The following is a 144,179-nucleotide window of genomic DNA, read 5'->3' as shown; positions in this document are numbered from 1 at the left end:
TAATGAGTACTAGATATGTGCCTGTGTATCTTGGCACACTTCCCATAGTGGCAGCAGCTGGCTCCTGATCCAGGCTCTACGAGGGCACCAAGATGGTGATTTAGTTATTTAAGACATAGATATAATTTCAGGTCAGATCCAGACTGACCTGGAGCGATGTTCGGGGACCACTGTACATGCTGTCTCTTCTGAAAGGTTTGCATGTCAGTAAATTGTGTAAAGAAATATTGTCTGACGACATAAATAAAGCAACCGAAATATTGTTTACAAAAACATACCATTTTGGTGGAGATTTTCTATTGGGTGGTATTTTTGTAAACAATACTTAGGACGCCATATTTATATCACACTTGTTATGACCACATCATTGCAGTACAATATCTGTAAAAGACCAGAATGGTCTGGGCAGACACAGCCATATGTGACAGACTCTTCAAGGATCTACTGGCCTTTTAGAGGCAGAGCTGTGTGGTGTAGTCTTCTATGTATCTTCGTGTGTAATATTTATATAGTGCAAAACTGCCTGAAAGGCAGTGAAGCACTACATACTATCAAAGGCAAGCATACAGTCAGTGAGTGATAAGAGAGACAGATGGTTATTGGAGTGTACTGCTTTATGAAATAGTGTTCTTTAAAGAGTTGAATTTTCAACTATTTTCAAAGTTGGAGCAGCGGTCGCGTGCTTTTTATGGATACAAATTTGTTGCTAAAGTTCCTAGGCATATTGATGGAAAACGCTTCCTGCCTTGTTTTTTCTTTTGTACACTTCTTAGTTTCTAGTCTTATGGTGGTCTGGCTCTGGGTCTTCTGAGATCCACCATTGATGGTGAGCATTTCTGCAAGATAATCATGGATGCTGGACATGATGGCTTTGTATATGAAACAACGGGTTTGAAGATGGTGTGAGTTAGCAAGGAGAGCCAATGGAGTTCTGTCAGAATGAGAGTGATGTGATATATTGCATTTGGTGTTTAGATGAGACATGTTGCATAGTGTAAGATGCCCTTAAGGGGTGCCAGAGTAGAATCTGGGAGGCCATAAAGCAAACTGTTATCCCCCACCCAGATGCAAGATTATGAGGGATTGAATTGCCATCCTGATGTTGCTTTCTGGGAAAAATAGTTTCACCTTCTTTAGAAGAGCGAGTTAGTGTCAAGACATCTTTTTTTTAGGTCTGTTTCTTGAGGATGAACTTGGTGTCTAAAGGAAATACACGTGACCCAGCATTCAGTGAAAGTTGGGTTTCAAAAATGTCAAGGTTTGTGTCATTGGCGTTGGTTTGCACTATATCTTGCGTGTTATTCTTCGTAAATAGCTGGAATTTGGACTTGGGTGAGTTAAGCGTTGGACAAGCAGATCTGAATGTGGTGCAGGCAGTGTTTAAGGAATTGTATGTCTGGAGAGAGGCAACTTTCACATAGAGTTTTGTATTGTCAGCATGCTAGTGAATCTTGATGCTGGTATCTGTAACTAGAGCCCCAGGTAGCTAATGCAGAAGTTGAATAAAACACAATGGAACTCTGGAGAACTCTACGGGTGATAAGGACAGTTTGAAACCATAGAGGTGCCCATGTGAGCAAACTGGTGAAGACTGCAAAGGTAGAAAGTAAAGTATATTACCAGTGAACCCTATTTGAAACTTAGGGGTGTGGATGAGGGTTAGAAGGTCAACTATGTTGAAAAAAGCTGAAAGGTCCAGCAATTTCAAGTGGTGGAGCAGATACATGATTAAACAACTACTCCCTGAACATTAAATTCCTTAACCACGAATGCTAAACAACAAGCAATACCAAACCACTACATTTTTTACGAGTACCTAAACCACGAAAACAATATTCATTTTGCTCATTACCCATTTACACCACTATCCCCCAGATTCATCATTGTCCCGTTTGCGAGTCCTTAATAGCGATTATTAAGGAATCGCTATTAAAGACTCGCAAAATGGGATTCATGTAGAAATCGCAATTTTATTTGCGATTTCTACAGCTTCCTTATTTGCGATTAGCAAATTGCTAATCCCAAATAAGGAATGACTCCCCATTCATTCCTATGGGCCTAAAGGCCCATAGGAATGAATGGATGGGGAGTCATTCCTTATTTACGATTAGCAATTTGCTAATCGCAAATAAGGATGCGATTTCAAGGGTGCTAGGGGTGTCCAAAGGACACCCTGTAGCACCCCTAAAATGTAAATGTAGACTGATGTTGCGCACACACATGTCCAAAAGGACATGTGTGTGTGTAACATACAACTTAGAAAAATGCACTAAAGTGCATTTTTCTAAGTTTTCGCTATTTACCACGAAGTCAGACTACGCAGTAAATAGCGGCCAAAAATAGCGATTTCCCAATTCAAAAATGGTTCATGAATTGCATTTAAGGAATCTCAAATAGAGGTTCCTTAAATGCAAGTCCTCGCAATTTAGCAATTTCGCAATTTGCAATTTTTGTATTTGGGATGATGAATCCCAAATGCAAAAATTGTGCTCGCAAAGGGCCAGATTCTGAGAATCTGGCCCTTTGCGAGCCGATTTTCGGTTGATGAATCTGCCTGTATGTTCTTTAAAATCGCATGTTTTTGACATTTAAAAAAAAAGAAATGTAATAATGCATGAATTTTTAAATAAACAAGTTTTGAGTGAATAATCCTTAAATCGTTAAACCTCATCTGCCCATCACATAAACCACCAGCACGCATTGGCTGAGGCCAGAGAATTCCCTGCGACGCTATGCCCCTGACGTGCTGCCAATCTGGAAGGATGAAAGCAGGCTGCAGCAACGCGCTCGTCAGAACCCACAAGCCTGGTGACTGCAGTGCCGAGTAAGTCATGGGGGGGGGGGGGGGAGCATGTCAGGTCAGGGGGAGCAGAGGGGAGAGACACACGAGCACCCTGTGCCCAGTCACCACACATCATCCTCACATTCCACCAGTGGCAGATGCGTTGCACGCATTGTAACCACATTAATAGGCGTTTTCCACCGGTCCTGTTCCCCTGCCGAGTAAGTCCTGCTAGGGGGCGAGGAGCATCTCAGGTCGGGGGGCAAGGGGGAAGACGCCCTGTACCCAGTCACTACACATCTCCGCATTCAAACCACCTAAGCAGGCATGTGCCACCGGCAGGATGAAGACAGACTGCAGCCCCGCAATCGTCAGAGGCCAGAGAGTGGTTTTCTGTATACATAGCACGCGGATGGTCAGTCAGGTTACAACGTTGTTCTCTCTAACTTTACAAAGGTCCACTGAAGACTTCAGAAAGTTGCAGAGTTGCAAAGTTCTATATTTTCTCACATTTTCATTAAAACAACTTTTAGGTCGCAAAAAGTATTCAAATTAAGTACTGTTTTCATGAAACAAATCCGAGAGAAATTGAGGGACAGAAAAGTACAATAGACAACACATAGTGAGCCTATGCTTCGAACATGTTTATTTACGTAAGTGTCCATTTTATTGGTTTGGGACTAGCAGAAAGGCTTGAAAGAAAAGTAAAGAATCCATAAATCTGAAAATAAAGTGAAAAAGCAATATGTGATAAATGCATTTATTAGAAAATCATGTTGGCATGAATTTGTCAGAGCCCATGTTTGCCAAGTGCTAAGTGAGTCGTGTCAGAGGGGGTGCGGAGGTGTTAAGTCGTTGCTAAGGATGTCGTTGTTAAGGATGTTGTGGTTAACTGAATGTTCGTTGTTCAGGATTCGTGGTTCAGGTCATTCGTTATTCAAACTTCGTTGTTAAGGATGCTTCCCGTGGGGCTCATCTTCATCTGCTGTCCAGAGGGCATCAATCATAAAGTTTAAGGCAGTAGTTTCTGTGCAGCAGATTGGTAGTCATGCAATAGATTGTTTGCATGGATATGATCTTGAGTTGAACATAGACTGCTTTTTCAATGACCTTGCCAGTGACGGATTTGTGAGCGATGGGGCTGTAGTTGTTGAGGTCTTCAAGTAGTAATGAGTGGGAGAATCTAGTCTGCCTTGAGGGCGTCTGGAAATATGCTTCGAGCGAGGAAGGTGTTGAGCATTGTGAGTAGTGTGAGAGAGCATCCACAGAGAGGGCTTTGATAAAGGTGAGGATAAGACATCATTTTCATAGGAAGTACCTTTGAGGGAGTTGAGTATGTAAGTGAGATCTGTGTGAACTTTGGAAAATGTGTGGTGCCCCTGAAAAAAGGATAAATACCCTATCAGGGAAAACAATTATTTTGTAAAGTGGAGAGGCACCGGGCTCAGTGCTGATTCTGAATAAGGTAGTGCACAAACTTTAGATATATTTAATACATGACCAACATTGTAACCATCAATTTAGAAAAATATATTTATTTTCATTATTTTGGTTTTATGTTTTGTTCATATAATAATACATATAAAAACAATGTATGCACCATTTACTTCAATACTTGAATGGTTGCACATGTTGCCATATATTTCATTGATAATTAATAGATAACTTTTAGAATTCACAGTACATCTCACATTAGGGTGGTATTCTGCACATCACTACCAGTGGTTTCTTTTGCACACATCACTACCAGTGGTTTCTTTTGTACAATTTGTCAACAAATCTTTGCTGCATATTGTGTTGGAATTATATTAAATGTGAAGAATAATGTGAGATTTACTGTGAATCAGAATCAGCACTGAGCCCGGTGCCTCTCCACTTTACAAAATAGTGAGATCTGTGTGAGACATGATTTTAGAGGACGACTATTGTGGGTGCTACAAGAAGTGATGGGTGTACGAGGAAAAGCAGCTTGGTATTGTCAATGTGCTTTCAGATCTTCTTTTTTATTGCAGAAGAGGTTCAAGGAAATGTACCTGATCGGTTGAGTGTGAGATCAGTGGGGCAGGCAGGGGTTTCTATGCACTGCTTTTGTGTCTTGAAAAGTGTTCTGCTTTTGTTGGTAGCTTAAATTATTGGGTTGGTATAGTACTTTGCTTTAGATGGTGCAATAAGCTATCTGAGTAGTGGACTTCACTATCCTGAGGTCATCAGGGGTTCTGTTTTCATGTATTACCTTTCCTGTCTGTGGTTGTCATATCTATTGTCTGAGAGAACTTTGGAGTACCAGGGTGATGTGGGTTTTGGCTTTCAATTGTGTGTTTTCATGTGCAAGTGGATGCTCTTGTGGTTTTCCAAAAAAGCAACCAAGTCATTTAGAGGGGTGCTGGCATTGGGCATGGAGTTGACAGAAAGAGAGATGAGTTAGTGCATTGGTTTATTGTAACAAAGGTCTTTGACAATGGTTGCTAGTATTAGTGGCATCAACCTCAAAATGAGAACATCTGTAGAAAGAGCTGACTCTACTCACAAACTGTCAATTTTACCACGTCCCATCTCCCTCAAATTGTCCTCCTTGTAGGGGGCTCTCCGTCAAACTGCCCTTTCACAACTCTATTATGAGCATCATTTAATATACTAATTTGGTACATTATATGGTAGAGAGATATCATTCAGTGGAGAAGTGTGGCTCAATGGTTAGAGCGGCAGACCCTGATGCAGAGGTCTGGTCCGGGACCAGGGTTTAATGCTCGCCTCGGTTCCTATTCTAACCATGGGTCCCACTCTGCAACTCTGGGCAATAGTTTGCTTAATCTCCACAACGGCCCCACCTTCGGGGTGCCCAGGAGTGGGCATTTCACAGGGAAAAGCCAGGAAGGGTTCCACAGCAGTATGCGTACAGCGCCAAGACACCTCAGGGTATAAGTGCGCTATACAAGTACGAATTCATTTCAATCAAAATTAGTTAAACAGAGCAGGTACAATTTATTAAGCAGTGCTATTTCAGCAGTAAATGCACCTCTCCAACGTCTCCCGTTCAGCACTAGGGAAAGCCAAGACAACTCTGTACCCGGGCTCCACTGGCCAAGTAAAATTGAACTGACTGTGATGGCTTGGTGCTGGACCCGCATCATCTTTATACTGCAAGGGTTTCACGCGACGCGACCTGCAAATGACAGATTGTCACTAGTGTTTTTTCCTATTGACAGCAATGATAAAGTTTCACTGAGGTAGTTTGCACTGATTTTATATTGCATCTAAAATCCATACCTCTGGTCATATCTGTCAATCTTTCTGTCTTTCCTCCCCGAAATGTGGTAGGCGACTGCACCTTACGCCCCTATTGACAAAGCACCTATGCCTGTGAGATTCACATATTTTGGAGAAGACAACTTAATAAACTAGGCTCATTTCCCCAAAACTGTTTTCTCGTTTTCCTCTCTCTTGGATCATATTTTCCATCTACAATCATCAGCACTTAGAAGGGACCTTATAGTGACATAAAACACTATATAAATTATCTGGGGTTCCACCATTGTCTTAAACTGGTGCAACGGGTGCTGTCCCTAGGTAGTTGGTCAATGATGGACCTCCAGGTGAGCACTTTTTGCAATGTGCTGCTGACAACCCATGAGGGTGGAAGTCCTGATCCCAAACCTAAGGCTTGGACTTCTAGTCTGTCTTATGGTTTAACTGTATGCCTTATCATCTCATTCAGAAGTCACTTGACTAATCACCTTCCTGTCTCCCTCATCTCCTCTTTAGTTTTCTTCTCCTGTGGACATGTATGGTCTAACAGCAAAGTGCGGCGTCCTCCGGTCATACAGTGGAGTTGCCGGTGAGATTATGCCTTTGAAGCTAGAATTTTCACACTGAGGATCAGATTTAAGAAGCCCTTGCATTGCCATTGCATCACCAAAGGAGGAACAAGCCAACGCAAGGAATTCAGTGAGATTTTTTAAGCCACTCAACGCCATTTTCCGTGGCTCAGCATGTCTAGGAAATCCAGAGTAACACATGGCAGTGCAAATCGCTGGCTTGTATTACTCTGCATTGTGAAGGCATTCCATGGGTGGAGTGCAGAGAGGACCACAAATGCACCACATATTAGTAAAGTAATCTCCATTTGATCCAGGCCAGCAAGCTGTCTTGCTGCGTTGCACCAATAATAGTGAATCTGGTCCTGAGCAGCCGTGGCCCGTCCAGGTAAGAGCGGTTGGGCCGGGTGGGGGTGGGATTTCGACAGACGCTGACAATGGAAACAGACAGTGAGGGGAAATTATTTATTTAATTTTCCCTCATCTGCATCTGTCGAAATTCCTCCCACCCGGCCCCACTGCTCTTACCTGCACAGGCCACAGCGGGTCCTGAGTTGCTAAGGGTTGTGCACCCGTCTCAATGTCTTCCTCTTCCCTTAAATTCACAATAGTTATGATGGATGGATTTCTTTGTTGACGGTTCTTCTACCTCATCCCTTCCTTGACTCACATAAAGCTTCAGTGCTTGCATCACACTTTTCATTTTCTCTCTTTTGCTTCATCTTGTGATATCCTATACATACCTCCACTGAATAAAGTCTAATTAAGCTAAGCCTTCTTTACCCACATGCCCAAAATTGACCCCTTATGGAGGAGCAACACTTTTTCAACCTTCTGTATGGTCCTAGCAATTCGATGTTGGTCTCAATTCCTCAAGAGCCTTCACTGACGCTGTGATTGTATTCTAGATACTGTGTCGTAACTGCAAAACGGGTTTCTTGATAGTTACTGGAGTGGCAAGTTCCGTATAGACAACCTTGTGAGCCTTGTTTGCTTTAAATAAACATATTTCAAAATAGAAATAACTACATATAAAAGGAGTAAATTAATAAAGGGAGCCTCCGGACTCACTTGCCACCCATATATTTCTAAGAATTCTCAGCACCCTGGTTTTACACCCACCTATTTCTTTATAAGCATACCTTAGCAACTCTCCTTATCTGTATCTATTTGTACAGCCTCTGGCCTTCCTTCTTCCTGTATCCATTTGATATTCTCCTGACCTCACTCCACTCCTTTAACCCTTTGAATATCCGCTAGCCTCACTCTACTCCTGCATCCACGTTAACAACTTTTAACACCTTTTGACCTCACTCAACTCCTGAATCCCCTTTGAGGTCCTTTTTTTTAACACTCTATGACCTTAATCCTCTCCTGTAATCTTTCGAATTACCTCTGACTTCGCTTTCCAACTGTATCTCTTTGAACACGTTGGGCCCTCGTCATACTCCAGTATCGCTTTGAAAAACGTCTGGCCCCACTTCACTTCAATGTCCTTTTGAACACACTCTAGCCTCGCTTCACTCCTGTAGCCCTTTGAACAACATGAGGCATCTCTTCCGATGAGTATGTATTTGATGTCCTTTGGCCTCACTTCACTCCTACAACACTATGGGCGATATGTATCAACATTTCATTGTGCGATTCCTAAATAGCGATTTTTAAGGAATCGCTATTTAGGAATCGCACAATGGAATGTATGTAGAAATCAGCTTCTTTTTAGCGATTTCTTAATATTCCTTAATTGCGATTAGCAAATTGCTAATCGCAATTAAGGAATAATTTCCCATTCATTTCTATGGGCCAGGAGGCCCATAGGAATGAAGGGGAAATGTGCGATTAGCAATTAGCTAATCGCAAATTGAGAATATTTTCAAGGGTGGAGGGGTATCCAAAGGACACCCTGCTGCACCCCTGAAAATGACATGTGTGCGCATATGGCGCACATACATGCCCTAAGGGCATGTATGAGCGTCACATGGCACCTTTTGTTTTTGAATAAAATGCTTTTTAAAAGGAATTCGCAACTTACCACCAACTTGAAGTTGGTGGTAATTTGCGATTCCTTAGGAACAATTAGCAATATTTTATTGCATCATACATTGCATTTAAGGAATCGCAAATTTTGCGAATCCTTAAATGCAATCGCAAAATAAGGAATAGCAAATTGTGCGATTCCTTATTTTGTACCACATTTGTTTAATACATACCATATTGAGAATTTGCATTCGCAAAGGCCGAAATTCTGCGAATTTCGGCCATATGCGAATGCGAATTTCAATGATACATATGCCCCTATATATGCCTTCTGGCCTTACTTCACTCCTATACCCCTTTAAGCATTCCATGAACTCATTTCCCTTCTTGACTCCTTGGAACACCTGCAGAACTCACCTTCCTCTGTATCACTTTGAGCTCCCTTTATCTCTCTGCCGTCTGTATTTATACACCTCTTGGGATTGTTCCAAGCCCATATCTCATGGCTTTTCTGCATTCATTCAGTAGAGATAACAAGAACACCATCTGCATCGTCTAGGTTGACTCCTGTCCAGGAAAGTAGTCTTTAATCATCCAGTCACTTCTAACTACAGGGAGTGCCCCTTCAGCCTCATTAACCAAGAGGAGTATATATAAGGGGCAGTCTCTCCCATCAGTCGTCAGCACTCCAAATCAAGGATGAAGCCTGCTCAGCTCACTGTGCTCCTGCTGCCCTTTTTCCTGGCCTTGGCCTCTGCCCTGTGCCCCAATCCAGCTGATATTATGGATGCTGAAGGGGTGAAGGTCTGCGCCCGCATGTTCGACATCAGCAGCCCTTACTATGACAAGTGCTGTGGAGGCCACTCCCTGGACGCCCGTCCTGGTGATGACATGCCCTACATGCCAGAGCTCTGGAACAAACGCGCTTCATCCCTGGTGGTAGCACCGCGCTGCGAGCTCACCGTCTGGGACAGGAAGGCCAAAGAGGGCAACATGCGACGCTTCAACAGCGGCATTCAATACCGTCTGCTTGATGTTAAGAATGGTCTCATCGGGACCTGGGACAACGCAATTTCATCCTACTACTGCAAGTGCAACTAGAGGCAGAACATGGGGGATGTACCGCGAGCAGAAACTGTTGAGGACCACAGTGAAAAAAGACAACACAAGCAGCTGCAACACCTGCAATCACCACAAAGAACATTAGGTACACAGAAATTCGAAATCTACAATAAAGATTACCTTTACCAGCAGCTGCACTGCAGGAAACAGTGACTGCACTGAATCAACCTCAAGGACTATTGAATAAGTACATACCAGAACCCAAGAAAACAGCGGGTGAACCAAAATGCAAGAACTACAGAGGGCCAAAAGGTCATTGAGAGGAATTGCAGAAAAATGGATTAACTACGTAACTAAGACATCCAGGAATATGAGCATTGAGAAATCTCATCTCATACAGTAATCACAATAACAGATGGTGCATCAAGAAAAACCTTCTAAGGACAAAAGACTAGCTTAAATACAGGAGAGGTGGTGTAGCAACAGGGATGAAACCAAGGTTAAGAGAGTTCCGATAAGCAAGAACTAAGAATCAAAGCTCCACGAGGAAGTCCTTACTGCCAAGCCTCCATACTACCTCTGGCACAATATTGTCCAGAGGATCCAGAGTCCATCTTCCATATAAGCCAATGCCAACACCATCCAGGCCGGAAGAGGGGTGTCCATGCTGCTGTGCCTTCATACCATCATGAGTCAGCCATCTTGCCCAGAGGATGCAGAGCCCCTCTTTGCATGCCTTTAGTAAATGTCTAGAGTCTTGGGAGAGAAAAGACAGGCATGGCAGAAATCTTATTTATGAAATCAGTAGCTACCCAAGTGTAAGCACTGTGTGTCATTCTCTGTGTCCTTTAGGTCTGGCTTGATGTCTATCTCTTTGTCTTGCATCTACATTCATCTGCCATGGATCTCTGTTTGTCCATTATGGCTCTCTACGAATATATTCTTGTTCTGTATCAGTCTTTCCAGGCTCTGTGTTGCCCGTCTAGCCTCAGGTGGCAGTCAGAAAGGAAGCAATTCACATCGGTCCCCCGTAATGTTCTGCAATAAATCACAAGTTGTCATGGCCTACTGCTCAGTGTCATGTCTGTGCACTTTGAGTGGAATGCATGGTGGAGGAAGATTATTTAGAAAGCACTTGAAAGGTTTGTGCCTGTGGACAGTGCTGTGGGGTGTGGAGGGCAATCCCTGGAAAAGAAGACCAGCAGTGGATCAAATCAGAGACAGGGACAAGGCAAGGGCACGTTTATAGATGGAAACAGGGGTGCAATGACTAAAAGGTAAGGCTAAGACTATGGCTGGAAGCGAAGGGAAGACAGAGTCAAAAAGTGGAATGGAAAAGGCGCTGGGGTCTTATGGAGAAGAGGTACCAGTTAGAACAGCTGAACCTTCCTTGGCAAAACGCCTCTTGAACATAATATGCACAGGTAGTGCAAGCTACTGCATGCAACAATATTTATTGCCTCTTCTGGCAGAACCACTCATCTGACCCCCACCTCTCTAGTCACTGACACCACAAGGAGACTATTCTTGACATTGACATTCTCAACATAGCGAGAGACAGTCTGAATTCTGTTCACCTTTTGAAATTATAGGGCAAGTATGAAGGCCTAGTTAGTACCATTAAATCTGGAAAAATCGTGGTGACACACAGAAATACATAAAATAATTTAGTGTTGTGATTATTATTATTATTATTACTATAATTACCATTGATTAGATATAGTATATATATATATATATATATATATATATGAAACAGTCCCTGCCACTCTCGCCTGGAGCCCAATCCTGGATACCGCAGCGCAGAAGAAGAGAGGAGACCCAAGTGCAGGTGAGCAGTGTAATTTATTTCGTCGGGAAGACGGCACACCTCTTATATAATGTGATGTTACAACGTGATGATTTACATTGTGGTACGTTACATCGCAGTTATTACAACGCAAGTCATTACAACAACATGCGCTGGAGGGCGCTGGACTTAGGAATAGTATGAGGTACTATTCCAACTCCAGCCTAAGTAACAGTAGGGAAGGTGTTGGAATAGTAAATCATACTATTCCTTAGTGTATAGCGCCATCCAGCGCAAGTCGTTGTAACCACTTGCATTGTAATGACCGCAATGTAAATGTATCGCAGTATAATGACCGCGTTGTAAAGGTCGTTATATATATATATATATATATATATATAGTAACTCATTTTTTATAAAGTGTGTGTTTCCCCACTTATCATCATTATTTATTATTATTATTATTAACAATAATATTATTGTTATTTCCACCACTTCTGCTGTTGCTACTTCTACTACTACTATTGCTACTACTTCTACTAATATTACAAATAGCAAAATTAATACCGTATAGTATAAAGTACTTTGTGCCACACACTATGAGGATATTGCAAGTCACTCAGGAGTTTTGCGACTATACAGAAGAACAAGGCTGAAATTCTTTTATACGGTCACAGAACTCCAACGTGATTTGTAATATCTTTTTAATGTACTGCAGAGGGTATTTTATTTCTTAAAAATAGGGTCACACAATCACCCGTCCCACACACCATTTAAATACAAGAGCCCGATTACGCTGAGGTTCGCAAAACCTCCGACATGCTGTCAGAGGCTTTCCGAGGCTCATTGCGGTTTCACGTTCAACAGGCCGCATTACAAAGCAGATGGGCAAAACTGAAACCAGCCGGTCATTCCGGCTGGATTCCGACAGGCTCAAGGGGCCCGATTCACAGAACTAACTTAAGACAAAATCCTAAACTTACTACCATTTTCGTATTCACAGAAGGCACTTACTCATTTTAGTATTCACAGAAGACACTTACTCATTTCGGTATTCACAGAAGTTAGGACTCCTAACTTTAGGACTCCTAAATGCATTCTGTGAATACCGTAAGTCTTAAAATTAGGATTTTTCTCAATTTAGAAGTAGTAAAGTTAGGACTCCTAACTTTAGGACTCCTAAACTGAGGAAAATCCTAATTTTAAGACTTTCGGTATTCACAGAAGGCATTTAGGAGTCCTAAAGTTAGGAGTCCTAACTTTACTACTACTAAATTGAGAAAAATCCTAATTTTAAGACTTTCGGTATTCACAGAAGGCATTTAGGAGTCCTAAAGTTAGGAGTCCTAACTTTACTACTATTAAATTGAGAAAAACACAAATTTTAAGACTTACAGTATTCACAGAATGCATTTAGGAGTCCTAAAGTTAGGAGTCCTAACTTCTGTGAATACCGAAATGAGTAAGTGTCTTCTGTGAATACCAAAATGAGTAAGTGCCTTCTGTGAATACGTAAATGGTAGTAAGTTTAGGATTTTGTCTTAAGTTAGTTCTGTGAATCGGGCCCAAGGACACCCGTGGCCAGTCAGAGTCTGGCACATAATTCTAATTGACGCCATTTTCGCCGTTGAGATTACAGTGTCGGTTTCCAACAGACTTCCGTATTGGGCTTTCTGACACGGAAAGCCTTTTGGAAAAGGACATTGGGGGACCCTAGCAGGGCCCCCTTCACCCTGTGGTCTCTCACTGGGGGCAGAGGGGGCAATTATGGTGCCCCCTTTTGAATCCCCACCATGTGGAAACACCATGAGTTGCCTGCCACACGGTGCAGGGATTTACACAAACTCCAATTTCTCTATGGGTGCTTGTGCTACGGACGGTTTAGGCTGCAGCGCATGCTCCCATAGGGAAATGGGAGTTTATGACCACACTATGGGGCCGATTATGATGGCGGACGGACCTGAGTCCGTCCGCCACCATAGAGTAGGAGGGACCGTCCGCAGGGGCAGCGGCGGTCCCTTGAAGCAGCACCCACCGCAATGTTAAAAATGTAAGTTGTGCATTTGCATGCACAAAGCGGCAGGCACCGCGCGGTGCCTGCTGCTTTGTTCACACAAATGCAGGGGGGTACCATAGGTACCCCCCATGTGCATCCCCCAACCCCCCTTCACCCAGGGGGCCCGCAACGGGCCCCCGAAGTGAAGGTCCGTATGCTTTTCCACGGCGGGAAAGCCGCCGTGGAAAAGCATACTTTCTACACCATCCTAATATGGCTGGCGGTGTCTGATAGACACCGCCACCCATGTTAAAGCTTTTCCGTCGCGGTCCGAAGGCAACCGCGGCAGAAAAGCTGCGGACAGATTTCTAGACCCACCACCATCCTAATATGGCGGTGGGTCTTCTGAGGCTCCGCAGAGGATTTTCTGCATCCTCCGGGCCGGCGGTGGCATCCGCCGGCCCGGAGGATGCGGAAAATCCTCCATCATAATCGGCCCCTATGTGTGGTCACATTGTAATTAAGTATGCGGAACTGCCGATCAATGGTTGTGTGGTTCCAAAACTGATACAGTCTACCCGACATAGTAATAATGCCCTTAGTATCTTCCTCTTTCATATTAAAGAGAAAGGATGCTTCAAACATGTAAACAAAAATGTAATCTGTGTTACCAAAATGAAACACAACAAAAAGCACCTAGAAATCGGTTTTAAAACGATATTGCAATTAGTTTAATATGTCAGTTTAAAACATGCTGTAGCTGGTAATGTGTAGATGCATGCAGAGCTAGACTATCTTTCCTGAGATGACCTATAGCTTGCAAAAATAAATCTGTTACTATAAATATCTGATTTCTGGTGATCACTGTTTATTTTAGAAAAACAGATTAGAATAAGGAAATGTCAGATGGTATTCTCATTGTTTAAACTGCAGCTGTAATTATGCTATAATAGATGGGAGCCTGTTATGCGTGGATAAAAGCCTGTCCCTTATATCCTTATTAGAGGCAACTTCTGATGTGTCCAGTGCCTGTAGAAATGACCTAGCAGTTCAACTGTAGTAGCTCATTTTAGACAAGTTCACAATTCTAGCTGCCGGGCCGAGTAGCCGGTATGAGAGGCAGGTCATGGAGCATAATTACAGCTGCAGATTGTTTTTTAAAATGAATTGCATTAAGCTGTTTCAAGTACCTTTTTTGCAACAAATATCTAACTGCTTTACTTTAACCTTTTTTCCTTTGAATTTCTGTTTTTTTCGACCTTGAAGTAACATCTTATTACCCTACTTAACTATAATGTCACTTTTACCTTTGATTTGGCATTAGACAGAAAAGCCCTGCGCCCAACCCCGCAGGGGGCAGCCAACTCCATCCATGTACAGCCAGCCAGTGAGAGCACTCATCACAACACAGAGTGGTATCATTTTAAATAAAGCAGGTCTGCTGACTTTCTCAAGGGGTCATCACATCAGTATATAAAAAATTGATTTGTCAAAAGGTTATCACATGAATATACAAGGCAAACCTGTTGGCTTTGTCAAGGGGTCACCACATCATTATAGAATGGAAAACCTATTGGCTTTGTTCAGGGGTGACCACATCAATATAGAAGGAAAGCGTATTGGCTTTAATCAAGGGGTGACCACATCTATATACACAGGCAAACCTATTGGCTTTGTCAAGGGGTGACCACATCAATACAGAAAACAAGCCAATTGGCTTTGTCAAAGGATGATCACATCAATATAAAATGAAAGCCTACTGCTTTGAATAAGGGTCATCACATCTGAAGACAAGCGTATTGGCTTTGTAAATGGGTGAGCACATAAATATATGAAACAAACCTATTGGCTTTGTCAACAATATAAACCGAATATACCTCTTTTTTCTGCATGCTTTTTCCCCGCAGGGAATTACTGTGTGGTTATTACAATGACTGTGTTGTAACAACGCATACCATCACCCCGAAAGTCATAACAACGACTTGCGTAGGGGGTGCTGGATGTTGGAATAGTAGTCTGTGCAACAGTAGGGAAGGTGTTTGATTTTAAATCCAACACTCTCTGCCCCTCCACAAGTCGTTGTTCCACCTTGCGGAGTAATGGTAGGCTTTGTTACAACGCGTTGTAACGATTGCGTTGCAAGTCCCTGCGGGGAAAAGTATTTGCGGTAGTTTACCATATAAGCCACACTGTTACAGACTTTCTTCTACATTCCTGGGGCCACATAATACAGCCATAGCACACGGGCAGGACGGGGTCCTTATTAAGGTTGTGGGGGCTACATTGCACATGTTCCCTGTCAAAGGTTTTTAGGTCTCGTCTGATTTCAGCCCTAGCTTCTGTGGCCTGCCTGAGCATAGGACCACTCCTCCCCCGTAGTGTGTCACACCCTCAGTGACTGACTACATATGGGCGATGCAGGCTGAAACCTGTGCTTTCCTAGTGTGCCAATCAGCAAGAGTTTGCATTTCCCAACTCGTCACAGCGTGGGGTGAAGCAGCAAGACTCACCGGCCCAGCCTACTCTGTGACTAACCTACAATTTACATAGCTCTTTTGACAGACTGCTATATGTAGCTCTACAGAAATGAATGGTCTGCAAAACATCTTCATGCAATGAATCATGCCAGACCCATGTGGCATGTGTCCACCTATACATCTCATAAATAGAGAGACGCCAATGATTGCAAGATTTCCTACTGTAGACAAAATGCTATTTTTCATGTTTTTTTATGTTCATTTCTTTTTGTTGTTAACTTCGGTATCAGTATATACTGGTTTGTAAAAATAAAAAAACAATGTTTTTCAGTAAAAGATTATGGGTCAATGTTTTCAGAATCTTACAGAGAACTTCGTTTTTATTACTGTTTGCTTTCTGCGGTGACGTTTTAGAAGGATGAGCTACTTACTACTCGCATAAGGTAATTTCAAAATCTCAAGTGGAAGACCAGACCATCAGTAGGAGGGAAAGTGAGAATGTTATATAGCTGGTGGAGGAAATTGAGAAAAGAGGCAACAAGAGGAAGAGCGGGAGAATGATGGAGATAAAACAGGTCAAGGTGACTAAGGGAGGAATAAGGTAAGATGTAGAAAAAAGGATACATGATACATATCGGGAAGGGAGACTCAGAAAAACAAGCTGGGAGTAGATAGAGTAAATGGACTGCTGAATAAGTTACAGCTGGCATGGGACAAATTGAAATCTCTGAGGAAAGAGGATGGGAGGGACGAGAAAGGACACAGAAATTGAAAACATGAGGGATGGATGGGAAAGGCAACAGATTGGGTAAACAAATCTAAGGGAAGAGAAACGAAAGATAGGAAGAGGGCAAAGAATATGGAGGGACAGAAAATGAAATAGAATTGCCTGTTTGTGGTAGGGGATAAGGAGGAATGGAGTAATGGAGGAAAAAAGAGAAGGAACTAAAAGGAAGGGCATAGAGGATGCAAAGAGGGGATTGTGTTTCCAAATATCGTCCACCGAAATATTGTCATACAGAAATATTATAACCAGTTTATCAACTGGGAAAATATGCTTTATGCAAGTATATATAGCTAAATATAAATGTACTACTCTTGACTAACATACCTTGAAACACCCACCCATGAAGTCTCATCGTGACAGTTGCACTAATTGCACTCACTTGCATGGTTCACTCAGGATTTGGTCATACACCCCCCTACTTTCAAAATTCACCAACTGTGACTGCACAATGAAACCCTGCGATCCTTAGCTGTGAAGCTGAAGCTCCAGCTCAGGAAATGCTTAGAAAGACAATCAATTATGGATTATGTTGTACACACCCCAGAAATCAAATGATGACTTTTAATAAATGATTCATTCTGCTGCACCCACCACACTTTTGTAACACGTCGGTGGTGCCACTTCCTTGATTGGGACACCACAATGCAGGAATATGCAAATTAGCCCCCAAACGGCATTACTCGGTGCCCCTGGCTGGGAGCAGTGAATAATAAGTTAGCCCTACCAGCCTATCAGAAGTCTTGACTCTGAGGACCCATCCCCGGAGTTGTGTCATAAAGAAAGTGGCGGGGAACACATGGCCTGCTTCCCCAAGCCTCTTAGTGGCCCCAGGGACCCCGTCACTTGAGGCCACTATTATGATATAGAGAAGGGGGTGGCCCCCATCCCCAAAAGTAAAAATATCCTGTGGACCCCATCCTCACATTTTCATAAAGGGGAGGAGGGCAGGCCCCTTCCGGAGCCATACCATGGCCCTGGGGACCGCATTCCCCGGTGCCAGATCAGGGACAGTGTCGAGGGATCCCCAACCCCCCGGGACACCATCTTTTCCCTGCCCTAGGGTGCTGCAGGGAAAGAGTATTGTTGTCTCAACAGGCAGAAGCACAAAGCTGTCCCCGCCCGGTGTTTTCCCTTCCCGTACTCTCAAGAAGGGAAATTGCACAGAATTGTTCTTACCCTGTGGGAGCAAAAGAAAACTGCTCCGGTGGGGCAGGAGCAATTTCAGCTCCTGCTGCACCCATGATAGGGGCAAGCAGGAGAGCTGCTGGGGCTGCTGGAGCCCTGGTTCTTGCCAGCAACCCCCAATGAGGGATTGTGCTGTGAGGTGCCCTTGGTGGGCATCCCACTTTTTAAAAAAACAAGCCGACTCCAGCAGGAGCGCCGCGTCCCTGAACAAAAATAAAAGTGTGGGGTGTCCGGGTGGGCACAAACAAACCTCTTCCTATATATTTCTAAAAGTTGCCTGGTATTGCGCACCCTCGCCATACACTGCTAATTACCCCTCATATTAGATCACTCACTTCTTCTATGATGTCATTGATAATATCACTGCAACATTTGCAATTAAATTATTGGTGAAAAAATGTGTTGCAGGGATTCTGCTCTGGAACAGAACAATGCTTGGGACCATAGAACATCAGTATGTAGGGACTGAGTCACCATACCACCTCAGTATCCATGAGCCCAAGTCCTCCTAATCTTACCAGAGAAGCAAGTGAATTCGCACCCCAGAACACAACACTCTCGACCCTCTCAGGAATCGCTGTGACAGAACACATCCTTTCGGTCTCTCACTTGAACTCGTCCACAATACGATAACCAGGAGACAGGAAGGAAGTTTAGAATATTTATTTAAACGATCATGCTCTGAAATGCAGTATTCGTGACATTATTAGAAAACAAATACATACTAAAAATGTAGGGCCCGATTCACAAAGGTAAACTGAAACAAAAGTTTAACTTTTCGACTTTCGGTATTCACAAAGGGCATTTAAGAGTAGTAAAGCCAGACTTTTGTCTCAGTTTAACTTACATTTTGGTCTTCAATTTAACTGAGACTAGACTTTTGGTCTCAGTTAAGTTTAACTTAAGTTTAACTGAGACAAAAGTCTAACTTTAATGCTCGTAAGTGCCCTTTGTGAATACCGAAAGTCGTAGTTAGACTTTCGTCTCAATTTACCTTTGTGATTCGGGCCCACTGTTAGCATGGTTAATAAACTGCATACCCTGAAAAGCCCTTGCATTATATGTATTATATAGGACATAACAGCCTAAACCCCCCTCCCCTGCTACTGAAGCTAAAAGAATATATATATATATATATATATATATATATATATATATATATATATTACCTACTGGCGGTCGCCAGTAGGTAGTTATAGTTAGGACCTAGTTTCCATAGGAAATCTGCAACATTCTATTGAGAATAACTTTGGCGCCGGTGGACGAATCTTTGCGAATTTCTCAAAGAAGATGGCCTGCTCCTCTCCTTCCCTGAAAGTTTGGGGGGGATTCGTCAAGTGGGGGCTGAGATAAAAGGGGGGTCCCAAAACGTGTTTTCCCCCTGTTATTTTCCATAGGACGTTTAGACACGGCTACAGCTCGAACGGCTGAATGGATTTATAAGAAATTTGGTAGAAAGGTAGAGTCCGGCTCGCAGATTACGCTTTTCTTTGAATGGTATAAATCTGTTCAGTAGTTGCTGAGAAAATTAACTTTGAAAAAATATATATTGGGCTACATTGGGCTATATATATGTTAGAGCCCAAATGTAGCCCAATGTAGCCCAATGTAGCCCAATGTAGCCCAAAGATGGCCACCAGAGACAAAAAAAAAACAAATGTAGCCCAAATATCAGCCAGATGTAGCCCAACTATAGCCCAGTGACAGAATGTCCCAGAGTGTTCTAAAGAACAACTAGAGCGCTAACAGTCTTACTTATGACAAAAGTATGGCACACCTGAAGTCATCTTGATTGGAATAAAGTGTTAACACTTAAAACATTTAATTTGCAAATGTAACAAAATGAGGGGGTTCATTTTGCCATAGCAATTATGATTAGTGCTGAAGAAAGAAAAATTAGGGCACATTTTGAGTGACTTCTCAAATCCTCTTATATTTCATTAAAAAAATTCAGATATGCAGTCTCCCAAGATGGCCACCAGAGACAAAAGAGCCCAAATGTAGCCCAAATATCAGCCAGATGTAGCCCAACTATAGCCCAATGACAGTAGTTAGGACCTAGTTTCCATAGGAAATCTGCAACATTCTATTGAGAATAACTTTGGCGCCGGTGGACGAATCTTTGCGAATTTCTCAAAGAAGATGGCCTGCTCCGCTCCTTCCCTGAAAGTTTGGGGGGGATTCGTCAACTGGGGGCTGAGATAAAAGGGGGGTCCCAAAACGTGTTTTCCCCATGTTATTTTCCATAGGACGTTTAGACATGGCTACAGCTCGAACGGCTGAATGGATTTATAAGAAATTTGGTAGAAAGGTAGAGTCCGGCTCGCAGATTACGCTTTTCTTTGAATGGTGTAAATCTGTTCAGTAGTTGCAGAGAAAATTAACTTTGAAAAAATATATATTGGGCTACACTGGGCTATATATATATATATATATATATATATATATATATATATATATATATATATATATGTTAGAGCCCAAATGTATCCCAATGTAGCCCAATGTAGCCCAATGTAGCCCAAAGATGGCCACCAGAGACAAAAAAAACAAATGTAGCCCAAATATCAGCCAGATGTAGCCCAACTATAGCCCAATGACAGAATGTCCCAGAGTGTTCTAAAGAACAACTAGAGCGCTAACAGTCTTACTTATGACAAAAGTATGGCACACCTGAAGTCATCTTGATTGGAATAAAGTGTGAACACTTAAAACGTTTAATTTGCAAAGGAACAAAATGAGGGGGTTCATTTTGCCATAGAAATTATGATTAGTGCTGAAGAAAGAAAAATTAGGGCACATTTTGAGTGACTTCTCAAATCCTCTTATATTTCATTAAAAAAATTCGGATATGCAGTCTCCCAAGATGGCCACCAGAGACAAAAGAGCCCAAATGTAGCCCAAATATCAGCCAGATGTAGCCCAACTATAGCCCAATGACAGAATGTCCCAGCGTGTTCTAAAGAACACCTAGAACGCTAACAGTCTTACTTATGACAAAAGTTGGGCACACCTGAAGTCATCTTGATTGGAATAAAGTGGTAACACTTAATACATTTAATTTGAAAAGGAACAAAATGAGGGGTTTCATTTTGCCATAGAAATTTTATATATATATATATATATATATATATATATATATATATATATATATATATATATATATTCACTGAAAAAACCATAGGTTTTAAACACGTTATAGTTAGGAAGTAGCATTTTTAAAAAAACTGAAATTCACTGAAAAAACCATAGGTTTTACACACGTTATAGTTCGGAAATTGCATTTACAAAACCTATGAAATTCACTGAAAAAACCATAGGTTTGACACCAGTTATAGTTAGCTGGAAATTTTACTCGCATAAAACCAATGAAATTCCCACGTTATAGTTAGTTGGACTCACTATAACTTGCGCGTGCAATGCACTGCTGATGACGTCACATATTACATCACTCATGACATGGTCAGTGACATCAGTCATGACATCACTGATGACACCATCCTTGTGACAGAGTGACAGACCTCTTTTCACTGTAATGTAACCCTTGAAACACATATTCAAAAAGAGAAACTAAAATTTTCCAAAAAAATGGAGATACCCATACCAGTTACAACAACCAATTCAATAATTCGACCATCTATATACACATCCACTCATTGATCAACAGTTCTATATAGTCACTCGTACATATACTCACTCATGATATGTAGTGATACACCTATACATCCTGTTACACACCGACAGTCATCCAAAAGATACTCTCACACATATTCACACATGCAAATAAACTATTGAACATCCATTTATTTGCATATACAGCTATACACACACAACCACCTTACTTCTATGGAAACTTACACATACTTACTCTCTTAAACAATCACTTATAGAAACACATACTTATCTAAACAGTAACTCTTACAATCTCTTTCTCTCACATATACTCACTTATATACATCAATATTCACATATATTAGATTAAAACATATGTAGTTACTGATAATGACACTAGTGAGACAGTCATTCACTCACTAACACACACATATACACACTCTTCCACCCATACAGTCCTGCACATATGCTGTCTTCAAAACACATACAAAGAGAGAGTCAGTCATTCATGCATCTATGTAAGTAATACCCCCACCAAACCATACAAACACTCATACTGATACTAACATAAACATCTAATAACCCATATACATACACATGTAGCTACTCACCAACCCATGCAACCACTTATACACAAAGTGAAACACTAATACATATATTTAAATATTTAAACATTACTCTCTAATATATGTATTCACTAAGATACACTTAATAAACCAGTTAACCAATCAATTTTTTTCTCCAAAAAACCATCCAAGTAATCACTTATTTAAACATTTGTTCTTCCATCAACTTTTACATATACATATATAACACATATTTATTTTTTAAAAAGACACACATTCACTGGATAGTGTCATCAGTGATGTCATGACTGATGTCACTGACCATGTCATGAGTGATGTAATATGTGACGTCATCAGCAGTGCATTGCACGCGCAAGTTATAGTGAGTCCAACTAACTATAACGTGGGAATTTAATTGGTTTTATGCGAGTAAAATTTCCAGCTAACTATAACTGGTGTCAAACCTATGGTTTTTTCAGTGAATATATATATATATATATATATATATATATATATATATATATATATATATATATACATATATATATATATATATATATATATATATATATATATATAATTATGTATATATATATTTGTTCTCTGGGATTAGTGGCGGACCCTGTACATTATCATACACAGATGGAAGCTCTAAATCACAGCAGAAGCAGTGGTCTTGTCTCAGAACTCTCGTTCCACGTGTGTGTTTTTGGCTCCTGTTCTCCTCTATGTGACAAGACGTGGGCATATAAACAACAGCTGCATTTTTGTGGTATGTCTAGGTGCTAGTGCCTGGCTAGAAAGAACAACAAGGGACATTGTTGTTTAACCTGGTCTATGATGGTCAACCTAATTCCCAGGAAATTAACAGAATGAGAAAACATATGCAGGTTCCATGTGAAAGTACAAAGTGGAAGCCAGCATATTTATATAGTAATGTGTGCAAAGGAAAATGAGGCCTATAACGTGCACAGTTAAGCTAACAAGGAAACTACAATGGGCCATGCAGGAAACACATGACAATTGCAAGGGCACACATTATAGTTACCTTAAGGCTCAAGTTATAGTTACTAGTAAAGTATGAAAAAAAGGACTGTGTCATAATTACCTGCATGGCACTTACCTGAGCAGTTACATCCCGCATGGTAAAGTTTGTATGGTATGGGCTACATACCTTCGCCAACAGATCATTGAGGTGGCGTTTTCTTGTGATGTACTTGCCATTGTGCAATGTCTTATGGTTGCCACGTTGCTGTGGGTGTCACACTGGTACTGCATCAAGTACTCTGGATGGTCTTCATTTAGTAGAGCTAATCAATGAGAGACACATTTCCATTACCTGTAACTACATGGGAGTCCGTCTTCTGATAACTTCCTGGAGCATTCAAAGGGGCTTATTTACAAGCTCCTTGCACCACCGGTGTGTCACTTTTTGTGACGCACAGGCGTTGCATTTTGCTGCCCATATTTGCAAGGACATGAAAAGCCACCCAGCATGGCTTTTCCTGTCCTTGAAAATAGGGACGCTTTACGTGCAGCACTTTGTGTGAAAGGGGAGTTCCATGGGTGTTGCTGTTGGTGTTCCCACGCAACACCCATTGAACCTGACACATTTCCAGATTTACGAGAAATTGTAAACCTGGAAATGCATCTGAAAGCTACACCTCCCCAGGGGATGCGTAGGGAGGCCCAGCAAGGAGAAATGTATTCATTTCTCCTAGCTTTGTTTCCTCTTTCTATGCTTGCTGCCTTCTGCAGCACACATAGAACGAGGAAATCACCTATTATGATTGTTTATGTGTAGGAAGGTGTCCCTTCCTGCACATAAACAATCAGTTAAAAAGTGACTTTTTACAAGTTCTATGTGTGCTAATGCAGCACACATAGAAGTTTGAAAACACCATTTCATATTGTTTATGTGCAGGAAGGGACACCTTCCTGCACACAAACAATCATCCCTGTGACACAGGCATCCATGCACCATGGTGCAAGGGTGCCTGCATCGGCACATGGTAGCTAATTGTGCGCCAGCTCAGGGGAGAGCATAGGGATCCATCATATCCTTGTAGATATCACGCATCCCTGTGCTTTGAAAGTGCTGCAGCGTGGCGCAGCCAAAGTGCTTGTGGTGTCGTGCTGCAGCACTTTCTTGTAAATGAGGCCCGAAAGCAAATCTTCAGGACCACCACTATGCATGCATAAACTAATATAGTATGCATGCAGACAACGAAAACAATATATCTAGAACCATTTTATTTCCAGGTGAGGGGTGAAAGAAACTCAACAAATACCATTACAAGACCTTTCAACAATTTTTCCATGGCCATATAATTGTTCTTTTTTAAACCTCTCTCTGACTTCTCGGCCTGACCTGGAAGTTCTTATTTCTGATTCAACAATCACTCTTTTCAGGCCTTCTTTCAACTTCTTTCTTAAATAGTTCCTGCTTTTGTTTTATATTAAGGTACACACATCCTTGATGGTCTCATGTGGGCTATTGGGATTATGAAAGAGTGTTTCAGGAATAAGGACACAAACTAGTTGAAGCCTCATTAACACTGAAGGCTGTAATCCCACTTATTCCTCTCTGTGTTTACTGACCGCATCAGGCCTCTTAAGCCCAAGGCTTCACAAAGACAAAATGTACATCACAGGTCAGAATTGCCCTGTGACTCTCTCTATACAGCTGTAGTGAATACGTGTTGGCTAATATTGTTGACTAATATCTTTGCTGGTCAATGAACAAATCAATCTTGTTAAAATTCTTGAAATTATCAATCAACCAATCAATCATTTGTAAAGCGCACTACCCGCAAGGGTCTCAAGGCGCTGGGGGGGGGGGGGCGCTACTGATCGAACAGCCAGGTCTTGAGTATCCTCCTGAAGGTCAGCAGGTCTTGGGTCTGTCGTAGGCTCAGTGGGAGGGTGTTCCATGTCTTGGTGGTGAGGTGGGAGAAGGATCTCCCACCGGTGGTTGTTCTTCGGATGAGCAGGATGGTGGTGAGTGATAGGTTGGCGGAGCGTACCTGGCGGTTGGGGATGTAGAAGGAAAGCCGTCTGTTGAGGTAGGCTGGGCTGGACTTGTGGAGTGCCTTGTGTGCCTGGGTGAGGAGGTTGAAGGATATCCTCTTGTTTACGGGGAGCCAGTGCAGGTTTCTCAGGTGGGGGATGATGTGGCCGTGGCGTGGTGTGTCGAGGATCAGTCGTGCTGAGGCGTTTTGTGAGTTAATGCATGATAATGAATTTGCAGTTGCCCGCGTCCAGGCCTTCCGGCAAACACGCGGCTACAGCTCTTGTCTAGCCCTATAGCAATCATGCAGGGCAGCTTCCATCCGGGCTTACAGCAATCACAAACTTGCAGTCATTGTCCGGGCCTTCAACAATCATGCAGTTGCAGCCCCAACTGGGTCGGTGATTAGCACAGTGGCTCGGTTCCTGCCAGGAAGCAGGATGGGAGACTGGGTGAGTAGGGGGCACAAAGGAAACACAAACCTTCCCCAGTTTGCTGTTTTGCACTAAGCTCTCCCTGGACATCTCATAATCTCTTCTCTAGGACAGTCTCTCCTCTTGTAGTGCCAGGCAGACTCCTCCCCTCCCTCAGCAGGCAGGCTTCAAGGTGGTGCAGGGCAGATACAAAGCTCTTCCACTAGAAAGTACAGACTCCAGGTGATGTCCCTTCACTTCTGGGAGCCTGGCTGTCAGGCAGAGACCAGCCATGCTTGCTGCACAGAAGACCTTTCTGTACTATGTGAAGCACTCACTTCCTTGGTTATAAAGGACTTGTATATAGAACAAATAGGGTGATTAGAGTCCAAATTTTACATATAGCCTCAACTGTCTCAAACTTTTATATGTAACATAACCTCTTCCCAAGGGGGGCTGAATACTGTCTCAAGATATAAAACCAGCTCTTCTCTTAGGTTCCTAAGGCTGCTCGCCAGAAACAGCCTTTGCATAGAGTGATGCTTCTTACAGCAAGTAGCACCAACACAGTCACCATCTTGGAGTATAAACAACAAAGACGCAAAGGGGAGTGAGGCAGTCATCAGTGCACTTGAAGAAGTAATCAAGGCTAGGCAAAAGGACAGGTCTCACCAAGAGACACCAATAACTCTCACAACAGTCTGCAGTCTCACACCTTATGCCAACCATCCACAAATATGCAGTGCTCAAGAAGACTAATCAGCAGCTCCTTGCCAACAAAATGTCTCATGGGATTTCTAAAGGCAGCCCTGTGTTCATCGCCTTACTTCAGTGTCTGGCTCTCTTCCCTCCAGCTGCAGGAATACAGGCAATTCACCACCACAGTCTGAGAGCACCGTCCTAGTCTTCCATCTTGGGCTCTAATCCAAGCCAGAGATCCAAACTGGTTCCCTCTGCCCTTCATAACTCAGACACACTCATGCAGCAAACTTACCACCACACATTACACACACTCCACATATACATACACATGACACACATAAGGGTGTCAACACAAGAGTATCGGCATATACATATTAGCATAAATCAACACAGCTGTACCTAGAGGCCTATATCACGAATGGCACAGGTAAAAAGGTCTGGTCACACTGTTGATTTCCTCTAAAAACATGGTATGGTGCCATCACGGCACTAAGGTGCACATGCATCAAAATAGACAATAGCGATTCTTTAACTGCGTTTTTTAAAGAATCGCAATTCAAGAGTCGCTATTGCCTATGCATGTAGGAATTGCAAAAAAAATTGCAATTCCTACTCATTACTTAATTGTGACTCGCAAATTGCGAGTCGCAATTAAGGAATTGATTCCCATTCATTACTATGGGCCTGGATGGTATCTGGCCACCTCATGAATTATACCTTCTGCGCCCTGACGAAGGAACTGTGGGGATAAAGTTCTACTCCGAAATGCACGTCAGCGCTGGTTGTCCTTCTGATATGATTTATGAATCGAAATTTGCCTAGCTTACTAATGGTAAGTTTCAATTCTATTAAGGACATGGAGGCGAGAATTATGCTTTTCTTCCTTCGCTTTATTCCAATACAAATAAACACAGCAGCCAGAAAAGCAATAACAAAATTACTTTTTCTTATAAACAGAAAGAAAAAACGTAATTTGCTTCCATAAACCAATGAACCCAGTCCATAAACATCAATTCCCATAAATCCTAGGGATAACACCATAACGGAGTCCTTCCACGCTGTCCATAACTCCTAGAAAGCTCCACCATCTTGTGAAGACCTCCTCTTTCTTCGCACAAGTCACGCCTTCACTTCATTGGTCCTGTTTGGCTCCCTCATGCCCTGAAATGTAAGGACAGCCTGTGAACGTATCTCAAGTCACCTTCCTAAAGTCAACACCACATCTGCTAAGAACAGTAGCATGCAGGCAACCAGTACTGTCACAGAAACATTAAACCAGTTTACTTACGGAAGTACGGGAGGGTTCGCACCAAGGGTGCAACGGGAGGGATAATCCTCGCCTCTGTGTCCTCAATAGAATTGAAACTTACCGTTACTAAGCTAGGCAAATTTCGATTCTATGTCAGGACTGGAGGCTCCGATTATGCTAGTTCAAAGCTTACTTACCACCAACTGAGCAACCTCTACCACCGGTTTGAAGTAAAACCTTTTGAAGGTGGAATCAGAAGACCAATCTGCCACACGCATAAGGTCTTCTAACCGAGCTCCTAAAGAAAAAGCCTTTGAGGCCATCGCACCTCTCGCTGAATGTGCACCAAACTGTTTTATATCAATACCAGCCTCCTGCATGACCCATCTCACCCACCGGGCTATCGTGGGAGAAGAGACAGCATGATGCGGCTTCTGCAAGGCAATCAAGAGCTGCAGTTCGCCCGGAGGGCGAAATTCAATAATCATTTCCTCACAGGATTTCAGACAGTTTACCACACAGAGCTTGGGCACATCCGTAAAGGCCGGATAAGAGATTGTCCTGGAATCCCATTTGGTGCGGCAACCAAGTGTAAACGTAACCCCGTCTGGGGAGAAAACTCTCGCCGTAAAATCTAGAGCTCGGACATCCGAGACCCTACGACAGTACACTAAGCACAAAAGCATGGCCAATCTAGCCGAAAGCTCCTTCAAAGAAAGGTATTTATTATGTTGCCAAGACAAAAAAAGGTTCAGAACCAAATTAACATCCCAAAGGACTGAGTAACGCGGCTCCGGGGGCAAAAACAAAAGAATCCCTCTCAGGAGCCTACAGACAAACGGGTGTTCACCGATCGTGGAACCATCCACTGGGCAGTGAGCTCCCGATATCGCCGATCTTATCGCGTTGATAGATCTGTAAGCCAGGCCATTTGTAGCCAATTCAGCCAGAGAATTCAACAGAGGAACGACGCCTGCGACCACAGGATCCAGATCCCGTCAAAGACACCAACACATCCACTTACTCCACCCAGACCTGTAGCGTTTAGATGTGCTGTCTGCCCAGGTCTTCGCCAAGAGACCTTGAGCCTGTCCCGAAAGGCCTGGGAGCGACCAGAGTCTCCTGAAAGCCTCCATGCCAGGAGGCAGAGAGATCCCTGGAGAATGAGGTGGTGATGCTCCTCGTCCAGATTCCGAAGAAGATGAGGAAACGGGGGAGTAGGATTGGAGAATCCCAAGAAAGTTCCAAAAGAACTGGAAACCAGACTTGAGGCCTCCAATATGGGGTCACCACCACCACCTCCGCCTTCAAGAGGCGGATGCGAGCCGCCGTCCGAACCACCATCACAAAAAGGGGAAAGGCGTAACCCTTCACCAGACTCCAGTCCAGGAGAAACTCGTCTGTGGCCTCCGCGAGAGGCTCTGGCCTCCAGCTGCAGAAGCGTGGGAGCTGGTAGTCCAGTCGGGAGGCAAATAGGTCCACCGAAAAAGGTCCCCAGAGGCTGTTCAACCATTCGAAGACCCGAACATCCAGCTCCCACAGGCTGGAGTCCTGCCACCTGGTTGGCTTGACCCGGTAGGTACTCCGCCGTCACCGAGACTTGGTGCGCCAGGCAATATTTCCAAAACTCCTTCGACAGGTCCACCAAGGCACAGGAACAAGGTCCCCCTAAGAGGTTGACGTAATGCACCGCAGAAACATTGTCCATCTTCAGTAACACGCATGAGGTCGCCTGACGCCTGGTCCAACAGCAGACAGCGAAAGAGCCTGCGAGAAACTCCAAGCAATTGATGTGCAACTTCTGTTCCTCTAATGATCACTTGCCACCGGTAGAGAACTCTCCGCAACGGGCACCCCAACCAGACCTGCTGGCGTCCGATTCTATTACCAGATCTGGGTACGACCCGAAAATTGTCTAGCCATTCCAGGCCTCCATGAGTTGCAACCACCATGCCATTTCTTCTCTGGCTTCATCCGACAAGGGGACTGACTGATCAAACGACAGTCCCTTTCAGAGATGGTGCGCCTTTAGGCGCTGCAAGGCCCGGTAGTGAAGTGGACCCGGACCGATCGCCTGTATTAAAGAGGAAAGAAGACCTACCACCCGCGCTATCTGGCGGAGTGATGTCTTTGGTTTGGAGATAGTCTGCCTCAAGGTGTGACGGATCTTGGCCATCTTGCGGGCCGGCAGACTCAAAGAAGAATTCACAGAATCCACGACAAAACCTAGAAAAACAAGACTCTGAGTCGGAGAGAGAACAGACTTGTCTTTGTTGATGACAAACGGCAAATCTTCCAAAAGGGATATTGTCTGCAACAGTTGTGATAGCAACATCCTCGGACACTGCACCATGAGAAGAATGTCGTCCAGATACATGATCAGTCGTACCCCACGACCTCTCAGGGATTCCACCACCGGGTGTAGCACCTTTGTAAAACACCAAGGTGCCGAGGAGAGTCCGAATGGAAGGGCGGTGAATTTGTACACTTGACCCCGCCATAAGAACTGGAGGAAACTGAGATGTGGAGGATGGATCGGGACCACCAGATACACATCCTTTAGGTCCAACCTGACCATCCAATCCTGAGGCAGGAGGACATCCCGTAGAAGATGGATCCCATCCATCTTGAAGTGTCGGTAAACCAACCATCCATTGAATTCTTTGAGGTTGATCACCAGTCGCCGACCTCCGTCCGTCTTTTCCACCAAAAGTGGATGTGGAGAAGTGTGGCTCACTGGTCAGAGGAGGCAGACCTGGAAGCAGAGGTCAGCCCGGGACCAGGGTTCAATTCCCGGCTTGGCGGGGTCTTGAGTCCTAAAATGTCCATGGACTCGACAATTCTCGTTCCGGTGCCTACTCGATTCACGGGTTCACACTCTGCGACTCTGGGCAATAGCTTGCTTAATCTCCACAACGGCCCCTCGCGGCGGGATGCCTGGCTTTCACCTTGCGGATACCCTGCCGCGGTTATCTCACAGGGGAATACCATGACGGGTTCCCTAAGCAAGCGCTTAGAAACCGCTTGGTGATTTGCGCTATATAAATTCCTGTACATTTACATTTACATGTTGCTGAGGAAACCGTTGGGATGCAGCGCTGAATGACAGATGGCTCCATTCTTGTGCAAAGCAGACACCTCTTTGTCGATCAGCTGTGCATCTGGCACGGAGAAAGAGATGGGATGTGGGCACCCTGCTTGCCGTGGTTGGTCGTAGAACTCTATATGAAAACCTTTCACCGTCTGCAGCACCCAGGCGTCTGCCGTGAGTGCCGACCAAGCATGCTGAAAATCTGCCAAGCGCCCTTCGCACTTGCTCCGCCGGGATGACACTCACTTCCTGACTGACCACCGCCTGAGTTGCCTCTGAAGCCGCCGCGGCCCCGGAATCATTGCCCTTTGGTGGGGTAGAAATTATTAAAGTTGGCTGAGGTCTGGTACTGTCCTTTGCTGGAGCCTTGTCCCCTATTGTTGGTCTGTTGACTGCCGTGGCCAGTTGCGCGGCCCCTCCCGCGACCGGCCCCCTGGGAAAAATATGACTGGAAGACCCCCTGGATATTTGATTGGGCCTTGTTTAGTGAGGTGAATGTGGCCACAAACTTTCCCAACTCCTTAACAAAGGGGTCCCCAAACAGGCCCCCTTGTGCCACGGCTACTGCTTCGGAGGACGCCAAATCCCACAACTTTGGGTCCAGCTTGATGAGTAAGGAGCGACGGCGCTCAGTCGACAGCGCGCAGTTGGCATTACCCATAAAGGTTATTGCCCTCTGTGCACAGTTGGACAGAACGTCTGGGGAGATGACGGACCCCGTTGCCTTACCTCCTCTGCCATATCCAGGATCTTGGTCATTGGACCAATGGTGTCCGGGAGCTTATCCTGGCATGATCTCCAGGAACGATCTATCCCCTTACGAGGGTCCTTTATGTATTTTGCAAGGAAGGTCGCCATTTTGGGGTCTAGCTCGGGGGTAAGAGCTACCTTCCCCTCCAACGTGGGGCGCGGACACTCCGCTCTCAGGCACCACCATGCCTCCTTCTCCAGAGGCTTGCGGAGGCGTCCCACCACGAACTTGGCCACCTTGTCCCCAGGTGCCCAGGCTGCGGACTGTGGATGAATAATTTCATCCGGATCTAGCATGCCCGAGGCGTCCTGGGGCAAGGCGCCCGAAGAACTAGCCGGATGCCAGGACTGTGAGGATCCCCCGTTGTCGTCAGAATCAGTCGGGGAACCCCCATCTTGCGACGGGGAAGGAGGTGCTGTGGACAGTGGGGGTTCAGATGGCGGGGAGGCGCAGAAGCGGGTGGCACGGACTTGGCCAAGAACACACTTTTCAAGCGTTCAAAGGCATCCTGGTCTACCCCCTGTGCTCCTTCCGCACCACCTTCCCCGCAAACCTTCTTGGGTGGTGGGGGCCCCTCACCTGTGGGTAGCGTTACGGGGGAGGACCCGTGAGCTTGGGCCAACCTAGCACTCTCCGCAATAATGCGGTTAGTCAGGCGTTCCTCCATCGGAGTCACCACCTCCGTGGCACACCTGAGAATGGAGGTATCCACCGCCTCAAAGAAATCGTCGTCCAGAGGTAGGTACTGCGTCACCTCCTCTTCCTCAAAATAACCATCCTGTTCCATGGCCCCTTAGCTTAATGACCAGGTATGTATGCAGCCAAATTAGGGCACCCCAAGAACCTCCACGCAGGAAAACAGGCTGGCAGTAAAGCAACAGGACCTGACACACCAGAGAGCCCCCCCCAGTGCAGGCCTAACCTCCCCAACTGCCAACTGTGGGGAATTGGTGGGCAAACAGACAGAAAGAAAGGACCCCCCCTCACTCTCCAGTTGTCTGTGGGCAGATCGGAGACCTGCGATTGCTTTTGGGTTGGGGCACAAACCAACAATGGGCTGCACACAAAGCCCTAGGCGCGCGCGGGCCGTCAGAAGAAACTGACACGGCCCAGCAGCCACCGAGCGCGCCTCTGCAAAGTGTGCGATCTATCCGTTGGTGAAGCTAAACAAGACAAGCCTTGATTACTGACCCTAGTGGGGCGTAAACAATGAATTTATCGTGGCAATACAGACCCCGCAGGGCGTAGAGGTTTGGCAGCTCGGGGGACAGGCTCCGGCAGAGCCGTTTCTCCCTCAGCGCGGCTCCGCTTTGAAGACCCCGCGCTGCGGGAGCAAGGAGATGCGGGAGCGCCCCCTGGCGGTCCCAATACTCACCGCCGTGTTGGCCTGCCGTGTAGGAGTAAAACGCTCCCGCGGCAACAAAAAAGAGAGAGAGGGAACCTGTGAAGGGAAACAACAGAATACACCGCGCCCTTCAATAACGGACCCCCTTAGCATAGAAACACTCAATATTCACACAACAATGAACATTATTGTAGAGCGAGAAAAAAAGCAATTATCTAGCTGCGCAGCAGCAAAGAAATAGAGGTCTTCACAAGATGGTGGAGCTTTCTAGGAGTTATGGACAGCGTGGAAGGACTCCGTTATGGTGTTATCCCTAGGACTTATGGGAATTGATGTTTATGGACTGGATTCATATGTTTATGGAAGCAAATTACGTTTTTTCTTTCTGTTTATAAGAAATAGTCATTTTTTATTGCTTTTCTGGCTGCTGTGTTTATTTGTATTGGAATAAAGCGAAGGAAGAAAAGCATAATCGGAGCCTCCGGTCCGAACATAGATTTTTATGTTTTGTAACCTTGTTGTATATAGGTTGTTGTGTGTGATTGTGTCTGTTTATTGGGTCTAGGCATGGTATCGTTAGTATGTATGTGCTGTGTGGTGTCTCATTGTTATTCCACATTGTGTATTAGGTCATAGTGGGGCTGTTTTATCTGTAGGACGTTTTGCAAAGAATTTTTCACATAATGAAATGATATATGAAATTATTTATACATATATAAAAATCATTTTTTGATAAATAAAACATGAAAAGAATTTCTGTGTATGGGACAATGATGTTGTGTCTTATCTAGGATGTATCACCAATAGTTAAGTAATTTATATGGAGAGGGTGATGTTATTGTTCCTTGTTATTTCCCTGCCCACCTCTCCCTATATTCAGGTACCCAGGGACACTCTTTTGTATTTCTATAGAGTGACACCAGGGACAAAATAAAAAACAGTATATCAGATGTGCATTTTGTTCATCAATCAAAGCAGGGGACGCACTTGTATCCATGCACTGGACATTCCCTTCCCAACAACTACTGGAGCCGATGTTAGTGCTTCTTTGATCCCACCATATACAGCCAATTGGGCTTTCTCGAATTTCTCTTTTCACTGTGGTTACATTTTCAGCACCTGTGAAGCAATTATTTTTCTACTTTTACTTTTATTTACCTAACTCGGAAGACTTTTGTCTTGAAAAATGTGTTATATATTGCAGAAAGCATAGGCTTGGTTTTTAGGCTGCATGACTATGCATATATAAAGTCTGCTGCCTCGTTCTCATAGATACTGCTCCAATTTTTTCCTGGGAATGCCAGCTCCTCTCTCTCTCATGAAAGATAAGGGGGCATATTATCAAGGACTGGTGTTAAAATTCTCGCTGTTTTACCGGCAGGAAACTGCTGATAAAACGGCGATAATGGGCTTGATAATACGCCTTTGTTAATTCCCATAGAAGCCCATGTTAACACCAAAACATGGGCTTCTATGGGAATTAACAAGGGCGTATTATCAAGCCCATTATCGCCGTTTTATCTGCAATTTCCTGCCGATAAAACGGCGATAATTTTAACACCGGTCCTTGATAATATGCCCCAATGTTTTTAATGTATGTGGTAAGGCAACTGGTGGTGAGTTTGGCACCAACCCTCCCTTCCTAGGTGCCTGTGGCTCTACTGGAAAGAAATGCTACTGTTTCCCGTCAATTATGAAAACGCCCTGACGTATCCCGCAGAGGGATGTGATATTAACACCTGACAGCCTTGTTTTTGTGGTATCTTGTGCAATGAGCCTGTGAGTACCTGACACTGTATGGTAGGTGTGGCTTTGAATGTACAATGATGTGGCAATTGGCAAGCGCTGTGTGAGGTGTATTTCGTGTCTCTGCGCGTCTGTCAAGTGAGAAGAATAAAGTTTCAGTCTTTGCTCCTTACTTTTAATTTGCACCTTGAATGATCATTTATTCTTGGAAACTAGAAGCATGACTTGGCTCGTAGTTCATGGAAACTGACTGAAGGGGAGCACAGTCAGCCACATCCCTATATCAAAAAATCATCTAGGACAGTGATCCTTAACCTTTTGACAGCTGTGGACCCCCCACTTAATCATTACTGGAACCCAAGGATCCCCACTAATCATTTTTGGAATCCAGGAACCCATAATGAGTTATTACTGGACGCCAGGGACCATAGCCTAATCATTTTTGATAATTTCAACCAGACGACTATACGAATACATAAGAAAAACAGAAACCAGCATACATCAAACAAATACACAAATTATGACTTTTGTTTTTTAATTCATAAACAATTCTTTTAAAAATCACTATTTAAATTTTAAAGGGAAGGTTGGAGCTTTTCTAAACTCAATTGAGGCCACTGTTGTCCATACTATATTCTATTTGATGCACTTGCACAGCTCCCACAAATCAATCTGAGAATACTGCCAGACTGTTTAAAATGTTTCAATTTAACATTTTGCTTATTTATTTATATAAACCTAAATATTAACAAATGTATACATTTACTGAGCAGTTGCTGACCCCCTGAGTAGGTTAAGATCTACTGACCTACAATATTTGAGCTAGTCCTGGTTCTGGGAGAGCATGATAAACACGCATTGACAAAGCCAATAAAGCTGGCTAATCACAGAGTTATTGGCGTTGTCAATGTCAAGGTCTTTAAACTATGTTGAATAGTAGCATGGCTGCTCTTCAGCATGGATGGTAGTCATGCAAAAAAGTGCTATGACCCAGCCTGTGCTGTCTTATGAGCTCACATATTTGAAAGAGCTTTCATGCACGAAAATGAAGAAAACGGTTTTGGTGATCTAAAATATTTGGGGAAGAGCACACGTTTTGATTGGGGAATCCATGATTTATTCAGGTTTTCTGGTTGCACTTCATACAACACAGCTAGGAAATAAGTATTTATTTGTCTTTCCTTATGTTAAAGCTTTATTTTTACCCGTTTCTTCAATTTGCTGTATTTTTTTTAATACAGCAAACTTGACCGAAGGACATGCGCTTTACATGAGCACTAGTTGTATTACTCAAGCTCTGTTTATAGGCATGGGGAGATTAAGCTCACACAGCTGCTCCTTGGCCTGCCAATTCCCAGGCTTATGTCCAGCCCCCAACAGCACACCTGTTTTTGCCTGCTTGAGCTGTAGTGTGCTCTGTTGCGACTTATCTGCCAGAAGCTGGCAATTCTGTTTAAATGAGTGGGGCATGGTGGGTGAAGTGGGACAGTGAAAATTAAACAAATGGCAAAAAAAGAGAATATGTGGGTGGCATCTCGCTTGATAAACAACATGCCTTGTGAAGTGTCATTTTAAAAGCCTTGGGCCTCAGCGAAACATTTGCATTTGTTAATTTTGGAATGTCAGTTTCTATTTCAGGTTTTTTTTTTTTTTTAATAATGAAACACTATAAGCACATTACAAAATGGTGCAGAAACGTTGTGAGGGCAGATGAGGAGGTGCATAAATAAAGCCGATCTGCTTTTAATAATGAAACACCATAAAACCAATCTACAAAGGAAAAGAAGCAGCAGGGTTTGGGGTGGGTGGGAGGAGACCGAGCGAGTGAAAGCAAAAGCACTTATGGGGATCCCTAAAAGACAAGGAAACAAGTCGCTCCGAAAACAGGAACAGTGAATGGACACATGTATCTGGTTCACGCACTGGGGGAGGGCCAAACAGAGATAGAGGCATGACGCATGCATGCCATGGACAAACGGGAATACTAGAGCAACATTGGTGCGAAGAAATGGTAAGCATATGGGTGGGCTAAAGCCCACTGAATTGTAAACAACATGGCTCTGCGAGACAGCGCATGCGCTGTCTGGCCGAAACCTAAAAACTGAATACCTGGCAGTGTGTGTCCCATTGTTGTTGGTTCAGGGACACATACCCAGGTGGGTGCCTGATGTGCCCATCACACAACCAGGGTGTAATGAAGGAACATCAAGTGTCATGGAAATTTAAATTTACACATACAAACAGCATCAGTAAGAAAACTGTCTGCAGTAAATTGTAGCTGGCGAGCCAGTATGCCATCTGAGCATAGTCCAGCAATACCCAAATGCATTTCAGGCCCGGCTTCACAGGGTCTGTATCATGAGTAATGCCAATCAACTCTACACCACTTCGGTCAACACCACTCCACTGTAAGCCACTCCACTGTATGCTATTTCACTCACGTAACTCTACTGTACACCACTCCACTATGCCACTCCATTTCACTCTACTCCACTGCACAAGACTTTACCCCACTCAACACCACTTTTCAACACTGTACCACACACCCCTCTACCATGCACTGAGTCCTAGCAAATAATGGGATTTGCGAGGTCATATGTGCTGCTATCAAAACTATGATTTCACATGGTGTAAGGAATGTAATACACAAGGGTATAACCAGTGCATAGAAAAGGTGTGAGTTGCAGTTAATGTAGTGTGGCGAGTGAGGTGACAAAACTTTGTATGGAGGTGCATGACATAGTAATTTGAAGGTTTTGAGAAATGTATAAATATAAGGGATAAGTAGAAGTTTAGAATTTATTAACTGTGTAGTTTAATTCTGGTTTGCATATAAAGAATAAAGTTATAGTAAACTAAAGGTGGTGGTAAATAATAAATCTACGGTATAACTATAACTTTAGAATTTCTAATGTTTGTGTTGTTTAAGTTTTGTTTATATAGAACAAATAATGTTTTCCTAACTATAACAAAGGTTTAAACTTTGGTTTTATCATTGAATATATACATTCTACAGTCTTGTACAGGCAACAATTACTGGAGCATAAAATAGTAATACGGTATACACTCTAGCTAAGTGTGACTGTGCATAGTAAAGCTATTGTGCATGCTTTACCGATCAGTAAACATCTGGGAGCAAGCCATACTGCCTCTAAATACAAGGTAAAGGATGAGGAAACTTGGGCCTGTATTACTTATGGGATGCGGTCCTTGTTTGCACGATGGTGCACATTTTTAACAGGTGGATAAGGTGCAAACAGGGATAGTGCACCTTAATACGATGAATAGTTTGCCCTCAGGGCAGCAACAAACTAACGCTGCTTTGGGTGCAGTGCAGCCAGTAAAATACAGAGCAGGTACTTCATCTTTCTTTGTGCAGGAGGCAACCGCCTGCAATTTAAAGAGGGGTTATAGCTCACCATACAAGCAGGAGCACAGAGTGACTGCTTCCGTGTGCTGTGGGACATCTGGGTTATCCATCGAACCTCGTTTCCCCTTCCAAAAGGCTGCCCTTAGGGGGATGCACTGACAGTGCAACACGTTTGTGGCACACTCTCAGAGCGCCTCCTAAGGTCATGTTTGTGTCCTATGGAAAAAAAGGGAACACCCTCTAAAGATAACGCTGGCTAGCCAGTGCTATTATTTTTGCAGAGGGACTGCACAAGCACCTGGGGGGCCATAGCACCCTGGGGTGCAAAAAGTGGGCACACACATCTGTTTCACCCTCAGGATATCATCTGTAATTCATCCCCTCTTGTGGGTTGCAAAGATATGTTTAAAAGCATGTTCTGCCTTAATAGCAAAGCTTTTCATAAAAAATCGGAGCCAAAGACTGTTTTTACAAAAGAGTATCCATTTGTGCACAGCTGGCCACAATCCCTTGTGGAACAGTTGTTATACATAACTATAGACAAATTGGATGCAAATATGAAGGTTTATAATGAGTTTATGTTTGGATGCAATACCTCTGTCAAGTTTGTGAGGAATTGCTTATTCTACAAATAAGTACAATGTGGGAATTATCACTTACACATTTTAACACACAGCATTGTAAGCACGAGTCTAAAGTTGTATGCCATTGTTCTCATCTCAACAAGGTGTGTAGTGTGCAAAACAGCAGGTGGTTGTCCAATGCACCTTTCAGAAGATAGCTTATCATCGACTAATGCATGCATATTAACCTTTCTACTGTAAATTCTAAGTCTTATGACTTGTTTTGGTGGGTAACACAATTAGGGGGAATTACTAATAGTTTTTGCATTGATGGTCAAACTTTAAAAAGTGTGTAAACCCATTAAAATCATTCAAAGCTGTTTTTTTAGACAAGTTAACATAAGTAAAATGAGAGTTAAATCTACTGAATGTGGGTGAGTTAACACAAATGGAATATCTATTGCACAACAGTAACAATAATGTAAATAATCTGCTAGTTACTTTTAATAGACTGGTCTGATTTTTAACTTGTTCAATTTCTCTAGGCCCACAACGCATGTAGCACACAGCCACAATCACTGGATGATGTCTTCAATGATGTCATTTGAGATTTCATCAGTAAATTTCTTCACCGACCCACCCTGCTCACAGGTCCTGTGCCCAACATTGCCATAGGCACCTAATCACAATCTACGCTCAGCCTTCTGCCGTGCACAGTGGGGGGCTGGCTGAAGGTTGACTGCTCACAGCTATCATCAATGATGTCTTTTCATAGGTTATCAGTGATACTCACACAAACTATAGTTAGTTCAGTAATATATAACTGATGAATTATTTTTCAAAGTCAATTTTTATCACCTTTCAAGACCTAACTGTAATGTCACTTTAACCTGTGTCTTTTTCAGTAACTTTCTGGGGTGGTGTTAATGCAGGGTAAGATCGAATTGCCAAACCTCACTATAACGTCACTTTGGCTTTTATTTTTTTCCAGTATATTCATGTATAAAACATGGCTCATGTACTCTGTGTAAGGTGCTACATTGATTGTTGTTATTATACAATTCACAAACTGCTTTCCCGCTAGCAAAAGTCCAGGATTTCCTGAAATTTACACTGATGCAATGATATAGGTTCTTAAAGTTTCAACAGGCCATCACTACAAGCATGCAGCATAAATCTTTGTTTTTCTGAAATGGTAGCAGTTTAAAATATATATATTTTTAATTTAAACATTTTAGGTCTTGTTGCCTAAAATACTTATGATGAATTTACCGTTTATTTATATGTTTTATATAGCGCTAGCTAGACCCGGAGGTATAAGAATGCTTTACATAAAAAAATAAAAAGCATAGTGTAGCTTAACATAGGATACATAAAATAGCAAGCATAACTCTCTAGAGTGCATATATTAAAGGAGTGAATGATATATTAAATAGTTGAAACAATCAAATAACCAACTATGCCAAATGGTGGAGTCATAAGGAGAGTGAGCTATTGAAGCCTAGTTCAGTTGGCTTGTGTGGTAAAGTAATTATTGAGGAGAAGGGGTTTCAGGTTCCTTTTGAAGCGGGAGAAGATGGGGTTGCATCAGAGGTCTCTTGGGAGTATGTTCTATATCCTGGGTGCAATTCAAGAAAAAGAGCAAGTCTGGGTGGTTTTCCTTTTCAGTTTCGGAAGAATGAGAAGTGAGTTGGAGCTCTTCAGAGTTTTGGACCTTCCTGCTTTCATGAGTTTGTTGTTTAGATAGTTGGGTGTATATGTGTGAAGGGCTTTGTGTGGGATGCAGGCAGTTTTGAAAATGCGTCTTCCTTCAATGGGAAGCCAGTTGAGGAACTTGACTCCTGGCATGATGTATTCAAACCATTTAACACCGGTTATACTAAGCAATGTATAGTAGCAAAACAAAATGCTTCTGCAACAGCAGTGATCAACATAAAAATAATAAAATATCCTCTACTCCTTTTTTCTTGGGTTTACACTTTCCAGGAGTTGATAAACATTTAGCCATATGTGCTGATTCTAGTTTACAGCATGGGTTTGAAGATCTTAAGGATTATGATGCACTAGTTCAGGGTTGCCCAATGTCGGTCCTGGAGGGCAGGATGCATGTCTGATTTTTAAGATACCTACATTTATCTAAGTGTGGATATGCTAAAAATTTACCATGGACCGAACCCTCCAGGACGACACTGGAGAACCCTAGTTGACTGTGGAGTCGATGGCATATTGTGGTTTCTTTTTGCAAAGTGAGTCATCTGAGACCGGGTCATGTCTTGCCCTTCTACTAACTTAGCTTGTCCATCAAATGCAGAGGGGTGCTCCATTGGGTCAGTTGATAGCTCTGGGTCTAAACTGACGGTCTGAAGATCTTGTAAGATGATGATCCACTTCATAGGAGCTGGCATGTGTCTGCTCCTGTGGTGTTAGATGTGGTGCACTGAAATATTCTGGGACATCTGATTATGCTACTGCCTCCACAGTTCCTACTGTCTCCTGCATCCATTCACATGGGATAGGAATTACATCAGAAGGCATGATTTGTGCCTCTGCTTCAAACAAATTTCAACCTGGAGTATATCTGTAGAGAGGACAGTGCACATAAATAATTTAGGGCCATATGTATGAAAAAAGAGTTTTGCGATTCTCAAATTGCGATTTTTAGCGAATTGCAATTAGAGAATCGCAAAATGCAATGTATGTAGGATTTGCTCAAAATTTTGCGAATCCTACATATTCCTTATTTGTAAGTTGCAAATTGAGATTCGCAAAAGGAATACCTTCCCATTCATTCCTATGGGCTAGGAGGCCCATAGGAATGAATGGGAAGACATTCTCAATTTGCGATTAGCAATTAGAGAATTGCAAATTAAGAATGCAATTTCAAAGTTGCAAGGATGCCAAAAGAACACCCTGTTGCACCCCTGAAATATGCATGTGTGCACATTTTGCGCACATACATGCCCTAAGGGCATGTATGTGCAACATACGGCACTTTAAAAAAAATTTTTTAAAGGTGTTTAAAGAAAATCGCAAATTACCACCAACTTGAAGTTGGTGGTAATTTGCAATTCCTTAAGACCAAATAGCAAATTTCTGGTGCTTGCAGAATTGCATTTAAGGAATCGCAAATTGCAATTCCTTAATTGCATTCGCAAAATAGAGTATCGTAAATTTTGCAATTCTCTATTTTGCGATGGCCTTTTGGGATGATACATCCCAACAGGCTTTTTCTAATTCGCAAACGGGCTGATTCTGAGAATCAACCCGTTTGCAAATGGGAAAAAGGCTTGACACATATGGCCCATTGTTCTAGATGTAGTTTTACTAAGTTATTGAAACATTTGAGAGAAGCATGGATACTTTTGAAATAGTACAGATTTTGGCATCTTGCGATTTGTGGTATTTTTTTGGGGGGGTATCACTTGTTGGAGCTTGATGCCTGTTGTTGCCAAGGTTCCTTGTATGGTGGTCGTAAGCATTTAGGCCCACATGTATCAACAATGCCATTTGCGATTCCTTATTTGCGAAAAATAAGGATTCGCTAATAAGGAATAGCAAAAGGCTATCGGCCACATGCATCATTGTTGCCGTTTGCGATTTCTTAATTGCGAAAATTAAGGAATTCGAATTAAGAAATCGCAAAAGGCTATGCATCAAGAAATCGCACATTTTTTTGCGATTTCTTAAGATTCCTTAATTGCGATTCACAATTTGCGAATCGCAATTAAGGAATCCCTTCCCATTGGTTCCTATGGGCCTAGAGGCCCATAGGAATGAATGGGAAGTCATTCTCAATTTGCGATTAGCAATTTGCGAATCGCAAATTGAGAATGCAATTTCAAGGGTGCAGGGTGGGGTCCAAAGGACCCTCCCCCCGCACCCCTGAAATATAACTTTAAGTGCATTTTTCACACACACGTGTAAAATGAAACTTTAAAAAATGCACTTTGTGCATTTTTGAAAGTTTTGCAAATTACCATGAAGGTCGACTTCATGGTAATTTACCTCTCCCTATTTGCGAATTCGCAAATTTAAAATATTCATGCATTGCATTTAAGAAATCGCAAAATGTGATTTCTTAAATGCAATCGCAATTTTAGAAATTGCAACATGATCGCGAATTCTAAATTTGCGAAAAACATGATGCATCCCAATTTTGTCAATTGCATTCTAAAACGGACGAAAATTGCGATTCGCACCGTTTGCGAATGTAATTGACAATGATGCATGTGCCCGTATGCATGAAGAAATCGCTAAAAAAATTGCGATTTCTTAATACTCCTTAATTGCGACTCGCAAATTGCGAGTCGCAATCAAGGAATACCTCCCCATTCAAATGAATGGCAAGACATTCTCAATTTGGGAATTGCAATTAGCGAATCGCAAATTGAGAATGCAATTTCAAGGGTGCAGGGGTGTCCAAAGGACAGCCTGTTGCACCCCTGAAATTGATCTGTGCACAAATGTTGCGCACACACATGCCCTTAGGGCATGTGTGTGCGCAACATTAGGGCATGTGTGTGCGCAACATGAAACTTTGAAAAATGCACAAAAGTGCATTTTTCAAAGTTTCTGCAAATTACCATGAAGTTCAACTTCATGGTAATTTGCTACTCCTATTAGCGAAATCGCTAATTTTTTTACTTTGATGCATTGCATTTAAGGTATCTCAATGTGGGATTCCTTAAATGCAATCGCAAATTAAGGAATCTCAATTTAGAGATTCCTTAAATTGCGATTTTTGCATGTGGGATGATGCTTTCCAAATGAATCCCAAATGCAAAAATACTGTTCGCAAAGGGGCAGATTCTGAGAATCTGCCCGTTTGCGACCGGTTTTTAGCTTGATGCATGTGGCTGTCATCATGTCATTAAGTTATCTTTGAATGGCCAGAACCAATGTTAGAAAAGCTCTATTAATTAAAATCATTGTTTACAAATTATTGCGCATCGTATGGCTATATTGTTGTATTTAATTTATATACGCAAAATAAAAGATGAACCTTTTTTCAATCATACCCTGTTTGAATGCCTTCACAGATGGCATTTCTTATGCATCCAATTACAACACAAATACATTTGGAATTCATAAATCGTATTACTGCGCATGCGAGAATGATAAGTTTGTTGCCGATCAACGTACACCTGCAGTTTCCCTAAGTAAATATCAGCAGATTGTATGAGTCAATGTTTGCTAACAGAAAAGACCTATTCATACTGAGAATGTAGATATATGTGCAACATTCTGCGTCTACCAGTATTTTCAAGGAATTTTTCCACAGGTAAATATTGACTGGTTTGACCGGCCGATGTTTACTTGGGGAAAACGGCGGGGGTTGTTTTTTTACTGTAAAATCCTAATTCCAAGATTTTGGGAAACAGGAATTACCACACATATTTCAGTTTACTAAGCCACGCTTATTTAGGCCCTTACTACGCAGATCTTCCTTGCTGCATTTTACAAACTTACATTTGTATACATACATATATTTTAAGTATTATAAGCACATACCTGCAGTGTATGTAATACCCCAATATCAGCTCCAACAGCAATGTCATCTCTCAAGGAAACATCTAGTATAGAGAATAACTTTCCTTCCCAGGAATTCATAAATACTTGGGTAGGCATGCATCCTTCTGTGGTCAAGGGTTCATGTTTATTAGATAGAATGCCCTTTACACGTCTTTTATGGTCATCATGGCATCTTTCTAACATCCGCTTCTTTCCATGGAGTAGATGATACGGCATTCATATTTTCCTTTTTTTCTTGACATTTTGGAGGCATCTGTAACGCCAAATCGCTTGCGAGTCGGTCATGCTGTTTAATGACCTCATTAGAAAATACATTAAGCATCACTAAACCTATACTTGCGTACCTTGCTGGGGTCCATGATATACCTTTTTCCCACTCTGTCAGATGTGGAGAAGACTATGTAACACAGAATGCTGGTGGATTCTGCAGGATCCTGTAGGCAGGGAAGCCTGTAACTAGGAGCTCTGAAAATGAAGTTGTCTTCTCCAAAGACATTCAAAGGTTGTAAGAATGATTTTGAAGTATAGTTCAGTTTTTTTGCAATCTCTTGTTCATCCTGGGGATTACTCCTGCCTTTGCTGTGCTGAACACACAAAATGGCGATTTGTGATTGAAATGTGCATGAGCAATCTATTGGATCCGGTAAACATTGAATGTTGATACTGAATCAACCAATTAAAAAACATACTTTCTGTTTAACATATGCAATAGTGATCAGCTGTAGAAATGTACTATACTCTATAAAATGCTATTCCACAGGTTGAGTAAAACACAATAGCTCGGCTTTCACTGCGAGGAATTGCTATTTTTTTAGTTCTGTAAATTTCGATGTTTAAATGAAAAACTTGTAAACAGGAAAACGCGTTTTCAAGTGAGGTCTACCGTTTACATTGTACAATAGTGACTCAGTAGTAAGATGTTCTGCCCCTATTTCACAATGATGCAAGCTGGCCACATATTTTGTTAATCACTGAGGAATCTAAAGCAATGTCATTTACAGACACTCTGACGATGATAGACTGAGGGTAACAAAATTTAAAAAAATTACTTTTCCACAAATCAATGTAGCTCTTGTTCTTTCAGCATAGGAGATGCTTCTTGGCGTGCTATGCATGTTTTTTGGAAGGAACACAATTGTATCCAGAGCAAAGGATTGCAAAGGCATAACCAGAAAGACCATCTACTAGCTCTCAGGTTGGTAGAACCATACATGCTGTAAGTGCCTCAAAAATGACCGATGCACATGAGGAAACATGGCCAGCAGCCATATTGGGACCTCTTGTCACAGAATCTACAATGAAACAGTTAAATAAGTGTATTGTTGGTCTTTGGAAATATTTTTATTGCATAGTACACAAAACACATACTAGGTTCAAGGCAGGTTATTTATAAATAGAGAGGCACAAACAGTCTTTAAGGTTCCATATTCTTTTCTACAAAGGCTTGGTCACTCTCTCAATTTCACAAAAACAGCTGTGTTTGTCAAGCGGGTGCGATGGAACCCCACCACAAAGAGGTCCTTACTCTTGTGCAGGAAATGGACATGGCGCACCCCAGGGCCATATGCTTTGAATACGTGGGAAACCTTGAAAGATAAAAAAAACACAAAATGTGCAATAAGACACTGGATCAAAGAGGTTGAGAAAAACATGAACATAGAGGTGTGGAGATTTGGAGAAGGACATTTTGCATCACAAGTTGAAGAACATTCAGTCAGCCATTGTCAAACAAAGGGAAAGTATGTAATACAAATGGCAAACAGAGTTAGTGAGACTGTGTCACAAGTTTGTGGAGTGTCAAGCTCACCGACACAAGGAGTCTCTTCCTTAAGACTGTAAAAACTCAACTAATCCTTCCCCGTACTTCATTTTAGAAGACTGAGGAATATACCATCTTATAATATGCGACGGGTACAGACGAACCGGAAGTTAAATCATTTCTGTCTTCATCAAACAATAGTGATGGTGCACACTTAATGAATGAGCACCTTTTGCCCCGTGAGATACCATGTTGAGGATTACTCTTCATCTATTCAAACACACACGGAAAGACACAATGGAACCATTGACAATTTTTGGTGAAGAGGCACAATTTAATTCTACACATTTTAAAGTTCTGTCTTCCATAGCTTGGCTTTCTAGTAGCTTTTAATCCATACTAATATTATAAAGAGAGAGCCCAAACTTTTGAGGCGGGTAATCTCAGTAACCACAGCACCAATCACAACACCCAATACAGCGTTGGAAAGGGCAGTTGCAGCAGAAGGACATAGGCTATGCAGACGGCCACCGTATATTTATTTTTTTGCAGAGTTTTATATAGAGCGAACTTGACCCGAACTGAATCAGGTATCAGAGCGCTTTACATAGCACCAGTTATGTTACATGAGGACACACATTCATTTTTGTTAGGCACGGGGATATTAGGTGATTTGCCCAGAATCACAGGATGTTTGGCGTCGCTACCAAGACTCGAACCCAGATCCCCAGGTCCGAGGTCGAGCGCCTTAGCTGTTAGGCCAACTCCTCTATACGTTTAAAAGGTAAAAGAACCCTGCCAGCAAAGTAGTCCCTTGTGGGCGTGTCTGCGTTGTGCTGTGGGCGTGGGCTGGGGGCGTGACTAACGCTGGGGGCGTGTGGTACGGCCATCACATTGTGGGCTGTGGGCATGTGCTGGGGGCGTGACAAACGCTGGGGGCGTTACAAACGCTGGGGGCGTGTGGTACGGCCATCACATCGTGGGCTGTGGGCGTGACAAACGCTGGGGGCGTGTGTCCACCCTTCATGCCATGTGAGTCGTACATACAAGCGCCAATTACGTTGCTGCGCAGCATCAAGGGGCACGCTGGGGGCGTGACATGCTGGGGGCGTGAGAAACACTGAGGGTATGTGTCCGGCCTTCATGCCATGTGAACGCAATTGCACCGCATCAAGGGGCACGCTGGGGCCGTGAGAAACGCTGGGGACGTGTGCTATGTTCCGCCCTTCATGCCATGTGGGTTGTACATTAATCAGAAGATCGTCTGCTGTGGCCGTGTGCTGGGGGCGTGACAAACGCGTTCACCTGGAGGTCTGGTAAGTAACGTTACTGCAGCCTCTCCTGCGCGCTGTTACTGAACTCTCTCATTCAACGAAATTACACGCGCCTGCTACCATCAACCAGGGCTCTAGCCGGGCTCAGGCGGCTGATCAGTACACTAATTAAACGCACCAGATAACATCAACCAGCGCTGCAGCTGGGCCTCAAGCGGGGGAACACGCGCCTGCTAACATCAAACAGGCCTGCATCTGGGCCTCAAGTGGGGGAACATGCAAATGAGCGTGTCTGCGGGGACAATAACTGCAGCCTCTCCTACTCGCTGTCACTCAACTCTCTCATTAAACGGATTTACCCGTGGCTGATTACTCTCTCATTCAACGACATTGCACGCGCCTGCTAACATCAACCAGGGCTGTAGCCGGGCTCAGGCGGCGGATCACTACACCAATTACACGCGCCTGCTAACATCAACCAGGGCTGCAGCTGGGCCATCTCCGTCCCTATTTTAATGAAACAAAAAATGTGTCTACCGCGAGATTTTAAAATAAATTGCCCTTGCCAAATACACACATAACACACATTCTATTTCATACCCGGACAACATCGGGACGGGCTGCTAGTACTAGTTGATAAACACAAATAGTAAACAAAACAAAAAAAGTTTGTGCACACTGAAATACATATTCATTAGTGGCTGTATACAGTGAGTCCATATTAAACTATACTTATTTTAATTCTTCAAAACTTCGTTTTGATTTGAAATGCCTACAGTGAGTTAAAAAGTTTAAATGCTTACTGACTGGCTTTATTTACAAATTATAAATATGTTCTTTTCAGCTAGGGATATGTTTTGGAAAGGATGCAAGATAGGTTGTTTACAATCATTCAAAGGCTGGACATGAGTGAAATTGCACAACTACTCGCCTTGCAGGATGACGTACAATGTGAACATCAACATCACGTATGCACACCAATAACAACTTAAACGACAGAATATAGCAAGATTTGAAGATGTTATGGTCTATTTTGTTAATATGAACCTGACTGGGGGCTTGGTTGGTTGAAACGTGGTGTGGTCTGAGCTACATCGGCGGACAGTTTGACTCTATAGTTATTTCTTTTTCTACGAAGTATTAAGCTTAAGGTCTACCTTAACTGATTTTGGCTATAGAAAAATGAAGTTATTTTAAAAAAGCCTTTTTAAGACTGCTGCGATTTCTGGGAGTTTAACTATAATGCCCACCCTCTAGACAGACATTAAGGTTTTGGTACATGAACATGCTACAAATAATTACCAAAAAGTGATGGGGTATGTCTTAAAAGTATTCTGTAGTCTGGACTTGAACAATGAATCCTATTCCAGCCCTCTTTTACACAATGAGGAGGGGCAGACACCATCAGGCAGAGACTGCCTTTTGTCTATATGCCTTTCCTTAAATACAGGCACAGAGTGGCAACCTTCCTATCTCTGTAACACCATGTGATGGGCATAAACATTCACATCTTTGAGTCTATCGAGGAAACCACTTGATGAACCACTTGATGGTTACATTATTAAGTGGTGGCCCACTGATGGACAAATTCCTTCCATATAGTTTACACAATGCATTTAGGAAAAACTCTTTGGACCATAATTCCCTTCTGTCTCTTTTACAGCATACTGTGGGGATCTCTTTGATGGTGTAAGAGACCTCTCTGAATCTATTTTTCACTACTTAATGTGTATGGGCTCAACCACTGGCCCCTAGGTATCCCAGGCTGCCTCCTTACATTCTTCCATCCTGTAGAGTCTCCGCTCATGCTGTCTTCTGGTGTTAGCGAGAACTCTTGAATCACTGTGCTCTTATCGGCTCCAAGGAGTTTCACGTGCAGCTCATAGACAAACTGATGCAGTTTGCTGTCCTCGTACCTGGAGTTAAAAGGCAATTCAGAATGTGTTAGTGGGGCCCAAAATGAAAGAAATATGTGAACTTCTTATATTGTCTTCACTCAGTACCCTTCTCCAGCTCATCCCTCACCCTAAAAAGCAACCTGAGCCCTTTGGATTTATATGTGCATAATGAAAAACACGGAGCAAATCCCGGTGACAAATAGTGAATATTGTAGAGAAGTCACTGACAATGTCAAAAATCGTTATCATTAATGATGAAAAACAGTTAGTTCCCTTACAGTTTCAGTTATTGGTCAGAAAAGGGAATTTGTTGGCTACTGCTCTGATTGGAAGAAACATGTCATCACAGAACAGGGCAGTTCATGTCAAACCTCGTTTTGGAGGCCACAAGGGAGGTAGGGGATACTGGGCACCAACCGTGATGGCTACGGGCATTTGACACTGGTGTACACCTACAATGGCTCTGTTAACCTGGCCAAGTACAGAACTTTCTGCACCGACTCTCTGGGTAGCAAAGGTGAGCAGTCACAGCCTTCTCAGGGAGGTAGTGTGGAGGGCAAGTGCTCTGAACGCCCCAAACATACACAATAATGTACGGTCCAGCCCAGTGCTCAAGGAAAGATACTTTGGACCACACTGCAAGCCCAAATACTACACAAAACTCAGAGAGTGTAATAAAGGGTTGTGGTCAGTTGCAACTAACAGTGAAGCATTACCATCTCCCTTCTCCCCTAGCTCCCATCTGCTTCTGAGGATGGTCAAGAGCATGTTTCTACAGGTCCATATGCAGTGGGCAAGGATTGAGCACAGGTGCAGATAACTCCAAGCAGTCTCACTCTTTATTGCAGCAATGTGTTTTTTCAACCCTTAGTTAAAACATCTTAAGCGGTGTGGAGGTCATGCTAATGCACATCATTCTCTGGCACCATAGGCAAGCTAAACTCTGTGTTTACATGCACTTGGTTGTGTTGCACTTCAGACTGCACAGAGTCAGAGTTCCTTTGTGATGATGTCTCTGTGGCAGTTGCGGTCTCCATGCGGATCCTGGCTTTCTTCTTCAGCAGTTGACCGACTTTCACTTGTGTTTCTTCACCGACAGCAGTAGTAACAATATCTCAAGTCCACAGCAAACTGCCAAGCGAGACAGAAATCTCCGTTCTAGTACAATCATGTCAGTTCCCCCCGGAAATGAGCAGAGAGACAGAGTGACCTCTTCACTAAAGGGACACTTCTGGCCTAAACTCTTCACACTTCTTCTTCCGGGTGCTCCACATGATGTAATCATGATGGGCTTCTCCTCCTGGACAGCCTTTTATCCTGCAAGCCCAGCCATCATACTTCCCTTTCTTAGCAGACAGGTTCCTATGCTATTTACGCAGATCACCAGATTTTACAGCAGACAGAGAAGGCTTTGGGTGATGTTCCCTCACCTCTGGGAGGCCAGCTGCCACCAGAAACAGAAGTTCTTTGAGTAGTCTACAGAGAACTCCCTTCTTTGATCAAAATGTTTGGACTGGAACAAAGGGCGATGGTTTGCATCACACTTTTATACACATTTACCAGACAGGGGATATGGCTCAACTCTCTAAGGTCCCCGAGCCGTTTTAGGTTGGTTCTCTTTCAAATGTCATTTCAAGATGCTCTGCAGACACTGCCCTTATGCACTATGCAAAGTGATATTTCTCATATCAGGTAGCAGTGGGGCAGGCTCCAAGCAGGAGTACCCAAAACAGGGGCACAACTATGTGTGAGATCTCTGCACCTGGCTGTCATCAGCCTTCCTGAAGCAGTAATCAGAGAGAGACAAAAGTGCTACCTAGAAACATTATCACCTTGATCTCACCCTTCAGCACTACCGTCTACCAATTGGCAGCGCTCAGGAACTGCTAACCAGCAAAGCTTTGCTAACAAGAACTTCATGGAGCTTCTAAAAGACATCCTGTTTCCATCCTTCTCATTTCAGTGTCTGGTAACCACCATACAGCCTCAGGACTGAAGGCAACCCACTTCCTCTGTCTGAGAAGCTTTTCTCAACCCTCAATCCGTGTGCCATGCTAAACCAGAGCATTCAACATGGCTCCCACTGTTCCCAGTACTCAGGCAGTTACCAAATATGTGTTACACTTGCACTGCACACGCACACTTGATATGCACACATACACACATGCACACGGATGTCAGTGCCAAGGTCTGGCCTTCACATGAGCGGGGTCAATAGACTGCACTCTCACTGAGACAGAAAACGGTCTGGCCAAAATATCAATTAAAAAATATGTAACTCTTCCACCATCACTATTATAAGGGGGTGGTTTTTGTGCCCCTCCAGGTCACTAAACTTCCTGGACCTCAAATTGATAAAAAAATATAACAGCCAGGATTCTCAGGCAGGAGTACATGTGTCATTAACATGTAGGGGAAATTCCCATCCCAACAGTGCACAATGAGTCCCTTTTCTATTTTCAAAACAGAGAAAGAAAGTGTTCAGCTGGAATGCAACCATCTGCCTGCTGAGAAGATGGCATTCCCATAGGTCTTCCTATCAGACAACACATCTAATTTACGTAGAAAAACGGAGTAAAGATATGAGAGTTGGATGGCACAAGATTAAGGAATGCAGGGCGCATGTGAGGGCATCACCCCAGTTAACAATACCTGTCATAAAGGGCATTCATCATTAAAAAATCATCATGACATTCATCACTTCAGATGTGCATGCCACTCTCACTTGGACATGTCTTCCTATTCGTATATCTCATATCTAACCTCCTCAATCTGACCATGATCACTCCTACCACCAAACCGATCTTGGTTGACAACTTTTCACTCTTACCCTTGACCATGTGATACTGATCTGACCTTGCCATGACCTAAGTCAAAGCCTGGTCTTTACCATCAGTTAAGTCTAACAGTGTGCACCCAGCATATTTCTATTCTGCAGTCTGAGCCATTCTGGAATCAGCAGTCCTTAAAAAAATGCATGCACTGCCTTTGAAGAAGACATTACCAATCCAAGACGCAGATCTCTGGCTGAAGGGAATCCAGTAGGTCTTCCCAAAGGCCCTCAGATACCAGGTCGATCATTTGCTCCTTGATACACCAGCTGCAAGGAAGAAGGATAGGACAGTTAATAGAGGTGCTGCTCAGAGACATGGACATGGGTGAGAGGCAAGCAGAGACAATCCTTAAAAGAGATCAAGGGTCTTATTATATAAAGTGCTGTACAATTTTGCGGCTCCTTCTGGAATATCAATAGCACTGGTGCACATAAAGAGTGTCCCATGCAAATGAGGAATCCCTTTGCTTCTGCACCCGCGCCATATTACCGACGCTGGCGCAGAAACAAAGAACCTCTCAGGAGGCTCCCAGACAGTTTGCCACTTTAAAGGTGGCCTCCTGAGAGCAGCCCTCTGCAGGGGGTAAAGGGGGTCCTATGGACCCCCTGGCATCCACTTGCAGGTGGTTGACTGCACCTGCCAAATCAAGAAGGAATGTCCCACAAAAAGATGGACAATAAACAAATGTCCAAATTCAATGTGAATTTCCTTGAAAAAGCCTTTTGTTTTAACGGACTGCACGCCAACAATTGGGCAGGAAAGGCAAAGGTACAAGGTTAAGGCGGTATGTTTCTCAAATTCCCATTTAAGCTGCAAGGTATTCTCACTAGTACTTTTCCTTAAGGGAGACCAAAATGCAAACATCAATCATAATACACAATCAATGAAAACCAATCAAAAAATAGATGATTCCCACACTTTACGTTTCTTAAAACTTTGTTACAATTTATTCCGATACAAAAACAATTTCACATCATTACAATATTTAAAAACATGTCATACAATTTAAAAAAAGTTTTTCATGTCACATTAAAACCACAAAAGAATCAAAAAAGTCGACGCGGCGTTTGGTATTCTGGTAGTAGACCTTCTTCAGGACTGATTCTAAACAAATTCGAAAACATAGAGTTACCATTCTTTTTTAGTCACAGAATCATCAAGCATCTCCCTATCTATTTACATCATCTCTCTCTCCCATTGTTAAAAAACACCTTATATCACATAGGCAGTACTGTATTCTATACTGGTTCCTTGCCACACAAAATGATACTCAACATTATGTTGGTCTTAAACATGTTGTGAGTCTGAAAAACATCTCCACATAGCTACACTATTGACAAAACTAATATTGTTTGCCTTTCCTTCAGACATATTGTCCAGTGCTTTTTGTCCCTTAGTTAAAAAGTATTGTGGTCGTATTTACAAGGGTTTTTTTATCATGCATACCTTATACCAGTAGAATTTCTTATGGCTACTGGGAACTGCTTTATGCTTTGCAAACGGAATCCTGGAGGTTTCGTAATGACAGACCCGCCCCTGGATTCTGTGCACACTTCTTAGTTTCTGGTGTCACTAGGTGGAATGAACAATTTTTCTTTGTTTTACTTTTTGTCCATTCTTGGTTATATAATAATGATTAATTTATACATTTCCATCAATGGCTGGGTGCTTCGCATACCTTATTAGAAGATGAAATAATCGTAACCTTTTTTAATTGTTGTTTACATCAATCCATCTTCATGTTGAGCACTTGTCTCTCTGCCCTATGGATAAAGAGAGGAGAAGAGCCACTCATGTCTGTCTGTATCTACTGTTTCTATAGTCTATATCATGTTAACCAAACCAGTTGGTCTTTTTTTTATATACCTGTCTTTAGTTGTACATCTTGCAGGGTATTAGACCAACCAGGAGGAGCCACCGTTCTATATGTTGTGGTTGCCGGGATGTTGGCTACTCAATTGGGGAGACAGGCTACCTCCTCACTAATCTCATTGATTAACGGCCGGTCCGTTTTCAATTAGGTCAACTGGTTTGGTTAACATGATATAGACTATAGAAACAGTAGATACAGACAGACATGAGTGGCTCTTCTCCTCTCTTTATCCATAGGGCAGAGAGACAAGTGCTCAACATGAAGATGGATTGATGTAAACAACAATTAAAAAAGGTTACGATTATTTCATCTTCTAATAAGGTATGCGAAGCACCCAGCCATTGATGGAAATGTATAAATTAATCATTATTATATAACCAAGAATGGACAAAAAGTAAAACAAAGAAAAATTGTTCATTCCACCTAGTGACACCAGAAACTAAGAAGTGTGCACAGAATCCAGGGGCGGGTCTGTCATTACGAAACCTCCAGGATTCCGTTTGCAAAGCATAAAGCAGTTCCCAGTAGCCATAAGAAATTCTACTGGTATAAGGTATGCATGATAAAAAAACCCTTGTAAATACGACCACAATACTTTTTAACTAAGGGACAAAAAGCACTGGACAATATGTCTGAAGGAAAGGCAAACAATATTAGTTTTGTCAATAGTGTAGCTATGTGGAGATGTTTTTCAGACTCACAACATGTTTAAGACCAACATAATGTTGAGTATCATTTTGTGTGGCAAGGAACCAGTATAGAATACAGTACTGCCTATGTGATATAAGGTGTTTTTTAACAATGGGAGAGAGAGATGATGTAAATAGATAGGGAGATGCTTGATGATTCTGTGACTAAAAAAGAATGGTAACTCTATGTTTTCGAATTTGTTTAGAATCAGTCCTGAAGAAGGTCTACTACCAGAATACCGAAACGCCGCGTCGACTTTTTTGATTCTTTTGTGGTTTTAATGTGACATGAAAAACTTTTTTTAAATTGTATGACATGTTTTTAAATATTGTAATGATGTGAAATTGTTTTTGTATCGGAATAAATTGTAACAAAGTTTTAAGAAACGTAAAGTGTGGGAATCATCTATTTTTTGATTGGTTTTCATTGATTGTGTATTATGATTGATGTTTGCATTTTGGTCTCCCTTAAGGAAAAGTACTAGTGAGAATACCTTGCAGCTTAAATGGGAATTTGAGAAACATACCGCCTTAACCTTGTACCTTTGCCTTTCCTGCCCAATTGTTGGCGTGCAGTCCGTTAAAACAAAAGGCTTTTTCAAGGAAATTCACATTGAATTTGGACATTTGTTTATTGTCCATCTTTTTGTGGGACATTCCTTCTTGATTTGTAAATTTTCCCGCCAGTCCCTAATAATCCTGTGTGGGGTCCTCCTTCTTTTATGACTGCACCTGCCTGCATGGGGCTCTCTATTCCCCTTTAAAAGTGCAAGCGGGTTGCCGCCTTTAAAGTGAAACATGGAGCGGCTGTAAAGCATCTACTCTGTATTTCATGAGAATGCGCTGCCCCCAGGGCAGCAGGAGTTTGCGGCCGTCCTGAGGGCAGCGCATTCCATATAATGCAGTGAATTTCCCTTCATTACGCCGGGAGCACCTTTTTAAAGGTGCACCTGGTGCAATTAAGGGAAATGCGCTGCATGTGTAATGCGGCCCCTGGAAGAGAACTAGTTTGTGGAGTAGTTTCATAAATGTCAGGTGTGGGAGGGGTTGAGCTGGACAAAGTGCAGAGATGAGGTGAGTATGGTGAATGGAAGGCCTTCCAAGATAGTGAAATCAGATGAGTTCAGCTGAAAGATGTATGCAGACATTTACACGGTGGGTGAGTTTGGATAAGTGCAGAGGAAGTTCACAAGAAGAGAGGATAGAAAATCAGTTGAAGGTGCAAGAGGAGCTGACAAAGTCATAAAGATGGTAAATGGCATGGGTGAGAGGGTCAAATGCTAAAAGAGGTCGGCCAATGGGAGAATTACCACCGACTCTATTCGGCAAAGGTTCCAGCCTTGCTTTTTGTGTGACCACTTAATACATTCTGAGAGTGATACCTTTGTTCACTTCAATGTAATAATTTGACAACACGCCTGAAAGCAGTGGTTTGTAATAGAAAAGACATGGGGCGTATTACAGATGGTACCCCTGGGGGACAACGGGTATTTGCGTATATTGTGCAAGCCCCCGGGGCACTTTGCTATTATAGAAGAGGATGCAGATGCTTGTCTGTCCCCTTCTATAATACCGATAGCACTGGCGCACTTAACGCACCAGCGCTATCTACAGAGGGTGTTCCCTCATTTGCATAGGAGCGTGCCCTATGCAAACGAGGGAATTACTTTGACTCTGCACCCGCGCCATATTACAGACGCAGAGTCAAAGAAGCCCTCAGGAGGCGCATTGACAGTGCACCGTTTAAAAGGTGGCACACTGTCGGTGCGCTTCCTGACAGCAGCCCTCTGCAGGGGAAAAAGGGGGAGTCCCATGACCACTGACTGTACCCGTCTGCAAGGGGATCTCTAAACCCCTTTGTAAGTGCAGGCGGCTACCGCCTGCACTGTGAAAACACGTAGCGGTTGCTCTGTGTTTTCAAATGAATGCGCAGCCCCCAGGGCAGGACGAGTTTGCGGCTGCCCTGGGGGCAGCACATACACCATAATGGGGCACATTATCCCTTTTTGCGCCCGGCACACCTTTCAATGTGTAATACGGCCCCAGATTGGCACATGAGGTCCCCGATGATCTAAAAAGTGCAAGTTGGGAGAACGAGAACCTGAAAGGTCAGCCATGGAAGGAGAGATAGGTAAGCTGGAGACAGAAGAAGAGGCCATCTCTGCAAAATAGAGACATACAACTGCTCTGTTAACTATGGGAGGTGCACAGACGCTGACTGAGGAACGGGAACACGTTTGTCTATGCAAATACAAAATGAATAAATGAATGAATGCAGACTTTCTGGAGTACCATAATATATGCCAGGGGTTGTCCTGGCATTATTACTAATCAGCACTAGAGGAATCAACTTCGAGTGAAACTGTAAACATCTGCATTTAACAGTTTACAGAAAATAAGATAGTTCTCCTGGAACAGAAATGAGTGAAGTTTCCAACGCTTGACTGTAAGAAAGGAAAAGAAGGGGTGTTAAGGTATAAGATGTGCCTTTGGGATCTTCGGCAATGCAAGCAATATAATAGAACAAGAGAAGGAGACTTGAAGCAGCGTAGGGAAAATAGTGGCGCTGCAGCATATTAGGCTTTTGTAAAGAGACATACAAAATGTGCCACCTGGTGGTAAGTAATGGAACAAGCACAGAGTGCTAATGGGGAAGGGGTGGGGGAGAGGAAGGAAAAAGAGATGATTCTGGGGGTTTAAAAAAAATACAACCACTAAAGTTTATGACAAATGAAATTATCAAAGCAGATGCAAACAATTTCTCGTTGAACTGCCCGTTGAATAAATTGTTGTTTCATGTACCAAGGTACTTAAAATACTCAAAAACTCGAAAAAGCTAAAATGGGATTATAAATTATTCACTGAGGGGAAAGGCACATTGAAAAACTGGCGTGGATGTAGGGACTGGTGTCGAAGATTTGAATAGCACATGAGAAAAATTATGGAAAGAAGGCAGATTGTAATGGGGGTGAGACTTAAGTTGCTTTTGGACACATGCAGCATGGTCCAATCACTGTTTCAGGCAGAGTGATTAATGATGGTGTATGCTATACAGAAATTGCCATATCTCCTGAGGAAGAACCTAGTAGGGTTTGACATGAATTGCAGAAATTGTTACATATACTCAATCTCAAGACTGAAAATAACGAAGATTGAATTTTAAAAACACATTCTACGAGACAAATGTTGAAATGAAGAAAAAGCAAAAGCTTTGAAAAAGAAAGAAAGATGGTCTAGGTATAGCAACATACAAAAATAAAAATAAATGAATATTTCAAGAAAAAAACGTATGTTTTTGTTTCGCTATGCAAGATGGCACCCAAGCAGTAAGACAAGTGGGAATAAACATGTTGCCTCAACAGTCCCTGTGACTGGAGAGACTGGAGGTTGGTTCGCCAAGAGGTATTTTTCTTAACATCAAATGATTTTAAAATGTAGAATACAGACAGGTGTGCATTAAGGAGAAACAGTTATTTTTGCATCTTTAGAGAATCCACTCCTGTCAGCAGGAGGTAGAGAGAAGAAAACAATGCACGCGAGCGTGGCACAGGGAGGGAATACCTGCTGGAAAAGTTGAAGATAGAGCAGATCTAGCAGTAGGAGATTCTGTGGGGAGGCACTGCCAGTTTGGGCTGCAGATGGGAAGACTATACAACAGAAGGCACATCTAGACCCCACCAGCCAGGGGTGAAGAGAGGGAGACCTTTGTAAAAGGTCAAACAGTAGTTCAATGCTAGCTAGAGCAGCATGGAGTAGGCACTGCCATTGAAAGGAGTGCAGGTGTAGACTGGGCAAGGAGAGCAAACAGGGAGAAGCACTTGTAGAAGGCACAGAGGGGGAGACAATGCCAGTGAGAGATGCAGATGAGGCACTGATGCAGAACATACAGTTCAAGAACAATACCAATAGGAGGCGGAAAGAGGGAGGAAGTGCAAACGAGAACCTGCACAGACCACAGAAAAGCAAAGATGAAGGCACTGGTGCATGAGACGCAGAGTCAGCATACTGCTAGAGAGTGATGCAGAGTGGGAACTGATGCAGGACATGCAGTCAGGAGAACACTACCGGCAGGAAGCTTAGAGATGGGAGTCATGATACCAGTTTCACATGGAGTCAGACAGTTTGGGCAGGGGCATAAACCCATTTACATGCAGGCCAGCTTATGTACCAGTCCTGGCAAGTTGTACAAATATTGTTGATGCATGTGTATGATGAGCTGTCCAATCTACATGTTCCAACCGTCTTCTCTGACTCTACCCTCTTCACATCATCCTACTTTCTGTAATCTGATCTCAACAGGATCTAGACTAGGGGTGGGCGTAGTTCCCGAAGTAGCACAACGCGTAGCTACGCAAAGTGCACTTTGCACAGCGCCAGCTACGTGTAGCACTTTGTGAACTGCGTAGTAGCATGTTCGCACTGTGCAAGATGTCATTTTCAATAATTGCACAGTGCGGACAAGCATTCGGCACTGTGCAATCATTGAAAATGGCATCTTGCACAGTGTGAGCTGTACTTTTCTGCCGCTCAAGTAAATTTTTACTCGAGCTGCAGCTTTCTCAACGCGGACTGGTAGTTTCTCATCGCGAGCGGTCGCGAGCATGCGTGACCAGTCGCAATGAGAAACCTGACCTCTCCGCGTTGAGAATCTCGCTGGGAGGTTTATCTTCCATGCTCACGATCGCGAACAAGGAAAAAGTCTCGCGAGGATGTCATTTTGCTTGCTCGCGGTCGCCAACTTGACGTTGAGGACCGCGAGCAAGCAAAAAATAACCGCTGCACCTAGCTATGCATGTTTGCACTGTGCTATGTGGAGTTCGCGGAGTGCGAAGTTGCGCAAACTTCGCAAACTACGCAAGCGTAGCGTAGTGCTTTGCCCAGGGTTAATCTAGACACCACGGTGTCCTTCCTCCACCACTTCACTCTGCAGATAAGCTTGCTACAGTGAAGTGAAAATGCTCTCTGTAAAGCACTGGACTGCTACTTCAAGCTAGAGCTCTGTGATATCATATACATTGACCTGCTGTGGTGAAAGCAGACAAAGTGATCGGTAGTACAGACAACAAAGGTGAAAGGATTTTAGTGCACCAAGTAAAATTACATTTCACTCTTGGTCCAGACACCATAAACACAAACAAGGTCCATTACGAAGCTTTTGGTGCTATTCTGCCTCTCCACTGATGGCTACTTACTCTCTCTCATGGAAATACTGAAAATATTTGTTGACTCTCTTAGCCACAGCAGTAGCTCAGTCTCCAACTCATATTGGTGCAGCAGTGTGATTAGTTATGAAGTCATATTTTGTCTCATTGCATGCATTAACCCTGTGTGCTCAGCAGTGGTAGCCGGTGATCTTTGAAAGTGGTGGGTGTGATACTTGCCCCCGATTTGTAGCGAGTGAGTACAACTTATTTTAGGGATGTTAGGGGTCCTCCCTCCATGCCCCCAGAAATCAATGTGGTCAAATAGTGTATTTTAAAGCTCAATTTTCAAATACATTTGCTAAAATAACATAGGTTATGTTCTGGAAAGGCATTTAAATATTCATGTCCTTTCATGGTGTACCAATACAACAAAACATGATGTTCCCCACGAGTTTACCCCAAATGCGCTATTTGTGCCCCGATATATCAAAAATGACGTCATTGTGCCACGCCAAGCAATACATCATAGATGCCCTCCATGTGCCATATGTGCCCCCATACATCATAAAATTCACTCAAAATGCCACAATTTTGCCATTGAGGTCATCCAAATACCCTGAGTGACCCTTATGTCAAAAACTATTTCTAGTACATCAGGGCCACCGTATTCTCACATGTGGCACTTATTCCAACGCCTGGTTTGTTTTTCTCCATCGGTGCCCCTATATATCAAAAATTATCACTAGTGTGCAAACGCCAGCACTTTGTCGTGGGTGCCCCCTTAGGCCAAAAAATGACATACAATATACCAGTGCTAGAACTTTACAATTGATGTCATTGTCATACCATGGGTGACCCTTATGTCAAAAACTAAACCGCAAATCTGCTCAGTCATGGGTTCCAGATTTCAGCCTCTAGCTTTTCACCCTAGGTTTTCCTAAATGTGTGACAATTTGGGTAAGGATAGGACGACAGGCTGACTGGCAGGTAGCCCAGGGCACTGCAGGGCTTAAGCCTAAAGTGCCAGGATCCACCTTTCCAACTGATGCTACAGTCAGTAATGGGCAGATCCCTGAGGCCAGGGCTGGACCTTCACCAGCCTTTACCAATCTGTCTGATGGCAGGGGCAAGCACCTCTATGTGTCAGTGCCAGCCATTAGACAGTCGTCTCTGCCTGCCTTAGGCTGCTTGAAACTTGTTCTCAGAGATGTCATCAGTTTTTGTCACATTAACAGTGAATAATGATCTATTATAGTTTATTATTCACTATTAGTGTTAAGAAATGTGACAGCAAATAAGGAGAGCAGAGCCTTGACAGGTGAGTGGCTATATGGGGCATGTGCCCCAGCTCCATTCATTTCTGGCCCCACTTGGACCCCACCACGAAAGTAGTTGAATGTGCCACGAAGCATCACAGGAAAAAAAACGACGCTGCACCTTGCAGCACACATGCATTTGTCTATCAACCTTTCGCTGTAAAAGCAGTGTTTGAGGAAATTCACAAACCTATAGTATGCTTAATGTGCTTAAATCTGACTTTCTACCATAGCCATGGTTACAGCACACAGAAGAGGTGGAGAAAAAAATGAAATCAATTTGAAAAAATCTCACCGCATATTTGTGAGAAAATGCAGGTCGTAGATCTGCTTCACATATGTTCCTAAGCATCAGGGACTCCAGATTTTGTAATGGAAATTAATTCGCCAATTGCCAAGAGTAGCGGAAGTGACATTGGCCACCCCAGGGGCGGCCTTAGGCATGTGCAAGCTGTGCACCTGCACAGGGCCTCCAAACCCCAGGGGCCACCATGCCAATATATATCCTCAATATAATAATCCTCTGAGGATGGATACATATTTGCGTGGCGGCCCCTGGCTGGGATTTGGTGGCCTCCGGCTCTGTTCCACTTCCAAACACCCTGACCCCCCCCTCTTCACTGGCCTCCGCGCTCCGCTCTGCACGGACACACGCTTCCGGGGCCCCCTACCTACGCTCCCTGCCCAGGGCCGCCATGAGCCTAGAGCCGCCCCTGGCCATCCCGTGAGCTGATGAGGCTGAAGAGTTTTTTCTCCTAACCTCTTCTGACCTACAATGCCAATGTGTACCAAAGGTCAAGTAAATGGAAGCGGCTCCTACCCATGGCTACCCCTACATCAGATGCATGTATTTCTTCGCATCATGGTCTCACTGTTGTTTCCAAATCTAGAGGATTCTTTATGGACTTATCTCCTGAAGTCTATGCCTTGCTGTTTAGTATTTTGTGGTAGAACTTTAATTCAAGCTTTGACTTACCTGTAGTTTGGAAGATAACATACCACTACTCCGGGAGGGATCCGGCTCGTATCCACAGGGATGTGATCTGTGCTCACTTTCCAGCCGCTAAAGTCACCTAGGACCACAAGAAACTTTAGTCCACAACAAAAATTAGGAAAATAGAATAGATAACACTGTACTAGATTTAGTTCAAGCTATCTTTGTCTTTTAAAGTTAAGTAGTGTGTGACAAATAATTATATGGTGTCCTAAGCTATACATAAAATAATAAAAATAAACATTTAGGGACTGCACTGTCGGATTGGTCGAGTCTGTCTCACGTCCACTGCCCTAAGGGATTTCTTGGCTGTCTGGACTGTGACCCAAAGAAAATTAGAAGGGCCTCCCATTGGCTAGTATACTACATGGAATTGTTCAGTCTCTTTTCTGTGGATAGTGCCCTATGTAAATTGTTCGGATCTCTGGGGCATGGTTTGGGCTCATCTTGCCTTTGTGTGTGTCATCAGCAGGGCAGGACTGGGAATCAAAACTGGCCCGGGCAAAGTGCTCCCCCCCGATCCCCGCCAATCCCCAAACCCCCCCCCACTAACCCCCCCCGGGGTGTTGGGGGTGCGGCGGAGCTGTTTGCCACTGCCGGTTTGGCCGATTTCATTACAGCGGCCGATATTGCAGCTATGCTGCAAAAACGGCCCTGTAACAAAATCGGCCACCAGGGGCCCAAAACCAGCCCCCAACCCTGGCGGCCCACCGGAGAACTGCCCGGTGCACGCTATCGCCAGTCCGGCCCTGGTCTTCAGGAGAGTTACTGGCCCTGTAAACAGTGGCTAACTTCTTGACAACATTGCTAGGTCTCTGTTCTGTGGCTTGTATAATGAGTTAGTGGGTAATGGTATCATATCAATAAATAATTTACACACTTTTACATTGAAGTCCTGTCCTTTGCTGTAGTCCAAACTCAAAATCTTACCATATGATTCCAATGGCAGCCTGGGGGGTGGAAAATCGACTGGGCCTGGTGGGGGAGGATGATTGTTTGATAAACCTAAAAAAGGGAAAAGGAGTGAGAGAGAAAGTTAATGTTGTTGCTAATAAGAATCTGTATAATCAAAAGGGTATGAAGTTCCTAATAGGAGAAGAAACGGTCGGGGCAAGCCTGAAGCGTCAGATTGGGGAATCTGTTTCCTTAGGAGCAAGGGCCCTCACACACCCAAATGGGTGTCATGTTTCTTTATCGTGCAGCTCCTCCTTGGGCCGGCGCCGCAATGCCCAACGGGCAACGCGGGGTGGAGCTCTTTGCGCAAACCGGTAATAAACAAATAAAGGTCTGGTGTACATAGAACATACAGTTAATAACACACTTACAAACATACTCCCTTTGCCTACACAACCCCTCCAACCAATCAACAAATCCTGTGATTAGTCTCACTAGGCTAACCAGTTCAAAGTCCATTGTAGAGGGACAGTGGTATGCATTCTGAGCCCCGCCCTATGGCACAAGCTGCGGCTACACGCCTTCCTCTGCCTCCACTCCCTTTACTGGCTCTGGCGGTTCTCATGTAGCAATGGGATCTTAAAGCAGTCCTGGCAAACGTGTGGGTTCCAGTTAGATATTCTATCAAATGAGTCAATCCCACTCCAGGACGATTTTTTACACTTTAATTGTTGAAGTCAGTTCTGAGAATTAATTCCTGAAGTGTTCAAATATTTCACACTCACGCATGGGCCTGTCAGAAAAGTGTGTACTTCTGCCAAACGTTTGATTTAAAAAACGGGAATCTGTTAGACCAGCGGATCTTAATCAGTGGTCCCGGGGACCCCTTGGGGTCTGCGATACCTACTCAGGGTCTCCATCAATGCTTAGAAAATTGAATAATATTAACAGATTAATAAAGTGTACATAAATAAAGAAGCAAAATGTAAAATTGAAATGCTTAAAACGTTCTGTAAATGTGAAGGAATTTGAAATTGGTGGCAAAAAATTAAGTTTGTATCTTCGGATAGATTTGCAGGAGCAGAGCAAGTGTATCAAACAGAATATAGTATGTACGATGGGTGTCCGCAACTAAATAAAACAAGCATTTGCAATGCAATTGGTCTCGCATTAGGAAAGTTCGAGCTATTGGTATTGTAAATGACACATTTTGTATTTGTTTTGTTTTTGAAAATCGCGAAATTAATAGCTTTGTCATTTACAATGCCAATAGTTATAACTTTTGCATATGTGACACCTATAGCATTTATAATGCAATATGTGTTGTATTTCCGTGACTTAGATGTATTGATATTACAAATAACAATGGCTTTTAATTTTTTCAAATAATTAATACTTAAATAAAAGTTATTGTAATTTATAATGGCAATAGCTTAAACTTTTGTAAATGACTTTTGTGAAGATTATGTTCAGTGTATTTTATTGTGACGAACATCCAAGAACAGAAGTGAAATATTAACATCTTTTTGTTACATTTGTAATAAAGCTTGAAACATTGAGAGAACATATTTGAACCAGTTGTTGTGGAATGGTTGCACAGATTTATGCTCTGGTAGTGCACAGTGATGTTGTGGTGCCCCTCTGTGATGCTGTGGTGGTGCCCCTGAGTGATGCTGTATGCTATGCTATGTTTTGCTATCCTATGTTTTTTTTGTTATGCTATGTTTTGCTATCCTATGCTTTGATTTGTTATGCTATGCTATGCTGTGCTTTGTGCTAATGGACTATTTTGCATCTCAAAAGAGCTATGACTCATTAGATATTAGATTATGCATTTTGGGGTGCAGGGAGGTTGGGAGAAAATTTTCTTAGTAGTTCTTTGTCAGTCTTTCTTGTTGAACAGGATTAAGCTCATATTGTTTTACCATTACTTGTTGACCAATTTCTGGTACGGTACAAATGTATGTTAGTGTATATAAAAAAACAATAAAAAGACATTAAATTATGGTATACATGTATTGTTTAGAAGAAAACAATCCTTTGTTGTTTGTAGGTTATTTTTTGCACTGTATTAGTCTTTTTTTCAAATATTTGTTAGGACTTAAAGAAAGACTACAAGAGTGTTCCCAACAGACATTAATAAAAAAAAGTCCCGGCAATGCGAATAGGTCTTGCTTTAATATGCTATCACAGGCATCAAATGCTGGATGGTAATATATGCAGAGCTTTAAAAGCCCTGATAACAGTCCTCGCGACTCAATCCGAACAAAGACGGGGACGGGGCATTTGTCCAGAGCGGATTGGCTCGTGTCCACGAGGGCCACCCGCCTTTAAGAACGGACAGCGCACTGGCGCTTGGGGGCTCACGTGGCCTACAGCTGTGCCTCCGGAAGAATGCTGCGGACACACTGACCCCGAGGCATGGGCTCGGGTCACGACACTGCCCGGGAAGAGGGGCCAGGAAGCGATCATTGCATTACCACGTGCACGCCAATCACCACGTGTCTCAGTGCGACGGAGCGAAGCTGGCTATTGTGCGAAATGGTGCGGTGAGAGGAGGATATTCACTCTGGAAATGTACAGAGTGCAGGCTGTGAAATTATAGTCAACAATGCGCTATTTTTGATATGCTTATAGTGCCCCCGATACACCCCCACCTGAGGCGCAAAACTTTTTTACAGCAGCTAAGAAAGGTTTGAGAGAAGAGTACTGGGGTGGCAAAGGGGTCAAATAATTTGCTACAATATTTTACAAAAATGCCACAATGTTCCAGGACCATCACAGCCAACGTAAATGACTCCCTTTTACATTAAACGTATGTACAACATTTATCACCCGGATATCCTAAAAATATGCATGGGTTTGACCCCTCCCCATCCCATCTTCACGAGATACCCTTCTTTAAACTGCTCTTTCCAGCTAACAGCCAAAGGGCATCTTACCGGGTGGTCGGCACGCCCTCACAGAGTCATTTTATCACCACAAGAAAAGTGTATTCCTAAATAAAATAAATCACGGCCGGAAAAAAATTGAGCTGTTTCATAAATGCATAACACTCAAAATAAGCGGGAATTGTAAGAATTAAAAGTGTATCTACTAATTATGACTAAACAACTCAGGAAAGCACCCTATTGGGTTCTCGCAGGCGAATAGCTTGCCGTGCGACACGGAGACGGACAAAGAAGGTGAAAAAGAGTCATGAGTGACAAAATCACAACAAGATGTGCGCGCGCACTCATGAAAACGAAACCTAGCGTGGGGGCGGGACTTCCGTCTTGTGCGCGAATCAGTGCCCACGGAGTTCCTGGCCCGAGTAGCAGTGGTGACGCGGGGCTCCCATGCCCGAGGGAGAGCCCCGCAGAGGCTACAGAACACCGGATTGGCGGTAAGTGGGACTGTATTCGGGAGCGGGGGGGGCGCGTGTGTGTATGTGTGGGCGCGTGTGTGTGTGTGTGTATGTGTGCGACGGCGGGGGTGTCTCTGTATGCGTGCGTGTGTGTATGTGCACTCGTGTGTGTGTCTCTGGTGAGGTAAGGGGGGGAGCGTGTGTGTATACAGTGTGTGTATGCAGTGTGTGTGTGTGTGCGCGTGTGTGTATGCGACGGCGGGGGTGGGTTCTCTGTATGTATGGGTGCTCGTGTGTGTGTGTGTCTCTGGGTATGCGCATGCGTGTTGGAGCTTCCGAGGCAGGAGATGGGCACGGCGCCGTGCGCGCCCACGAGGTGCAATCTGCGCTCGTGCCCATCTCTTGTCCACATTCCCAAATACGGCTGACATTAGGTCTAGAAGCAGACAGCAATCAAAGCTTCGCTTTGAATGCAGGTGTGCTCGACCTAAAAAGGTGATAATCTTCCCATTAAAACTAAAACTTTAATTTTTTTAAATTTGTTTTGTGAATTTATTCAAGTATTCCATTAGTTTATATTTGTTTTGTATTGTTTGGCAATTCAAATCATCAAAATGGATTAGGCTGGTGGTCCTGGGATTCCAATAATGATTCAGTGGAGTCCCCAGATACCAGTAATGATTAAGTGGGGGTTCACTGAAGTCAAAAGGTTAAGAACCACTGTTGAAGACCATCTGATGCGGAACATAACCCTCTGTACCCCAGCCTACGGAGGGATTTTCCAGTGCCCTGCTTGGCCAAACGGGCTCTAGATTCTCAAATTAATTTAAAAAATCCCTCCTGGGCACATCCGGTTACCCCTCAGACTTGACAACCCAATGACAACATAGCATAATTGACATAAAGATGTAAGCATTCATTATCATTTGCATATGCTGTGATCTGCCCATATATTGGCGAACATAGCCAATGAATTATAAGCCTCACAAAGATTGTCAGATATGACAGGCTTTATACTATATATTCATATTTATGCAAGTTAAGACGTATAGCATGGTAAGCTTGAGTTCACTACAAAAACATTTGAACAAAAAAATCTGCATTAACCAGGGTGCAAAGCTCTAACTTTATGTGCACTATCAAGCACGGCCAACTCCTCCTATGTTACCGGTGTGTCCACTATCACTTTTTGAGAAAACGATTACCTTTATCTGCAAAATCTTAGAGAGGTGGACAACTTCATGTGTTGGGTGCCCACCTATTAAACCTCCACAGCAATTTTATCAGAATAAAGCCATGCCCCTTTATTTTGGTTCTTGGAGAGGGTGAACTACCATGTCATAATAAAGTTTGACGACAGTCACTGGCGTTATTCTAACTGGTCAGCGCCAAGGTGTACTTTAGTCTGCAATATGCACGATAAATGTTAGCGTTCGCAATCCACAAGGGACCTAGGTCCTTTACCTGGTTCACCCTACACAAAATCCTAAATATTACTTAATGCATTGTAAGCTAATGCAGTATGGTATTTCCTTTATGGATGCCGCTCTCAGTAGAGATTCTATGGACCCTTCACGGAGGGAATATGATAACTCATCTGTTCATTACTCCACTGTCAAACACAAGCAAATGCTAGCTTACAGATCTAAAAAAAAACACACACACTGCATTTCTCACGCATGAAGAAAACTTTCACATATGTATGTCTCTTGAAGACACTAATGTATGTCCACTTCTAAGCCATTGCTTAAACAACAAGAAACCACACCTATATTCGAACATCTGTCATGTATTACCTTCAACAAAGTCAGCTAATAAAGACAAAAGCCTCATCAGGAACTAGAAATGTATTTTTGCTTGCCAAATGGGATTAAGGGTTGTGGGAGTCAGTGGGGAGTAGGCCAGGCTTGGCCTATGCCTCCTGAATTTGGTTTCATCACCCTGGAGATATAGGAAGCAACCAATGGCTGATAGTCTGGCTTACAAATTAAAGTGCCTCTTGAGCCACTGATGGGTTTAGGCCCTCAGTAAGTCATCATATATGTACTCTTTCACTCATCTTTGCACTCATGCATTCATTCACCCATCTATTGAGTGATTCTTGTATTCACCCTCTGGTACAACCATAATAGAATACACAAACTCGACAACATATGCAAGATAAATTAGAAAATTACAAGCAGAAATAACATGCTGCCACCTAAACCCAGCAGGTATATTTGTGCAAAACTGAAGTTAAACATAGCAGTGGGTGTCTGTCTTGCAGTGGTATTGTACCTAGTGTATCATTGTTTTAAAGTTCCTGTATGTCAGCCACGTTTAGATCCAGTGTGTTGGCCATCTTGGAATGGTAAAACAATGATATACTATGGAAAGAAGCCTCCCATAATAGTTGACTGGCTGACCCAAAGGCTTTCTTCGTATCTATACATATGCACTGGAAGAAAAAATCAAAGGTCTAAGGGATGTTATAGTTAGGAAATAGGATTTAAAAAAACGTTAGCAATTCATTGAAAAAACCAAAAGGTTACAAAGAGGTTTTAGCTGGGCTCACATTTCACTTGTACAAAACCAGTAAAATTCAGCAGTTATAGTTACCTGAGCTAACTATAACTTACGCCCCCACAATCCACTCCTTATGACCTCACATATTACATCACTCATGACATGATCAGTGACATCACTGATTACATCATCCAGTGAGTGTGCGTGATTTATAAAAAGTTTATGAGTGCTAAACATATATACCAATGTCCTTCCCAAATTAAAACAGTATACTTTCTATACTACTGAACAAAACTATTTCTAACATATATTATGCGAGGAGCTGTGTGACTGGGTGTATCAGTGCGTGAGTGGGTGTCTCGGTGCCAGTATGGGTGTCTGAGTAGGTTTGCGAGTGGCTGTATGGGTGTTTAAGTAGGTATGTGAGTAGCTGTGTCGGTGAGTGAGTGACTATGTTGGTGAGTGAATGGTTGTGTCAGTGGCTTTATGGGTGAGCAGCTGATGAGTGAGGTATAAGTGACTGTATTGGTGAGCGAGTGGGTGTCTACATGGCTATATAAATGAGTGACTGGCTGTGTAAGTGGCTGTATGGGGGAGTGAAGGGCTGTTTGGGTGGCTGTTTGGTTAAGTGAGTTGGTGTATGAGTGGCTGTATCGTAAAGTAATTGTGTGTGAATGGATATATGGGTGAGTGAGCAGATGTGTGAGGGCTTGTATGGATGTGTCAATGAGTATGTAAGTGGTTGTGTGGGTGTATGAGGGAGTGTGTGAGTGCTAGTATGGGTGAATGAGTGGCTGGGTTAAGAGGCTGTATGGGTTTCTGAGTGGTTGCATAGGTGAATAAGTGGGTGTGTAAGTGGCTGTATGGGTAAGTGACTGGTTGTATGAGTAGCTTTATGGGTGGTTGTGTGAGTGCCTGTATGAGTGAGTGTTAAGTCTGGTTCTATGGATGTGAGAGTGGTTGGCTGAGTATTTGTATGGGTTTGTGAATTGGTATGTGAGTGATTGTGTGGGTGTAGGAATTTCTATATGGGTGTGAGTGGGTGAGTGCTTCTGGGGTTGACGTCATCAATGATGTCATCAGTGATGCCACTGACCATGTCATGAATGATGTAATAGGTGAGGTCATAAGGGGTGCATTGCCAGGCCACACATTATAGTTAGCTCAGGTGACTATAACTGCTGAAGTTCACTGGTTTCGTACGAGTGAAATGTGAGCCTAACTATAATGTCCCTGTAACCTTTGGTTTTTTCAGTGAATTTCTAAGGTTTTTTAAATTCTATTTTCTAACTGTAACCTGTATCCTATGCAAATCAGTGTGTGAGTGCAACAGCGTCTTAGTGGATGTGTGACAGAGTGCATAAGTGTCAGACTGGGTGTGTGAGTGGGTGCATGAGTGTCTGGCTGCGTGTGTGAGTGCGTGTCTGAGTAGGTGCATGAGTGGGCTTATGAGTCTGAGTGGGTCTGTGAGTCAGTGCACAAGTCTCTGAGTAGGTCTGTGAGTGGGCGAGAGAGAGAGTATGAGTAAGTGGGCGCTTGAGTGTCTGATTGGGTCTGGGAGCAGGTGTACATGTCTCAGTTGGTCTGTGAGTAGGTGCACGAGTATCTGAATAGGTCAGTGAGTGGCTGTGAGAGTGTCTTAGTTGTTCTGAGTGGGTGCATGAGTACCTGGGTAGGTTCTGTGAGTGGGTGCATGAGTACCTGGGTGGGTTCTGCTTGTTTCAGACCTTTATTTTCCCTCTGTTTGTTTCTGACCTTTATTTTGTCTCTTTCTGCTCACTTCCAACCATTATTTTGTCTCGTTCTAATCTCTATTTTACCCTTTTCTGCTCGTTGCTGGCTTTTATTTTGCTTCTTTCGGCTCTCCTCTGACCTCCATTTTGATTTTATCTTGTTGCTCACCTTTATTTTGCCGATTTCTTCTGACCTCTATTTTGCCTCTTTCTTCTGATTTCTCACCTTTATTTTGCCTCTTTCTGCTTGTTTCTCACCTTTATCTTGACTCTTTCTTCTCATTGCTGAATTTTATTCTGCCTCTTCCTGGCCTTTATTGTGCCTCTTTGTGCTCTCTTCTGATCTTTATTTTTTAATATTTTATATGGGGTGGGTGGCCATGCGCCCCCCTCTCCGGGCCAAATTTGGCCCTGGGACCTCATCCCCCAGGGTCTGGCCATGTCACCTAGGGCACCAAGTGTACAATGGGACCGTGGTGGGGGGTCCCAGCTGGGTCGTCGCCTACTGCAGGAGCTGGCACTGCTCTGCCAGACAGGGGGCTGCTGAAAAGCAAGTCCTTATCTGTCACAGCAATTTTCCATCTTTTTCCCTGCACGCATATTTGCGTGCAGGGAAACAGATGAGAATTCCGCTTTCTGCAAGCCGGAGCAGTTTGACAGCTCTGGCTTGCAAAAAGCAGAGTTATGTTTGCTTTTGCTTGGTGAGAGCTGTCAGCTCACACCAATTAAAAGCAAACAGCTACCTCCCGAAGGTGGTCACCTCGGAAGGTAGCAAGAGCTGGCCCTGGGGAGTAGTGGTCCTCAGGGCCATAAATGGCTCCATGAGGAGGGTCGCGTGACCCCTTCCGTCGTAAAACTTTGCCCAGGAAGGTGGCTGTTCCCAGGGTCCGCAGCAGACCCCCAGAGACTGACCCGGGGAGGTGGCAGTCTCTGGGGCTGCGGGGGATCCATGTGGACTCCCTGCATTGATTTTATGTTTTGCAGGGGGGGCACGAGAGCCCCCACATTCATTTAACTACATTTGTCCTGGGAGGTGGAAATCGCTGGGGCTTTCATAGGCCATAGCACTTCCTTTATGTATTCGCACAAGGCCTCAGGACCTGGCCCACTTGGGGGTCCAACATTACAGGAGCGCGGGAGCCTGTGCTTTTTTATCCCAGCAGGAGCTGCGGATCCAGCGAGACTTTTGCTAAAAGTTTTTTTTTTTTTTTACTTTGTGCCCCAGGCGGGGTCCCTGCTGGATACCCCCCACCCAGAGGCCTATGGGGGTAGGGTATTCCTACCCTGGACCCTTCTCTTTTTTTAACTTTTTTTGGGGTGCCAACACTTACTGGTTTGAAGTGTTGGCAGCCAAAAAGACTTGAGCACAGGGACTGTGGGATCCTTGGAGGATCCACGTCCCTATACATACAAATTTGGTTTTACCTTACTATTTCGAAAACTACTGCATGGATTTACATTGGTTTACAAAAAGGTCACTTTCTCTATCAAAAGCTATCTTTTTTTTTTTTTTAAACTTGTTTTTATTGGCATTTCGTTATTAGAGCAGTACAGACCATTCAAGTAATCACAAATGCCGGAAAATGCAGGATAAAAAGAAATCCAAAAAGAGGGGAATGGGCACAAGCATGTGAATCAACATCATGGGGAGCATTGGTGTGGGTCTGCAGAGGCTATACTTTGGTGTTGCCAAGTAACTGGGGAGACAAAACTCGGGAAAGGGACATCTGGGCGTTTGCACGGGCATGTTGAGACGATATGGGGGCAGGGCGTCCGAGGGGTCAGGGGTTCGCGCTTACAGTGGGCTGGGTTGCCAGAAGGCGGGGGTGTCATGTCAGATTGAGCATAGGGCCAGACGCTCTGGGAGCAGGGTAGATGTGTGGGACTGAGGGGTCGCCTACGTCCGGCATTAGGCGTTGTCTAGGGGCTGTAGGTTCGCGGGGGCGGAGGGGTCTGCTGGGGTGGATGTAGTTGTGGGGGTGGGAGTGCTCGGATCATCAGGGCGCATCAGCTGTCGGAAACGATGCAATAGCATGGCCCATTCCATAGAAATGCGTTTTTTACGGGCGCCCTTCGCCTCCTCCTCCCGCAGGGCGTCCTCTTCCGCCGCCGCCCACTTACACACCGCCCCCGTCCATGCTGTTGTGGGGGGCCCTCTGATGATCGCCAGTGCATAGCTATACATCTTTTTGCTAGTAGTAGTGCCAGGGATACAAAGCGCTTGTGTGCAGGGAGCTGTTTCGGAATGTGGAAAATGCCCAACGCGCTGGATTCCCAGGTGTCTAGGGTTGTGAGGCCCGTGAGGTCTTTCAGTGTGTCGTGTACCGTTCGCCATAGGGGGTGGAGGTCTGGGCAGCTCCAGAACATGTGACGGAAATCTGCAGTCGGGGAGTGGCATCTGGGGCAGAGGAAGTGAGTGGTGGGGTAAAATTTCTGCAGCCGCGCCGGCGTCAGGTACGCTCTGTGTAATATATAAAATTGGATGTTCTTGAAGCGGGCGTTCCGAGATGTACGTTTTGGGGCTTCAAGCGCCTTGGTCCATTCCGAGTCGTGTAGCGGGCGCCCGATGTCTTCTTCCCAGGTGGTCGCAAGGACACTAGGGGAACATTAGAGAGTTCCCGTATCGCTTTATACAACCAGGTGACCAGATGTCGCCTCGTACCCATGTGCAAGATTGCATGTATAACCGGATGCGTGTCCGGTTCGCATGTCTGGAGGTTGTGGTAAGGACGGAAACATTCGAGGAGTTGGCGATATCGAAGGAATTGACCGGTAGGGAGATCGAATTCGGTGACTAGTCGATCGAAAGATTTAAGCTGACCTTCCTCAAAGAGCGACTCCATATCCGTGATGCCGCACCGTGTCCACTCGGCGAGCATGGGGGCTGGGAAGTATGAGTCCGATCTGGGCCAGCCGATCAACGGGAGCAATGGGGAGTATGGGGTTGTCCTGGGTGATATCCGGTGGATCCGGAGCATACATTGACGCGCCACAGAGACCTGTAGAGGATATATGCGCCGCGGTTTAGTGCCCGGAAGAAGTATACGGGACAGCTCCGGTGACTTGATCCTACCCGCTGGGGTAGTGGTCTCTTGTGTGTACCGGTCTGCCGTCCAATACGACAGCCATTGGAGCTGAGCCGCTAGAAAGTAGGACTCGAAAGATGGGGCTCCGAGGCCCCCCTGGGTGGTGGGAAGCTGGAGGGTTTTCAAGGCTACCCTGTGTCGGCCCGAGCCCCAAATTAGGGTGCCCAGAGGGAATTGAGGTCCTGGAAGAAGGACCTGGGCGGGACTACCGGTAAGTTGGTGAAGTGATAAAGGAGCCGGGGGAGCATCACCATTTTAGCCATGGCAATGCGTCCTATCGGGGCCAGTGGGAGTCTGGTCCAGAAGGCAACTGTTGGACGGAGGCCCGCGAGCGCCCTGCAGTGATTGCCCTCGAAGATGTCAGCGGGAGTATGGTAAAGCCGAACCCCTAGGTATCGGGGGGCATCTGTGGACCATGAGATCTTTTGCGTTCCCAGCCAGGTATCGCGTGGTGGCAGGTCCGGGTGAAAGGGATATACCGTGGATTTATCCCAGTTTACATGGAGGCCCGAGGCGTCCGCGAATTCGGTGAGCGCTATCCAAATGGGGGTGAGGTCAGCCGTAATATCCCGGACATAGATGAGGAGATTGTCTACGTACATAGAGACGCTATGTGTGGTGTCCGCGAATGGGATGCCCCAGGCCAGACCATCTTGGCGTAATCTAATCTCCAGTGGCTCGACTGCAAGGGCGAAGAGGAGAGGCGAGAGGGGGCATCCCTGCCTCGTGCCTCGCCGGACCTCGATCGCCGCCGAGATGTGTCTCCCAATCCGGACCCGTGTGGACAGGTCGGTATAGAGGAGTCGCGTGTATGCCGAAAGTATTGGCCCGATATTGAGGCGGTGGAGGACCGAAAAGAGGTATGACCATTGGAGAGTGTTGAACGCCTTCTTCAGGTCCAGGATGAGGCATGCGGAGCGAGGATATCTGTCCTGCACCTGGTCCTGAACGTGGAAGACGCGGCGGATGTTCTGTGAGGTGTTTCTCCCTGGGACAAAAGCGCACTGGTCTGGGTGGACCAGCGGGCGTATGACCTGGGCATATCTGTCTGCCAATACCTTCCCGAGGAGTTTGCAATCTGCAGACAGTAAAGTGATGGGGCGATACGAGCCCATAAGATGAGGGTCCCGGTGTGGCTTTAAAAAGGTCACGATCACCGATTCTCGCAATGAGCGGGGCAACAATCATGCATAAACTGAAAACATTACAAATATGTACAAAATTACAGTTAGCAAAGCAATATACAAGCACTCTCAATAGGGCCTAACAAGAATCACCACTGAGAAAATATTCTACCCCTAGGATTCATCAGTGAGTGAGCAACACCAAAACCCTTGCCTGCAATTGTAAACTGTGAGAGCACGTGTAACAAAATGTCTGTCTACAGTCTGTAACACAATGCGAAAGCTATTCACTTATTAGACACTGACCGGCTTTAACAAATGCTTCTCACAATAAATAAACCAGGCTCACTGAATTTGTTATAACTTTTCATAATAAGCAGACCAGACCTATGGCATCTGGTGTAACCTTTCTACGCACACCAGTGAGCTGTTATGTGTGCTTTGCCACCACAACCAATCCAGTCCTACTGTATAAGCTTTCCCATATGGCTACCTTCAGGCACAGAGTCATAACATTAAAATGTATAGAAAATTACAGTTGACAAAGCAAAAAACTATCTCTTCTAAAATAGCCTAACAAAGATTCTCAGAGTGCAAATATTCTACACCCGCAGTTTTTCGGGGGTGGGGGGGCTTAACCAAAGCCCTTGACTACTACAATAATGTGTGAGATTCCACATAACAAACCCTTCTCTGCAGACTATCATTCAAAGTAATAACAATCCACCATTAAATGAATTGATGGTAACATATGCTTTTCACAATAAGTACACCAGGCCCACTGTCTTTGTTATAACATTTCAAAATAAACACACCTACAGCCATGATCCTTGCCTTGCCACCATAACCAACTCTGTATGCTGTATACACTATAAACTTTACCACAAGCCAAAAAATGCAATACAAGCACTTTTTTCAGTGGATGCGCAAAACGTATGCCCAAGCAAATCCTATACGCATAAGCAGCAGCATGTGATTGGAGCCTAACCCTCTCTCATAAGTACTCTGAACGCTTTTTAGGTCGAGCGTTCGAGATCTCTTGTATTTACTTTAGTATACACTTTATATACTTACTTTGTGGGCTTAAAAGCCCGCCTCTGCTTTTCATTTGTTTGCTTCAGAGTCGTTTAAAATTCCTTGCTTCCTAGGGGTCAGTCCTTCTTCTTTGTCCCTCCTTTTGTTGGTTTGTTTTCTCCCACAGAGAAGGGGCTAATTACTGTACGTTTACGCCTTGCTGGTTTATCTGTTCTTGGGGGATTCTTTTTTTTTTATTTCTTTCCTGCCCGTGATACATTGTGGGTGCATGCTCAGCTGGGGCGCTGTTTTATTATTGCATCTTCCCTCCCACTCCCTCCTTCCTCTGTTGTTGCTGCAAGGTGCTGCTTCGGTTGTAAGACTTTATTTTGTGTTAAACAGTGCCTTTTACTACTGGTTTTCTTCACACTCTGCTCGTTATCTAGTACGCACACTTTGTTTAGTTCCAAGGTTTGCCACTGTGACTAGCGACGACTGTCACTTTGAAACCTTAATATTTCAGAGCGCTCAGAAATGTTTAGTGTTGATGAAACTAATCTAAGCACAGGGCTGGCTTTAGGGCAGCGCCCAGGGCCAGACTGGCCGTAGCGGGCACCGGGCAATCCCCGGTGCGCCGCACGGGTGGGGGCCGGTTTTGGTTTTTGTTACAGGGCCGTTTCGGCCCTGTAACAAAATCGGCCGAAAACCGGTTTCGGGTGGGTGGGGGGCCGGCCGAGCACTTTGTCAGGGCCGGTTTTAGTTCCCAGTCCGGCCCTGGCAGTGCGACTGGTGCGGCCGCATTGGGTGCTGAACTGTGGAGGGGGGCGCTGACCTAAGGGGGAGGGGTGCTATATTTAGCAATAACTTATGATTTGAGAGATGAGGGGAGGGGCACTTTTGCCCGGTGGTAGTGAGAGAATCTGACGAGGCAGTGATGGGGTGTGGGGGTGCCAAAAATTATTGTCGCACTGGGCGCCTCCAGCGCTTAATCCGGCCCTGTCTAAGCAGGAAAAGCAACAACTGTAGGCAGCTGCCAGGCTCTGCTTGGAATGGAGAGCAATTTGCATTGTTGTGGCTTTCACTCTGCCCCTTTTAAGTTTCTCATCTGCCTTAGCTGGAAAAGACCAGCTGTTGTGCTCCGATCCACTAGGGTGCGCTGCTGCTCCGTGCATCTTTCGTTTTTAACAGACCATTTACAAACATGCTCTGTAACAGCACTGTCCGTTAAAGCATACAAAAGGTGGCCAGGTAAGTGTGAGCCCCGCGGCCATTTACTGAATTCCATCTCATTTCTAGCTTTTCAAATTCCTTCCTTATCTCGGTTAATTGTTAATTAAGCCTTCCTGCCTCTATGACCCTCCCTTCGGGAGGGCAGTCCAGCCCCAAGGCTGCTCACCTATGGTGTAATAATCTCTCTCTCCTTGTAACTTTTCTCTTGTTTTCGGCAACATAGCAAAGCGTTATTACAACACAGGCGAGGCGTGCCTGCGCTTGCATAGGATCAGTATTGTCAAACAGATGAGCAGATGAGAAATAGTGCTACCAATATGTCATGACTCGCAGTGGCGGATCCTCGAGGGAGTGCTTCGAGGCGGTAGGGCGGGGCCAGGCCGGCCAGGGTGGGTGGTAGTAAACTCCGGCATACGGCCGAACAGAGGAAAGTAAATAAATAAATAAATAAATAAATAAAACAAATTACATTTCGCTCGCTGTATTTATTTACTTATCTCCGTTTGGCCGTATGCTGGAGTTTACTACCACCCACCCTGTCCCTCCCCTGCCCCGCCGCCCCGCGGCACTCCCTCGAGGAGCCGCCTCTGGATGAGTATAGTAGCCTGGCAGAGACATATGGCAGACATGCCAACACTCCCGATTCAGGCGTGAGACTACCGATTTCAGGGCTAGTCTCCCGCCTCCCGATCCCTGCAAGTAAAACCCCGATTCCTCGGAGTTTCAGCTGACAGCGCTTGGTATTGTGTAAACTGCCAATTCTTACAGCAATAGTCATAGTGACCACGCAGGGGCTCTAGAAGGGGTGAAAAATCAACAAAGCGTCATTAACAAGTGAATGGTCTTTTAAAGACCTGTGAAGTAGGGGGGTGGGAGGACGGCTGTGTGTGTGCACACAGAAAGCTGTTTCAGCCGGGGCTGTCACACAGGGGGAGGTGGGGGGGGAGAGGGGAGCATGCACTGCCAGCAACCTGCCAGGCCAGTGCACAACACTTGCATCCCCCTCTCTCTGCCTGCCATTGCGCTGCATGCTACGGAAAGGTAAAAAAAAACGTGCATTTGTGTTTCAAATGTCCAATCCTGCAGCAGCACACTTCCAAAGCCCATACATGACAGTAACCAGATTCAAGGCCCCATTCTCCCGATTTTTTTTTCAAATCTCCCTATTTGCCCTTCTGAAATGTTGGCATGTATGATATGGGTATTTACAACCTTTTCTTGAATTGCCTGTTCTTTTACATGAGAACTGTAAAAGTGGCAGTGCTTCGATATTGTGAATATTGCATCTCCACTCACACATCCCATTAAAAGACATGCAGAATTGTTCCAACTGTCATCTAAAACCATGACTATTCTTAAGCAGCGCAGGTATTTTCAGATACATTTATTGCAATCAGGCTGTACTCGTATACTATCAGTTTAGGGTTGCAACAGTACCGCAAAATTATTTTAGAAACTGTAGTGTTAATAATCGCCACCAATCATGACTCTGGAGCCAGTTTGCTGCAACCACGTTTATTTCTATAATACTCCTAAAGAGCGCCGAGCCGCGGCTGACTGCCGGCTCTGCTCTCGCAATTTGGCGCCACTCGCGCTGGTCTGCGCGCGCAGCCAGTGATGGCCGCCGGTGCGTCACGTGAGCGACGTGACGCGCGTAGACTAGACCGTCACTACATATCTCCCCTTTTTCCAACACATAACATTAGTAACTTACAGTCCGTCGCTCAAATCATAGTCTCTGAACCTCATGGGCTTGACCACCACCCTGCCGCTCCGGGTCAGTCTTACCGGGGTGGAGTGGTTCTCTTCCTCGCCGCTTCTCCTGCTTCCTCGTGCCTCTACTTGTCCATTCACCTCACTCCGGTTATCTCCGAACCTCTGCTCTTGCTTGGTGCTTCCCGCCTTCGCCTGTCGCTGTTCTTCTCCTTTCGTTTCGGGTTCCGCCTCCTGATGTTCTTGCTGTCCGAGTTCGTGCTCTCCATTCTCTCCATCTGCTCCTCCATAGTCCCATGTTAGGATTTTGCCATGCGGTTCTGTGACCATACATTTCCGTCATTCAATCTGGCCGCTCTACCCATTATTTCCTTCACCTGCATGGGCTTGCTATATTTGCTCTCTCCCTTCCTTTGTAGTATGGGTAACTTTACTCTCACCCATTCCCCTTCTTTCAGTTCAGTGTCTTTCACATTCTTCCGCTCATTGTAATGTTTCGTGTAGATCGCTTGTGCTTTCTCTATGTTGGCATGTACCACTGCGGGGACCATTCGCTTACAATTGTCTTCTCTTTCCACACCCGATTGTCTTGGGTGAACGGATCCCGGCCGCGCAATACTTGGAAGGGGCTGTAGCCAGTGCCTGTGGGAGTGATCCTGTATGCCCACAACATATGCCATATGTCCTTCTCCCAATCTTTGTTGTCCGCGATGGCTGCTTGTATCGACCCCATCACCACTCTGTTGAAGCGTTCTACTTGGCCTTTCCCCGCTGGGTGGTATATGGACGTGTGCTTCGCTAGGATGCCATTTCTTTGCATGAAGTTGTTCCATTTATCCGATCTGAACTGGGGCCCATTATCGCTGAGGATGGACTTTGGGATGCCTTCCCTCACAAAGGTGTCAGCCAGAAATTTTACGATGGTTTCTGTGTCCATTGTTTCCTCTATCTTCACTTCTGGCCACTTCGAATATTTGTCTACTAGGACACACACATACTTTTGAATTCCTTGTGTGTCTAGGATCGGGCCTAGGATGTCTACCGACAGCTCCTCCCATGGATTTTTCGGAGGTTCGAACATACCCAGCGTCGGGCGTAGTGGTTTGAGTGTCTTGTCTGCACCCTGGCACCTTGCACAATCTCTTACATGCCGTTCTGCTCTTATATCCATTCCCGGCCACCAATAGTCTTGTTTGGACCTCAGCTTGAGTTTACCAATGCCCAGGTGTCCTTCGTGTAGCATGTCCAGCAGTCTGGGGATGATGCTTGTTGGGGGGACGACCTTCTCACCTCTATACATGAATATCCCTTGGCCATCCATGGACAGTTCTTCCCTGACTTCGAAGTAGGGGTTGAGTTCCCCACGGGTGTGTCTCTTATCAGGCCAACTTTGGGTGATGTATACCTTCACATCTTCTAAGGTCTTGTCTTCCGCATACGCCTGTTCCCACTCTTGAAGGCTGATGACCTTTTCGTGATCCTCCATGAGTGCTACCCACTCTTCTGTCCCCGCTTTGTCTTCCTCACTGGGTTCCATAGCCGCCGCTCTGCTCAAGTAGTCTGCAACTTTGTTCTTGCTGCCTGATATATGTTCCACGTCATACCTGAATTCCAGTAGTTTCAGTGACATTTTGGATATTCGGGGCGTGGCATCCTCGTGCCCGCTCGATGTGAGCACCTTCAGTAGCGGTTTGTGATCCGTCCGCAATTGGAACCGTGTGCCCCACAGGAATTGTCTGAATCTCGTGGTGGCCCACACCACTGCCAGCATTTCTTTCTCTATCACACTGTACTTTTTTTCAGTTTCACTCAGTGTGCGTGAAGCGAAACTTAATGTTTCCAGTCTTCCCTGTCCTCGGTCTTGCATGAGGACGGCACCCAATCCTTTATCGCTGGCGTCAGTGGTTAGTACTGTCTTTCCTTGAGGGTCGTACCCTTGGAGCGGTATTGCTCCAGCCACTTCCTTTTTGATGACTTCAAATTCCCTCTGTGTGTCCTGTGTCCTCTGACCAGCGGAATTCCGTGTTCTCTTTTGTCAGCTGTCTCATGTGATGAGTCTTGGAGGCAAAGTGCTGCACAAACTTTCCGTAGTACTCTGCCATTCCCAGGAATGATCTGACCTCTTCCTTGTTGGTGGGGGGCGGTGCTTCACAGATCGCCCTTACGTTTTCTGCTTTTGGAGTCACGCCTTGCACTCCTATCTCATGTCAAAGGTAGGTTACCGAGTTCATCCCTATCCGGCACTTGGACCATTCTGCCGTGAGTCCTTTCCCTTCCAAGATCTTCAACACTTTCCCAAGCTTTGCGTCGTGGTCTGGTCTGTCTCTCCCCATCACCAGGATGTCGTCCTGGAAGTACTGAACGTCGGTGATGTCCTTGAACAATTGGTGCATCAGTTTCTGAAACACCGCCGCTGCCGAGGCCAGTCCAAATGGCATCCGGCGGAACTGATAGCACCCACTGATAGCACCCAAACGGGGTGATGAACGATGTTAGTTTCCTGCTCTCCGGGTGCAGAGCTATCTGATGGTAAGCGGATGTCAAGTCTATAGTGGAGTACCACTTAATTCCCCTGGTGCTAGCCAGCATCTCCTCTATTCTGGGTAAGGGGAACCTTTCCACCACAATGTTCTTATTTAGTTCCCGCAGATCGACGCACAGCCGGACCTTACCACTAGGTTTCTTAACTACCACCAAGGGCGCCAGCCACTCGACACATGTGATGGGTTCGATGATCCCCTTTCTTTCCAAGTCTTGGAGTTCCTCCCGCACTGCTTCCTTCACTGCTAGCGGGACATTTCTTGCTTTGTGGGCCACTGGTACGGCGTCTTCCTTTAGGATGATTTTGTGGGCGAACTTTTCCAGTCTTCCTACTGTGCCCCCGAACACCTTGGGGTATTCACTACTCCATTTGTCAAGCTCGGGTGATGCCTCCTGGTCTGTCAGTAGTATCTGTTCCTTGCCTCCCGGATCTAGCTTGATGCCCAGGTCGCCTTGATCTAGCCATCCCAAGACCGACGGGCCTCTCTCCGATACGTAGAGCTTGCAGTACGCTGATCGGCCTCGAAATTCAAAGTTCAACGGTCTGAATCCCGCCATTGGTATGCGGTCTCCGTTGTACGTGACGGGGCGGATGTCTAGTTTTTCTAGCTCTGGGCCTAATCGGGGTGCGAATTTCTCCTCCCATACCGCTCTCTGGATGATTGTGAAGGGCGATCCTGTGTCTGCCACCACGTTGATCACTACTCCTCCTATTGTCATTTCTAGGACCGGTTTCATTGTCCTTCTTCCGTCTCTGCCCCGGACTTGGCCGTCCGTGCTTAGCACCTGGTCTTCGATGTAGATCACCGTGACGACCTCCTCCTCCGTGTCGCTGTCTTGGTCTTCGTTGGCTTGACCCACGTATTTCACTGTGCCTTTGGAGGCCTTCTTCCAACAGACCTTCTCGTAGTGGCCAATTATTCCGCAGTACATGCACTTGGCGCGAAATGCGGGGCATTTCCTGTCATGCGCTTCATGCGACCAGCTCCCGCACCTGTAGCATGGTTTCTTGTTGCTCCCTGCTTGTTTTCCTGATGCACTTGCGTTGTTTTGCCACTTGTTGGGTCCCCTCTCCATTGGTCCCTTGTTCTGATACTCTCTGCGAGGTCCTTCGTCGTCTACCTTGTTCACCATAGCGTTGGACGCTGTTTCCTTCCTCGTCACGTCAGCACATCGTCGTGCTAATTCGGCCCTTTTGACGATGACCATCACCTCTTTCAGTGTGGTGTCTCCGCTGGCCCATAGTTTGTCCTGCACAGTCGTGCATGCGGTGTGCATTACCACCTGGTCTTTGATGAACTCCTCTTCCCAGTTGTCGTACTTACACGTGGACGCCAACCGCTTCAGTGCTGCCACGTATTCCTCCACCGTTTCTCCTTGGCGCTGCTTCCTCTGTTGGAAATTGAACATGTCCACCGACACACACACGGCTGGTCTGAAATGTTCGTTTAGGTCGTCGAGTGCGTGCGCATATACATCATCGTCCGTGGATGTTCTCTGTTTCGGGACTAGGCTCTTGTAAATTCTGAGACCTTCCGGGCCAAGGTTCAGCAGTAGGATGCGTTTCTTTCTCTGGGGTTTGAACACTTCCTCGTTCTCATCTTCCAGAACTCCTATGAAATTGTCTATATATTCTCTCCGATCCTCCCACTTCATGAGGGGTTCTCCGGGGCGAGGCAAAAACTGTACCGGCGCCGTCGCATATCCTGTTTGCGTACTCATTTTCTCACTCTTGACCTTGGGTGGCACACTCCCCTGGCTTCTGGGACTTCCTGGTGCGTCGTCCTGCTCTTCCTCGCTTGCTTGGGCGTGGGGACTACCTGCGTCAGCCCCCCCGGTCTCCAGTGAGTTATCCAGCGCGGTCTTCCCTGTCTTGCGGGCCGCGGTATGGATTGGCGCACTCCCTGCTTGTCCCTGGGGTCTGTCCCCTCTATTTTCGCTTCTCTGTGCTGCTCCCTCGGGTGTTCCTGGGCTCTGCCGCGCTCTTTAGGGTATCTGTTGTTGTGCTTGAAGGTGTTCTTGACCTTCTGTTCCTTGTGTTCTTCGTTTGGTGGTTCTGGTGCCACTGGTGCTCTCCTTGTTGTCTTGTGGTCGTTTTGGTGGTTCTGTCTTGCTGGGGGGTCTTCATCCCACCCTCGTCGCCATTGTAGTGTTAATAATCGCCACCAATCATGACTCTGGAGCCAGTTTTCTGCAACCACGTTTATTTCTATAATACACCTAAAGAGCACCGAGCCGCGGCTGACTGCCGGCTCTGCTCTCGCAATTTGGCGCCACTCGCGCTGGTCTGCGCGCGCAGCCAGTGATGGCCGCCGGTGCGTCACATGAGCGACGTGACGCGCGTAGACTAGACCGTCACTACAGAAACTGGTTCACAAATACAGTTTACTCATATCATCACAACTCGGCTGAAAATGGAGACGTGCTTGTTTTGTTGTTGTCTTTCTTCATTTTCTCCCATTTGGTTCTCAACATCCCTACCCCCCCCCCCCCCCCGACTTTAGTCCTTGGTGCCTGCCACTCCCTCCTGCTTGCCCTGTGCCCAGCGACTAGTACAGAATTTCTTCTGCTCTGGAATCTTGGCAAAAGCTGGAAACACGCAATGAGCAATTAAAGGTAATTTTAAAAATTATCTTTTAGTAGTTAATGTTTCCAACGCCTGGAGACCAACAAGGAAGAAGTTGAAAGTTGACTAATTTTGTTTGTGTTTTTTACTGCCATGCATAACCCACAGGCTTCGCTAGACACACAGCTAGCTTTATGATGGGGAACATTATCATGTGTCGGATATGTATGTTGCTATTCAATGGTTGTTCATTGTCTTTAATCAGTCAAGACATTGGTAAAAACTTTGGTTATGAGTAACCTTTATTGACGAGTGCAGAACAGGGGGTAACTACAGCAATACCTTGTTTTGCTTGCTTCCCATGCAGCCTTAAACACTGATCTTGAATAAGGGATTAAACTGTGCATTTCATGTCAGCCTGAGACTTGCTACCTATCACCTTTTTACACTAGTGCACCATGTGTAATAACACTGAGGGGCAGATTTTCTGTCAAGGTCCAGATTTTACTGTTCACCAGTGGATTTGAGTTTGGAGGAAAACATATTAAAATCAATCAGCATTTTTATAGTGCACTAATCACCGGGGTGGGGGGGGGGTATATAAAAGTAATTACCACATCATAATTTACAACACAAAATATTATTTCACATAATTACTCTCCCATCCCACCTAATTCCAGTACACTCACTACCACATAGTTACTATCCACATAATTCCACTGCACAAATCCACTACACGCCACACAATTCCACAACAAAAAATTCTAATCCAACCCCCATAATTCCACTACAGACCACATACATACACTCCATAACAGATAGCTAAAATAAATTGCCATTTACAATGCCAATAGCTCAACTCAAACAAGAGACCTATTGCATTTCGAACGCTTGTTTTTGTTGCTCACATAAGGTCAAGCAACAGTTGTGCAGCTCCACCAGACCTAAAAAGTGCCTAACTCTATACGCCAGCGTTGTCCGCACCATACCGCTTTGATTTTTTACTTTCAGCATGCTGCATGGATAAAAAAATCCATTTAAAAAGCAGTCGTTCTTGCATAACTGAGACCTAGTGGCTTTGCCACGGTTTGTTTTAACTTGGTTTCACCTACTTTTTTGTCAAAATTAGATTTCATTCGTGGGGGGAAAATGTCCCCACCGAAGTCTATGGACTTTCTGCCCTCTTCCAGAATATTGAAGACAAGTTCTGTGAAAGAGACAAGCTCAGGGCGCCTGTGGCCCCTGGGTAATATGAGTGGCACACAGCCTTGTGACGTGCTTTTGATGCACCCAAAGGCGATTTGAAAAAGAGAAGCAAAATGTGCCTGGGACTTTTTTGTAAATACAATTGTGAACGAATTTTAAAAAGCTGCGTTAGGCCACTTTTATAGGGGCCCTATGGGTCGTCACCTGGGTACTTGTCTGGTCTACAAACTGCTCTCTCCTTTTGCATCAAAGGGCAATAAAAGCCTAGAATGAATGGTGGAAGTATTGTTGCATATCTGATATATTGTAACATTGTCCGCGACACCTCTAGTGTAATTGACCGTGGTCCTTAAAGCCAGAGAAGGAGACCGAGCCCCAAAGTTCCTCGAATATTGTCCCCAGATGGTAATATCCCCTATAGATGTCTATGTTATTTGCTGAAGAATACAGTCAATTGGAATCATATGGTTTATACACTTGAAGTTGGCCATCCTAGGAGACAGTAGTTGTCCATCTTTCTGTTTATTAGTGTACATTCCAGCTGGAAAACCATTTGATTCCTTGGTGTGTTCACTTTTGCGTTCTCAGCTCTATGCACTGCTTTGCATTACTTTCAAGTTTATTTCGAGAGCAAAATATGTTTTGCACTCAAAAGTAAACTGCGGGTAAAAGATTTTGCATCATATGAAAAGCAAGGGACACAAAAGGACTGTATGGGCCATGGATAGAGAGAGATTAATGCGGATTGGTAGGGGTATTAACTGAGAACACACCTTATTTTGTGAAATAACTAACATTTCTTTCATTCTCTTTTCAGAGAAGAAAAGTATGTGTGAGCGTTTTTAGTCTGTGTATGTAAACATTCCTAGGGAAATCCGACAGGCACCTCACCATACCAGACTGAAAGCACCTGCACCGCACTATATAGCACAACCTTCATATATTAGTGGGTGCACTCCTGATCAGTGCATCTAAGGAATGGAGGCAGTTGCAAAGTTCTGACTTGTAAAGGACTTTGGAACCATCTATTTTTAGAATGATTTGTCTATGATCTGCCTAGTTGTAACTATAAGGTTGTAACTCATAAGGCTGAACTAGGTAGTTATCTATGTAGGGGATTAGGATGATGTTGAATAAGAAACAAGTGATAATGGAACCTTGAGGGATCCCACAATATTGACTGTGAGGGGCTGAGATGAAAGATAGTTGGAATACCAAGTTCTTTCTGTCTTTGAGCTATGAGGCAATTCATTTTAGACTGCTTCCATGTATACCGTTATCATTTTAGGTCACTCAGTGCCAGTTCCCTGAGTTGTGTGTGCGTGTGGGGTGGGGGGGGGGGTAGGGGGTTTGCCAGGAGTGTTTGAGTGTTTGAATGCCACAGTGTCTGGAGCTACATTGGACCATTGGGTAGAGGTGGTCTGCATGTGTATGATGGCGTCCTCTGATTTGGGGCTTCTAGAGAGTCCTAGTACACGTGTATGGATCAGTCAACAGACACCGGACATCTTAATAAATATCGGTTGTCGTATGTCGAGATGCCGACTCGACATACAGCAACAGATACTTATCAAGGTGTCTGGTGTATTTCGACTGATCCATACACTTTTACCAGGACTCCTAGCATCCCCAAATCGGAGGACGCAATTGTTGTAATCTCTTCCAGTTCAATGTATTACGTTTTGTTGTTATCTTCCTTGGTGACATATAGTAAATGGTATGTTCCCTTTTCCCCCCTCCCTCCGCTACTGGCATTGTTTGTTCCATGGAATGTTGGTAGGGCGCTTGACATAGAACGTTGATTGAGGCAAGCGGAGTGCGAGAGACCAGACGTGAATAAATGCAGCTCTCCTGATTCATCGTGTGGCTGTCATTCATTCTAACAAATTGGCGACGGGGCTGCGCGGGGGGCAGTTCTGGTCTTCCCCCGTTTATTCAGCACTGCCGTGAACCACGACGCCTGTCAAGTAGCCGTGAGTCTTCCGAGGAATTGCGAACTGTGCTTTGCTTACGAGTTGTTTTTGAGCCAGCGTTCCTTTCTTTTCCTCGTGGCTCTTTACTCGTTCCTGAAGAGGTTACGCGCTTTCTAAGCACAGGCGTTTAATGTCTTTTTGTTGCGCTTTTGACATTTGCGCGTAATTGACTTTGACACTTGCGGGTCATTGTGTTCCGCTGCAATTCTAAGCGGAATCCTTCTCGACGGATGTTCAATTCTGCTGTAATTCTAAGCGGAATTCCGTTGTGACGGAGGATTAATTGAGATCGGCGCTTTTCTTCAGGCTGACCACGCTATGTCTGTTAAAAGGAGCTGTCGTTTAAGGAGCACCGTTTAAGTTATTGCGCGTCATCTATCACCACAAATGCTTCATTGCAGTCAGCTGTTCCGCTCGTAGCTCTCCCTGCTTGACAGATAAGTTAACATAGCGCTATCTCTGGTGACACCCGGAGTTTACAACTGTTCTTCATGACGGTTGTTTTATTTTGAGCTGCCAAACCTTTCTGCGGGCTTTTGAATCTTACTTCTGGAAGGTGCCAGCGCACAGCTGGGTGTGTGAGGTACACCAAGGCGCCTGTGTTTATTTTTGGCAGATCCTGTGGGGAAACAAAGGAGAGCGACAGCCCAGCATCACGTGTTGTGGAAGCACACGTTAAGGAGTTATTCATGTGATTTAGAGTTGTTATTTTTCACGCTGACAAGCACAGCTTTTCATCTAAAAGCTTGTCAGAGGGTACTGTCGCGCTTCTCGCTGATAAGCACAGCTAATTATTTTCAACGTTCCTGGACATTTATTCATCACTGTACTCAGGAGCTTGTTGTGAACTTACGCTGACAGGCACAGCAATTTTCTAATTTTGGTGCTTGTCATGCTGATGGGCACAGCTTATTGAGACTGTAATTTTGTCTTTAGTTATTATTAGTACTAGTTCTAACATATATTCCAAGAGTATCTTGTAAGTGTATTTCTTGAAAGTGCATTTCATATTAAGGTGTTAGCACTGTATTGTTGAAATGTTCACCTTCTTACAGCCGTTAGATTGTGTTATGGCTACTGCAATGTCAATGTCACAACCCCCTCCATTTCTCAATGATGATGGAGAACCTCTTACTCCATGGAAGAATTGGGAGAAGATATTTGAATCTTATTTGATAGCTATAGGAGGCAACAGATTTTCTTCAGAAAGGAAATTGCACATATTATTACACAATTTGGGTAAGCATGCTAGAGAAATGTACGACAATTTACCTGAGGTTGAGTTGGAAAATATTGGTGGAGGAGGAGGAGGGGATGCTCCACCAGATGTTTATCGTATTGCCTTGAAAAAATTAGAAGTTCAGTTTGGAAAAAAAATTAATGTGGTATTGGAGCGACACAAATTTTTTTCAAGGAATCAAGGGAAACAAGAAAGGGTGGTGAATTACATAGCTGTCCTTAGAGGATTGTCTTCCACCTGTGATTTTGGGAATCTCACAGATTCGCTTATCAGAGACCAATTGGTCAGGTGCACTTCTGATAGGAAAATACAAGAAAAATTACTTGCTGATGCCCCTGAATTGAAGCAAGCTATCGACATAGCTAAAAGCATTGAACACACAGCATTCTGTATGAATGAGATGAAAGAAGCGGTTGAGGTGAAACAAGTGTGTGAGGATGAAGTCCTGAAAGTGTCCAATAAGTATGAAAAAGGCAAATTTATGCATAAAGGTAGTAATATCCTAAAGGATGAGTCTCACAAGATGAAATGTTTCCGTTGTGGTAATCCTAATCACCTGGCGAATAGTGTAAAATGCCCAGCTAGGGGTGCCACGTGTAGAAAATGCAACAAGAGGGGGCATTTCACCAAGGTGTGTCATGATATAAAGAAGGAAATGACACATATGATTTGGGACGATGAAGAGCCAAGGGAGGACATTGTATTTATGGTTAATGAGCTGCTTGAAAATACAGGATGTAGCTATCCAGAATGTGAAATTATGCTGGATGGTGTGGCGTATAAAGTATATGCGGATTCGTGTTCACCATACACTCTTATAGATGAATCTACGTTTAAAACCAGGTCTGTTGACAAAGTTTATGATGTTTTGCCTTCTGATATCAACCCGGGAGGTTACAACCATGACACTATACCTGTTGTGGGAATGATTGTTATGCACATCAGATTTAAGGAAAGAACTACTGTGGGTAAAGTGTATTTAACTAAGAAAGGATCGTGCTTACTGGGATGGAGGCATCAAAAGGACTTGGGTATAAGATTAGACCCCAATGCCTTGGAACCTGTTTATTTGATTGATCAACCCAATATTGGTAGTGAAGTGTGTGAGGAGTTTCCTGATGTATTCTCTAGTGAGTTAGGATTGTTAAGGGGTTTTCTTCACAAAATTAAACTTAAAAAACATTGCAAGCCCACAGTACACCGAGCTAGATCAGTCCCATTGGTGGTGAGAGATTCTCTGAAAAAAGAGTTGGAAAAATTGGAGTCCATGGGGGTGATTGAAAAAATTGAGAGTTCAGAATGGTTATCCCCCATTGTGGTAGTTTCTAAAGGTGGAGGCAAAGGAATTCGTTTGTGTGTGGATCTTAGGGATCTTAATGCCAATATTTGGGTAGAGAGACATCCCCTTCCTAGAATTAATGAAATGCTCAGTGTGATAAAGGGGGCTAAATTTTTCAGTGTGTTGGATCTCTCGGCGGCATACCACCAGGTTGCCCTTCATCCGGAATCCAAAAACCTTACTTCTTTCATTACGCCATTCGGAGCATACCAGTATAATCGTATGCCTTTCGGGTTGGCGTCCGCGGTTTTCCAACGCATAATGCAACTCATCCTGGAAGACCTCAGCAAAGTTCTGTGCTTCCAGGACGATATATTGATTTATGGAGACTCAGTGCGCGAGCATAACTCTATCCTAAGGGTTGTTTTATGTAAATTGAGTAAAGCTGGTTTTACTACACAAAGGGACAAATGTAAGATAGGAGTCAAATCTGTGACCTACCTTGGGCATACCATATCAGGCGAAGGGATTAAACCTAAAACCAGTTTGGTGGATGCTGTATCCCTTGCTCCCCCTCCGTCTACTAAAGAGGAGGTCAGATCCTTCCTGGGATTGGTTGAGTACATGAGCAAGTTTGTGGAGAATTTTTCTAGTCACACAAGCAACATGAGGGAACTTTTGAAAAAAAATAGCACTTTTAAGTGGAGTGAGGAGTGCGATAAGGAATTCAAGTATATCAAGTCAGCTATCGCAAGAGCACCCACATTGGGGATGTTTGATCCAAATGAAAAAACCACTCTTACTACAGATGCTAGCAGCAAGGGCTTAGGGGCATCCCTCACCCAGACCAATGGTGGATGCGAGAGGGTCATTGCATTCGCTTCCAGGACACTGAAGGACCCTGAATCTAATTACTCTACCATTGAAAGGGAAGCCTTAGCGTGTTATTGGGCTATAATCCACTTTAAGTTCTTCCTGTGGGGTATCCCTTTCACCCTAAGGTCTGACCATAAACCATTGATTCCTCTATTTTCAACTAAGAACTTGGAGAGGGCCACTCCACTTATTGCCAAATGGGTACTGGCATTGCAAGGGTTCAATTTCACAATGTGTTATGTGGCTGGAGATAAAAATACCATTGCAGACTGTATGTCTAGGTTGCCCATAAAAGGTGATGACAGTGTGAGTGAACCACCAGATGAAACTATACTTGCGGTGGAACTTCCAGCCATAAGTGAAGAGGAATGGAAGAATGATTCTCAAGGTGACCCAGAATTAAAGGAACTGTTGAAGTTAGTTGAGAAAGGGTGGCCTGAGCACAATAGAGAGTTACCTGTGAACCTCATGCCATATTGGTCTGTGAAGGACGAAATCTCCAGCATTAATGGTCAGCTTTGGAGAGGAAACAAGGTCATTCCCCCGACTGGCATGAGGAACAGGATCATTGTGCTAGCACACGAGGGTCACCCAGGAAGGAGCATAACAAAGAGTAAAGTGAGACAACACTATTGGTTCCCAGGCATGGATGGGTTGGTGGAAAGCATGGTAAAAGATTGTGAAGCATGTGGCAGAAGTGACAAATCCAAAGTTGTACACAAAGCCCCTCTCATTCCAATAGATGTTCCCAGTAAACCATGGGACAAGTTGGGAATTGACATAATAGGGCCCATGAATTTCCTTAGTGCCAACCAGAGATTCATGTTCGTAATGATAGATTACCATTCACATTGGATCAGCACCAAGTTTGTCCACTCTATAACCACTCAGGATATGATAGAATTCCTGAAGGAAGTATTTGCTACAGAAGGTATCCCCAGTTCTTTGGTGACAGACAATGGGGTCCAATTTACGTCTGAGGTCATGAAAAAGTTTTTGTCAGATTTAGCCATCTCACACATAAGTACACCCCTTTACTGTCCCAAGGCTAACGGTATGGTGGAGAGGGCAAACAGGATGGTGAAAAATTCTATTCAAATGGCTGTTACTATGTGCGAACCGGTAGAGGAGGCTGTTAGAAAAACACTATGGTCTTATCATTCTGCCCCCAATGCTGTGACAGGAGTGTCTCCATTTGTTTCCCTCAAAGGGAGAAACCCTGGGTGTAAGCTTAACCCCAATTGGTTGAATGGGAGCAGTCCTGTGTGGGTGGACAGACGGTCTGTAAAGGACAAGGTGGAGCTACATCAAAAGGAGTATAAAACCAAGTACGACCAGAAATGGGGAACATCCTCCAGGAAGTTTTATGTGGGTCAATGGGTGGTGGTCAAAAGACCTGCTGTGGGTCGAGCTAAAGTATCCTCCTTCTCAAAACCTGCAAGGATACAGAAAGTGAACAATAACTCGCTGGTGTTGGAGGATGGAAGTACATGGAGTATGGATAATGTGAGTGCATGCCCAGATGTGTGCGTACCAAAGGCCGTTGGTGAGCAAACCCCAGAGGAAAATTCATTGGACATGCAGGAAACAAGAGTGACCAGGGTGCGCCAGCCACCTGGTTGGCATAAAGACTATGCAACCTAAACGTTTGTATTTTTCCTCTCTGAGGACCTTCAACTTGAGTTGTCCCTGTACAAAGGGAGATGTGTTGTAATCTCTTCCAGTTCAATGTATTACGTTTTGTTGTTATCTTCCTTGGTGACATATAGTAAATGGTATGTTCACTTTTCCCCCCTCCCTCCGCTACTGGCATTGTTTGTTCCATGGAATGTTGGTAGGGCGCTTGACATAGAACGTTGATTGAGGCAAGCGGAGTGCGAGAGACCAGACGTGAATAAACGCAGCTCTCCTGATTCATCGTGTGGCTGTCATTCATTCTAACAGCAATCATACATGGCAACGTACTACCAATGGTTAAACTACGCAACCTAAGATGGCTCTCTGATGGTATACTAGACAGGTCAGCACAACAAACTATCATGCCATGATGAAGTCCACGGGCAGGGGACAAAACGTGTTGGCTGTTTTTATACTACCTTTGTGAAAGAACACATGATGAACATTATGAATGGGATGGACTAATTTACTGAGAGGTTTGCAATTGATCGAATCACGGTTCATAAACCACCACTACTTGTCTTTTGCAGTCCCCACCAGTATCTGAACCAGATCAGAGAGATTTCTCTGATGCCGAGTCGACCAGGGGCGGCTCCTCCGTTGGAGCGGAGGAGGTTCGCCCCACTTAAATGCCCCCCAAAACCCTAGAGATGAAAAATTAAATGGTAATTTATTAACATTTTATTTTTCATCCACCCGTCCTGAACAGAGAATCAGGACAGGATGGGCCTGCTGAGCGGCACCAGCAGCAGGGAGAAAGGTGGACTGTCTGTGCACTGTTTAAAGTACGCATGTCCCTTTGGCCAGCCATACATGCGCACTTTAAACCTCTCAACCCAGCGGTCTTAAGACAGCTGGGTTGAGAGTAAGTGCAGCCCTCCGGTTTGCTATGTAGCATCAAGACAGGCCACTCCCTTCAATCAGGGTGCTGCTCTCATGCTGTGAGCAGTGCCAGGATTGGTTAAAGGAGTTGCAGCATCCAGTTCCAAAGGTGAAAGAAGAGGTCCAGAGCAGTGGACATAGTGTTGGTAAGTGCTTTATTTTTTTAACATTATTATTTACATGCGCACACCCCGCCCATAGATGCCAGCCGCCTGCATATACCAACAGGCATGTTTTACCAACAAAATCCAGGAGACGATGAGACCCAGCAGCCTCAGTCTCACCGAAATCCAGGATAGAGGCTGAAATATTGCAATCCTAGCCCGAATATTCTGGCCTCATTGTTCCTGAGGATAAGCCCGAAACTGCAATGTTTTCAGGACAGCTCCTACCGAATACATTATTTCTTCTCCATGCGAATATAACAAGATATGTTCGGAACACATGGGCACCTGGAGGGGCAGAACCCCCGACACATGAATTAGTACACATGGAATATTTGATGGGTAATGGCAGGCATTTTTATGTTCAAATCATATTTTATTTTATTAAACAATAACAGAAATGATAACAGAGATGATGGCGGCAAGAAGGCATCAGAAGAATTACAATTGTGTTACAAAAATACCGCAATCAGACATGGATTATTACACAAAACAATACGTATACAGTGAAGGAAAATAAAGTACCAACCTTGCATTCTCACATTTGTATATAGTTCCGTAGAGCCCTCCGTCTAAAACAAGTCATATAGTACCATTTATATTTCATCATTCCTGCTTCATGATTCTAAGATTGTCAAGCCCGTGAGCACAAGATATAGCCATTACAGTTCACACAGCATGCAACCCATAATTCACTGAATACAGACCTCATCATTTGGAACTTCAGGGTGGGTCAAAGGTGAAGGAGGCTCGGTCCAATGAAGACCATAATTTTTTGTTGGTGACCTGCCATGGTGATGAGTGTAACGCGGGGTTGTCAGTGCCCCTGATGCAGGACAGCCATTCCCTCCATGCATTGAAGGAGACCTCACTCGTTGACTTCCAATTGCACAGGATCACCTTACATGCTAGAGTTAGTAGAAGGTCCAGGAGCTGGCGGTCATGGTCACCCTTTAGTGCTGGATCTAATGCTCCTAGGAGAATGTAGATGAATTCCCTCGTGGGATGTATGTGGAGCGTGTGCCCAATGTAGTCAAAGATTTTTGTCCAGAAGGTGTGAAGCATGGGGCAATCAAACAGCATGTGCGGAAGGTCACCAATACCAGCAGAGCAGTTCCAGCAGTTCGGTGTATCCCGCAGGCCAACCTTAAATAGCCTCTGTGGGGTCCAAAATGCCCTGTTAATAATCATATATTTGGTCTGTGATAGTATCGGTGATACCTTGTGTGTGAGTGCTGATGCATGTATCCTGACCCAGTCTATACTTATGCCAGTGTTGTTTGTTTCTGATTCCCATTTTATCTCATTGTGCCTCATCGACTTGTTGGCCGTTGGCGCCAGTAGTTTATATATTTTAGAGACAAAATGTCCAGAGGATTGAAAGTGGGGTAGCATAGCTTTTAGCCAAGGCTTCACTAGCTTGAATGTTTTAGTGGATAAGGCTGATTTTAGCTTTAAGAAGGCATAGAAGTCGATCGGTAGTAGGGAGTGTCTGGCCTGTAGAGTCGAGAATGGCAGTGGCATATTATTTTCATATAGATCAGAGACCACATTAATACCTTTATCGGACCAGTGGTCCCATATGATGGGTGATCCGCTAATTTTAATGGACGGGTTACGCCATAAGGACGCAGAGGAGGAATTGTGGATTCGTTGACCAGTGGCATGAACGCGATCTAACCGCAGAAGTGCTCTCTTGGTATTGAGCATGATGTATTTAGAGTTCGTGAGGTGTGAGAGGTCCATTGTTAGGACTGCGGAGAGCGGGGCTTTGCCTATAATGGATTTCTCAATATTGATCCATAAGGGCGTGTAGACAAGGTCTTCGATAAACCAGGAGGCTCCCTGCTTACAGAGAAAGGCGGTCTGGTAGTTTCTGAAATTTGGCAATCCTAATCCCCCTTTAATCTTTGGAAGTTGCAATTTTTTCATGGCAATTCTCGGTTTCTTCCCTTTCCACAGGAAATCCGAGATCAGTTTCTCAACTCTATGTAGAAAGTCCTCCGTGAAGGTCATGGGGAGCATACATGACATATAATTTACCAAGGGACTGATCATCATTTTTAGTGTTTCAGCCCTTCCCCACCACGAGAGAAATTTAGGAGACCACCCGTCCAGCAGCTTTTGTGTTTTCTTGTAGAGTATCTCCTCATTAATTTTTAAGGTGGATATCAAGTCCTTTTCGAATTCCATTCCCAAATATTTAAAACTCTTCGACTGCCAGGTAAGCCCGGAGTCGCCCAGGATGGTTTTATCACATAGGTTATTTAATGACTTCACCTCAGTTTTATCCTTGTTCAAGGACTATCCAGAAACAGCTGAGAAGTCTTCTATTGTGGACATTAGCGCCGGGATAGCCTTATCAGCTTGTTCACTCATGACCAACACGTCGTCTGCATAAGCCGTGAGTTTAATTGTACAGTCAGTGAACCGGATTCCAGCGATGTCAGGGTTTTCCCTTATGTAGTACAGAAAAGGCTCAATAGCCAGGAGGAATAAGGACGGGGATAATGGACATCCCTGTCTAGTACCCTGTTCTAGACCAAATGGGGAGGAAAAAGCGCCGCCAGCTCGTACTCTAGCAGAGGGACAGGCATAGAGGGACATGACTAATTTAGTGAATATGGGACCCAGGTCGAATTTATGTAGTACAGCGTTTAAGTAAGCCCAATCTACTTTGTCGAACGCTTTTTCAGCGTCTAGTGTAATGGCAATGGTGGGTGTAGATAAGAGTCTCGCTTTTTCAATGACATGAGCCAGGATTCTCGTATTATCGCTCAAGAGCCTGTTCTTCAGAAAACCGGCCTGCGAGGGATGTATTAGAGACGGCAGGACTTTTTGAATGCGATTCGCAAAAATTGATGCTAGGAGCTTACAATCTAAATTTATCAGCGAGATAGGCCTGTAATTTTTGGGGAGTTTGTGGTCTTTGCCTTCCTTGGGTATTACCGCAATTACAGCCTCTGCCATAGTCCCCTTAACTTTACCTGTATTGGTAATTTCGTGGAAGACCTCTAGGAGAGGGGTGGAAAGAATATGGCCAAAGGTCTTATAAAATTGTGCTGTATAGCCGTCAGGCCCAGGGGCTTTCCCCTTTTTGAGGGATTTGATCGCGCTAATAACCTCCGACTCAGAGATTGGTTCATTCAAGGAGTCTCTTTCTGCGGCCGTGGGTGTTGGGAGCGTGCAATTGGAGAGGTATTTCTTCATTTTCTCGCTGTCTATATGCATGTTTCTAGCATAAAGTTTCTCGTAAAAGTCCTTGAAGATATTCGCAATCTTAGTGGGATCAGAGTTAGGAGTCCCATTGTCATCGAGTAAGGATGCAATGGTATTCTTTTGAATTTTAAATTTAAGATAAGCCGCTAGTCCCTTCCCGGCTTTGTTCGAGTCACAAATTTTGAAACGCTTCCTCCTGTCTAGCCAAATTCCCGCCTTTTCACTAATAAGTTTGTTATAGGTGTATTTCTGATTGGACAGTTCGGTTAGGACCTCAGGGTTTCTACTCCTCAAGTATGTGTGCTGGAGTTTTGAAATGTCCTCCTCTAATTTCAGCAAGGCTGCAGTGCGGTTCTTATTAATTGCAGACGATATTTTTATAATGACTCCCCTTATGGTGGATTTCAATGCATCCCATCGGGTGGTGTCTGAAGTGTCCCCCCTCTTGTTTAACAATAAGAAGTCTTTAATGGCAGTGTCAAGGGTTTCTTTGTGTTTTGTGTCATTGATAATGGTGTCATTGAATCGCCACATGGATTGTCGGGTGGTCGGTTTAATATTAGATAATGTAAGGGAAACGCAGGAATGATCAGAGACTAATCTGGGAGCAATGTCCGCGTCCTCAACTCTTGCCACCGCGTTATTAGATATGAGTATATAGTCGATTCTTGAGAACGAGTCATGCGGTGGGGAGTAGAATGAGTAGTCTCTGCCATCAGGGTGCATCAAACGCCACGTGTCCACCAAATGAAATCTATTGCACAGTTTCATGAATGCCTTATGGGCCTTCCCCGGGCGAAAGACGCATTTAGAGTCTCTATCTAGTATTGGGTCGTGTGGGAGATTGAAGTCGCCCGCCAGAATATGGACTGCTGTGTCGGGGATGGAGTTTATCTGCTTTGTTAGGCCTACCCAAAAGGACGGATCATATGTATTTGGGGCATAGACAGTCGTGATAAAGAATTCAGTGTCATCCTTGAGTAGTCTCGCTGAGACCCATCTGCCTTTTGTATCTATTGCACTAGAGACTATTTCCACATTTGCATTCTTGGCCACTAGCATTACCACCCCATTCTTCTTTGAGATCGCCTCAGAGCCTATCACTTCAGTAAAATACTTATTGCGCAGTGTGTAAAATTGCTTTGCTTCTAGTTTTGTTTCTTTCAATAAGGCTATATCTCCACGTTGCCTTCGTAGATAGTCAAGTGTCTTTTGGCGTTTAACTGGCTCGTTAAGTCCTTTCACGTTCAATGATAGGATTCTAAGGTTAGTTATGGTTGTCGTCCCTATCGGAGTATCTATAACAGCAGCCATCAATTATGCATCCAGTGATATCGTCTCATAACACATGTGTATACATAAGGATTGGGTCGTGGAAGCAGTCTCATACCCCTGAAAGAGTCAGCAGCACCTTTTAACACATATAATGTGGGGCTAGCACAGTATGCAGGAAACAGAAGTACAGAGTAAAAGCTTCGGAACATAATGTGGTACATTGGATGCAAGCTAGTAAGCAAGATGGACATAACTAAACAAAACCATATGCAAAATATCAAAACAACCCCCCCCCATCCTCCCTATCGACCTCCCTCCGCCCCCCACCCTCACCCACTTCCCACCCCTCCCTCCCCAATAGTAGAAACAACAGAACATAGCGACTCTGGAATGACGACCATGCGGCCGCCTCCAAGCAACTTACTCTTAACTAGCAATTCTACGGGCTGCAACCCTAATTCTGAGTGAAATAGCCCAAGTGTGTAGGCAACAACAAACAATAACCAACGCTGGTGTCAGAACATTAAACACAGGAAAGTCACTGCTTTGGGTTCAGTATCGTGACCGAATATATCAGTACCTGCAAAAGAATTATCGTAGGCGCATTCAACAACAGATCAACAGTACAGCACAGCATAGCGCCTATTTAAGGTCCATAAGGGACATGAGCAATATCATGGTAACGTGGTATCATGTTAGCATAGGTATGGTATCGTGGGTGTGGTAGCAAGGATAGAACCATACTGATGCAGCTTTAATGATACATATTTCAAGTTAAAGGTTCATCAGATCGTTCAAGGGATCGTTCTAATATAGATATTTCAAGTTAAAGGTTCATCAGATCGTTCAAGGGATCGTTCCAATATAGATCTGGAGTCTGATGATTAGCTGATATAGGGCCCAAGGGTACAGAGTACATTACCGTATCACTACCGTCCAAAACCAGTCGTGATCACCAACCAAGAGAGCCTCATGTCAAATCCAGTTCAGATAGGCACTTCTCTAAGGATCCTGGAGTCTGGGAGTGGTAGTACAAAATTCAAAACCAGAGTTTATCCTAGGCCAGACGCAGAGGCTCCTTGTTGAGCCGGGGGGGAGACTTCCATACTGCCATCTCCACGGTCGAACAGGAGTTGTCGTAGTTTTCGCGGGTCTGAGAACACATGAGACACACCTTGTATCGTTACTCTAAACTTAGTTGGACCAATAAAGCCATACAGGTGACCAAGTGACTCTAGTTGGGGTCTCATTGCAAGGAAGGCTTTTCTGGTCTCCATTGTTTCCTTACTGAAGTCCTGTGAGATGAAGATTTTCTGGCCTTTCCACAGCACGTGGTTGTGTTTGCGAGCGAAGGTGAGTATCTGTTCTGTGTGTTGGTACCTTAATGGTTTGCACACAATCGCTCTTGGTCCCTTTTGGTCCTTTGAGATTCGTCCTGGCACCCTATGCGCTCTATCAAACTCCAGTGGCTGAGTGAAAGTTAGATTTGTGGCCTGCGTGAACCACTCTTCGAGGAAGGGTATGCATGAGTCATGTTTTTCCTCCGATTTCTCCGGCATACCAAAAATTCTTAGATTCCCTCTTCTGTTTCTGTCCTCCAACTCCGCAACCTTCCTCACGAGATGGTCAGAGCATAAGGAAAGGTTCTTGATAGCTCCACATGTCTTATTTTCAAAGTCTTCCAATTTGCTTATCCTTGTCTCAGTTTCCGCTAACCTCGAGTTGATGTCTTTAATGTCTTGGCGGATAGCAACAACCTCCTCCTTGGTGGACTTGGCCAAGTCTCTGACTTCTTCTAGCCTGCTCAAGATTGTTTCCACGGCTTCCTCCATTTTTTTGTTCCCTTTGTTCCCTTTTATCGGTGTCGGTGGGTTAGATTTCAGGCGTTTAGAAGCTGTACCATTTTCCTTGTCTCCCATACTTTAGATGCGTGAGGCGATGGGTTGTGTAGGTGCCTTGGCGTTTCAGGCATGTAGCGTTGAAACCAATCTGTATTTGGGCCGTGTATATTTGGACCGTGCAGGCCAGCAGAATATACACCTCTCCCTTTCTTTCCTTTTTGAAGATGATCTTTACAGTTACACCTTGTAAATATCCCCAGTTACACCTTGTAAATATCAGTTCGTGAGGGTAATTACAGCAGTAGACAAGCAGGTAAGCAGGTAAGCAGTATGCACCTAATTCGCTGTGGGGTCCGCAATTCGAAACAGCAAACTCTTGCAAACTCTTGCTCTCTAGTGTGTCATATGGTCTTGCCCTCTATCCAGTGCTGCACTTGGGTTCACTTCACTTCACTTGGCTTCACTTCACTCAACTGCCTGCATGTGGGAATTTTAGGCGTTTTGCGACAGGGTGACCTAGTTGTGATGTCATCATCTCAGGCTGCCTTCATAGAGTTCGAAATTCTGTAATTTTATGCCCCGTTTTGCACACAGTCTGTCAATGTGCCTTAGTGTGGGGGGAGACCGTGTAAAAGTCAAGAAAATGCACACGTGTACTGTGTTTTTTTTTTAATTATGCCAGTAGACACTATGACACCATGAGGGCATTACACTATGTCGCTGAACACTAAGACCAGTCGTAGTACTTTGTCTGCCGCCATTTTGTTGGAGCGTTTTGCGTTTTCAGATGTCGCGCTGTTGCCTGCCGGTGTTTTTGCGCTTTTTTCTGGAGTCTTTAGGCTCTTTCAATGCAGCTCTGACCTTCAAACACCATCTAGGCGTTGTGGGTGCTGGCAGACTTAGGATTAATTGCAGCATTAAATTCGAGTGATTGCAGCGTTATATTTGAAAAAAAAAACGCATGGTGGGCTGTGTAACTAATGTATTCAGGTCCTCGTGGACACAAACAGAGGCATCACGGCATCAGAGCCCGGGGAGACACGAGCGCGATATCAGACGCGCTGGGGAGCCGCCATTTTAAACAATTAGTCTCTGCGCCGCTTTTTTCCCCAACTGCACGTTGTCAACAGCATATTCCTGCAAGATACGTCTACTCACGATTCAGCTGCTGCTGCTTATTGGCCCATAGCTGTAATTCGGTGTGGGTAGGCGCTCCCAGTCAGTTTGTTGTGATGTGACCGGGGCTCCGGGAGACCGCGTGAATGTGTCCGGAGGCAGGCTCCGGCATGCAGCGCACTTTCCTCCGGTCAGGGCAAAACGGTCTGTTTATCCCCGTTTCCCCCGTCGGATCAGTCTCAAACTTCTCCCATCGTTAGTGCTGGTGTTTCGCCGGCCAGGCACCCGTTTTGGTCCGGATCAGAGTCGGATCGCAGTCCTTGTATAGTAATTACTTACAGCCGCTTGGAGGAGGACAAGATTAAGCCGCCATTTCTCCGGCGTCCAAGCCACGCCCCGTAATGGCAGGCATTTGACTAAATGGTTATATCGCGGGATTTCAACATTCGGTGCAGTATCACTACAGACACTCCCTGATAAATGGAATACTGACATAGGTCGGGAATTGACACACAAAGAATGGAGAAATTTACTGGAATACCCGAGGAAGGTATCGCGAAATCCGAAGTTTAAATTCATTCAGCTTATGATTGTACATCGTCCTTACTTGACTCCCCCCACTGATTAAGTAGGATGTCTCCAGACATAACAGACGTATGCCCCTGATACCAGGACTCTAATGCAAACTTATTACATATGCTATGGGCTTGTCCACGGCGGACACATTACTGGGGAACAGTACACACAATATTAAATGAGGTTGCCCCAGGGAGGGGAGGGCAGTTGGTTGAGTACTACATATTAGGAATAACCGCTAGAGCCAAACAGGGGAGCCCCACACATAGATTCCCCAATTTGGCATTGATCCTCGCCAAACGTACAATAACCATGAGGTGGAAAGAGGCAAAAGCACCGTTGGTGCTAGATTGGTACAATGAAGTGGTCAGATGGGGTAAAGCTGAAAGTGCAGAGTTACAGAGAGGAGAACGTAGAGGGCTGCGGAAAAAACCTATCTCATTGGAATGGAATATGATGTTGGAGGAATTTATAGCCACAGAAGTACAGTCACTGTAGAAGGGGCAATATTAGATTGTTAAGGATGTCAACGAAAAAAAGGCATTGGAGAAGACTTGGACCGTGCAATGCTTTAATATATAGTAGGTACCAATTGCTGGATTTATGTCACGAATTACAACTGTTAAGTATCGCTATGCTGACTGCCAACATGAATATATAAATGAAGAACTGAGTCTGTGGGGCGGGAGGGGGTGGGAAACAGTTAGATTAGGTTAAATTGGGAGGGACGAAAGGAGTGGTGTAATCCGTTACAGCGCCTATACTGTGTTACATGTATTGAAGAAACGACATCTCAATGGACATTACAATCCAAAAGGTATACATGTTAAATCTGTACAATAGTATTACTGGTAATTCATTGAAAATAGCACCTCTGTTTATTTTACTTCGAGATGTAATGCATGGCATATTAATGGCAATTTAAATAATGTATACAATTGTCAGAAGAAGTTGCGATACTAAGGAAATCAATAAAATATGTTTTTAAAAAAAAATTTCAGGACAGCTCCAATTAAAAGCAGGGTCTGAGAGGAAGTCAGGTGTGATGACTTCAGCATGTTGATAGAGAACCTCAGCCAGTGCAGGAGATGGGAGCCGACTGCCTGGGGCGAACTCCGCCTTCAACAGTTGATCGTTGAGGTAGGGGAAGACTGGAACCCCTGACCTCCGCAGATGTGCTGCAGCCACCGCCATGATCTTGATGAACACCCAAGGGGCACTGGTACGGCCAAAAGGGAGCACTGTGAACCGACAATGCTTCTAGCACACTGTGAACCACAGGTAGCATCTGTGGGCACCCCTCAGTTGGAAGGGAGCGGCAATCCATTACCTGGGGATATGGCTATACAATACCCTGATAAATTGTACAAGAGCAGCCTTGGAGCTGCCTTGCCTGGTATCAGGGCACAAATTAATTTCTGGCAGTCCCTCCCTTTAGGTCCTATTGGCAGAATAGCCCTCCCTAAAATGGTATTTTTACCTTAGCTAGTTTATTATTTTTCTATCTGCCAGTTGTCCCACTGTGTCATTTCTTCAGGGAATTGAACACCCTATTAGGCAACCTTATTTGGGGCACCTCAAGACACTGAGTTGCTCTTTGGAAACTCCAGTTACCGGTAGACCATGGGGGTCTGGGTGCTCCCTGGTTTGAAGTGTACTATTTAGCAGCTCAACTGCAATGGCTATTACGATGGACGATATATATTGGAGAGACTAGCAGTGAGGAAGGAGTCCTTCACTCATTCACAATTTGCTGCTTCTTACTCCCCAAATCCATGTTTCCCCCTGTGCAACCCCTGCAAGTGGCAATACCACACTCTGGCTTACGCCCCAGCATTTTCCCTCATAGGCCTCCCATGCTTCCCCAGTACTTACATGCACTAAGACATAGCACCTTGGACAGCTCAGTCACTTTATACCAAAGGCGACCTGTTTGCAGACGGACATTTCCTTTTGTTCTACCAGCTGATGTCAGACTATAACCCTCCCCTGGCTAATACCTTCTTCACAGACAGATAGCTCACACCTGCCATGTCCTTTGGGGCAATGCGGACACAGAACCAACCACCCACCCAGTTGTGCAGGCCACCCTTACAATGGGAAATGGCCAGTATCTCATTACCTGGCTCTACAAAGCCATTCAGGATTTATCGGTGGTCCCCTAGATTCGCTTCAGCAGAAATGGAAGCATGACAATTGGAGAGTGCTGCATGACAAGGAATGGACACAATTCCCCGACAAGTTTCTCTGAACTCCTGTTTCAAGAACATATAATTCCTTCTTCTCTACGGGGCATTTCACACCCCAGCTCAAATATACTGTAATTTCTCCAGTGTGCAAGCAATGTGCCCGCACTCACGGGCGCTAGAAGCAGACCTAATGCGCATTTTGAGATCCTTCCCAGCCCTTCAACAATACTGCCAAACTGTCCATGACTCTCTACGAAGAGTCACAGAACTGCCTGATATACACACATAGGAAGCATGCTCAGACATCGTCAGCAACTTAAAGTACATTCATTCTGCCACCCTAGCACTCCTTCTTGATAAACGTGCACTCACCTTACAGTGGTGCTCTCCAACAGCCCTGCCACTGGCTGGAGGCCCGTTATGGCACAGTGCGTCAATGGGCAACAGTGGAGCTGGATGTCCTTTGTTACAAAGAAGTGTGACATTTACAAAAACAGCCTATTTCTCCACACTGGACGACCTTATTAACACAATTCCTACAGCATATTAAGAACGACGACCTCCCCCACTGACCTAATGGCACCCCTACTTCAGCTACTACTGGTATTCCGCAACCTTACTTCCACGCCATTGGAGCCACGTCACCGGCCACCAAAGGACTAAGTCTGCTGGCCATGGAGGCTAGGAGAGAGGCTGAAAGCCCTACAGTAACAACAGAAGGTACATAAGGTGGAATGTAGCTTTTGAGGGGGGTGGGGGGGGGGGGGCAGAGAGCCCCAACGACCTAGCAGTGGCACTATCCTGGAGTCTCTCCAAGGCTGAATTCACCTTGTTTTCAAAGAGATGGGATCCATCTAACTTAAGGGTATGTCCATGAGTGAAGCTTGGACAGCTTCTGAATAGCCAGTATTCCTTAACCAGGGCTAACTTTAAAGCGTCACAGAAGAAGCAGTAGCTCTGCCCACTGAGTCGGTCATACCCAACCCTCATCTAATTGTGAACTTTGCTGCATCTTGCACATCAGCAATCCTATACAACACGGTAGGGGAATAACAGCCCAATAAGCACACGGTGTTCGCGGATCACAGTGCCAGGCTGGTGGAAGAAAAAAATGTCTCTTTCCGAAGGTATCCAGCCTCCTGGGTTCCCTATTTGGTGGTGTGGTAGGGACCGGGCTACAGTTGATTCTTGAAGATGGGGCCTGGTCTACCAGACTCTCATAGGTAGGTTGGTTGGAGAGGAAGGCTGGATTGCCGGGAGTGGGCAATGATGACGAGCAGTAGTCCTCTGCACAGGAGTGCCTATGCAGGGCTTGGCCCAGGCCCCAATCAGGAAAACTGTGAGGGCTTTGATCAGTTGAAGCACCCCTGTCAAACATTTGTTTTGACTTAAAATGGGGCAGCTGTAGATCCAGGACCTCAGCCGCCCTACGGACCACCATCACAAAGAAAGCCTCTTCCTCCGTGGCCACTGTGGGAGGAGAAAATCGGTGTCTGGTGAGGTATCCAGACCACTGGTTGATGCCAGGTCCTCATATCAGTTGTCATCGGCCATGGACTCAGCTAGGGCATCAGTGTACGCATAGGGATCCTCAGATCTCCATTCGTGTTCCTCTATGAGCCCAAGAGGGGAAATAAGGTTCTGACTCCAATTACGGCCATGTGGCGCTGGTCGGCATCAGAACCAATGTTGCCCGGCACCAGTACGGCACCATATTGGAGTTGGGAATCACAATGGTTTTGAGGTCACATCTTTGCAGTGGCACTGGCAATGGCACCACTGGAACAGTCGCCAGAGGAGGTTGCGATGTTTCACCAGATGTGGATCTACCAATGGATTCTAGGAGGTCAACAGGAGCGAACCCACCGACAGAGCTCCAGCGACAGACCCTCCCAAACCCGTGGGACCCGAAGGTGCTCCAGAGAGGTTAGGCCACCCAAAAATGAGGCCCATGGACTCAAAACTCTCTGAGCTGGGCATAGGTCGCTTCAGCTCCAAGAAATTTGGGGAAGCACGGAGCTGACCCAATTTCCAATGCCAGCTGTAGAGGGACCACCTGCGAGTGAGGTTGGGATTTGTGGCATGTAGGAGGGTGGATACCTGACTATGGTTACCCCAGATTTTTTGCCTAGTGTTTAGCTGGTTTTCGACTTAGTTGGCCTGGGATCCTGCTAATCAGGGTCCCAGGCTATCTGCTCTCTCTTTAAATGGACTCCATGTACCCTAGGTACATCACCAATTTGGAACTGGACACCTTATCAGCCCCTGTACAGTGCACTATAGGTGCCCAGGGCATAGGTGCATCCAAGGCCTACCAGGGGCTGCAGCATATCTTTTGCCACCCCTGGCTGGTACTTAAATCGACACAACTGGTTGATCACTCAGCTGGGGCAAGCTAGTGTAATCACCCCTTGCTTAGATATAGTATACCTATATCTAAACCTATATCTGGACACATATATACCTATAAGTCACTCCTATGGCAGGCTTTAACAATCCTGGAGGCAGAGTGCTTGGTTTTATGTGAGATGGTGCTCTGGCATGAGCTGAGCCTGTCTGCAGCTTTCGGAACCATTTCCTTATAGCTGTTCCAGTGATACTGCCATACCATATACTCTTAAGTGCATTATAATCCTCGCGGTTATTGCTAACTTTGGTTTGGCTTTATCAAAACATGTCGTGTTTGGTGTCATACACTTTGGAATACTACCCCCTCGCCAGTCCTGGTGACCGGGGTAGCATTCCACCCTTCTAGAGGGAGAAGACATGTTACTTTACTTAAAACGCGGGTCATCCTAACCAGAGCCTCAGCATCACAAAATGGATGCTGCTGACCCGACACAAGTCTGACCTCCTGCTGCTGACCGAAACTTGGCAGGGGAGGCCTGGACAAAGGGTTTCCTGTCACAGGGAGGTGTTACACCACCCCAGACAGGAGATAGTGGATTGGAGCAGGGAGGGTTGAAAGAAACTAGACACTGCCTGGGGCGCACAAGGTGTCCCAGGCAAAATCCAGTCAAACCGGTTCTGGGGCACTCCAGCCCCAGTCCTGGCACGAAACTGGACAAAGGGAAAGGGGTGTAACCACCCCCTTCCTGGGTCCCACCCATAGGAGGGACCTAGCAGGTAATCCGCCCCTTGATTTGGAATAAAGGTAGGAGCTGTGCAGATGCACATCGGATTATCCTGACTGAAACTTATGAAACAAAACTCTGGACCCTTTGACATCCCACTCGACGTGGAAGACTGAAGAATCTCCCTTGTGGTCAAGGAGTGACCACCCTGTGCAAACAGGTACCATCCAGCACCTCACTGTTTGCTTTTTTGCAGTTCCCGCCGGAACTCGAGTGACAGAGATCAACAAGACCCAGCTTTCCTGCCTTCCAACAACCCGATCCACAGTCTATGCAAAGCTGAGACCCGTGGAGGCGACCTGAAGCGTGGGGCCGGCCATCTTGGAAAAACTACGAAGCGCTGACCGTGCAGCTCCCGAGGCTCCCTCGAAGCTGTGCATTGGAGTTTGAGAAGCTCCAGCCCTGAGCAGCTTTTGCACGGAAGCTCACCCCTCCACACTCATCGAGTGCTGCGTGGGGCCCTTTTGCATTTTCCTGCTCGATGCATTGGTCTGGTCGCTTGCCCGTTGGCTAGCGGCCCCAGTACCGACAAACCTTTGAATTTGCTCTGCTAGTCTGGTTGCTCCAGACTGGTCCTCGCTCCCCTGAAAAGGAGCACCCGCTCAGACCTTGCTGGTCCGAGTAAGAAGCGATCTTCGAATCCTGCATGGGTTGCACTTGCCAAGGCTTGTTACCTCCGATCCGGAAGCCAACACCGCCGACAGCGAGAACCTTTGTGGGACAGCTCGTGATCCACTCCTGGACATCCTCGGTGCCCCAGAGTCCACGTGGCAGTGGAGACAAGCTTCACAACAACCACCTGATTGCGCCGACATCGCTTGGTTCCTTCCTGGTTCCTTCCTGGTCACTGGCTAGTGACCCAGACTCTGTCCCCTCTGCTTTCAGGTACTCTACATCTTCGATCCACCCTTGGATCGCACCGGACACTTCTCTTCTGGACGCCTGCAGCATCTTCATCTCCAGGCACCATAGATCTTCGTGACGAAACCCGACACGCTTTTGCACCTGTGCACCCGCTTCCTGTGGGTGAGGTAACTCTTGAACGCCGGTGCTCCTGTAGTGGTTTACACCTCTAGTGTCCAAGTCTAAAGTTTTGTCCTTCTAGTCCAGTCGGAAGACTCTTAAAACTGTAACTCGATAACTTTTACGCACCATTGACTTTGCATTGGTGCATGCGTGCGCTATAAGCGCTGCACCCGAATCCCGCAGGCTACTAACGTCCAAACTGCTGTTAGTCAAGTGTAATCCGAGCGATTCCCAAGGCCCTAGCCCTTACCACTGATCGATTAGTGATACTTACACCACTTTTTTGATATATGGTTTGAGTGGCCACAGGCCTCATCCATAAACGTGCAACTTTCATATGTTATATTGTGCTTTTGTTTAAACGCTTGTGCTTCTTTACTCATAAAGAGTATTGGGGATTATTCTGAGAATAAATACATACTTTTTATAATATATAACTTGTGTGGTGTCCTTTCATTTGATATTACAGGATTGCATATGGTGAAACAGCTGGCTTCACATGCCCTCTTGAGTTAAGCCTTCAGGCTGCTTAGTCCATGCTACCCCTAGGATAGCTTGTCTATAAGGTTGACTTACAACCATCACCATAAGGGATTGTTTGGACTGATACAAGGTGCCCACAGAATTGTGGACATCATACATCAGGCCAACTGGACCCGAAGGTGCTCCAGAGAGGTTAGGCCACCCAAAAACGAGGCCCATGGACTCATAAAACTCTCTGAGCTGGGCATGGGTCGCTTCAGCTCCAGGAAATTTGGGGAAGCACAGAGCTGACCCAATTTCCAATGCCAGCTGTAGAGGGACCACCTGCGAGTGAGGTTGGGATTTGTGGCATAATTGTCCCACTTCATTCAAAGAATGGCAACAACACACTGAAGTCGAACAGTGCTTCAACTTCTTCTTCTGGGACTTAGTAGAAGAAGTCCTGGAGTGATAGAAGGACCAACATGAGTGACTCCGGGAATGGTCCCGAGACCTCCCATGCGAACGAGGCCTGTAGCTGTGCAGAGTTGCGTGACGAGCGGCCAAAAGCTTCATGGCTCACTTGCGGATGGTCTAAAATTTCATTGTCTTGTATTCTGTACATGACACGAGTTATGATCCCTCTCAAGGCACCAAGTACATACCAAGTGAGGTTCTGTCGATGACAGGTGCCACAAGGCTTGAACCCAGCTGTTTTTTTCCAGGAACATCTTGAAAATAATTTTAAAATGCACATTAGTCGTCAACAAAAAGATCAAAGTCAGTCAAAAATTGACTGAGGTGAGATTGAACCAGACCTGCGCTGATGGCATGGAAAAGAAGGACCAGAGGTCAGCGCACTAGGGTGGCACCTAAATGAGCACCATGCATGTCACTTCCAGAGTGGACAACACCAATAACAACAATCAGAGCCGAATGTTGCCCCCTACTAGTGCGCAAGAGGGAATTGCCATAATATTTAGGGATGCAGTATGACGCCTGGGAATATTCCAAGGTAAGGAATCAGATACAAACAATATTAGAGCTGCATGGCCCAAATGCACTGCCAGAAAGCTAAAAACAAAATAGCATCCTAAAAATTACCGGGCTGGCATGTAGTCAAGTAAAGATGGCAACTCTATATATGATCATCACCGTGACCCACTTTTCACCCACAACCTCTTTTGATCCATGTACACCTGTCTGATTCACATGCCTCTTCCATAGTGGAGAGTCCAGTCTGCATTTTTAGGTCTGGTTTGACAGAGTGATGGTCTGCAAGACCAATTGTTACCAATTCGAAGAAATATAAAGGGCCCTATTCAAAACAGGGCCTCAGCACTCATGGCGGAGGCCCCGCAGTCGTGGCGGGGGGCTTGCACTCAGGACGGGACCTCTGCAATGGAAACTGCAATGCGGAGGTCTTACTGCGAGTGGGGGCCTCTCGCCATGGCAGCGGGGCCTCTGCCACGAGTGCGGAGGCCCTTTGTGGATCAGGCCCACAAAGTGGCCTTTGGCTCAGGCCAGAAGTGTAGGTCTCACCCATCTCATGCAATTAGCAGTTTGGCGTATCATTCCACCTTGCAATGAGCACCACCATTACAAATGAATGAGGGACTATTTTACAACCCCAAAGTACAATGAATCATCACATATTACGTTATTATTCTCAGAGAAGCATTGCACAAGAAAGCATTTTTCCCACAGCAGCAGGCTTTTCATATTTTTAGTGAGAACACAAAATCCAAGCCAAACCTATTGGCTTTACCAATGATCGTTTATTATCAGCAGTTAAGGATCTGGGATAACTGGTTGTGAAATCCTGTTTGCTGAGTTCTTTCACACAACCTTTATTGCACTCCCACTTGATTGCACTGGTATATCGTGTATAACTGGAGCTTCCTGTCATTCTGTTGTTTTATTTGCCTCATCGCCCCCCCCCCTCTCCCCCATGTCATTTTGAGAATTTTTTTTTTTTTCATTTTTACGAGTATCCCGGAAATGCTTAGCAAATGTTTAAATGAATGTGTCACACTGCCTTTTAACCACTTACCCCCAGATTCATCATTGCAATGTTTTGCGAGTGCTTAATAGCGATTATCGCTATTAAAGACTCACAAAACGGCATTCATGTAGAAATCGCAATATTATTTGCGATTTCTACAGCTTCCTTATTTGCGATTAGCAAATTGCTAATCTGGGCCTAAAGGCCCATAGGAATGAATGGGGAGTCATTCCTTATTTGCGAATAGCAATTTGCTAATCGCAAATAAGGATGCAATTTCAAGGGTGCCAGGGGTGTCCAAAGGACACCCTGTAGCACCCCTGAAATGTAAATGTAGACTGATGTTGCGTACACACATGTCCAAAAGGACATGTGTGTGTAACATACAACTTAGAAAAATGCACTAAAGTGCATTTTTCTAAGTTTTCGCTATTTACCACGAAGTTACACTTCGCGGTAAATAGCGGCCCCATATTGCGAATTCGCAATTTTTAAAAGGTTCATGAATAGCATTTAAGGAATCTCTAATTGAGATTCCTTAAATGCGATTCTTCGCAATTTTGCGCTTTCTGTAATAGCGATTTTTGCATTTGGGATGATGAATCCCAAATGCAAAAATAGCGCTCGCAAAGGGACGGATTCTCAGAATCTGTCCCTTTGCGAGCCGATTTTACAATGATGAATCTGGCTGTTAGCCCCTATTCTGATTAATTAGCCTTTGTGTTTGTCATTAACTCTGTGGACGAGCACGCGGTTTCCTCTTATGAGATATTATAACACCTTTGCAATAAATGCATGATTGAAAACGGGTTAAAAGTATACCAGCCCATACCAGTGTGTATGTCAGAATACTTAGTACAAAAATATCGGCCACGAAAATATTGGTTAATACAGATTTACTGTCCCACACATCTAGGTACCTTGATATTACATATATCAAGGTACACGTGTGGTGTTGAGAATAATATCTATTAAATCCATACTTACCTATATATACTTAACTGCACATTTTTGTAGACGATAGTCTGATCATTATATTTTTGTAGTTTGAGGTTTAACTCCTTCCATGCTCATGACGGAGCCGCTCCGTCATGAGCCTCAGTTGAGCTGTGCTCATGACGGAGCGGTTCCGTCATGACCCGCTCGGCCCGCCTGCGCGGCGCGAATTTAGTGCCTGCGCTGGATGTTCCATTGAGCGGGCGGGGCCATGACGAAACCGCTCCGTCGTGAGCACAGCGCAACCGCAGTTCGTGACGGAGCGGCTCCGTCACGAATATGCGAGCGCCGCTCGGCCCCCCCTCCCCCCTAGCGCTGCGGCAGAATTGCCGCCGCAGCAAAGGAGTTAAAACTTGAATCTCATAGAAAACGCTCAAGACAGGTATATATACACGCCTTTATGTCACACGCCAATCCAGCACACACCTCGTCGATTTCTAGTATGCAACCATATCTGTGTTAGCACATGTAATGCTCACTTACATATACTAAACCAGCTATTGTATACCCCTATATCTCTGGTTTTCGCCCCCGCCCATCAGTGTCATACAATAAATATTTGCACATCGTTCATATTTGTTGTGTGTCTTCTTAATTGTGTCACAGGCATATCCCCGACACATGAATTGCCTATTTCAGGAGCCACATTGCAGGTAAATACATTAATAAACCCAGAGCACTACAAAAGTCGTTTGTTGGTCTGCTGTTGAAACAGGTCCAATTTTGTTGCTGAAGAATTCAAAAATCCAGCAGTGGTTGTATTGATTGTCCATAATTAGACAGCCGACACGAGTTTCGCCTTAGACTACTTTTTCAAGGCTTTAAGTTCATTAACTACATACATAAATATGTTATTTTTCTATAAAAAGATTAACATATTGCCAGCCCCATGCTGTGAAAGTTATACTACGTCACTTAACCAGATCAATATTACCAAGAAAAGATCAAAGCTGCAATGGACAAATCATAGCAAGGTCCAACATAGGTTCAATAATCCACCTAAACATGGACAGATCATAGCAAGGTCCAACATAGGTGCAATATTCCCCCAAACATGGACAGACCATAGCCAGGTCCAAAATAGGTGCAATAATCCCCCCAAGCATGGACAAATCATAGCAAGGTCCAACATGGGTTCAATAATCCACCTAAACATGGACAGATCATAGCAAGGTCCAACATAGGGGCAATAATCCCCCAAACATTGTGCATGAAGACAGACGAATCTTTTAGAATAAGACAGTCATGATGGGCTAGTAGTGAGTTAATAATAGGAAAAGCCGAAAGAATAGAATAGAAAGGAAAAAGGAAAGCATCATGGTGTCTATACTGCAAGTCAAAATCTGTCAAATCACCACTCATGTTACATCTCCCAAGGAAGTACGTCTCCCAGTCTATGTCTATCTAGAGCAGGACTGACTGGTATTATAAAAATACCTGATTATTGTAGCTATCTAGAAAGGTACAGCTAAACCACGAGGATCTAAGGGGTTGATTTGAACCCCAGAAAAAACGTAGAGCAGTGACTGATGTTGCCATGGTTCTAGTGCTTAATTTGTAAAAAAACATAAATAAAAAGTGCTAGGGTTCTCGTCATGAGGCCACTGCAGCTTGTACCACACTTGCCTCTGCCATGCTGCCAATCATACTAGCAACACACCTACTAACCATCACATCCCTACAAGTGTGAGAGTTCTGACTATTTTAGACCCCCAAAGCTATAAAATAGGCTTGGACAGCAGATTATAGTCATTTTTAATGTATATTGAATGAACAATTAACTGTTGTTGTGGCCATCTCAAAATTAGTCAGACAATGCCACCTTATGGCAGGCTGTCACAACAGCTGGTGTTGACAATTAAGTGTTGGTGTCAGCACCAGAAACCGCTGGCTCAAATTAAGCACTGTATGGTTCGGATTTAAACCCACCATAAGTTTACTAAAAGTTACACACCTGATATCGAATGAGTTAATAATAATAAAGATATCCCTGCGTGCTGGACTAAAGTCTTTACCGCGCAGGACTACGCGACAGGAAACGGAGATGGGAAGCCAATCATGTATAACAAAGAGAGTAAAAACATATTTTCATGTATGTTTTACACTAGCTTGGAGTTCTAGGGTTTCCGGCTCATAGAGCACACATTAATCTGTATGCCGTTTACATACCCAGTGTCTTTGGGTGTGCAGAACATCTTCATACCACTGCCACCATGGTTCTCTGTTCGCATTACAGGTAAAGCATACTCAAACCGGGGCAGTGCGTCATATCACAGCAAACACGCCGTTTCCAGTTAAGGTGCAACCCACATCTGCACTAGTGAAGCAGTGCTTAATTTGAGCCAGTGCTTTCTGGTGCTCAGCACCGGCACTTAATTTGTTTCTGGTGCTCGACACCCGCACCTAACTGTTCTAACTATGGTGATGACAGTCTACCACATGGTGGTACTGCTGTTCTAATTTAGAGATGAGCAGAACCACGGTTGTTTAGGAATACATTATACATTATAGTGCTACTACCTGCCTCCCCAGCCATTCATATAGCTTTTGGGGACCTGGAATAACCTGAACAGTCGTATTCACATGTGAGAGAGATGGTTAGTAGTTGTTTTGGCAGCGATGACAAGGGCGATGGGTGGTGCAAGCTGCAGTGGCCTCCTGGTCAGAGCCCCTGCACTTGATATTTTACAAATTAAGCACTGAGAAAGGCAGGCCAGTTGTCTGAAGTCACTGGTCGGCCTGCACTTGAAATAGCGACCCAGCCTCTATTTCATGCGGAGATGCCTGGACAGACTTTGAGACCCCCTTCAACCCTTAGAAAGGGCACCCAGTGTTGAGGGATGGGGGACAGAGGAGGTGGTGCACAGTCAATGGGCCTCATGGTGGCCTGTTTGCCACAACAGTTATATGGTGCAAACATAGAGTCAAAGGATCCTCTCATGTGTGTGGGGCCACACCTCCATGCAAATGAGGAAAACCCCCATGGGGATCACTCTGGTGCAAATGTTGACCTGGCACAATCCAGATAATAGAAGGGGCTATGCAGGCATCTGTGACCCCCTTGTGTATTAACTTAATGGAGCAAACACCTGTAGTGTCCCCAAAGCACTATATATGAAGCAATCTGTCCAATACACACATTATTTGATGCACCTTATTAGGGTCCCACACTTGCCCCACCTGTCATGCTCGCGGCGACGCGTACTACGTTTCCCGGCATGCTCCGGGGTTTAGACTACAATTCCCATGATCCTTCACGACGCGCCGCATTCTCGTGAGAATCCTATTTAAGAGAATGGCGGTCGGAGGATCAGCGTCGGGAAATCCGGTCCTGGTGTTCGTTTCTGGCTTTGCCCTAGATCTAGTTTGGTAAGGGTGCTTGCACCACTGCAGCCTTGCAGCGCTTCACTGCGAGTTGTTTGGAGATACTCTGTAAACTTACAACGCGGTGTGGTGAGTTACTGTGAATCTGACTTTGCTTAAGAGGTAACCTGGACTCGTGTTACCAAACTTTTGCTGGCTATTGGGGACTATTTCGGATTTGACTCGGTTGGTATTACGGCCAACGGTGGTGGTGTTAAAAACTAGAGCTATCAGACTATGGATAGCCTTTTTTGGTTTCATGCTCACAGTGCTTTGTTCTTGGATTACTAGTTGACTTCCAGCTAAGAATCATTAGCTGTGATTGCGGACTCTCTGAGCCCAGTGGAGTTTTGTGGATATCGTTGAACTGTGTGGAAAGGCTATTTCTCCTATTATTGTTTTAGGCACTAACTGTGTATTGAATCTTATATTAACAGGGGTTCAGGAGGTGTGGCTACACTCTTCCCCCTGTGATGTTTATTGGATTCATTCATTGGGTATGTTACAATATCATATGTAAGTTGTGTGTGGCATATGACACATTGTTCCTGTTGCCAGGTATTACATATCTGTTTTGTCCCTTTATATAGTTCTGCCATCGTGACCCCTACGTAGCCTCTACACATCCACAAGATCCTATTATTTTCCTTTACAGGTATAGGTTGTTATAGTCACTTGCTAAATGTATACCTAGAGTGTAATTGTTACAGAACAGGACTTTATCTTATGCTTGTGTTTTATTCCTGTCTTTCAGATCTCCCTCCCTGCTGTCCCCTTCCTTTCCTTCCCTGCTCTTTTCTATTATCCCCTCGCTTAATCCGGTCAACATTCTGTGCCATCACGGCTAATCAGACATTGGCTAGATTTAGAGGTGGGCTTGCCATTCGACAAACCGATCCTGAGGACTAAAAACACAACAGAATTCCCGACACACGTATTCTGGTCCTCCTGGTCGGGTTGTACCTTAGAGGATGTGATAGAGGCCCTGGGGGCGTTGCAGTTAGAAGTAGCTGCGTCTAGGCTAGAGACAGTGGACTTAAGGGCACGTGTGGATGGTGTGCAACGCAATCCGTTTGATGCCGGGGGCTCTTCGCAGCCTCAGCCTGTGGTGGTAGAAATGCCAGTGTCCGTGCCGTTAGCTTCACCTGAGCGTTTTTCTGGGGATTCAGATAAAGTACAGGTGTTCCTCACCCAGATAGTGTTGCATTATTCATGCAAACCTAGGACTTTCTCCACAAACCAAGCTAAGGTAGCCTTTCTGATCTCTTACCTAGCGGGCACAGCAGCACAGCACAGTGGGCGGTCCCATTAGTCAATCGCAACGATCCGTTGTTACATGATTGGGAAGCTTTTAAAACGGAATTTCTACGGGTATTTGACAGAAGGGCTGATTCATACACAGCGGACAGGGAATTGCTTGAATTAAGGCAAGGGAAGAAGGATCTGGTTACCTACTTAACTGCATTCAGGCGTTTAGTCACAGAGACCACCTGGCCCGAAAACAAACAGGCGTCCATTTTTCATCAAGGTTTAAGCGATGAACTTAAAGACGTAATCGCGCAAATAGATCCACAGCCTACCACTTGTGAGGGCCTGATTAATTTGGCCCTACGTTTAGACCATCGTTTGGGTGAGCGGAAAGGGGACAATAGGAGGAAAACTGGGGTTGAGAGACATGTCACCAAGGAGGGGAATTCGGCTCCCTCAGCTGAGCCTATGGAGATAGGGGCAGTGAGATCGGCATTGACGCCTGCTGAAAGAGAAGCAAGGCGTAAACAGGGTCTATGTTTATATTGTGGGAAAAAAGGCCACTTTGTTAGGGAATGCCCTGTGAAACCTAAAACTAACAGATTCCGGGGTAGTAGAGTGGCGGCTGCGGATGCTGATAAGGTGTCGGAAAACTAATCGACTCTGGGAAACAGGAAGGGGTTTCTTTCAGTCCTACATACGTCCCTTCATTGAGTGGTAGAGTAAGCCAGGTGACAAATCATCTATTTGTGTCCATAGTCTTCATGCTGGCAGGTGAAGCAGTACGCACAGCTGCTATGGTGGACTCAGGGGCAACGGGCATGTTCATTGATATGCAGGAGGCTCGACGTATGGGTATATCTCTGGTACAAAAAGAAAAGCCCGTAGATGTTTATGCTGTGGATGGGAGGAAGCTTAGCATGGGTCCCATTAGCTATGAAACTGAGGAAATTGAGGTGATATTGGAAGACACACACTCAGAGTTCCTTACTTTTGGGGTTATTAAGGCTCCTCAATACGGTGTCATTTTTGGGTTGCCGTGGCTTGAAAAACATAACCCTAGCATAAATTGGGACACCAGAACTGTACAGATGGGGTCCGATTATTGTCTGCAACATTGCTTTCAGGGTACTATGAAACCTGCTCGAGCCTTGTCAGGAGGGTCTTGTATAGCTACTGCCGCTGAAAAATGTGTTCAATTGCCTGCGGCTTATCGGTCTTTTGGCCAGGTGTTCAATGAAGACCAAGCTGAGGAGCTACCTCCGCATAGACAGTATGACTGTCAAATCGATCTGGTCCCGGGGGCAACTATTCCGTGTAGGCGGATCTATGCATTAACAGAGCCCGAAAACCAACACCTGCGAGAATATCTGGACAAACTGTTGGATTTAGGCTTTATTCGTCCATCCAAATCCCCCGCTGCCTCACCTCTGTTTTTTATTCCGAAAGCAAACGGTGAGCTGCGCGCATGTGTTGACTTTCGCGCTTTGAACGCTATTACCATTAAAAACAGGTATCCCTTACCCCTGATTAGTGTTCTCTTGGAACAGGTAAAAAAGGCCACTATATTCACGAAACTGGATTTGAAGGGGGCATACCATCTGGTTCGTATGCGTAGTGGGGATGAATGGAAGACGGCATTCAAAACCAGATACGGTCGGAGTACAGGGTGATGCCGTTCGGTCTCTGCAACGCCCTTGCGGCATTTCAGTACTTTTTAAATGATGTGTTCCGTGACATTTTAGACCGATATGTTATTGTCTATATCGACGATATCTTGGTCTATTCAGACTCAGAGGAATTACACTTACAACATGTTGCCAACGTACTTGCTATTTTACAGGAAAACCGTCTGCACTGTAAGATAAGTAAGTGCGATTTCCATGTTCGTGTTGTGGAGTTTCTGGGGGTGATGTTGAGTCCGGAGGGTCAGGAGATGGCTGGGAGAAAGGTTGATGCAGTCAGGAATTGGCCTGTTCCGACCAATGTCCGTGATGTGCAATGCTTCATGGGCTTCGCCAATTTCTATAGGCGCTTCATTAATCAATTCTCTGGATTGGTAGCCCCTATTACTCAACTGCTCAAGAAAGGGAAACGCTTTGTGTGGTCTGGAAAGGCACAATCCGCTTTCATGGCCCTCAAGGAAGCATTTGTAACGGCTCCTGTGTTGTCCCATCCGGACCCGGACAAGCCTTATGTCGTGGAGGCGGATGCTTCTGAGGTGGCAATTGGGGCGATTCTATCTCAGCGACATACGGACACGGGGCAGTTACACCCGGTGGCGTATATGTCCCGTAAGTTGAATCCAGCAGAACTGAATTATCACATTGCTGAGAAGGAGCTGCTGGCTATACGCGACTCCTTCCAGGAATGGCGACACTTCCTCATGGGTGCTCGACATGTGGTCACTGTCTATTCTGATCACAGGAACCTACAGTTCATGTCTGCTGCACGACATCTGTCACCTCGACAACTCAGGTGGATGATGTTTTTCTCGGGATTCAACTTCATAATCACGTTTCGCCCTGGAGCAGAAAATAGAAAGGCGGACGCTCTCACTCGCCAGTCAACATACACTCCTTGTGTGGAGAAACCTGAGGCGAGCATCGTGGCTCCGGACAGGGTGGTGTGTGTGTTGCAGCCCGATTCCTTTTTGAGAGACGTGAGGAAAGGGGTGGATTCCTTTGTCTGGAAGACCTGGCTGGGTGGTCATCCGGAATGGAGGTTGCATGGAGGCCTGCCATTGTTTCGTAACAGGTTGCTGGTGCCTACCAGGGCTTTGAGAAAACAGGTGTACATATGGTGCCATGAGTCGCCTAGTGCGGGACATCTTGGTGTGGCAAAGACTCTGGAGTGTGTATTAAGACAGTTCTGGTGGCCATCGGTGAGGCCTGATGTTGGGAATTGGGTTGCCACATGTGATCAATGTGCAAGAATGAAATCGGACCATGGTTGTCCACAGGGGTTGTTGCAGCCTCTCCCCACTCCGTCCGTACCCTGGGATCGGATATCAGTGGACTTCATCGTAGGTCTTCCTGTTAATAAGGGTTGTACTGCCATTATGGTGGTGGTCGATTATCTGTCCAAAATGGGGCATTTCATGGCCTGCAAACAAGTACCATCGGCGGGTCATTTGGCGGCATTGATGATGGTCAATGTAGTGAGGTTACATGGCCTGCCGAGCGTCATTGTGTCCGACAGAGGAGCACAGTTCACAGCACAGTTTTGGAAGAAATGGTGTTCCTCGTTGCACATAGATTCTGCCCTTTCCACCAGCTTCCACCCGCAAACAGATGGCCAGACCGAACGCTTAAATCAGACACTTAAGCAATATTTGCGATGCTATGTGGATACGGACAAGGAGAACTGGGTGGACTACTTGTGGCTGGCAGAGGTGGCTTATAACAATGCCACGCATGGGTTCACCAAGACCACTCCGTTCTATTGTGTGTATGGCAGACACCCTCGTTTTCTACCCTTTGTACAGCCGACAACAGACTCCCTACTTCCAGGGGTGGCTCATAGGGTGGCTCATATCAAGGAGACATTGGTTAAGGCGTGGGAACAGCTACAGGCGGTGAAACTCAGGTACAAGGCCGCGGCTGACCAACACCGGAGGCAAGGCCCTTTGTATCGTGTGGGGGATGAGGTGTGGCTGTCCACTAGGAATATGCGTTTCAGGAAGCACAGTGTGTTCAACCCCCGATTCATTGGGCCATATAAGGTACTGAAACGCATTAACCCAGTGGCGGTGAAGTTAAAACTACCTTCTCATCTCCGCATCCATCCGGTGTTTCATGTCTCTTTATTGAAGCCTTCCTTTTCCAAGGGCAGCCATCGTCCTTCCCCGGTGCTGGTACAGGGTGAGCTGGAGTACGTTGTTTGTCGGATCCTGGACTCCAGATATCGGAAAAGTAAGTTGTGGTATTTGGTGTCATGGAAGGGGTATGGGCCGGAGGAGAACTCTTGGGAGCCTGCGCTGGGCATACATGCCCCCAGGTTGGTATCTGCTTTTCATCGGAGATGTCCAGCGAAGCCGGGCCCGTGACCCAGCTGTGGGGAGAGGGATGTACTGTCATGCTCGCGGCAACGCGAACTACGTTTCCCGGCATGCTCCGGGGTTTAGACTACAATTCCCATGATCCTTCACGACGCGCCGCATTCTCGTGAGAATCCTATTTAAGAGAATGGCGGTCGGAGGATCAGCGTCGGGAAATCCGGTCCTGGTGTTCGTTTCTGGCTTTGCCCTAGATCTAGTTTGGTAAGGGTGCTTGCACCACTGCAGCCTTGCAGCGCTTCACTGCGAGTTGTTTGGAGATACTCTGTAAACTTACAACGCGGTGTGGTGAGTTACTGTGAATCTGACTTTGCTTAAGAGGTAACCTGGACTCGTGTTACCAAACTTTTGCTGGCTATTGGGGACTATTTCGGATTTGACTCGGTTGGTATTACGGCCAACGGTGGTGGTGTTAAAAACTAGAGCTATCAGACTATGGATAGCCTTTTTTGGTTTCATGCTCACAGTGCTTTGTTCTTGGATTACTAGTTGACTTCCAGCTAAGAATCATTAGCTGTGATTGGGGACTCTCTGAGCCCAGTGGAGTTTTGTGGATATCGTTGAACTGTGTGGAAAGGCTATTTCTCCTATTATTGTTTTAGGCATTAACTGTGTATTGAATCTTATATTAACAGGGGTTCAGGAGGTGTGGCTACACTCTTCCCCTGTGATGTTTATTGGATTCATTCATTGGGTATGTTACAATATCATATGTAAGTTGTGTGTGGCATATGACACATTGTTCCTGTTGCCAGGTATTACATATCTGTTTTGTCCCTTTATATAGTTCTGCCATCGTGACCCCTACGTAGCCTCTACACATCCACAAGATCCTATTATTTTCCTTTACAGGTATAGGTTGTTATAGTCACTTGCTAAATGTATACCTAGAGTGTAATTGTTACAGAACAGGACTTTATCTTATGCTTGTGTTTTATTCCTGTCTTTCAGATCTCCCTCCCTGCTGTCCCCTTCCTTTCCTTCCCTGCTCTTTTCTATTATCCCCTCGCTTAATCCGGTCAACGTTCTGTGCCATCACGGCTAATCAGACATTGGCTAGATTTAGAGGTGGGCTTGCCATTCGACAAACCGATCCTGAGGACTAAAAACACAACACCACCCATGTCTCTAGGATGCTCAAAGATTGCACTTAAAAATCTCTCATTGCCAACACCACTGAATTGAGGACTCACAAATCCCAGTCGTGCCCCTAACTGAGGGCCCTACAAGCCTGCTCCAGAGTCCTGCCATCTTATTCGTAGACTGTGACATGTAGGTTGTTTGTGTCAGGGTGTGAAGTCTCACCCACAAGATGCTAGTACCTTGCAAACTAAGTGATGCTAAAAATGCCAATATTTGCACATGAAATGTCTCCTGTGATGAATTTCGGAGCTTGCTGCTTTGTGCAAGTCCATTCCATATAAGGAGTCTATACCAGTATTTAGAATCACCAAGTTGCTTAAAATAGAAAACTACCCCATAGCAAGCGTGCACAGAGAGTGTGGAATGTATTTATTCTACGTTGTGAAACAGTCCTCGCACAAGACAGCTGAAATATACCCGGGTCTCATGCTTGGAAAGGCAACAAGCTAAACTTTCATATTTAAGTTTTGAATGTTATGTAGAGGTGGGCGAGCCACTGAAAGCTCGAGATAGGCTCGAGGTAGGTTCGAGACTGAAGTCTGGGTCTAGCACAGCGCGAGGTTCTTTGGAACCGCGAGCCCATAACGAGCCGAGCTTTCACGTGGAATCTGCCAGCTACACTCGCTCCTACCTCATTTCTGAAAAGACGTGAAAACAAAGCATTAACTCTTTAGAGGAAAAGGAGAAACGGATACCCTTTTGGAGGCTAAAACCAGAAAACTTGCATTAATCGTGGCTTCCCTTAACCAAATTGTGTGATCTTGGACCAATATTTAATTGAATTGATTCTTCTTTTTCTCCACTAAAGCATATAAAAGCACCTATTGTGTTTAGTTTAATAGGCTATCGTGTTACTCTTCATATAAGAATCTGGGTCACATACAGGTTTCCCTTGACACCTAAATTGCCTCGTAATTCTCCAATTACACTGTCTATTGCGAGGATAAGGCGGGGACAAAATGGTTTTAAGTTCGTGTTTAAAATCTAACTTTCAACAAGTACATCTCACTGCAGTGCTATAATGTAAAATGTCAAATCTTCCACATGATAAAGAAATACACGTCTTTGAATTTTAAATAGACTTCATCATATTGTACGTAATGTTTGTTGCATGATTTACATGGCAAACGTGTTTAGGGCTCGGCTCGTGCACAGGCTCTAAGAAGAGCCTTTGGGCGGCTCTGGCTCGGCTCGCCCTGTCAATTTCCGCTACGCCCGCCTCTATTTTTATGTGTGCTCAAATCTTTGCGTATCGACGTACTGAGTGAGAATGGAGGAAATAAGTGTCCAAAAGTGAGGTAGGCCACCCATCCAAGTGTATTTAAACTCCCGACTAACAAAGAAAGGGCTTCAGTTTGGCGCAGTAACAGAATATAACCAGAATATGATGGCCTTAATGTCCTCAACAGTATAATGCATTGAATCTCGTTTACTAAAATATGGTGCAAATTATTGAGTGCAACAGAGCGATATTTTTCCACAAAAAAAAGGTTTAGGGCACGATATTTTTCCTGGTCGATATTCGGACGTACAACCAAACAGTTGGGGCTGGCCTTGAACACGTGGATTATATATTGCTTCAAACATTCCTGCGCGGGGCGGTTTGCACCGCTCACCAGCTCCTGTTGCATGCCGGCTCCCTCTCCTGCCAAGTCGTTTCCCTTGCTTTGTCTCACCTGTGCGCGCCTCTGTTGCTGCTGTGTCGAAAATGTGATTAGAATCAGCCTATGTAGGGGTCCTGTTTGTGCTAGTGGTGGACCTCAATGGGAGGCTGGAGGTGCTGCGTCACTTTCAACACCCCTAGCTCGCACCTCTGAGTTGCTCAGCCAACTAATCGTTCTAATTGTGTAATGCGCTTCTAACTTCTTGTTTTTAGCCTTGCTTCAGCGTTTGTAAGAGCATCTGTGCTTCCCCCTTGAAATGGCTTCCTTTAGACTAAAACCCTTCGATGTCGACATGTGCAATCGACTCCGTTGCGCCAGGGCACAGGTCCTATAAAAAGAAGTGGGGGGACTGACCACGTTAGGCAGTATGCAAGTGATATGATATCATGACGCGTGTCAACACAGCACATGAGATCAGGGCGCGTGACATCCCACATGACATCACAGGAAGTGAGCTCACTGGAAGACTGCATTAGGATGAGATGGACTATTTAAAAAAGTGTGCTAATTATATTGTTATTTGTGAAAATATTAAGACAGACCATCACATCTGACGTTTTAAGGTGCGTGCACTTATATACAGGGAACGAAAAAGTCAAAAGTATGCATCTCTTAAGTGTCTGTGCAGAGATAAGCTGTGTGCTTTTGTTTCCTATTCTGTGAATTTCCATTTAAGTGAGAGGTTCCAGGCCGCCTCCCTTCCAGTTCCAGAACTCGATCAAAAGCAGGTCTGATGGCCCCTTAACTTCTGTCTTCATCTTCGGCCCAGCTGGAGGTGTAAAAAAAAGCCCCCAAGCTGCCTGCACGTTGCTGCTGGGAATGAAAAGCAGACAACATGTTGGAGCGGCTGAACGTGTCCCGGTGTCTGAAAATGAGACTGGGACAAGTTCAACATAGTTCTGTGGGGCCCAAATTCTTGGCGGGGAGGACGGCGTCCACCCTGTGAAAGTAGTGTGTGGACGCTGTGTACCTGCGGGTGCCCCGACTGTGCCCTGCGTTGCACCCACTTCAAGACCGAGGACCCCTCTCAGGTCTCTGATTTCTAGAAGTGCTCCAAATTCGGCCTATTCCAAGAGCTTGTACTGGAAATATATTGGGGGCTCTGGTGCTCTGGGACATGTCTGAGTCAGTCCACTTTATTCCAAGTCAGTTTCTCTTCAGTGGGGTTCTCTTTCCCAGAGCAGGCTTAACAGCTAGAGCAGCCGACCTTGAAGTTGGGGAACCAGGTTCGAGTCTGGCCGGGGGCCCAAACATCCTGCGATTCTGAGAAAATCACGTAATCTACCCATGCCTAGAAATTAATGTGTCCGTTTGTAATGCAGCTGGTGCTCATGTGAAGTGCTCTGATACCTTCAGGTGGAGTTCACGCTATATAACACGCTAAAGACAAAGAGCTCAGTTCCCAACACGTCCATTCCATTCCATTCCTCTCTCACTGCCCCTCGTACCCAGAGCTGCCCCAAACTCCAAACCTCCCGCTTGATACAATATAAACAGCACCAGTGTGTCCATAAGGCGAGGTAAAACAGCAAGCACAAAGCGACAATTATTGCCAGATGTATGGCTCATAAGCCGTCCAAGCAACAGGCATTGGCAAAGGCAATTTGTCTGACGTTGGCTTTGTCAATGCTTGTTTTGTTATGTTTTTCCAAACCATTATGGTTGGGTAAGCTGCAGGGCTTTCGTCAACATAAAAAAAAATTCACTAAATACAAAAATATTTTTTAGATCTTAAAAAGCATCCAATGCCCTTGTAGTTTCTGCGGTTGTAGGGAACTGCTTAAAATACTCCCTTTGAAAAGAGAAAAATGTGTGACTCACAATGAAGTTAGCAAACACAAGGAGATGATGGACGGAGCGCTGAAAGTTTTCAGACACTCACCCCCAGTCACAGATCTGGGTTTAATCCATCATTGTTCTTTAGCTCACTTTGCCACCCCAGTTTGGACCCAGCCATATGCAAATCAGTATTGACCCTGTGCCTCATGGGAACAGTCCAGCCCGAACTGCCAAGCCAGGTCTTTGATGGACTGAAACAAGCATCCCTGGACCAGTTTCAGGGTAACACCCCTCATCAGCCAGGATAGCTTGAATCCAGTGGCACAGCTAGCAAGGGACTCACGTCTGGGCATACCCTGCAAACTTAGGGCGATCAACGTTCCAAAGGCGGTAGTGGGCTGGTCCGTTACCTCATGCAGTAAGATTCAGTAGGCATAGCAGTGGCGGCTCGCAGAGGTAACGCTGTGGGGCGAAAAGGCGAGGCTGGGTGGGGGGTAGTGGAGTTCGACATACGATGGCAAAGGTGTAAATAAATAAATAAATATCTGCCACGGTATGTCAGACTCCACTACCCCCGACCTACCCCCCCCCCCAGCACCTAACCGCCCCGCCCTGTCTCACCGCCCCCACAGCGATACCTCTAAGAGCCGCCACCGGGGCAGAGGTGGATGGCACGGTAATGGATCACTGGGCGGAATAGAACTGTCCGAAAGCCCTATTAGTAAGTATATTATTAATTTACCTTTAGTAAAATCAAAAGGTCTGGACTAACCCCAGATCTAACCAAGGCCCCTTTGCCAGGCGCGGTGCGTCCATTGGGGCGTAGGGGCGTAGCCCCACTAAGCCCCATGGACCCACAGCGTCGTCACGAAAATACAAATACAACAAATACTGAAATAATCTTGCTCGCTACCTGCCGCCCGGGAATCCGGGAGACACCCGACTTTTCCGTGCGGGGGGGCGGATGGGCCTGCTGCATCTGCGCAAGTTGATTTATGGGCAGAATCATGTTCGCGCATGCGCAGATTGATTCCCTGTGCATTTCCCCTTAGAGAGAGGACCTGGGGGCGGGGCGCAGCCCCTGGGGTTAACCAGGGGGACTGGGCGAGGAGTCATGGTGCCCCCCCAGCCAATCCTGACGGTTAGCGCGGCCGACTTTGGTGCTGGGAAACCAGGTTTGAGCCTCTTATTGTAAATAATCGTGAAATGGGAGGAGAATGTATAGATTTGTGTCAGAATAATTGGCACATATTTAAACTCGAAGTCTTATTGTTTCATCGTGAAAAGTAGCATTCAATGGGATTAAAAATGTGGTCGGCAGTGAACTGCTTCAGAGAGCAGACGCTTCAGAGAGCAAAGCAAGAAAAGAAGTTCAGGTGGAAATCAGACGTATGAATTGAGGCCGGTTATCACTGTCACGCTGTAGTCGGAAGGATGTTCACACTCTTGTCAAAGCCATTTTATTCATTCACCTTGTTACTCTTATTGGACTTTATAAGCAGGAGTCTGCCCGATTTACCAAGACAAATAGGGCTCAGTTTGAGCAAAGATTTACGCTTCAATAAATCACGGAACTTAAAATAAAACAGAAAAAGAATGTGGGTTTCTGAGGAAATAGTAGCATTTACGTCACCCATCTGTATGCGTGTAACTACACGCATACAGATGGGTGGATGCATGAATGAATGATGGATGCAGGATGGATGGATGGATGAATGGATGGATGAATGGATGGGTGAATGGATGCAGGAAAGGATGCAGGATGGATGGGTGGATGGATGGATGATGGATGCAGGATGGATGGGTGAATGGATGAATGGATGCAGGATGGATGATGGATGGGTGGATGGATGGATGGGTGGATGAATGAATGATGGATGCAGGGTGGATGGATGGGTGGATGCATGAATGAATGATGGATGCAGGATGAATGGATGGATGAATGGATGCAGGATGGATTGGTGGATGGACGCATGAATGAATGATGGATGCAGGATGGATGGATGGATGAATGGATGGGTGAATGGATGAAGGAATGGATGCAGGATGGATGGATGGATGGGTGGATGCATGAATGAATGATGGATGCAGGATGGATGGATGGGTGGATGCATGAATGAATGATGGATGCAGAATTGATGGATGGATGGGTGGATGCATGAATGAATGAATGATGTATGGATGCAGGATGGGTGGGTGGATGGGTGGATGCATGAATGATGTATGGATGGATGCAAGGTGGTTCGGGCTCGCTCGCTGTGCTCGCTGCGGTGCAATATGCAAATTAGTTTACGCCTCACCACTTTCAAATGTCACCAGCCGCCCCTGCCCTTTGCCCCTAATTAGGTAATAAAAGACAGCCATAATTGGGGTGAAACGGGCACTCTCACTACTGTATTTACTGCACAAATATTCGTTATGCCTCTGTGGGGCGCCAAATTGCAACAAATGGTTTTTAAAAACTACTAAAAATGTATGTTTAATCAGCGTATGAGGAGTGCACCAGCAGGCAAAAGGCTGTTCCCCATGAAGCATTGAAACATCCTAGTATGATTCTTAAACCTAAGCCAGGGAGATAATGTAGGTGGCTTCTGCCCTTGCCGGAAACCATGACTGTAGGTTTAGAATGAATGAACGAAAAGCGGAGACAGCAAGGAAGAACGCAGACGATTGAAACAATCGAGGAGGCAGCCAAGGAAGAGACAAGGAAGGAGTTAAATGGAAAAAGGAGAAAGTCTGAAGGAGTTATGTGAGAAAGCAAAGAAGCAAGTAGATGGCAGGAAAGAAAGTGGATGAGAGAGGGAAGGGTCCAGGTGAGGAAAAAGAAGCGGAGAAATATGTGGGAGAGACTGGAATGAAAGGCAGAAGAGAGAATGAAGCAGAGCTCTCGGTTTTCCTAAATCCATGTGTGGGTAGCATAGCTAGTTTGTTTTTTTCTTCTCTCTACATTCTGGTAGGTACTTACAGTCCTGATTTTATAATGGAATAAACACAACTGCAAGTCCCAGAATACCAATATAAAATATCCCGGCTGAGCTACTCACTCTTAGAGTGGGGGACTCTGGAGATCTGGAGATCTAAGGAAGGAAGGTGCAGATGGAGAGAATGAAGTGGGTGAAGAAAGACAAAGGAAGACATAGTTATTATGGGAAGGGTAGAATATGCGAAAAGTAAGTGCAGATATATTTTAAGATGCCTTCGTAAGTACACGCAAACCCTGCTAGACTTGGATTTGTTTTGGGATTCTATTACTTGTCGTTTTTAAGGTCAATATAATGAATGTTCACCTTCGAATACCAGAGAGCAAAGAATGAAAACGAGATGAGATGCTCACACCAATGATGTACAACCTACAGATTGGGGTATGTGTGAGGAGGAAGCAGTAGTTTAGCCAGCCTGTCATGCGCCCTAGTGCAAGGAAGGAAATGAACCCCTGACTGATGTTGAATTATAAAAAACAACAATAATCAGAGTTCAGTGGGCGTACTGAACCAAAGGAAGCTATAGGAAAACAACCATGAGAGAATCAAAAGTAGTCAGAGAAGCAACAGGGGGCATGCAAAAAGGAGAGAGAAGTTAAGAAGCAGGCAGCAACGGACCCCAGGGCGCCCAGCAGCTTTACCTTCGGGGTTGGAGCTTTTCAGGAAGTTCCTGCCGAAGGGCCGCTTGTGGTAGATGTCTTTCCAGTCCAGGTGCTCGGGGGTGGGGATGCCGTCTTCGCTCAGCTTCCAGGCCTTGTCGCACTTCAGCCTCCAATCAATGATTAGGGCCTCCTCCGAGGGCTTCTCCTGCTCACTCCCTCCTGGGGCTTTCTTCTGCTCAGACACGGACTCCCCTGCTTTCTCACGCACAGACTTATCTGCGTCACGCACAGATTTCTGCTCCCCCTTTTCACACGCAGTGTGCTCTCCTTTCTCACGCGAAGACTTCTCTTCGTCACGCGCAGGTTTTTGCTCCCCCTTTTCACACACATGCTGCTCCTCCTTTTCACTCGCAGACTTCTCTTCGTCGCGGGCAGGTTTCTGCTCCCCCTTTTCGCACACACTGTGCTCTCCTTTCTCACAATTGTGCTTCTCTTCGTCACGCGCAGTTTGCTGTCCCCCCTTTTCACTACTAGACTGCTCCCCGTTCCCACACGGAGCTTTATCTGCCTCACGCACGGAATGCGCCTCTCCCTTTTCACATGGGGATTTCTCTCCCTTCTCACACGCAGGCTGTTGCCCTCTCTCTTGCTTCTTCTCTCCATGGACCCCCTGCCTCTGCCCCTCCACGGGCTCCGGGCTGGCCTCTTCGGCCGAGTGTTGCATGCTGCCGACCCCGCTCATCCCGCAGACCGACAGAGGCTACTACCGCTGCTTTTCGAGCCTTGATTTCCTAGATAAGTGCAAGTCAGGGCTGTGGGCTCCTTATCCTGCAGAGTGCCACTCCCTGCCCAGGTGGGCGTGGCCCAGTAAAGGTGGAACCAACACTCCCTTTCTCTCTTAAGGAGGAAGCGCTCACGGGCTCAGAAGTGCCGTCATCCTTAGCTTCGAAATTGACCAAACACATCCCTGTAGTCAAGCAAGTAAAAAATATATATTTAGTCTCATATATACCCCTCCAGCCAAATACAGAGTGCGTGGGAGCTTCATGTAATTTTTTTTTTTAAATGTCACTTTTAGTGTAGCGCTTGCTGTCAGCGTCTTGCTGCTTCACGGCGCTTCACATGACAGGGGCCGTATTAGGATGGGTTCAGTGCAGACGCAGGCGGGGTCTCTGCATTTGTTTTTCCAGAAATTGCACTGTCGACAGAACATACATTTATTTGGAAAATGTTTCCATAATACACAGTCTGGAGTGCTCAGCTTGGAGAGCAAAGGAGAAATTGCTTCACTGCGTTCGCGAGGCGTGCCATGTACATCCTGATCCAGCTCTAGATTTTCAGAATTAATGTGTGTACCTTAAACCGTATTCATTAGAACTTATAGTAGTGCTACTCAAGAAGATCGACAAAATGCTATTCATAAATCTACACGGGGAGATATCCGTATCCCCGTCTCTCCTATCATTTATGTGAGTCGATCTTTGTCCCGACTGCTGAGCTCCTCGCACATACACGCCCACATTTTAGTAGTAAATGTGAGAGGAACAGGCATTGAGTAACTGGAAAATGGGCAATATTTACTATTAAATAAGAGGAGTAAGTATGGCTTGGGAGGTGTTTAAGGAGAGACATGCATCGACCCACAAAAGAGTAGGCCCATTCCGAGTCACAAGCTCCACTTTTAAAGATATTACAGCCAACAAGCATTGGCAAAGGCAAAATATCTTGCCTATGTGAGAGCTATTGGCTTTGCCAATGTCTTTTAGGCATGTTGCGCAGTAACATGGCTGCTGTTCAGAAAGGCTAACAGTTAGTGGGGTGGCATACAGAGGCATAGAAGAGAGTGGCGTAGAGGAGATTGGTGTAGAGAACAGTGGAGAGGAGTAGAATGGATTAGAGTAGAGAGGCTTAGAGTATCTTAGATTGGAGTGTAGTGGCAAATAGTAGAGTGGAGTAGAGTAGAGTGGCATAGAGTAGAGCAGAGCGGTAAAGAGTGGCATGTGTAGAGTGGAGTAGCATAGAGGGGAGTGGAGTGGCACAGACTGGCGTAGTGACACTGTGTGAAATGGATTGGAGTGGCACAGAGTGCTGTAAGGTGGCATTGTGTAGTGTAGAGTAGAGCGAAGTGGCGTAGGGTGAAGAGGCATGGAGTAGAATGGAGTAGTATAAAGTGGCAGAGAGTAGAGTTACAAAGAGTAGCGTGAAGTGGCGTAGAGGAGAGAGGCTTGAAGTGGAGTGGTGTGGAGTTGCCTGGAGTGGAATGGCATACAGTGGACTGGCATAGAGTGGAGTGCCATATAGTAGAGTGGCATAGAGTGGAGTGGTGTATAATGGAGTGGAGTAGTGTAGAGTCCATGGAGTGAAGTGGCGTAGATTGATGTAGAGTTGTGTAGAGTGGTGTGAAGTGGCATAGAGTGGTGTGGATTGGCACAGAGAAGAGCGGCATGGAGTAGAGTGATGTAGAATAGAGTGGCATAGAATGACGTGGAACTGACATATAATGGTGTAAAGTGGCATGGATTTGTGTAGAGGAGAGGGGAGTAGAGTGGCACAGAGTAAAGCAGTGTAGAGTGGCTAGGAGTGGCGTGAAGTGGAGTCCGGTAGAGTGGAGCAGCATACAGTAGAGTGTAATGGAGTAGAGTAAAGTGGCGTAGAGTAGAGTGGGGTTGCGTAGAATGACTTGGATTAGAGGTGGCTTAACGTGGAGTGGAGTAGAGTGGCATGAAGTGCCTTAGAGTGGAATGTAGTGATGTAGAGTAGAGCTGCGTAAAGTGAAGTAGTGTAGAGTGGAGTTGCGTAGAGCGGAGTGGAATAACGTAGAGTGGTGTGGTGTTGCTGGTGTAGAGTGGCGTAGATTTGAGTGGAGTGGTGAAGAGTAGAGTAGAATGAAGTGGCATAGAGTAGAGTGGTGAAGAGTGGATCGACAAAGAGTAGAGTGGCATAGAGTGGAGGGGATTGGTGCTGAGTGGAGTGGCGTAGAGAGGCATTGGGTGGAGTGGCATTGTGTGGAGAGCCTTGGAGTAGCTTAGAGTGGCATAGAATGGAGTGGTATGGAGTCGCATAGTTGAGTGGAATAAACTTAAGTGGGGAGCCTTCTTGTGCCACGTCGGAGGGTTGTTGCTGCTGCGGACCTTGTTGTTTGCCTTGCCTTGTCCTGCCACTTTGCCACTTCTCGCGGCCCCCTCTTCGCGGGAGCCGCTCGCGGGTGCCTGAAATTTGCTGCTGTGATCTCGCCGGGACCCTGAGGACTGAGGATTTGCCTGGAATCATCTGCCCCACACACGGACAGAGGCTGGACTGCGAGGACCAGCCTGCTCAGCGGCGCTGATCGGCCACAGCTGGTCCTCTTCCCGCCCCCTCCTGCAGAAAAACACTTGCAGTGAGTGTACCTGGTGGGAGCCTTCCTGTGCCACGTTGGAGGGTTGTTGCTGCGGTGGACCTTGTTGTTTGCCTTGCCTTGTCCGGCCACTTCGCCACTTCTCGCGGCCCCCGCTTCGCGGGAGCCGCTCGCGGGTGCCTGAACTTTGCTGGTTTGCCCTGTTCCCATGATGCACTGGGCCAGGGACAGACTAATTTGCATATAGCCAGGTTCTGAGCTGGGATGGGGCAGTGAGCTAAATAACGGTGATGGATCAAGCCCTGATCTTTGGACTGGGTAGGAGTGGTCTGCTTAATTCAGACACTCTGTTCATCACCACCCCCTTTTCTGAATCATTTTGTCCACCATAAGCGTGGAAGGGTATACTCAGACATGAGTCCCTTGCTCACTGCTCCATCAGGATTCAAGCAAGCCGGGCCGACGACGCCTGAAATGGCAGAAACCGGTCCCCGGAAGCTTGTCTCCTTTCTGGTGAAGAATTGGCTTGGTAGTTTGGTCTGCCCTGTTCCCATGATGCACTGGGCCAGGGACAGACTAATTCGCATATAGCCAGGTTCTGAGCTGGGATGGGGCAGTGAGCTAAATAACGGTGATGGATCAAGCCCTGATCTTTGGACTGGGTAAGAGTGGTCTGCTTAATTCAGACACTCTGTTCATCACCACCCCCTTTTCTGAACCACACACGGACAGAGGCAGGACTGCGAGGACCAGCCTGCTCAGCGGCACTGATCGGCCGCAGCTGGTCCTCTTCCCGCCCCCTCCTGTGTCTCCTCCCTTATTAGGAGCAACCGCAACGCGCACGTGGGACGCACGCGGGATTAAGCACGGGGCCACCCCTCTTGCATTGGCATTTTGTACCCCAATATTTTATATGTACATTTTATTTAAATTGACTCTGTAATCATTTGCTTAATGGCTTTAGAGATGTCTCCTAGAGGAAGTAGAAGTAAGGTGGCGAAGGGGGGAACCAAGCTAACAGGCACGCTAGATGATTTTATCACTAGGACGAACTCGGTAATAGATATGGGTATTAACCTAATAGAGCAAAGGGTCTCGCTGGACCTTGTAATGGCCAGAAGAATGTCCCAAGACCCTTCAATGGCCAAGAGATCGTCCCTGGGCCATATAGCATCAGCCAAAACCCCAGAACGCACCGAAAGTTCTGCTCTAATAACAACACAGGTGGAGGTGCATCAAACTGTGTTTCCAAACTCACTAATTCCCATACATGTCCCATTACAATTGCCCTGTGAAAATCCACCTCTTGAAGTTTCATCCCCAGTAGAGCCATCTGTGATTAGCAACAACGTACCGATAATCATAGAGCTGGAGGCCCCTGAGAATGAGACCAGCACAAGGCAATTGCGCGGGAGGAAGGAGGGCGCTATACCTAAACGCAAACGCCCCATCCCTTCTGCCTATGCTAGGAAAAGACAAAAAGTAGCCAAGGCACAGGAAAATGTCATACCAGTTAAAGAGGGGATGGAACGGGCAAAGTGCTACAAACTATGATAATGGAGCAGGTGGAGGACCAAAATACTGTAAATCTTGAAATAACTGAAAGGGCTCAAGAAGTCTTATCTCCAAACAACTTGGGAGGAAGTAGAGTAGCGACTGCTGAGGAGGGAAATGGGATCCTAGTGAAGGAAATAGGGGACCTTCTTAAATCACTCCTAATGCCACTAGAAGTAAGATTGACACAAATGGAAAACCAGCTGTTGGAGGTTGAAAAGAGTATTATAACACTGGCAAGTCTGAGTATAGCTGACTCAGCGATTAATACTACCGCACGTGTAGCCTCAGTGCCTGTAGTATCCTCAATAGACAACAATATATCACATCCCTTGCATCAGGGAACTAGTGCCATTTCCATAAGTCAGCCTTTACCTCCGAGCATTAGAGTCAATCAAATAAATGCACCCACTGCAAATACTATAACTAGTGCCCCAATAGCCAAAGAAATTCCAGTACAGGGCGTTAATGCTATAAAGGATACCCAACAGACACAGAAAGGGAACCCATTGGGGAAGAAACCTAGGGGAGGTTATATAGACTTGCCACCAGATGCTAGCCCTTATGTAATTGTCTTGATGGGGGTTCCGGAACTGAATAATCAAGTAGAAGAGAGTTTTTGGTTACTGAAAAACAAAGTCTCACATTGGTTAAATGTACAGAGGCCTTTACCAGACCATATAAAAAGCAAAATATTAATGGTTCGTAGGGTTCCATGGATAGGCCAAACAAGAAAGACGATACCAGGCGATTGTGTGGTGGTCACGTTCGAAGATCCACCTACTGTGTACCACTTGTGCTCCTGGAACCCACGCACGTTTGACGGAAACAATATAATTCAAACTAGACCACTGTCCTACTTTTATCCACCCAAAACGCATCTAGAGGGTGGTGGAAGGTGGACACTGGTTAATCATAGTGCTTCAGGTAGATCATGTGGTGGGAACCTGGGAAACCCAAGCCAATGGATGGGATTGCCAACCTATAACAGATTCAGCTGCTTAGAAGCAGTTGATTGACTGAATCCTCTGGCGGGATGTGCAATTAGCACTAAAGTTAAAACACATAGGCTGAACGCCTCTACTTGGAACGAACCAAGAGAAAGAAATATGGAAGCAAACCTTGAAGTGCACACGGGTGTAGGAAATAAAAAGGATCATAGTGCATATACCAATATTAGAGATCTAGATGTAGTCAATCCACTAACCGGCATTGAAGTAGTGGTGGTAGATTGTGACCAGGAAAGAGACAACAAGATGCTTTGCCACCAGAATTTAGGAACAAAAATAATGCCATTATGCAGGGAGATAGAGGTTGGATGTGCGAAGACACAGTCTTATTGGGAGAGGAACCAATGAGAGAGATGTTACCAAACATGGAACCCCCAATCTTGGAGCCACCTGCTGTATTAAGTAGCAAGGGTGAGACACTGAAATTAGTCTCATGGAATATAGCCGGTGTCGCCAAGAATTTGAGGGACCCGGAATGGGCAAAGTATATTGATTCCAGTGATTTCTGTCTGCTACAGGAATCTTGGGCGGTAGCTATACCACATAGGGTAGGGTTCAAATCTTTTGGAATTGGTGCTATTCCATCTACAAGGGGAAGGCCCTCAGGTGGTTTAATAACCTGGGTGAAGGTAACCTTGAGGATACAGATTGATGTAGTAGACACACATTCACTTGACATATTAGCTTTGAAAATCACTACATGTGAAGGGAAAACACTTTACCTAATAAATGTCTACAATAGACCTGTCTCTGCATCCAAAGAATCTCCCACTCTAGCTAAACTAGACTCCCTTTTAGGTAGAATAGTTGGAAAAGAGGAATATGTCATTATAGCTGGTGACTTAAATTATAACTACGAACCGGTCCCAGGGCTTAGTGATATTTTTGAAGAAGAGGACCAAGCTAACAATATTCCAACATTGGAGAACAATAAACCTGTCAAATGTACAGTTTTGGCACTTCAACTAATGAAGTTGTCTGCGGAGCATGGCCTCAGGGCCTGTAATGGGCGGCTCCCGTCTGACACCTCCAAAAAACCAACATTTTCTAGAAACAACTGCAAAAGCAATCTAGACTTTGTAATTGTCTCACTGTCTATTTGGCAGAGCATGATTGATATTGAGGTAGAGGACAGGTTAGACAGTGATCACTACCCCCTGGGCCTATTGTTAGAAGCTTCTCTGCTCTTGGGGGTTGTGCATGTGCCGACAACTGATGTAAATAGTGGAACGAGTGATGAGATCCTTGTCAGTAATACCAGACGAGCACTTAAATGGTCACACATATTGGAGCATGGCGAGATTCTTGCCCAGATATTGGCGACTGCACAGTACTATGAGAATAGGGATAAGGACGAGAAAGAAAAAGCAGAGAAAAAGACAAAAGACTTAAAGACAAAGGTTCTTTTACAGCAGGCGTATCCGCCTCGCTCGAATCAGCAAGAGTCACAGCAACGCCCACAGTTTCAGCAACCTCCACAGTTTCAGAGACCGCAACAGAACGCTGGGTATTTTCCTCCCAGACCACCCTTGGGTTTAAATCAGTGTGCGTATTGTAGGGAGGAAGGTCATTATAAAAATGAGTGCCCTGTGTTGCGACAGCGTGCGAGTGGTATGACGGCCCTGAGAGGCTGTGGTGGTTTTCAGCAAGTGTCTAGGGGTAGAGGACGTGGTGCGTTTCTTCAGAACGAACGTTCCTTTCCCCCGCAAAATTCTATGAATTGCTTTGATCAATAGAAAATTGCATCTGGTCAGTCAACTCAGTACTATGCTGATGACTATTATGTTGAGAGTGAGAAGGCTGACTATAATGATTGCTAGGACAGCCATGGACAAAGAGAGGGAGTAGTGTCGGTTCCAGTAGATCAGAGTGGGCCTTATATTGCAGTAGCCACATCGGGTGTGGTAGAGCCTTTTCTTTTGGATACTGGTGCAGCGAAGATTTCTATCATGCACTCTAAACTCCCTGGCGCACCTTTGTCTGGCTTAACTAATGTTTCAGTAGGATTCTCTGGCGCCCCAGTTCGTAACCCAGTTTCTAGTCCCTTGTCTCTTTCTATAGGGCCTTGTGAGTTGGAAGCACCTCTCATTTTAACGGCAGGTTGTGGTGAGAATTTGTTGGGTTTGGATTTGTTGAAAAGGTTGCATGCAACATTACTTTGTTCTCCTTCGGGAGTACAGCTTACATTGGGTAAGAAAGTGATCTCTCCGATGTATTTGTCTAAAGATCGGCTTCCACCGGAATTGCGTTCTCTCCCTGATACTTTTTGGGCTACTGGTCCTAATGATGTGGGTCTTTTGGAGATTCCACCTTATGTTGTAACGCTTAAAGCGAATGTTAAAATGCCGCGTATTCCCCAATATTGGATTTCTAGCGATGTTGAAAGAGCGCTTTTAGCGATCATCTATGACTTGATTGAGAAAGATGTGATTGAAGAAACGAGAGGTAATGTGTGTAACAGTCCTGTTTTGCCTGTCCTGAAGCGCACTGACTCTACTCAGCCACCTGTTTATAGGTTTGTGATCGATCTTAGAGAGGTTAACAAGATTGTCGTGCCACAGTTTCCAGTTGTTCCGGATATTACTGCTTTGCTGACTTTGATTCCTGCTTCAGCTGCCTGGTTTTCAGTCATAGACTTGAAAAATGCTTTCTTCAGCATTCCAATTGCTGAGGAGAGTAGAGATATTTTTGGCTTCTCTTTGGGAGGCCGAAGCTTCCGGTTTAAGAGAGCTCCCCAAGGCTATTGTGAAAGTCCTTCTATTTATAGCCAGGCTTTGAAAACTCAACTTGATACTCTTGTGTTGCCTGCTGGTGCTGCTCTTATTCAGTATGTGGATGATCTGTTAGTGGCCGCTGATGATGAGAAAACTTGTAAAGAAGCTACTCTTTCTTTGTTGCGACATCTGTCGGACTTGCATCATAAAGTGTCACCTTCTAAGTTGCAGTATTGTCGCCAAGAAGTGATCTACTTAGGTCATCTCTTGTCAAAGGAGGGAAGAAGGTTGACCCCAGAACGAATTCAAGCGATTGCGCAAATGACTGTACCAAGCACACAGAGAGAAGTGCGTGCTTTCTTGGGTATCACGTCGTATTGTAGACAGTGGATCCCAAATTTCTCTCTATTAGCGAAACCTCTATTGGCTTTGACTTGTAAAGATACACCGAATCCTCTTCCGTGGTCTGACGATTGTCAGAAAAGTTTTTCTGAGTTGCGTGATGCATTGTGTTCTGCTCCTGTGTTGGGTACTCCCGACTACAGTAAGCCTTTTACACTCTATGTCCACGAGAGAGAGGGTTGTGCATTGTCAGTTTTGACTCAACAATTCGGTGATAAGCAGCGTCCATGTGTGTATTTCTCGTCAACTTTAGATCCGGTAGCTAGAGCGTTGCCGAGTTGCCTGAGAGCTACAGCGGCAGCGGCTGTTTCTATCCGACAGTCTGCTGGACTGGTGATGGATAATACATTGATTGTGATGGTTCCACATGCAGTGGATACTTTATTAAATCGGACAAAAACTCAACACCTTACTAGTGCAAGGTTGTCGGGTTATGAGTTGACACTTTTGGCTAGTCATGTGCATATTAAGCGATGCAATGTATTAAATCCAGTAACATTGTTGCCGACGTCTGTGGATACAGATGGTCAGGAACAGCACGATTGTTTTCTGAGGACGGAAGAGGAGACGAAGGGTAGGATCGATTTAAAAGATTCTCCTCTTCCGGATCGTGATGGTATGTTATGGGTTGATGGTTCATGCTACAAGCTTCCGAATGGTGACACGACTGCAGGATATGCCGTGACGATATTAAGTACAGTTGTTGAAACTGCACAAGTGAGCTATAATTCAGCACAAGCAGCGGAATTGATTGCATTAACGAGAGCGTGTGTTTTGTCTGAAGGAAAGAGAGTGAATGTGTATACCGATAGTCAGTATGCGTTTGGTGTTGCCCATAGTTTCGGACGTTTGTGGAAAGAAAGGGGGTTCCTCACATCCCATGGGACTAAGATTCAGCATGGACAGTTGGTGAATGAGCTTCTCGAGTCACTTACTTTGCCGAAGCAAGTTGCGATTGTGAAGTGTAGTGCTCATCGGAAGGTTACGGATGATGTTGGCCGTGGTAATGCGTTTGCGGATGAAGTTGCGAAAGACACAGCAAGAAATCTGATGAGCCGAATGTATGTGGCAGGCCCTGCGAGATGGATTGGTGATGTTGGAATGTGCGAAGATACGATTGAGAGTGTGAAATCGATACAGGCTGAAGCTACTGAAAGTGAGAAGAATGTTTGGAGAGAAACTACGGGTAGATTGGATTCGACTGGTTGTTGGGTTGAATTGTCAGAACACCAAAGATGGATGTTGCCAGATGCGTATGTGCTTGCAGTGGTTACTATGGCACATGGTTTGTCTCACATCAGTGTGAAAGGGATTTGTAAGTTGTTGGCTCCAGTATGGCAGAATGCTGGAATTCCCAAGTGTGCGGAGAATGTGGTCAAGAATTGCATGGTGTGTTTAATGTATAATCCTGGCAAGGGAACCCCAACTCCAGCTGGTCACTTTGCTCCTCCGACGTATCCGTTCGAGGTTTTGCAATTGGATTTCATCCACATGGAAAGGTGCAATAATTTAAAGTATGTCCTTGTAGTTGTTTGTGCCTTTTCTAGATGGGTAGAAGCATACCCCTAAAAGATAATACTGCCTCGTCCACTGCTAAAGTCCTGGTCAAAGAATATTTCCCTAGGTTTGGGTTGCCAAGGATGGTATGGAGTGATAACGGAAGTGAATTCGTGGGGAAGGTGATGAAGAGAGTGTGTGAAGGGTTGGGAATTCACCAGAAATTCCACGCTGCGAATCATCCCCAATCAGCTGGTTTAGTTGAGTGCTATAATGGCATGTTAAAGTTAAAGCTGGCTAAGATTCAAGCGAGCACTGGTCTTCAATGGCCTGATGCTTTACCGTTGGCACTAGAACTACAGTACATTCCCGAATAGGCCTTAGTCCCTATGAGATAGTTTTTGGCCGTCCGGCAAATGTGTGGGGAGTGCCGAGGCCAACGAAGTTCAGTGACATCGATTATCCAATGCTAGTGGACTACTTGTATGACTTAACAACTAAATTACGTGTCTTGCATCAACAGGTTCATGATAAATTGCCGCCAGCTTCTGTGGATCCAGGTCACACCCTCAATCCTGGTGACTGGAATTTGGTGAAGAACTTTCAGCGAACCAAGAATGATCAGCCCCGCTGGACCGGCCCACACCAAGTCTTGTTGTCTACGAGGACCTCAGTGAAAGTTTTCGGGAAAAAGAACTGGATCCACGGCGTACATTGTAAGAGGGCGCCATTGCCTCTGCCGTACGACCAGAGGGTCCGTGAAGGTATTGCAGATTCAGAGACTGAAAGGGTGCTGAAGTTTGCACCGTTTAGCGACGCTGAGTTGGTGTGGAGAGGCTCCGAGAAAGAAGATGACGATGTCCTTCAAGAAGCTGTGCCTGTGTCTCAAAGATTAGACACTACTGAACCTGAACTGTTGTTTCAGCCTCAAACGAGGCCTGGAAAAGAGCGTTATAATCTACGTCCTAGAAACAATGGACTAATAAAATAAATGAATTCCTTTTTTGATTTTTGGAACTGAACTCTCTCAGGAATTGAACTCTCTCAGTCAAGAAACTTTTTTTGGTATATTTTTGTGAACCACCATCCGGGTTCAGCTGTAGAGTCACTGTGTAAAGACTAGAGAGTGCAAGCCGAAGACGCAAGGTCAACGGTTCTGGTTGGTCTAAGGGAGTTCCTTGGGCTGACAGAAGCATTCCTTAGCAGAGGAAAACCAACCGCCGTGAACAGCATCGGTTAGAGGATGGAGTTTTTTTAGATTGAGAGAGCTGTTGAGAAAATTAACTTTAAGAAGAAACTGTGTAAAATTATGCATAGCAAATGTTTTCTGATCACATGTCTTTTGATGTTTTTTAGCATGACATTAGCTTTGGTGGGTTGGTTTGTATTTTCTCTTCAACTGATTTCTGCACCCATTTTCCAACCTACGACTTTACCTGCTACTACTTCTTTGCATTCTTTTCATACTTTACCTGAACACGAACAGATTAGAAGGTCGGAATTTGTGAATAATTCCTTTGTGCAACTTCTCCATCAACACCAGTTAGTAGTAAACACCACTTATTGTTGGGTGTGTGGTCTTATGCCACATACCATGGATAGAGGTATTCCTTATCTGTTTCTGCCATTCAGTTACAATGGGTCCGTATGGGCATATCAGACGATGTTTATTTATGCCATCGAAATCTATCCCCTGCGTTCCATGAGAGATAACTCAAGTAATAAAGCCTTGGTGAAGGGAATGACAGATATGAGTAGAGATATCGAAATGTGTGAGACTATTCCCAAGGATGAGTTACTAGCATATGTTGGTTGGAATGCAACCGGATATAGTATTAGTCTGGGTGAGAAGCAGAGACGAAAAAGGTCACCTCCGATTTGGATTGTACCCCATCGTGGTCATTTTTGTCTGCAAGGGAAAGGCAAGAATCCGAGAGCTCAGTTAGGGAAGAGTGTTTGTACTCAGATGTATGTCTTTGCGTCCCAAACTTCCCCACCGTTTTTAGCAGCTAAGGGCACGTATTTTGTCTGCTATGATAGAGTATATACATGGTTGCCCCCTGATTTTTCAGGAACATGTTATGTTGCATGTTTGTTGCCTCCTACGTGCACTGCTGCCGTAGATTACCACAGAACGAGAGTCGTTAGGGGTGTCTTCAGTAAGGAAGATACCACTGGACAAGAAGTGGGAGACTTTTTCAAGGGTTTCCTGCCGTTTTGGGGACCTATGGCAAACAGTAGAAACTTACGGCAATTAACGAGAGTGGTTGAATCCACCATAAATGAAACTGCCGGTGCCTTTAGTAATCTGACCGCTGAGCTTCAAGCGGATCGCCTTATGACGTTACAGAATCGAATGGTTTTAGACGTCATACTTGCAGATCGAGGTGGGGTATGTAAAGTGATCCAATCGAGTTGCTGCGTTTTCATACCAGACAATGCTCCTAGAGTATACCAGGCCATTTCTAAGTTACATAAGATCTCTGAGTCTATAAATGTGGATAAAGGAGATTGGTCGTTGATTGGATGGTTTTGGGAACTGTTATTGGCCTGGGGATGGAAGATTCTGATGATCATTGGGATGGCTTTAGCGATTCTTTTCCTGTTCTGTCTTTGTGTGCAGTGCGCTCCTGTTATATGTGGCCTCTGTGCTACTACGTGTGCAAGGAGACCTGTCCCAAGAGAGGTACTAAGTAATAGGATTATGCTCCAGCAACATCTTGATGATCTGATGAATATAGACCTGGTTTCAGATTGACGTGAGTTTCGGTTATTGCCTATGTAAGGGCAAAAGGAGGGTCTAAGGTTCCGTGAATTCTGAACCGTTCCATAAAGGTCATGGTTTCGTTATGAATTTGATATTAGCGAACCGTAACTAGTTAGTGCGGCAAGTATGAGTGTTTTCGTCATGTTAGACTGATGGATTCACTACGTATTTAGGGATTTCGTTCTGAACCCTTGGGTTCCATTTTGTGTATGGCAGCCATTTTGTGGTTGCCCTCACATAGGCCGATGACTGTGGCTGAACAAGTCTTTTAAGTACATGTACACCTTAGCTCCAGTTCGTGCTGACTCCTGTTTGACCTGAGTGAACTGACCCTGTTGCCTGAAGCTGACCTTGTTAAACCAGTTCTTGCCCTTTAGCTGATTTAGCTGATCAAGATTAAGGATCAGAGCACAGGACATCGTAAAAGTTTTATTGCACACAAATATGCCTTATCCTACTCTCACCTGTTTCTGCTCCTTTCTTTATGGTCTATTTATGATTGGGTTGTGGCCTTTTTTATTATGGGTTCGTTTGACCTGTCTAAAGAAGAATGTTGGGTTTGACCGATGATTGATCATGGGCTGGGCAACTGAAAAGTGGGTTTTACCGTCATGCAATACGTTTGTTGTGAAAACATGTGATTGGTTAAACTGTAAACAAGGAATGTTTGCCTGAAGCATAATGTTTGGCATAAAAAGGGATGACTTGCTGTGTAAAATTGAGCAGTCTCCTGAGAACTCATACCGTGATGATTTCTAGGACTTCTGTTACTGGCTGCAGCCAATAAATTTGATCTTTGACGCCACCAAGAAGAGTCCCGTGTCTCTGTATTCTAAGACAGGTGGAACCCGAAGACTTTGGGCGTGCCCCTGGCGCCACTGGGTCTTAAATAACCCGGTTTTTCAACATTCTCCCAAAAATTTACTTGTGACACATCCTAACTCGTGTTAATGAGTGGTTGGAGGAGAATGCGAACATAACGAAATATCAAGCCGGTTTTCGATGTAAAGTGAGCACAATTGACCAAGTATTCAGATTTTGCTGTCTGTACTGGAAATATGTACACATTAAGAAGGGCCACTTATACGTTGCTTTCGTTGATCTGAGAGCAGCGTTCGACCTAGTGCCACAAGACCTTCTATGGAGAACATTGAGTGAAGCAGGGTTACCTAGCAGTTTGTTGGTACAGATAATTGAGCTGCATGCTGGGAACTTCGCAAAAGTGCGATGGGGTCCAAATGGGGAACTAACCCAGAAAATACCTATCGAACGTGGCGTTCGCCAAGGCTGGGTATTGGCCCCCACACTTTTCTCCCTTTTTGTGAATGACATCCCTGCACATCTAGAGGGATGTAAAAATGATTCACCAAAACTGAATGGAGAAAAGGTAAATTCATTACTATTCGCAGACGACACCATCTCGATCTCTCAAACTAAGAAAGGTCTTCAGGCACTACTTAATTCCTTTAGCGATTATTGCAGCAAGAAGAGATTGGAAATTAATGGAAAAAAAACAAAATGTATGGCCCTAAATCCATCAAAACCAGATAAAGGCTGTCTAATTCTGAATGGTGAGAAATTGGAATCGTTTCAAAACTTCTCATATCTAGGGGTCACGTTAGATTCTAACTTCTCCTGGCGGCCCCAAATTGAAAAAAGCAAGTTGATATTTGCACAGAATGTAAAGCCCATCCTTAGGAAGCAAAGCCTGAGTACTAGCAAAGCTGTGTCACCGGTAGTGGAGTTATTTAAATTTAAAGTCCAACCAGCAGCCCTTTATGGTGCTGAAATTTGGGGTCCCATGTCAAAGGACACATTTACTGTTATGGATAATAACTTTATGAGAAGTTTGGTAAGGGCTCCGAGAGGTACTCCTTTGGTGCCACTTCAGCTGGATTTAAATGTTAAAAGGACTGATCACTACACTATCGTCCGGCCACTAATGCTATGGGTAAGGCTTTGGCAGATACCTGAATTGCACGATTATAGGGAAGGTCTAAAAGAGATACTGGGGTTGGATAAACTGAATACCAATCCTTGGCTAAAACATGTTAAAATCTGGTTCACCAAAATAGGTTTAAATCATTTTTGGGAGAATCCGGAAGGTTTACCGCCGAACTCAAAATTGGCTAAAAAAAGGGCTTTTTGGAGTTTTGTGTTTAACTTAATAACAAATGTGAATAATGCTGGGACTCTAGAGACCAACTTTCTAAGCTTCAAGGATGAGCCTTTTTTTGAGGCCTTCCTTGACGAAATTGAGCATCCACTTGCCAAAACCCTTTTTATGAAATTAAGATATGGCAACCTTTTGACCAAAACAACCTTGGTGCGCTGGTCTAGGGGGACCAATGGTTTAGCACCAGTGGCAGATGAAACCTGCAACATGTGCGAGGGCAATCAGAAGGAAGATGACCCTCATATCCTTTTCTTCTTTACAGCTTATGCACTGGCCAGAAGAAAATGGATTAAGCCTCTATGTGTACATCTAGGAATAAGATCTTGTAATCAGGCACTAAGAATGATCAAAACAGACACAACCCAAATAATAGTATTCAGTGTTAGCCGATTTCTGTATTCGATTTATTTCCTGCGCAGGAAAAAAGGCCTAAAGTTGTAATGCCAAAGAGACGAGTTTACATGACCCAATGTGTTTTTATCACGCACTAAAAGGGCTATTGGTATTTTACTGAGTTCAGAGATAGTTTTATTGGGAAAAATGTTTAGATTATAATCGTATTATCTGTTCCAAATGTAATCCAAAATTGTGACTTGATGTATTTTATAATGAATTGTGTTGTGATTCTTTTATGGCAATCTAGCCGAAATAAAGATAAATAAAGTGAAAGCGTAGGGTGGTGAAGAGTGGATCGACAAAGAGTAGAGTGGCACAGAGTGGAGGGGATTGGTGTTGAGTGGAGTGGCGTAGAAAGGCATTGGGTGGAGTGGCATTGTGTGGAGAGCCTTTGAGTAGCTTAGAGTGGCATAGAATGGAGTGGTATGGAGTCGCATAGTTGAGTGGCATAAACTTAAGTGGCTTAAAGTGCAGTGGAGTTGCGCAGAGTGGCATGAAGTCGGGTGGTATATACTGGCGTAGAGTGGAGTGGCAGAATGGAGAGGCGTAGAATGGAGTGGCATAGAGTGGCTTAGTGGCATTGTATTGAGTGGAGTGGTGCACAGTGCCATAGAGCAGCATTGTGTGGAGTGGTGTAAAGTAGGGTACAGTGGCAAAGAGTGGAGTGGAGTAGAAAAAGCGGAGTGGCGTAGAGTGGAATGGAGTGGTGTAGAGTGCCACAGAGTAGAGTGTAGTGGCCTAGAGAGGACTGGTGTACAGTGGAGTGGTGTAGAGTAGAGTGGAGTGGCTTAGAGCAGAGGGGTATAGAGTGGCATTGTGGGGAGTGGAGTGGGGCAGAGTGCATTAGAGTCCATTATGTGGAGTCATGTGGAATGGAATAGTTAGAGTGTAGTGGCATAGAGTAGAGTAGCTTGCAGTGGCGTGAAATAGCAAAGAGCACAGTGGAGTGGCGTAGAGCAGAGTGGCATAGAGTGGAGTGGCATAGATCAGTGTGCGGTGG

At 45.0% G+C, this 144,179-nt stretch overlaps 1 protein-coding gene and 1 pseudogene across 1 annotated transcript; one reads left to right on the top strand and one right to left on the bottom strand.

The window, feature by feature from the left end:
* The first annotated feature begins 9,242 nt into the window (after positions 1–9,242).
* On the top strand, positions 9,243–10,706 carry LOC144782143 (syncollin pseudogene; annotated as a pseudogene).
* A 34,433-nt stretch (positions 10,707–45,139) lies between these two features.
* NCCRP1 (NCCRP1, F-box associated domain containing) lies at positions 45,140–128,167 on the bottom strand. Its single transcript, XM_078661320.1, has 6 exons — positions 127,366–128,167; positions 62,532–62,606; positions 61,584–61,680; positions 51,756–51,851; positions 48,631–48,769; positions 45,140–45,406 (listed from the first exon to the last, which is right to left on the bottom strand). The coding sequence occupies exons 1-6, from the start codon at positions 128,066–128,068 to the stop codon at positions 45,269–45,271; spliced, it is 1,248 nt and encodes a 415-aa protein (XP_078517446.1). The 5' UTR covers positions 128,069–128,167; the 3' UTR covers positions 45,140–45,268.
* Between the last annotated feature and the right edge of the window lie 16,012 nt (positions 128,168–144,179).

Source organism: Lissotriton helveticus, chromosome 9, assembly GCF_964261635.1.
Source record: "Lissotriton helveticus chromosome 9, aLisHel1.1, whole genome shotgun sequence".
Lineage (NCBI taxonomy): Eukaryota > Metazoa > Chordata > Amphibia > Caudata > Salamandridae > Lissotriton > Lissotriton helveticus.
Note: the sequence above shows the minus strand (reverse complement) of the source record. Positions and strands in the feature narration are given on the sequence as shown.

Bases quoted from the DNA above. Each gene is read 5' to 3' on its own strand.
- NCCRP1 (XM_078661320.1), bottom strand. From the start codon at position 128,068: ATGAGCGGGGTCGGCAGCATGCAACACTCGGCCGAAGAGGCCAGCCCG. The intron at 62,607-127,365 runs GTAAAGCTGCTG...TCCCTTTTTTAG, and splicing joins GAAAAGCTCCAACCCCGAAG to GTTTATCAAACAATCATCCT. The intron at 61,681-62,531 runs GTAAGATTTTGA...TTGTGGTCCTAG, and splicing joins GCTGCCATTGGAATCATATG to GTGACTTTAGCGGCTGGAAA.